Source organism: Vicugna pacos, unplaced genomic scaffold (assembly GCF_048564905.1).
Source record: "Vicugna pacos unplaced genomic scaffold, VicPac4 scaffold_19, whole genome shotgun sequence".
Lineage (NCBI taxonomy): Eukaryota > Metazoa > Chordata > Mammalia > Artiodactyla > Camelidae > Vicugna > Vicugna pacos.
This window is the reverse complement of record NW_027328740.1, coordinates 60,445,506-60,588,894: the sequence shown is the minus strand read 5'-3', so window position 1 is coordinate 60,588,894 and position 143,389 is coordinate 60,445,506.

Below are 143,389 nucleotides of genomic sequence, written 5' to 3'. Positions count from 1 at the left end.
TAGCTTGTAATCCCTGAGTGTTTCCCTAGGACTGACTCTGAGAGAAACCTGGGGGTTGGGCTTTGAGGCCAAATAGTAGCGAGTGTCCCCGATGGACTGAGGAAGTATTTAGATGAATTCTCCATAAAGGGAAACACCTGAGCACCCATTCATCTGCGTGGAGTGGGGCTTCAAATCTCCCCACCACACAAGGTTGGGTTCCAGTATCCTGAGGGTGGGGTAGTTCCTCCAACTGACATCAGCGTCTTGGTTTGAATAGAATCCCTTTGCTTGTCTTCCCTGATGGTTTGCCTAGGCCAGTGTGTGGTTGAAAGTGGGATTTGGGATCTAAAACTAAGTATTAGCGTGTGCCTCTCCATGGGTAGTGGAGATGTTTAAACTACAACCCACAACTTGGGAATTACTGTGACCCCTGAAAAATGCGTGTGCTATGTTTCCCCACGTCCAGCACACACAGGAAGAAGTGTTCTGGGGTTGTGAGTGTGGGGAGGTTCCTCCAACAGACTGCAGCACCTGGGTTGTAATAGAATCCCTTCGCTTGACTTCCCTAAGTGTTTTCCTAGGCCTAGCAGTAAGCGATGGTGGGGGATGGGCTCTAAAGCCAAGTATTAGCGAGTGCATCTCTGTGGGTAGTGGAGGGTTTTAAACTACTTCCCCAACCTTGGAACACCTGTGCCCCATAAAGATGCGTGGAATCTGTTTCCCCACCTCCAGCACACACACGGAGACGTGCTCAGGTATCCTGATTGTGGGGAGGCTCCTCCAAATGACAGCAGCGCCTGGGTTCTAAAAGAATCCCTTAGCTTGTCTTCCCTGATGGCATGCCTAGGCTGGAGAGTGGGGGAAAGTGGGGGTTGGGCTCTAAACCAAGGATAAGCGAGAGCCTATCCATGGGATGTGTGTTTTGAACCTACAACCCACAACCATGGAATAAATGTGCCCCCTGAAAGATGCTTTGACTGTTTCCCTACATCCAGCACACACACGAAGATGTGTTCTGGTATTCTGAGTGTGGGGAAGTTCCTCAAAATGACAGCAGCACCTGGATTCTATTAGTATCCCTTAGCTTCTGTTCCCTGAGTGTTCTCTTAGGCCAGGCCATGAGGGAAAGCTGGGGGTTGGGCTTGGAGGCCACGTAGCAGTGAGTGCCCCCTGATCCATTGAGGAAGTACTTAGAGGACTTCTCCCTAAAGGGAACACCTTTTCCTGCATTCATCTGGGTGCAGTGGGGCTGCACATCTCTCCCACACCTAAGAATGTGTTCTGGAATTCTGAGTGCAGGGAAGTTCCTCCAACTGACAGCAGCGCCTGGGTTCTAATTGAATCCCTTTGCTTGTCTTCCCTGATGGAAAGCCTAGGCGGGAGTGCGGGGGAAAGTGTGGTTTGGGCTCCAAAACCAAGTATTGGCGATGACCTCTCTATGGTTTGTGGAGGTGTTTAAACTACATCCCTAACCTGGGAACACCTGTGCCCCCATAAAGATCCGTGGAGTCTGTTTCCACACCTCCAGCACACACACGAACACTTGCACAGTTATCCTGAGAGTGGGCAGCCTCCTCCAACTGAGAGCAGGGCCTTGGTTCTTATAAAATCGCTTAACTTGTCTACCCTGTTTGGTTGCCTGATACGGAGTGCTGGGGAAAGGGTGGGTTGGGCTCTAAATCCAAGTATTAGCGAGTGCTTCTCCATGGGATTTGGAGGTTATTAACCAAAAGCCCACAACATGGGAATACCTGTGCTCCTTGAAAAAAGCGTGGACTCTGTATCCCCACCACCAGAACACACATGAAGAAGTTTTCTGCTATCCTGAGTGTGGGCTGGCAATTTCAGGTGACAGAAGCGGCTGGGTTCTAATAGAATCCCTTAGCTTGTAATCCCTGAGTGTTTCCCTAGGACTGACTCTGAGAGAAACCTGGGGGTTGGGCTTTGAGGCCAAATAGTAGCGAGTGTCCCCGATGGACTGAGGAAGTATTTAGATGAATTCTCCATAAAGGGAAACACCTGAGCACCCATTCATCTGCGTGGAGTGGGGCTTCAAATCTCCCCACCACACAAGGTTGGGTTCCAGTATCCTGAGGGTGGGGTAGTTCCTCCAACTGACATCAGCGTCTTGGTTTGAATAGAATCCCTTTGCTTGTCTTCCCTGATGGTTTGCCTAGGCCAGTGTGTGGTTGAAAGTGGGATTTGGGATCTAAAACTAAGTATTAGCGTGTGCCTCTCCATGGGTAGTGGAGATGTTTAAACTACAACCCACAACTTGGGAATTACTGTGACCCTTGAAAAATGCGTGTGCTATGTTTCCCCACGTCCAGCACACACAGGAAGAAGTGTTCTGGGGTTGTGAGTGTGGGGAGGTTCCTCCAACAGACTGCAGCACCTGGGTTGTAATAGAATCCCTTCGCTTGACTTCCCTAAGTGTTTTCCTAGGCCTAGCAGTAAGCGATGGTGGGGGATGGGCTCTAAAGCCAAGTATTAGCGAGTGCATCTCTGTGGGTAGTGGAGGGTTTTAAACTACTTCCCCAACCTTGGAACACCTGTGCCCCATAAAGATGCGTGGAATCTGTTTCCCCACCTCCAGCACACACACGGAGACGTGCTCAGGTATCCTGATTGTGGGGAGGCTCCTCCAAATGACAGCAGCGCCTGGGTTCTAAAAGAATCCCTTAGCTTGTCTTCCCTGATGGCATGCCTAGGCTGGAGAGTGGGGGAAAGTGGGGGTTGGGCTCTAAACTAAGGATAAGCGAGAGCCTATCCATGGGATGTGTGTTTTGAACCTACAACCCACAACCATGGAATAAATGTGCCCCCTGAAAGATGCTTTGACTGTTTCCCTACATCCAGCACACACACGAAGATGTGTTCTTGTATTCTGAGTGTGGGGAAGTTCCTCAAACTGACAGCAGCACCTGGATTCTATTAGTATCCCTTAGCTTCTGTTCCCTGAGTGTTCTCTTAGGCCAGGCCATGAGGGAAAGCTGGGGGTTGGGCTTGGAGGCCACGTAGCAGTGAGTGCCCCCTGATCCATTGAGGAAGTACTTAGAGGACTTCTCCCTAAAGGGAACACCTTTTCCTGCATTCATCTGGGTGCAGTGGGGCTGCACATCTCTCCCACACCTAAGAATGTGTTCTGGAATTCTGAGTGCAGGGAAGTTCCTCCAACTGACAGCAGCGCCTGGGTTCTAATTGAATCCCTTTGCTTGTCTTCCCTGATGGAAAGCCTAGGCGGGAGTGCGGGGGAAAGTGTGGTTTGGGCTCCAAAACCAAGTATTGGCGATGACCTCTCTATGGTTTGTGGAGGTGTTTAAACTACATCCCTAACCTGGGAACACCTGTGCCCCCATAAAGATCCGTGGAGTCTGTTTCCACACCTCCAGCACACACACGAACACTTGCACAGTTATCCTGAGAGTGGGCAGCCTCCTCCAACTGAGAGCAGGGCCTTGGTTCTTATAAAATCGCTTAACTTGTCTACCCTGTTTGGTTGCCTGATACGGAGTGCTGGGGAAAGGGTGGGTTGGGCTCTAAATCCAAGTATTAGCGAGTGCTTCTCCATGGGATTTGGAGGTTATTAACCAAAAGCCCACAACATGGGAATACCTGTGCTCCTTGAAAAAAGCGTGGACTCTGTATCCCCACCACCAGAACACACATGAAGAAGTTTTCTGCTATCCTGAGTGTGGGCTGGCAATTTCAGGTGACAGAAGCGGCTGGGTTCTAATAGAATCCCTTAGCTTGTAATCCCTGAGTGTTTCCCTAGGACTGACTCTGAGAGAAACCTGGGGGTTGGGCTTTGAGGCCAAATAGTAGCGAGTGTCCCCGATGGACTGAGGAAGTATTTAGATGAATTCTCCATAAAGGGAAACACCTGAGCACCCATTCATCTGCGTGGAGTGGGGCTTCAAATCTCCCCACCACACAAGGTTGGGTTCCAGTATCCTGAGGGTGGGGTAGTTCCTCCAACTGACATCAGCGTCTTGGTTTGAATAGAATCCCTTTGCTTGTCTTCCCTGATGGTTTGCCTAGGCCAGTGTGTGGTTGAAAGTGGGATTTGGGATCTAAAACTAAGTATTAGCGTGTGCCTCTCCATGGGTAGTGGAGATGTTTAAACTACAACCCACAACTTGGGAATTACTGTGACCCCTGAAAAATGCGTGTGCTATGTTTCCCCACGTCCAGCACACACAGGAAGAAGTGTTCTGGGGTTGTGAGTGTGGGGAGGTTCCTCCAACAGACTGCAGCACCTGGGTTGTAATAGAATCCCTTCGCTTGACTTCCCTAAGTGTTTTCCTAGGCCTAGCAGTAAGCGATGGTGGGGGATGGGCTCTAAAGCCAAGTATTAGCGAGTGCATCTCTGTGGGTAGTGGAGGGTTTTAAACTACTTCCCCAACCTTGGAACACCTGTGCCCCATAAAGATGCGTGGAATCTGTTTCCCCACCTCCAGCACACACACGGAGACGTGCTCAGGTATCCTGATTGTGGGGAGGCTCCTCCAAATGACAGCAGCGCCTGGGTTCTAAAAGAATCCCTTAGCTTGTCTTCCCTGATGGCATGCCTAGGCTGGAGAGTGGGGGAAAGTGGGGGTTGGGCTCTAAACCAAGGATAAGCGAGAGCCTATCCATGGGATGTGTGTTTTGAACCTACAACCCACAACCATGGAATAAATGTGCCCCCTGAAAGATGCTTTGACTGTTTCCCTACATCCAGCACACACACGAAGATGTGTTCTTGTATTCTGAGTGTGGGGAAGTTCCTCAAACTGACAGCAGCACCTGGATTCTATTAGTATCCCTTAGCTTCTGTTCCCTGAGTGTTCTCTTAGGCCAGGCCATGAGGGAAAGCTGGGGGTTGGGCTTGGAGGCCACGTAGCAGTGAGTGCCCCCTGATCCATTGAGGAAGTACTTAGAGGACTTCTCCCTAAAGGGAACACCTTTTCCTGCATTCATCTGGGTGCAGTGGGGCTGCACATCTCTCCCACACCTAAGAATGTGTTCTGGAATTCTGAGTGCAGGGAAGTTCCTCCAACTGACAGCAGCGCCTGGGTTCTAATTGAATCCCTTTGCTTGTCTTCCCTGATGGAAAGCCTAGGCGGGAGTGCGGGGGAAAGTGTGGTTTGGGCTCCAAAACCAAGTATTGGCGATGACCTCTCTATGGTTTGTGGAGGTGTTTAAACTACATCCCTAACCTGGGAACACCTGTGCCCCCATAAAGATCCGTGGAGTCTGTTTCCACACCTCCAGCACACACACGAACACTTGCACAGTTATCCTGAGAGTGGGCAGCCTCCTCCAACTGAGAGCAGGGCCTTGGTTCTTATAAAATCGCTTAACTTGTCTACCCTGTTTGGTTGCCTGATACGGAGTGCTGGGGAAAGGGTGGGTTGGGCTCTAAATCCAAGTATTAGCGAGTGCTTCTCCATGGGATTTGGAGGTTATTAACCAAAAGCCCACAACATGGGAATACCTGTGCTCCTTGAAAAAAGCGTGGACTCTGTATCCCCACCACCAGAACACACATGAAGAAGTTTTCTGCTATCCTGAGTGTGGGCTGGCAATTTCAGGTGACAGAAGCGGCTGGGTTCTAATAGAATCCCTTAGCTTGTAATCCCTGAGTGTTTCCCTAGGACTGACTCTGAGAGAAACCTGGGGGTTGGGCTTTGAGGCCAAATAGTAGCGAGTGTCCCCGATGGACTGAGGAAGTATTTAGATGAATTCTCCATAAAGGGAAACACCTGAGCACCCATTCATCTGCGTGGAGTGGGGCTTCAAATCTCCCCACCACACAAGGTTGGGTTCCAGTATCCTGAGGGTGGGGTAGTTCCTCCAACTGACATCAGCGTCTTGGTTTGAATAGAATCCCTTTGCTTGTCTTCCCTGATGGTTTGCCTAGGCCAGTGTGTGGTTGAAAGTGGGATTTGGGATCTAAAACTAAGTATTAGCGTGTGCCTCTCCATGGGTAGTGGAGATGTTTAAACTACAACCCACAACTTGGGAATTACTGTGACCCCTGAAAAATGCGTGTGCTATGTTTCCCCACGTCCAGCACACACAGGAAGAAGTGTTCTGGGGTTGTGAGTGTGGGGAGGTTCCTCCAACAGACTGCAGCACCTGGGTTGTAATAGAATCCCTTCGCTTGACTTCCCTAAGTGTTTTCCTAGGCCTAGCAGTAAGCGATGGTGGGGGATGGGCTCTAAAGCCAAGTATTAGCGAGTGCATCTCTGTGGGTAGTGGAGGGTTTTAAACTACTTCCCCAACCTTGGAACACCTGTGCCCCATAAAGATGCGTGGAATCTGTTTCCCCACCTCCAGCACACACACGGAGACGTGCTCAGGTATCCTGATTGTGGGGAGGCTCCTCCAAATGACAGCAGCGCCTGGGTTCTAAAAGAATCCCTTAGCTTGTCTTCCCTGATGGCATGCCTAGGCTGGAGAGTGGGGGAAAGTGGGGGTTGGGCTCTAAACCAAGGATAAGCGAGAGCCTATCCATGGGATGTGTGTTTTGAACCTACAACCCACAACCATGGAATAAATGTGCCCCCTGAAAGATGCTTTGACTGTTTCCCTACATCCAGCACACACACGAAGATGTGTTCTGGTATTCTGAGTGTGGGGAAGTTCCTCAAACTGACAGCAGCACCTGGATTCTATTAGTATCCCTTAGCTTCTGTTCCCTGAGTGTTCTCTTAGGCCAGGCCATGAGGGAAAGCTGGGGGTTGGGCTTGGAGGCCACGTAGCAGTGAGTGCCCCCTGATCCATTGAGGAAGTACTTAGAGGACTTCTCCCTAAAGGGAACACCTTTTCCTGCATTCATCTGGGTGCAGTGGGGCTGCACATCTCTCCCACACCTAAGAATGTGTTCTGGAATTCTGAGTGCAGGGAAGTTCCTCCAACTGACAGCAGCGCCTGGGTTCTAATTGAATCCCTTTGCTTGTCTTCCCTGATGGAAAGCCTAGGCGGGAGTGCGGGGGAAAGTGTGGTTTGGGCTCCAAAACCAAGTATTGGCGATGACCTCTCTATGGTTTGTGGAGGTGTTTAAACTACATCCCTAACCTGGGAACACCTGTGCCCCCATAAAGATCCGTGGAGTCTGTTTCCACACCTCCAGCACACACACGAACACTTGCACAGTTATCCTGAGAGTGGGCAGCCTCCTCCAACTGAGAGCAGGGCCTTGGTTCTTATAAAATCGCTTAACTTGTCTACCCTGTTTGGTTGCCTGATACGGAGTGCTGGGGAAAGGGTGGGTTGGGCTCTAAATCCAAGTATTAGCGAGTGCTTCTCCATGGGATTTGGAGGTTATTAACCAAAAGCCCACAACATGGGAATACCTGTGCTCCTTGAAAAAAGCGTGGACTCTGTATCCCCACCACCAGAACACACATGAAGAAGTTTTCTGCTATCCTGAGTGTGGGCTGGCAATTTCAGGTGACAGAAGCGGCTGGGTTCTAATAGAATCCCTTAGCTTGTAATCCCTGAGTGTTTCCCTAGGACTGACTCTGAGAGAAACCTGGGGGTTGGGCTTTGAGGCCAAATAGTAGCGAGTGTCCCCGATGGACTGAGGAAGTATTTAGATGAATTCTCCATAAAGGGAAACACCTGAGCACCCATTCATCTGCGTGGAGTGGGGCTTCAAATCTCCCCACCACACAAGGTTGGGTTCCAGTATCCTGAGGGTGGGGTAGTTCCTCCAACTGACATCAGCGTCTTGGTTTGAATAGAATCCCTTTGCTTGTCTTCCCTGATGGTTTGCCTAGGCCAGTGTGTGGTTGAAAGTGGGATTTGGGATCTAAAACTAAGTATTAGCGTGTGCCTCTCCATGGGTAGTGGAGATGTTTAAACTACAACCCACAACTTGGGAATTACTGTGACCCCTGAAAAATGCGTGTGCTATGTTTCCCCACGTCCAGCACACACAGGAAGAAGTGTTCTGGGGTTGTGAGTGTGGGGAGGTTCCTCCAACAGACTGCAGCACCTGGGTTGTAATAGAATCCCTTCGCTTGACTTCCCTAAGTGTTTTCCTAGGCCTAGCAGTAAGCGATGGTGGGGGATGGGCTCTAAAGCCAAGTATTAGCGAGTGCATCTCTGTGGGTAGTGGAGGGTTTTAAACTACTTCCCCAACCTTGGAACACCTGTGCCCCATAAAGATGCGTGGAATCTGTTTCCCCACCTCCAGCACACACACGGAGACGTGCTCAGGTATCCTGATTGTGGGGAGGCTCCTCCAAATGACAGCAGCGCCTGGGTTCTAAAAGAATCCCTTAGCTTGTCTTCCCTGATGGCATGCCTAGGCTGGAGAGTGGGGGAAAGTGGGGGTTGGGCTCTAAACCAAGGATAAGCGAGAGCCTATCCATGGGATGTGTGTTTTGAACCTACAACCCACAACCATGGAATAAATGTGCCCCCTGAAAGATGCTTTGACTGTTTCCCTACATCCAGCACACACACGAAGATGTGTTCTTGTATTCTGAGTGTGGGGAAGTTCCTCAAACTGACAGCAGCACCTGGATTCTATTAGTATCCCTTAGCTTCTGTTCCCTGAGTGTTCTCTTAGGCCAGGCCATGAGGGAAAGCTGGGGGTTGGGCTTGGAGGCCACGTAGCAGTGAGTGCCCCCTGATCCATTGAGGAAGTACTTAGAGGACTTCTCCCTAAAGGGAACACCTTTTCCTGCATTCATCTGGGTGCAGTGGGGCTGCACATCTCTCCCACACCTAAGAATGTGTTCTGGAATTCTGAGTGCAGGGAAGTTCCTCCAACTGACAGCAGCGCCTGGGTTCTAATTGAATCCCTTTGCTTGTCTTCCCTGATGGAAAGCCTAGGCGGGAGTGCGGGGGAAAGTGTGGTTTGGGCTCCAAAACCAAGTATTGGCGATGACCTCTCTATGGTTTGTGGAGGTGTTTAAACTACATCCCTAACCTGGGAACACCTGTGCCCCCATAAAGATCCGTGGAGTCTGTTTCCACACCTCCAGCACACACACGAACACTTGCACAGTTATCCTGAGAGTGGGCAGCCTCCTCCAACTGAGAGCAGGGCCTTGGTTCTTATAAAATCGCTTAACTTGTCTACCCTGTTTGGTTGCCTGATACGGAGTGCTGGGGAAAGGGTGGGTTGGGCTCTAAATCCAAGTATTAGCGAGTGCTTCTCCATGGGATTTGGAGGTTATTAACCAAAAGCCCACAACATGGGAATACCTGTGCTCCTTGAAAAAAGCGTGGACTCTGTATCCCCACCACCAGAACACACATGAAGAAGTTTTCTGCTATCCTGAGTGTGGGCTGGCAATTTCAGGTGACAGAAGCGGCTGGGTTCTAATAGAATCCCTTAGCTTGTAATCCCTGAGTGTTTCCCTAGGACTGACTCTGAGAGAAACCTGGGGGTTGGGCTTTGAGGCCAAATAGTAGCGAGTGTCCCCGATGGACTGAGGAAGTATTTAGATGAATTCTCCATAAAGGGAAACACCTGAGCACCCATTCATCTGCGTGGAGTGGGGCTTCAAATCTCCCCACCACACAAGGTTGGGTTCCAGTATCCTGAGGGTGGGGTAGTTCCTCCAACTGACATCAGCGTCTTGGTTTGAATAGAATCCCTTTGCTTGTCTTCCCTGATGGTTTGCCTAGGCCAGTGTGTGGTTGAAAGTGGGATTTGGGATCTAAAACTAAGTATTAGCGTGTGCCTCTCCATGGGTAGTGGAGATGTTTAAACTACAACCCACAACTTGGGAATTACTGTGACCCCTGAAAAATGCATGTGCTATGTTTCCCCACGTCCAGCACACACAGGAAGAAGTGTTCTGGGGTTGTGAGTGTGGGGAGGTTCCTCCAACAGACTGCAGCACCTGGGTTGTAATAGAATCCCTTCGCTTGACTTCCCTAAGTGTTTTCCTAGGCCTAGCAGTAAGCGATGGTGGGGGATGGGCTCTAAAGCCAAGTATTAGCGAGTGCATCTCTGTGGGTAGTGGAGGGTTTTAAACTACTTCCCCAACCTTGGAACACCTGTGCCCCATAAAGATGCGTGGAATCTGTTTCCCCACCTCCAGCACACACACGGAGACGTGCTCAGGTATCCTGATTGTGGGGAGGCTCCTCCAAATGACAGCAGCGCCTGGGTTCTAAAAGAATCCCTTAGCTTGTCTTCCCTGATGGCATGCCTAGGCTGGAGAGTGGGGGAAAGTGGGGGTTGGGCTCTAAACCAAGGATAAGCGAGAGCCTATCCATGGGATGTGTGTTTTGAACCTACAACGCACAACCATGGAATAAATGTGCCCCCTGAAAGATGCTTTGACTGTTTCCCTACATCCAGCACACACACGAAGATGTGTTCTTGTATTCTGAGTGTGGGGAAGTTCCTCAAACTGACAGCAGCACCTGGATTCTATTAGTATCCCTTAGCTTCTGTTCCCTGAGTGTTCTCTTAGGCCAGGCCATGAGGGAAAGCTGGGGGTTGGGCTTGGAGGCCACGTAGCAGTGAGTGCCCCCTGATCCATTGAGGAAGTACTTAGAGGAATTCTCCCTAAAGGGAACACCTTTTCCTGCATTCATCTGGGTGCAGTGGGGCTGCACATCTCTCCCACACCTAAGAATGTGTTCTGGAATTCTGAGTGCAGGGAAGTTCCTCCAACTGACAGCAGCGCCTGGGTTCTAATTGAATCCCTTTGCTTGTCTTCCCTGATGGAAAGCCTAGGCGGGAGTGCGGGGGAAAGTGTGGTTTGGGCTCCAAAACCAAGTATTGGCGATGACCTCTCTATGGTTTGTGGAGGTGTTTAAACTACATCCCTAACCTGGGAACACCTGTGCCCCCATAAAGATCCGTGGAGTCTGTTTCCACACCTCCAGCACACACACGAACACTTGCACAGTTATCCTGAGAGTGGGCAGCCTCCTCCAACTGAGAGCAGGGCCTTGGTTCTTATAAAATCGCTTAACTTGTCTACCCTGTTTGGTTGCCTGATACGGAGTGCTGGGGAAAGGGTGGGTTGGGCTCTAAATCCAAGTATTAGCGAGTGCTTCTCCATGGGATTTGGAGGTTATTAACCAAAAGCCCACAACATGGGAATACCTGTGCTCCTTGAAAAAAGCGTGGACTCTGTATCCCCACCACCAGAACACACATGAAGAAGTTTTCTGCTATCCTGAGTGTGGGCTGGCAATTTCAGGTGACAGAAGCGGCTGGGTTCTAATAGAATCCCTTAGCTTGTAATCCCTGAGTGTTTCCCTAGGACTGACTCTGAGAGAAACCTGGGGGTTGGGCTTTGAGGCCAAATAGTAGCGAGTGTCCCCGATGGACTGAGGAAGTATTTAGATGAATTCTCCATAAAGGGAAACACCTGAGCACCCATTCATCTGCGTGGAGTGGGGCTTCAAATCTCCCCACCACACAAGGTTGGGTTCCAGTATCCTGAGGGTGGGGTAGTTCCTCCAACTGACATCAGCGTCTTGGTTTGAATAGAATCCCTTTGCTTGTCTTCCCTGATGGTTTGCCTAGGCCAGTGTGTGGTTGAAAGTGGGATTTGGGATCTAAAACTAAGTATTAGCGTGTGCCTCTCCATGGGTAGTGGAGATGTTTAAACTACAACCCACAACTTGGGAATTACTGTGACCCCTGAAAAATGCGTGTGCTATGTTTCCCCACGTCCAGCACACACAGGAAGAAGTGTTCTGGGGTTGTGAGTGTGGGGAGGTTCCTCCAACAGACTGCAGCACCTGGGTTGTAATAGAATCCCTTCGCTTGACTTCCCTAAGTGTTTTCCTAGGCCTAGCAGTAAGCGATGGTGGGGGATGGGCTCTAAAGCCAAGTATTAGCGAGTGCATCTCTGTGGGTAGTGGAGGGTTTTAAACTACTTCCCCAACCTTGGAACACCTGTGCCCCATAAAGATGCGTGGAATCTGTTTCCCCACCTCCAGCACACACACGGAGACGTGCTCAGGTATCCTGATTGTGGGGAGGATCCTCCAAATGACAGCAGCGCCTGGGTTCTAAAAGAATCCCTTAGCTTGTCTTCCCTGATGGCATGCCTAGGCTGGAGAGTGGGGGAAAGTGGGGGTTGGGCTCTAAACCAAGGATAAGCGAGAGCCTATCCATGGGATGTGTGTTTTGAACCTACAACCCACAACCATGGAATAAATGTGCCCCCTGAAAGATGCTTTGACTGTTTCCCTACATCCAGCACACACACGAAGATGTGTTCTTGCATTCTGAGTGTGGGGAAGTTCCTCAAACTGACAGCAGCACCTGGATTCTATTAGAATCCCTTAGCTTCTGTTCCCTGAGTGTTTTCCTAGACCAGGCCATGAGGGAAAGCTGGGGGTTGGGCTTGGAGGCCACGTAGCAGTGAGTGCCCCCTGATCCATTGAGGAAGTACTTAGAGGACTTCTCCCTAAAGGGAACACCTTTTCCTGCATTCATCTGGGTGCAGTGGGGCTGCACATCTCTCCCACACCTAAGAATGTGTTCTGGAATTCTGAGTGCAGGGAAGTTCCTCCAACTGACAGCAGCGCCTGGGTTCTAATTGAATCCCTTTGCTTGTCTTCCCTGATGGAAAGCCTAGGCGGGAGTGCGGGGGAAAGTGTGGTTTGGGCTCCAAAACCAAGTATTGGCGATGACCTCTCTATGGTTTGTGGAGGTGTTTAAACTACATCCCTAACCTGGGAACACCTGTGCCCCCATAAAGATCCGTGGAGTCTGTTTCCACACCTCCAGCACACACACGAACACTTGCACAGTTATCCTGAGAGTGGGCAGCCTCCTCCAACTGAGAGCAGGGCCTTGGTTCTTATAAAATCGCTTAACTTGTCTACCCTGTTTGGTTGCCTGATACGGAGTGCTGGGGAAAGGGTGGGTTGGGCTCTAAATCCAAGTATTAGCGAGTGCTTCTCCATGGGATTTGGAGGTTATTAACCAAAAGCCCACAACATGGGAATACCTGTGCTCCTTGAAAAAAGCGTGGACTCTGTATCCCCACCACCAGAACACACATGAAGAAGTTTTCTGCTATCCTGAGTGTGGGCTGGCAATTTCAGGTGACAGAAGCGGCTGGGTTCTAATAGAATCCCTTAGCTTGTAATCCCTGAGTGTTTCCCTAGGACTGACTCTGAGAGAAACCTGGGGGTTGGGCTTTGAGGCCAAATAGTAGCGAGTGTCCCCGATGGACTGAGGAAGTATTTAGATGAATTCTCCATAAAGGGAAACACCTGAGCACCCATTCATCTGCGTGGAGTGGGGCTTCAAATCTCCCCACCACACAAGGTTGGGTTCCAGTATCCTGAGGGTGGGGTAGTTCCTCCAACTGACATCAGCGTCTTGGTTTGAATAGAATCCCTTTGCTTGTCTTCCCTGATGGTTTGCCTAGGCCAGTGTGTGGTTGAAAGTGGGATTTGGGATCTAAAACTAAGTATTAGCGTGTGCCTCTCCATGGGTAGTGGAGATGTTTAAACTACAACCCACAACTTGGGAATTACTGTGACCCTTGAAAAATGCGTGTGCTATGTTTCCCCACGTCCAGCACACACAGGGAGAAGTGTTCTGGGGTTGTGAGTGTGGGGAGGTTCCTCCAACAGACTGCAGCACCTGGGTTGTAATAGAATCCCTTCGCTTGACTTCCCTAAGTGTTTTCCTAGGCCTAGCAGTAAGCGATGGTGGGGGATGGGCTCTAAAGCCAAGTATTAGCGAGTGCATCTCTGTGGGTAGTGGAGGGTTTTAAACTACTTCCCCAACCTTGGAACACCTGTGCCCCATAAAGATGCGTGGAATCTGTTTCCCCACCTCCAGCACACACACGGAGACGTGCTCAGGTATCCTGATTGTGGGGAGGCTCCTCCAAATGACAGCAGCGCCTGGGTTCTAAAAGAATCCCTTAGCTTGTCTTCCCTGATGGCATGCCTAGGCTGGAGAGTGGGGGAAAGTGGGGGTTGGGCTCTAAACCAAGGATAAGCGAGAGCCTATCCATGGGATGTGTGTTTTGAACCTACAACCCACAACCATGGAATAAATGTGCCCCCTGAAAGATGCTTTGACTGTTTCCCTACATCCAGCACACACACGAAGATGTGTTCTTGTATTCTGAGTGTGGGGAAGTTCCTCAAACTGACAGCAGCACCTGGATTCTATTAGTATCCCTTAGCTTCTGTTCCCTGAGTGTTCTCTTAGGCCAGGCCATGAGGGAAAGCTGGGGGTTGGGCTTGGAGGCCACGTAGCAGTGAGTGCCCCCTGATCCATTGAGGAAGTACTTAGAGGACTTCTCCCTAAAGGGAACACCTTTTCCTGCATTCATCTGGGTGCAGTGGGGCTGCACATCTCTCCCACACCTAAGAATGTGTTCTGGAATTCTGAGTGCAGGGAAGTTCCTCCAACTGACAGCAGCGCCTGGGTTCTAATTGAATCCCTTTGCTTGTCTTCCCTGATGGAAAGCCTAGGCGGGAGTGCGGGGGAAAGTGTGGTTTGGGCTCCAAAACCAAGTATTGGCGATGACCTCTCTATGGTTTGTGGAGGTGTTTAAACTACATCCCTAACCTGGGAACACCTGTGCCCCCATAAAGATCCGTGGAGTCTGTTTCCACACCTCCAGCACACACACGAACACTTGCACAGTTATCCTGAGAGTGGGCAGCCTCCTCCAACTGAGAGCAGGGCCTTGGTTCTTATAAAATCGCTTAACTTGTCTACCCTGTTTGGTTGCCTGATACGGAGTGCTGGGGAAAGGGTGGGTTGGGCTCTAAATCCAAGTATTAGCGAGTGCTTCTCCATGGGATTTGGAGGTTATTAACCAAAAGCCCACAACATGGGAATACCTGTGCTCCTTGAAAAAAGCGTGGACTCTGTATCCCCACCACCAGAACACACATGAAGAAGTTTTCTGCTATCCTGAGTGTGGGCTGGCAATTTCAGGTGACAGAAGCGGCTGGGTTCTAATAGAATCCCTTAGCTTGTAATCCCTGAGTGTTTCCCTAGGACTGACTCTGAGAGAAACCTGGGGGTTGGGCTTTGAGGCCAAATAGTAGCGAGTGTCCCCGATGGACTGAGGAAGTATTTAGATGAATTCTCCATAAAGGGAAACACCTGAGCACCCATTCATCTGCGTGGAGTGGGGCTTCAAATCTCCCCACCACACAAGGTTGGGTTCCAGTATCCTGAGGGTGGGGTAGTTCCTCCAACTGACATCAGCGTCTTGGTTTGAATAGAATCCCTTTGCTTGTCTTCCCTGATGGTTTGCCTAGGCCAGTGTGTGGTTGAAAGTGGGATTTGGGATCTAAAACTAAGTATTAGCGTGTGCCTCTCCATGGGTAGTGGAGATGTTTAAACTACAACCCACAACTTGGGAATTACTGTGACCCCTGAAAAATGCGTGTGCTATGTTTCCCCACGTCCAGCACACACAGGAAGAAGTGTTCTGGGGTTGTGAGTGTGGGGAGGTTCCTCCAACAGACAGCAGCACCTGGGTTGTAATAGAATCCCTTCGCTTGACTTCCCTAAGTGTTTTCCTAGGCCTAGCAGTAAGCGATGGTGGGGGATGGGCTCTAAAGCCAAGTATTAGCGAGTGCATCTCTGTGGGTAGTGGAGGGTTTTAAACTACTTCCCCAACCTTGGAACACCTGTGCCCCATAAAGATGCGTGGAATCTGTTTCCCCACCTCCAGCACACACACGGAGACGTGCTCAGGTATCCTGATTTTGGGGAGGCTCCTCCAAATGACAGCAGCGCCTGGGTTCTAAAAGAATCCCTTAGCTTGTCTTCCCTGATGGCATGCCTAGGCTGGAGAGTGGGGGAAAGTGGGGGTTGGGCTCTAAACCAAGTATAAGCGAGAGCCTATCCATGGGATGTGTGTTTTGAACCTACAACCCACAACCATGGAATAAATGTGCCCCCTGAAAGATGCTTTGACTGTTTCCCTACATCCAGCACACACACGAAGATGTGTTCTTGTATTCTGAGTGTGGGGAAGTTCCTCAAACTGACAGCAGCACCTGGATTCTATTAGTATCCCTTAGCTTCTGTTCCCTGAGTGTTCTCTTAGGCCAGGCCATGAGGGAAAGCTGGGGGTTGGGTTTGGAGGAAGTACTTACAGGACTTGTCCCTAAAGGGAACACCTTTTCCTGCATTCATCTGGGTGCAGTGGGGCTGCACATCTCTCCCACACCTAAGAATGTGTTCTGGAATTCTGAGTGCAGGGAAGCTCCTCCAACTGACAGCAGCGCCTGGGTTCTAATTGAATCCCTTTGCTTGTCTTCCCTGATGGAAAGCCTAGGCGGGAGTGCGGGGGAAAGTGTGGTTTGGGCTCCAAAACCAAGTATTGGCGATGACCTCTCTATGGTTTGTGGAGGTGTTTAAACTACATCCCTAACCTGGGAACACCTGTGCCCCCATAAAGATCCGTGGAGTCTGTTTCCACACCTCCAGCACACACACGAACACTTGCACAGTTATCCTGAGAGTGGGCAGCCTCCTCCAACTGAGAGCAGGGCCTTGGTTCTTATAAAATCGTTTAACTTGTCTACCCTGTTTGGTTGCCTGATACGGAGTGCTGGGGAAAGGGTGGGTTGGGCTCTAAATCCAACTATTAGCGAGTGCTTCTCCATGGGATTTGGAGGTTATTAACCAAAAGCCCACAACATGGGAATACCTGTGCTCCTTGAAAAAAGCGTGGACTCTGTATCCCCACCACCAGAACACACATGAAGAAGTTTTCTGCTATCCTGAGTGTGGGCTGGCAATTTCAGGTGACAGAAGCGGCTGGGTTCTAATAGAATCCCTTAGCTTGTAATCCCTGAGTGTTTCCCTAGGACTGACTCTGAGAGAAACCTGGGGGTTGGGCTTTGAGGCCAAATAGTAGCGAGTGTCCCCGATGGACTGAGGAAGTATTTAGATGAATTCTCCATAAAGGGAAACACCTGAGCACCCATTCATCTGCGTGGAGTGGGGCTTCAAATCTCCCCACCACACAAGGTTGGGTTCCAGTATCCTGAGGGTGGGGTAGTTCCTCCAACTGAAATCAGCGTCTTGGTTTGAATAGAATCCCTTTGCTTGTCTTCCCTGATGGTTTGCCTAGGCCAGTGTGTGGTTGAAAGTGGGATTTGGGATCTAAAACTAAGTATTAGCGTGTGCCTCTCCATGGGTAGTGGAGATGTTTAAACTACAACCCACAACTTGGGAATTACTGTGACCCCTGAAAAATGCGTGTGCTATGTTTCCCCACGTCCAGCACACACAGGAAGAAGTGTTCTGGGGTTGTGAGTGTGGGGAGGTTCCTCCAACAGACTGCAGCACCTGGGTTGTAATAGAATCCCTTCGCTTGACTTCCCTAAGTGTTTTCCTAGGCCTAGCAGTAAGCGATGGTGGGGGATGGGCTCTAAAGCCAAGTATTAGCGAGTGCATCTCTGTGGGTAGTGGAGGGTTTTAAACTACTTCCCCAACCTTGGAACACCTGTGCCCCATAAAGATGCGTGGAATCTGTTTCCCCACCTCCAGCACACACACGGAGACGTGCTCAGGTATCCTGATTGTGGGGAGGCTCCTCCAAATGACAACAGCACCTGGGTTCTAAAAGAATCCCTTAGCTTGTCTTCCCTGATGGCATGCCTAGGCTGGAGAGTGGGGGAAAGTGGGGGTTGGGCTCTAAACCAAGGATAAGCGAGAGCCTATCCATGGGATGTGTGTTTTGAACCTACAACCCACAACCATGGAATAAATGTGCCCCCTGAAAGATGCTTTGACTGTTTCCCTACATCCAGCACACACACGAAGATGTGTTCTTGTATTCTGAGTGTGGGGAAGTTCCTCAAACTGACAGCAGCACCTGGATTCTATTAGTATCCCTTAGCTTCTGTTCCCTGAGTGTTCTCTTAGGCCAGGCCATGAGGGAAAGCTGGGGGTTGGGCTTGGAGGCCACGTAGCAGTGAGTGCCCCCTGATCCATTGAGGAAGTACTTAGAGGACTTCTCCCTAAAGGGAACACCTTTTCCTGCATTCATCTGGGTGCAGTGGGGCTGCACATCTCTCCCACACCTAAGAATGTGTTCTGGAATTCTGAGTGCAGGGAAGTTCCTCCAACTGACAGCAGCGCCTGGGTTCTAATTGAATCCCTTTGCTTGTCTTCCCTGATGGAAAGCCTAGGCGGGAGTGCGGGGGAAAGTGTGGTTTGGGCTCCAAAACCAAGTATTGGCGATGACCTCTCTATGGTTTGTGGAGGAGTTTAAACTACATCCCTAACCTGGGAACACCTGTGCCCCCATAAAGATCCGTGGAGTCTGTTTCCACACCTCCAGCACACACACGAACACTTGCACAGTTATCCTGAGAGTGGGCAGCCTCCTCCAACTGAGAGCAGGGCCTTGGTTCTTATAAAATCGCTTAACTTGTCTACCCTGTTTGGTTGCCTGATACGGAGTGCTGGGGAAAGGGTGGGTTGGGCTCTAAATCCAAGTATTAGCGAGTGCTTCTCCATGGGATTTGGAGGTTATTAACCAAAAGCCCACAACATGGGAATACCTGTGCTCCTTGAAAAAAGCGTGGACTCTGTATCCCCACCACCAGAACACACATGAAGAAGTTTTCTGCTATCCTGAGTGTGGGCTGGCAATTTCAGGTGACAGAAGCGGCTGGGTTCTAATAGAATCCCTTAGCTTGTAATCCCTGAGTGTTTCCCTAGGACTGACTCTGAGAGAAACCTGGGGGTTGGGCTTTGAGGCCAAATAGTAGCGAGTGTCCCCGATGGACTGAGGAAGTATTTAGATGAATTCTCCATAAAGGGAAACACCTGAGCACCCATTCATCTGCGTGGAGTGGGGCTTCAAATCTCCCCACCACACAAGGTTGGGTTCCAGTATCCTGAGGGTGGGGTAGTTCCTCCAACTGACATCAGCGTCTTGGTTTGAATAGAATCCCTTTGCTTGTCTTCCCTGATGGTTTGCCTAGGCCAGTGTGTGGTTGAAAGTGGGATTTGGGATCTAAAACTAAGTATTAGCGTGTGCCTCTCCATGGGTAGTGGAGATGTTTAAACTACAACCCACAACTTGGGAATTACTGTGACCCCTGAAAAATGCGTGTGCTATGTTTCCCCACGTCCAGCACACACAGGAAGAAGTGTTCTGGGGTTGTGAGTGTGGGGAGGTTCCTCCAACAGACTGCAGCACCTGGGTTGTAATACAATCCCTTCGCTTGACTTCCCTAAGTGTTTTCCTAGGCCTAGCAGTAAGCGATGGTGGGGGATGGGCTCTAAAGCCAAGTATTAGCGAGTGCATCTCTGTGGGTAGTGGAGGGTTTTAAACTACTTCCCCAACCTTGGAACACCTGTGCCCCATAAAGATGCGTGGAATCTGTTTCCCCACCTCCAGCACACACACGGAGACGTGCTCAGGTATCCTGATTGTGGGGAGGCTCCTCCAAATGACAGCAGCGCCTGGGTTCTAAAAGAATCCCTTAGCTTGTCTTCCCTGATGGCATGCCTAGGCTGGAGAGTGGGGGAAAGTGGGGGTTGGGCTCTAAACCAAGGATAAGCGAGAGCCTATCCATGGGATGTGTGTTTTGAACCTACAACCCACAACCATGGAATAAATGTGCCCCCTGAAAGATGCTTTGACTGTTTCCCTACATCCAGCACACACACGAAGATGTGTTCTTGTATTCTGAGTGTGGGGAAGTTCCTCAAACTGACAGCAGCACCTGGATTCTATTAGTATCCCTTAGCTTCTGTTCCCTGAGTGTTCTCTTAGGCCAGGCCATGAGGGAAAGCTGGGGGTTGGGCTTGGAGGCCACGTAGCAGTGAGTGCCCCCTGATCCATTGAGGAAGTACTTAGAGGACTTCTCCCTAAAGGGAACACCTTTTCCTGCATTCATCTGGGTGCAGTGGGGCTGCACATCTCTCCCACACCTAAGAATGTGTTCTGGAATTCTGAGTGCAGGGAAGTTCCTCCAACTGACAGCAGCGCCTGGGTTCTAATTGAATCCCTTTGCTTGTCTTCCCTGATGGAAAGCCTAGGCGGGAGTGCGGGGGAAAGTGTGGTTTGGGCTCCAAAACCAAGTATTGGCGATGACCTCTCTATGGTTTGTGGAGGTGTTTAAACTACATCCCTAACCTGGGAACACCTGTGCCCCCATAAAGATCCGTGGAGTCTGTTTCCACACCTCCAGCACACACACGAACACTTGCACAGTTATCCTGAGAGTGGGCAGCCTCCTCCAACTGAGAGCAGGGCCTTGGTTCTTATAAAATCGCTTAACTTGTCTACCCTGTTTGGTTGCCTGATACGGAGTGCTGGGGAAAGGGTGGGTTGGGCTCTAAATCCAAGTATTAGCGAGTGCTTCTCCATGGGATTTGGAGGTTATTAACCAAAAGCCCACAACATGGGAATACCTGTGCTCCTTGAAAAAAGCGTGGACTCTGTATCCCCACCACCAGAACACACATGAAGAAGTTTTCTGCTATCCTGAGTGTGGGCTGGCAATTTCAGGTGACAGAAGCGGCTGGGTTCTAATAGAATCCCTTAGCTTGTAATCCCTGAGTGTTTCCCTAGGACTGACTCTGAGAGAAACCTGGGGGTTGGGCTTTGAGGCCAAATAGTAGCGAGTGTCCCCGATGGACTGAGGAAGTATTTAGATGAATTCTCCATAAAGGGAAACACCTGAGCACCCATTCATCTGCGTGGAGTGGGGCTTCAAATCTCCCCACCACACAAGGTTGGGTTCCAGTATCCTGAGGGTGGGGTAGTTCCTCCAACTGACATCAGCGTCTTGGTTTGAATAGAATCCCTTTGCTTGTCTTCCCTGATGGTTTGCCTAGGCCAGTGTGTGGTTGAAAGTGGGATTTGGGATCTAAAACTAAGTATTAGCGTGTGCCTCTCCATGGGTAGTGGAGATGTTTAAACTACAACCCACAACTTGGGAATTACTGTGACCCCTGAAAAATGCGTGTGCTATGTTTCCCCACGTCCAGCACACACAGGAAGAAGTGTTCTGGGGTTGTGAGTGTGGGGAGGTTCCTCCAACAGACAGCAGCACCTGGGTTGTAATAGAATCCCTTCGCTTGACTTCCCTAAGTGTTTTCCTAGGCCTAGCAGTAAGCGATGGTGGGGGATGGGCTCTAAAGCCAAGTATTAGCGAGTGCATCTCTGTGGGTAGTGGAGGGTTTTAAACTACTTCCCCAACCTTGGAACACCTGTGCCCCATAAAGATGCGTGGAATCTGTTTCCCCACCTCCAGCACACACACGGAGACGTGCTCAGGTATCCTGATTGTGGGGAGGCTCCTCCAAATGACAGCAGCGCCTGGGTTCTAAAAGAATCCCTTAGCTTGTCTTCCCTGATGGCATGCCTAGGCTGGAGAGTGGGGGAAAGTGGGGGTTGGGCTCTAAACCAAGTATAAGCGAGAGCCTATCCATGGGATGTGTGTTTTGAACCTACAACCCACAACCATGGAATAAATGTGCCCCCTGAAAGATGCTTTGACTGTTTCCCTACATCCAGCACACACACGAAGATGTGTTCTTGTATAATGAGTGTGGGGAAGTTCCTCAAACTGACAGCAGCACCTGGATTCTATTAGTATCCCTTAGCTTCTGTTCCCTGAGTGTTCTCTTAGGCCAGGCCATGAGGGAAAGCTGGGGGTTGGGTTTGGAGGAAGTACTTAGAGGACTTGTCCCTAAAGGGAACACCTTTTCCTGCATTCATCTGGGTGCAGTGGGGCTGCACATCTCTCCCACACCTAAGAATGTGTTCTGGAATTCTGAGTGCAGGGAAGCTCCTCCAACTGACAGCAGCGCCTGGGTTCTAATTGAATCCCTTTGCTTGTCTTCCCTGATGGAAAGCCTAGGCGGGAGTGCGGGGGAAAGTGTGGTTTGGGCTCCAAAACCAAGTATTGGCGATGACCTCTCTATGGTTTGTGGAGGTGTTTAAACTACATCCCTAACCTGGGAACACCTGTGCCCCCATAAAGATCCGTGGAGTCTGTTTCCACACCTCCAGCACACACACGAACACTTGCACAGTTATCCTGAGAGTGGGCAGCCTCCTCCAACTGAGAGCAGGGCCTTGGTTCTTATAAAATCGTTTAACTTGTCTACCCTGTTTTGTTGCCTGATACGGAGTGCTGGGGAAAGGGTGGGTTGGGCTCTAAATCCAACTATTAGCGAGTGCTTCTCCATGGGATTTGGAGGTTATTAACCAAAAGCCCACAACATGGGAATACCTGTGCTCCTTGAAAAAAGCGTGGACTCTGTATCCCCACCACCAGAACACACATGAAGAAGTTTTCTGCTATCCTGAGTGTGGGCTGGCAATTTCAGGTGACAGAAGCGGCTGGGTTCTAATAGAATCCCTTAGCTTGTAATCCCTGAGTGTTTCCCTAGGACTGACTCTGAGAGAAACCTGGGGGTTGGGCTTTGAGGCCAAATAGTAGCGAGTGTCCCCGATGGACTGAGGAAGTATTTAGATGAATTCTCCATAAAGGGAAACACCTGAGCACCCATTCATCTGCGTGGAGTGGGGCTTCAAATCTCCCCACCACACAAGGTTGGGTTCCAGTATCCTGAGGGTGGGGTAGTTCCTCCAACTGAAATCAGCGTCTTGGTTTGAATAGAATCCCTTTGCTTGTCTTCCCTGATGGTTTGCCTAGGCCAGTGTGTGGTTGAAAGTGGGATTTGGGATCTAAAACTAAGTATTAGCGTGTGCCTCTCCATGGGTAGTGGAGATGTTTAAACTACAACCCACAACTTGGGAATTACTGTGACCCCTGAAAAATGCGTGTGCTATGTTTCCCCACGTCCAGCACACACAGGAAGAAGTGTTCTGGGGTTGTGAGTGTGGGGAGGTTCCTCCAACAGACTGCAGCACCTGGGTTGTAATAGAATCCCTTCGCTTGACTTCCCTAAGTGTTTTCCTAGGCCTAGCAGTAAGCGATGGTGGGGGATGGGCTCTAAAGCCAAGTATTAGCGAGTGCATCTCTGTGGGTAGTGGAGGGTTTTAAACTACTTCCCCAACCTTGGAACACCTGTGCCCCATAAAGATGCGTGGAATCTGTTTCCCCACCTCCAGCACACACACGGAGACGTGCTCAGGTATCCTGATTGTGGGGAGGCTCCTCCAAATGACAGCAGCACCTGGGTTCTAAAAGAATCCCTTAGCTTGTCTTCCCTGATGGCATGCCTAGGCTGGAGAGTGGGGGAAAGTGGGGGTTGGGCTCTAAACCAAGGATAAGCGAGAGCCTATCCATGGGATGTGTGTTTTGAACCTACAACCCACAACCATGGAATAAATGTGCCCCCTGAAAGATGCTTTGACTGTTTCCCTACATCCAGCACACACACGAAGATGTGTTCTTGTATTCTGAGTGTGGGGAAGTTCCTCAAACTGACAGCAGCACCTGGATTCTATTAGTATCCCTTAGCTTCTGTTCCCTGAGTGTTCTCTTAGGCCAGGCCATGAGGGAAAGCTGGGGGTTGGGCTTGGAGGCCACGTAGCAGTGAGTGCACCCTGATCCATTGAGGAAGTACTTAGAGGACTTCTCCCTAAAGGGAACACCTTTTCCTGCATTCATCTGGGTGCAGTGGGGCTGCACATCTCTCCCACACCTAAGAATGTGTTCTGGAATTCTGAGTGCAGGGAAGTTCCTCCAACTGACAGCAGCGCCTGGGTTCTAATTGAATCCCTTTGCTTGTCTTCCCTGATGGAAAGCCTAGGCGGGAGTGCGGGGGAAAGTGTGGTTTGGGCTCCAAAACCAAGTATTGGCGATGACCTCTCTATGGTTTGTGGAGGTGTTTAAACTACATCCCTAACCTGGGAACACCTGTGCCCCCATAAAGATCCGTGGAGTCTGTTTCCACACCTCCAGCACACACACGAACACTTGCACAGTTATCCTGAGAGTGGGCAGCCTCCTCCAACTGAGAGCAGGGCCTTGGTTCTTATAAAATCGCTTAACTTGTCTACCCTGTTTGGTTGCCTGATACGGAGTGCTGGGGAAAGGGTGGGTTGGGCTCTAAATCCAAGTATTAGCGAGTGCTTCTCCATGGGATTTGGAGGTTATTAACCAAAAGCCCACAACATTGGAATACCTGTGCTCCTTGAAAAAAGCGTGGACTCTGTATCCCCACCACCAGAACACACATGAAGAAGTTTTCTGCTATCCTGAGTGTGGGCTGGCAATTTCAGGTGACAGAAGCGGCTGGGTTCTAATAGAATCCCTTAGCTTGTAATCCCTGAGTGTTTCCCTAGGACTGACTCTGAGAGAAACCTGGGGGTTGGGCTTTGAGGCCAAATAGTAGCGAGTGTCCCCGATGGACTGAGGAAGTATTTAGATGAATTCTCCATAAAGGGAAACACCTGAGCACCCATTCATCTGCGTGGAGTGGGGCTTCAAATCTCCCCACCACACAAGGTTGGGTTCCAGTATCCTGAGGGTGGGGTAGTTCCTCCAACTGACATCAGCGTCTTGGTTTGAATAGAATCCCTTTGCTTGTCTTCCCTGATGGTTTGCCTAGGCCAGTGTGTGGTTGAAAGTGGGATTTGGGATCTAAAACTAAGTATTAGCGTGTGCCTCTCCATGGGTAGTGGAGATGTTTAAACTACAACCCACAACTTGGGAATTACTGTGACCCCTGAAAAATGCGTGTGCTATGTTTCCCCACGTCCAGCACACACAGGAAGAAGTGTTCTGGGGTTGTGAGTGTGGGGAGGTTCCTCCAACAGACTGCAGCACCTGGGTTGTAATACAATCCCTTCGCTTGACTTCCCTAAGTGTTTTCCTAGGCCTAGCAGTAAGCGATGGTGGGGGATGGGCTCTAAAGCCAAGTATTAGCGAGTGCATCTCTGTGGGTAGTGGAGGGTTTTAAACTACTTCCCCAACCTTGGAACACCTGTGCCCCATAAAGATGCGTGGAATCTGTTTCCCCACCTCCAGCACACACACGGAGACGTGCTCAGGTATCCTGATTGTGGGGAGGCTCCTCCAAATGACAGCAGCGCCTGGGTTCTAAAAGAATCCCTTAGCTTGTCTTCCCTGATGGCATGCCTAGGCTGGAGAGTGGGGGAAAGTGGGGGTTGGGCTCTAAACCAAGGATAAGCGAGAGCCTATCCATGGGATGTGTGTTTTGAACCTACAACCCACAACCATGGAATAAATGTGCCCCCTGAAAGATGCTTTGACTGTTTCCCTACATCCAGCACACACACGAAGATGTGTTCTTGTATTCTGAGTGTGGGGAAGTTCCTCAAACTGACAGCAGCACCTGGATTCTATTAGTATCCCTTAGCTTCTGTTCCCTGAGTGTTCTCTTAGGCCAGGCCATGAGGGAAAGCTGGGGGTTGGGCTTGGAGGCCACGTAGCAGTGAGTGCCCCCTGATCCATTGAGGAAGTACTTAGAGGACTTCTCCCTAAAGGGAACACCTTTTCCTGCATTCATCTGGGTGCAGTGGGGCTGCACATCTCTCCCACACCTAAGAATGTGTTCTGGAATTCTGAGTGCAGGGAAGTTCCTCCAACTGACAGCAGCGCCTGGGTTCTAATTGAATCCCTTTGCTTGTCTTCCCTGATGGAAAGCCTAGGCGGGAGTGCGGGGGAAAGTGTGGTTTGGGCTCCAAAACCAAGTATTGGCGATGACCTCTCTATGGTTTGTGGAGGTGTTTAAACTACATCCCTAACCTGGGAACACCTGTGCCCCCATAAAGATCCGTGGAGTCTGTTTCCACACCTCCAGCACACACACGAACACTTGCACAGTTATCCTGAGAGTGGGCAGCCTCCTCCAACTGAGAGCAGGGCCTTGGTTCTTATAAAATCGCTTAACTTGTCTACCCTGTTTGGTTGCCTGATACGGAGTGCTGGGGAAAGGGTGGGTTGGGCTCTAAATCCAAGTATTAGCGAGTGCTTCTCCATGGGATTTGGAGGTTATTAACCAAAAGCCCACAACATGGGAATACCTGTGCTCCTTGAAAAAAGCGTGGACTCTGTATCCCCACCACCAGAACACACATGAAGAAGTTTTCTGCTATCCTGAGTGTGGGCTGGCAATTTCAGGTGACAGAAGCGGCTGGGTTCTAATAGAATCCCTTAGCTTGTAATCCCTGAGTGTTTCCCTAGGACTGACTCTGAGAGAAACCTGGGGGTTGGGCTTTGAGGCCAAATAGTAGCGAGTGTCCCCGATGGACTGAGGAAGTATTTAGATGAATTCTCCATAAAGGGAAACACCTGAGCACCCATTCATCTGCGTGGAGTGGGGCTTCAAATCTCCCCACCACACAAGGTTGGGTTCCAGTATCCTGAGGGTGGGGTAGTTCCTCCAACTGACATCAGCGTCTTGGTTTGAATAGAATCCCTTTGCTTGTCTTCCCTGATGGTTTGCCTAGGCCAGTGTGTGGTTGAAAGTGGGATTTGGGATCTAAAACTAAGTATTAGCGTGTGCCTCTCCATGGGTAGTGGAGATGTTTAAACTACAACCCACAACTTGGGAATTACTGTGACCCCTGAAAAATGCGTGTGCTATGTTTCCCCACGTCCAGCACACACAGGAAGAAGTGTTCTGGGGTTGTGAGTGTGGGGAGGTTCCTCCAACAGACAGCAGCACCTGGGTTGTAATAGAATCCCTTAGCTTGACTTCCCTAAGTGTTTTCCTAGGCCTAGCAGTAAGCGATGGTGGGGGATGGTCTCTAAAGCCAAGTATTAGCGAGTGCATCTCTGTGGGTAGTGGAGGGTTTTAAACTACTTCCCCAACCTTGGAACACCTGTGCCCCATAAAGATGCGTGGAATCTGTTTCCCCACCTCCAGCACACACACGGAGACGTGCTCAGGTATCCTGATTGTGGGGAGGCTCCTCCAAATGACAGCAGCGCCTGGGTTCTAAAAGAATCCCTTAGCTTGTCTTCCCTGATGACATGCCTAGGCCGGAGAGTGGGGGAAAGTGGGGGTTGGGCTCTAAACCAAGTATAAGCGAGAGCCTATCCATGGGATGTGGGTTTTTAACCTACAACCCACAACCATGGAATAAATGTGCCCCCTGAAAGATGCTTTGACTGTTTCCCTACATCCAGCACACACACGAAGATGTGTTCTTGTATTCTGAGTGTGGGGAAGTTCCTCAAACTGACAGCAGCACCTGGATTCTATTAGTATCCCTTAGCTTCTGTTCCCTGAGTGTTCTCTTAGGCCAGGCCATGAGGGAAAGCTGGGGGTTGGGCTTGGAGGAAGTACTTAGAGGACTTGTCCCTAAAGGGAACACCTTTTCCTGCATTCATCTGGGTGCAGTGGGGCTGCACATCTCTCCCACACCTAAGAATGTGTTCTGGAATTCTGAGTGCAGGGAAGCTCCTCCAACTGACAGCAGCGCCTGGGTTCTAATTGAATCCCTTTGCTTGTCTTCCCTGATGGAAAGCCTAGGCGGGAGTGCGGGGGAAAGTGTGGTTTGGGCTCCAAAACCAAGTATTGGCGATGACCTCTCTATGGTTTGTGGAGGTGTTTAAACTACATCCCTAACCTGGGAACACCTGTGCCCCCATAAAGATCCGTGGAGTCTGTTTCCACACCTCCAGCACACACACGAACACTTGCACAGTTATCCTGAGAGTGGGCAGCCTCCTCCAACTGAGAGCAGGGCCTTGGTTCTTATAAAATCGCTTAACTTGTCTACCCTGTTTGGTTGCCTGATACGGAGTGCTGGGGAAAGGGTGGGTTGGGCTCTAAATCCAAGTATTAGCGAGTGCTTCTCCATGGGATTTGGAGGTTATTAACCAAAAGCCCACAACATGGGAATACCTGTGCTCCTTGAAAAAAGCGTGGACTCTGTATCCCCACCACCAGAACACACATGAAGAAGTTTTCTGCTATCCTGAGTGTGGGCTGGCAATTTCAGGTGACAGAAGCGGCTGGGTTCTAATAGAATCCCTTAGCTTGTAATCCCTGAGTGTTTCCCTAGGACTGACTCTGAGAGAAACCTGGGGGTTGGGCTTTGAGGCCAAATAGTAGCGAGTGTCCCCGATGGACTGAGGAAGTATTTAGATGAATTCTCCATAAAGGGAAACACCTGAGCACCCATTCATCTGCGTGGAGTGGGGCTTCAAATCTCCCCACCACACAAGGTTGGGTTCCAGTATCCTGAGGGTGGGGTAGTTCCTCCAACTGACATCAGCGTCTTGGTTTGAATAGAATCCCTTTGCTTGTCTTCCCTGATGGTTTGCCTAGGCCAGTGTGTGGTTGAAAGTGGGATTTGGGATCTAAAACTAAGTATTAGCGTGTGCCTCTCCATGGGTAGTGGAGATGTTTAAACTACAACCCACAACTTGGGAATTACTGTGACCCCTGAAAAATGCGTGTGCTATGTTTCCCCACGTCCAGCACACACAGGAAGAAGTGTTCTGGGGTTGTGAGTGTGGGGAGGTTCCTCCAACAGACTGCAGCACCTGGGTTGTAATAGAATCCCTTCGCTTGACTTCCCTAAGTGTTTTCCTAGGCCTAGCAGTAAGCGATGGTGGGGGATGGGCTCTAAAGCCAAGTATTAGCGAGTGCATCTCTGTGGGTAGTGGAGGGTTTTAAACTACTTCCCCAACCTTGGAACACCTGTGCCCCATAAAGATGCGTGGAATCTGTTTCCCCACCTCCAGCACACACACGGAGACGTGCTCAGGTATCCTGATTGTGGGGAGGCTCCTCCAAATGACAGCAGCGCCTGGGTTCTAAAAGAATCCCTTAGCTTGTCTTCCCTGATGGCATGCCTAGGCTGGAGAGTGGGGGAAAGTGGGGGTTGGGCTCTAAACCAAGGATAAGCGAGAGCCTATCCATGGGATGTGTGTTTTGAACCTACAACCCACAACCATGGAATAAATGTGCCCCCTGAAAGATGCTTTGACTGTTTCCCTACATCCAGCACACACACGAAGATGTGTTCTTGTATTCTGAGTGTGGGGAAGTTCCTCAAACTGACAGCAGCACCTGGATTCTATTAGTATCCCTTAGCTTCTGTTCCCTGAGTGTTCTCTTAGGCCAGGCCATGAGGGAAAGCTGGGGGTTGGGCTTGGAGGCCACGTAGCAGTGAGTGCCCCCTGATCCATTGAGGAAGTACTTAGAGGACTTCTCCCTAAAGGGAACACCTTTTCCTGCATTCATCTGGGTGCAGTGGGGCTGCACATCTCTCCCACACCTAAGAATGTGTTCTGGAATTCTGAGTGCAGGGAAGTTCCTCCAACTGACAGCAGCGCCTGGGTTCTAATTGAATCCCTTTGCTTGTCTTCCCTGATGGAAAGCCTAGGCGGGAGTGCGGGGGAAAGTGTGGTTTGGGCTCCAAAACCAAGTATTGGCGATGACCTCTCTATGGTTTGTGGAGGTGTTTAAACTACATCCCTAACCTGGGAACACCTGTGCCCCCATAAAGATCCGTGGAGTCTGTTTCCACACCTCCAGCACACACACGAACACTTGCACAGTTATCCTGAGAGTGGGCAGCCTCCTCCAACTGAGAGCAGGGCCTTGGTTCTTATAAAATCGCTTAACTTGTCTACCCTGTTTGGTTGCCTGATACGGAGTGCTGGGGAAAGGGTGGGTTGGGCTCTAAATCCAAGTATTAGCGAGTGCTTCTCCATGGGATTTGGAGGTTATTAACCAAAAGCCCACAACATGGGAATACCTGTGCTCCTTGAAAAAAGCGTGGACTCTGTATCCCCACCACCAGAACACACATGAAGAAGTTTTCTGCTATCCTGAGTGTGGGCTGGCAATTTCAGGTGACAGAAGCGGCTGGGTTCTAATAGAATCCCTTAGCTTGTAATCCCTGAGTGTTTCCCTAGGACTGACTCTGAGAGAAACCTGGGGGTTGGGCTTTGAGGCCAAATAGTAGCGAGTGTCCCCGATGGACTGAGGAAGTATTTAGATGAATTCTCCATAAAGGGAAACACCTGAGCACCCATTCATCTGCGTGGAGTGGGGCTTCAAATCTCCCCACCACACAAGGTTGGGTTCCAGTATCCTGAGGGTGGGGTAGTTCCTCCAACTGACATCAGCGTCTTGGTTTGAATAGAATCCCTTTGCTTGTCTTCCCTGATGGTTTGCCTAGGCCAGTGTGTGGTTGGAAGTGGGATTTGGGATCTAAAACTAAGTATTAGCGTGTGCCTCTCCATGGGTAGTGGAGATGTTTAAACTACAACCCACAACTTGGGAATTACTGTGACCCCTGAAAAATGCGTGTGCTATGTTTCCCCACGTCCAGCACACACAGGAAGAAGTGTTCTGGGGTTGTGAGTGTGGGGAGGTTCCTCCAACAGACAGCAGCACCTGGGTTGTAATAGAATCCCTTAGCTTGACTTCCCTAAGTGTTTTCCTAGGCCTAGCAGTAAGCGATGGTGGGGGATGGGCTCTAAAGCCAAGTATTAGCGAGTGCATCTCTGTGGGTAGTGGAGGGTTTTAAACTACTTCCCCAACCTTGGAACACCTGTGCCCCATAAAGATGCGTGGAATCTGTTTCCCCACCTCCAGCACACACACGGAGACGTGCTCAGGTATCCTGATTGTGGGGAGGCTCCTCCAAATGACAGCAGCGCCTGGGTTCTAAAAGAATCCCTTAGCTTGTCTTCCCTGATGGCATGCCTAGGCTGGAGAGTGGGGGAAAGTGGGGGTTGGGCTCTAAACCAAGTATAAGCGAGAGCCTATCCATGGGATGTGTGTTCTGAACCTACAACCCACAACCATGGAATAAATGTGCCCCCTGAAAGATGCTTTGACTGTTTCCCTACACCCAGCACACACACGAAGATGTGTTCTTGTATTCTGAGTGTGGGGAAGTTCCTCAAACTGACAGCAGCACCTGGATTCTATTAGTATCCCTTAGCTTCTGTTCCCTGAGTGTTCTCTTAGGCCAGGCCATGAGGGAAAGCTGGGGGTTGGGCTTGGAGGAAGTACTTAGAGGACTTGTCCCTAAAGGGAACACCTTTTCCTGCATTCATCTGGGTACAGTGGGGCTGCACATCTCTCCCACACCTAAGAATGTGTTTGGAATTCTGAGTGCAGGGAAGCTCCTCCAACTGACAGCAGCGCCTGGGTTCTAATTGAATCCCTTTGCTTGTCTTCCCTGATGGAAAGCCTAGGCGGGAGTGCGGGGGAATGTGTGGTTTGGGCTCCAAAACCAAGTATTGGCGATGACCTCTCTATGGTTTGTGGAGGTGTTTAAACTACATCCCTAACCTGGGAACACCTGTGCCCCCATAAAGATCCGTGGAGTCTGTTTCCACACCTCCAGCACACACACGAACACTTGCACAGTTATCCTGAGAGTGGGCAGCCTCCTCCAACTGAGAGCAGGGCCTTGGTTCTTATAAAATCGCTTAACTTGTCTACCCTGTTTGGTTGCCTGATACGGAGTGCTGGGGAAAGGGTGGGTTGGGCTCTAAATCCAAGTATTAGCGAGTGCTTCTCCATGGGATTTGGAGGTTATTAACCAAAAGCCCACAACATGGGAATACCTGTGCTCCTTGAAAAAAGCGTGGACTCTGTATCCCCACCACCAGAACACACATGAAGAAGTTTTCTGCTATCCTGAGTGTGGGCTGGCAATTTCAGGTGACAGAAGCGGCTGGGTTCTAATAGAATCCCTTAGCTTGTAATCCCTGAGTGTTTCCCTAGGACTGACTCTGAGAGAAACCTGGGGGTTGGGCTTTGAGGCCAAATAGTAGCGAGTGTCCCCGATGGACTGAGGAAGTATTTAGATGAATTCTCCATAAAGGGAAACACCTGAGCACCCATTCATCTGCGTGGAGTGGGGCTTCAAATCTCCCCACCACACAAGGTTGGGTTCCAGTATCCTGAGGGTGGGGTAGTTCCTCCAACTGACATCAGCGTCTTGGTTTGAATAGAATCCCTTTGCTTGTCTTCCCTGATGGTTTGCCTAGGCCAGTGTGTGGTTGAAAGTGGGATTTGGGATCTAAAACTAAGTATTAGCGTGTGCCTCTCCATGGGTAGTGGAGATGTTTAAACTACAACCCACAACTTGGGAATTACTGTGACCCCTGAAAAATGCGTGTGCTATGTTTCTCCACGTCTAGCACACACAGGAAGAAGTGTTCTGGGGTTCTGAGTGTGGGGAGGTTCCTCCAACAGACAGCAGCACCTGGGTTGTAATAGAATCCCTTCGCTTGACTTCCCTAAGTGTTTTCCTAGGCCTAGCAGTAAGCGATGGTGGGGGATGGGCTCTAAAGCCAAGTATTAGCGAGTGCATCTCTGTGGGTAGTGGAGGGTTTTAAACTACTTCCCCAACCTTGGAACACCTGTGCCCCATAAAGATGCGTGGAATCTGTTTCCCCACCTCCAGCACACACACGGAGACGTGCTCAGGTATCCTGATTGTGGGGAGGCTCCTCCAAATGACAGCAGCGCCTGGGTTCTAAAAGAATCCCTTAGCTTGTCTTCCCTGATGGCATGCCTAGGCTGGAGAGTGGGGGAAAGTGGGGGTTGGGCTCTAAACCAAGTATAAGCGAGAGCCTATCCATGGGATGTGGGTTTTTAACCTACAACCCACAACCATGGAATAAATGTACCCCCTGAAAGATGCTTTGACTGTTACCCTACATCCAGCACACACACGAAGATGTGTTCTTGTATTCTGAGTGTGGGGAAGTTCCTCAAACTGACAGCAGCACCTGGATTCTATTAGTATCCCTTAGCTTCTGTTCCCTGAGTGTTCTCTTAGGCCAGGCCATGAGGGAAAGCTGGGGGTTGGGCTTGGAGGAAGTACTTAGAGGACTTGTCCCTAATGGGAACACCTTTTCCTGCATTCATCTGGGTGCAGTGGGGCTGCACATCTCTCCCACACCTAAGAATGTGTTCTGGAATTCTGAGTGCAGGGAAGCTCCTCCAACTGACAGCAGCGCCTGGGTTCTAATTGAATCCCTTTGCTTGTCTTCCCTGATGGAAAGCCTAGGCGGGAGTGCGGGGGAAAGTGTGGTTTGGGCTCCAAAACCAAGTATTGGCGATGACCTCTCTATGGTTTGTGGAGGTGTTTAAACTACATCCCTAACCTGGGAACACCTGTGCCCCCATAAAGATCCGTGGAGTCTGTTTCCACACCTCCAGCACACACACGAACACTTGCACAGTTATCCTGAGAGTGGGCAGCCTCCTCCAACTGAGAGCAGGGCCTTGGTTCTTATAAAATCGCTTAACTTGTCTACCCTGTTTGGTTGCCTGATACGGAGTGCTGGGGAAAGGGTGGGTTGGGCTCTAAATCCAAGTATTAGCGAGTGCTTCTCCATGGGATTTGGAGGTTATTAACCAAAAGCCCACAACATGGGAATACCTGTGCTCCTTGAAAAAAGCGTGGACTCTGTATCCCCACCACCAGAACACACATGAAGAAGTTTTCTGCTATCCTGAGTGTGGGCTGGCAATTTCAGGTGACAGAAGCGGCTGGGTTCTAATAGAATCCCTTAGCTTGTAATCCCTGACTGTTTCCCTAGGACTGACTCTGAGAGAAACCTGGGGGTTGGGCTTTGAGGCCAAATAGTAGCGAGTGTCCCCGATGGACTGAGGAAGTATTTAGATGAATTCTCCATAAAGGGAAACACCTGAGCACCCATTCATCTGCGTGGAGTGGGGCTTCAAATCTCCCCACCACACAAGGTTGGGTTCCAGTATCCTGAGGGTGGGGTAGTTCCTCCAACTGACATCAGCGTCTTGGTTTGAATAGAATCCCTTTGCTTGTCTTCCCTGATGGTTTGCCTAGGCCAGTGTGTGGTTGAAAGTGGGATTTGGGATCTAAAACTAAGTATTAGCGTGTGCCTCTCCATGGGTAGTGGAGATGTTTAAACTACAACCCACAACTTGGGAATTACTGTGACCCCTGAAAAATGCGTGTGCTATGTTTCCCCACGTCCAGCACACACAGGAAGAAGTGTTCTGGGGTTGTGAGTGTGGGGAGGTTCCTCCAACAGACAGCAGCACCTGGGTTGTAATAGAATCCCTTAGCTTGACTTCCCTAAGTGTTTTCCTAGGCCTAGCAGTAAGCGATGGTGGGGGATGGGCTCTAAAGCCAAGTATTAGCGAGTGCATCTCTGTGGGTAGTGGAGGGTTTTAAACTACTTCCCCAACCTTGGAACACCTGTGCCCCATAAAGATGCGTGGAATCTGTTTCCCCACCTCCAGCACACACACGGAGACGTGCTCAGGTATCCTGATTGTGGGGAGGCTCCTCCAAATGACAGCAGCGCCTGGGTTCTAAAAGAATCCCTTAGCTTGTCTTCCCTGATGGCATGCCTAGGCTGGAGAGTGGGGGAAAGTGGGGGTTGGGCTCTAAACCAAGTATAAGCGAGAGCCTATCCATGGGATGTGTGTTTTGAACCTACAACCCACAACCATGGAATAAATGTGCCCCCTGAAAGATGCTTTGACTGTTTCCCTACACCCAGCACACACACGAAGATGTGTTCTTGTATTCTGAGTGTGGGGAAGTTCCTCAAACTGACAGCAGCACCTGGATTCTATTAGTATCCCTTAGCATCTGTTCCCTGAGTGTTCTCTTAGGCCAGGCCATGAGGGAAAGCTGGGGGTTGGGCTTGGAGGAAGTACTTAGAGGACTTGTCCCTAAAGGGAACACCTTTTCCTGCATTCATCTGGGTACAGTGGGGCTGCACATCTCTCCCACACCTAAGAATGTGTTTGGAATTCTGAGTGCAGGGAAGCTCCTCCAACTGACAGCAGCGCCTGGGTTCTAATTGAATCCCTTTGCTTGTCTTCCCTGATGGAAAGCCTAGGCGGGAGTGCGGGGGAATGTGTGGTTTGGGCTCCAAAACCAAGTATTGGCGATGACCTCTCTATGGTTTGTGGAGGTGTTTAAACTACATCCCTAACCTGGGAACACCTGTGCCCCCATAAAGATCCGTGGAGTCTGTTTCCACACCTCCAGCACACACACGAACACTTGCACAGTTATCCTGAGAGTGGGCAGCCTCCTCCAACTGAGAGCAGGGCCTTGGTTCTTATAAAATCGCTTAACTTGTCTACCCTGTTTGGTTGCCTGATACGGAGTGCTGGGGAAAGGGTGGGTTGGGCTCTAAATCCAAGTATTAGCGAGTGCTTCTCCATGGGATTTGGAGGTTATTAACCAAAAGCCCACAACATGGGAATACCTGTGCTCCTTGAAAAAAGCGTGGACTCTGTATCCCCACCACCAGAACACACATGAAGAAGTTTTCTGCTATCCTGAGTGTGGGCTGGCAATTTCAGGTGACAGAAGCGGCTGGGTTCTAATAGAATCCCTTAGCTTGTAATCCCTGAGTGTTTCCCTAGGACTGACTCTGAGAGAAACCTGGGGGTTGGGCTTTGAGGCCAAATAGTAGCGAGTGTCCCCGATGGACTGAGGAAGTATTTAGATGAATTCTCCATAAAGGGAAACACCTGAGCACCCATTCATCTGCGTGGAGTGGGGCTTCAAATCTCCCCACCACACAAGGTTGGGTTCCAGTATCCTGAGGGTGGGGTAGTTCCTCCAACTGACATCAGCGTCTTGGTTTGAATAGAATCCCTTTGCTTGTCTTCCCTGATGGTTTGCCTAGGCCAGTGTGTGGTTGAAAGTGGGATTTGGGATCTAAAACTAAGTATTAGCGTGTGCCTCTCCATGGGTAGTGGAGATGTTTAAACTACAACCCACAACTTGGGAATTACTGTGACCCCTGAAAAATGCGTGTGCTATGTTTCTCCACGTCCAGCACACACAGGAAGAAGTGTTCTGGGGTTCTGAGTGTGGGGAGGTTCCTCCAACAGACAGCAGCACCTGGGTTGTAATAGAATCCCTTCGCTTGACTTCCCTAAGTGTTTTCCTAGGCCTAGCAGTAAGCGATGGTGGGGGATGGGCTCTAAAGCCAAGTATTAGCGAGTGCATCTCTGTGGGTAGTGGAGGGTTTTAAACTACTTCCCCAACATTGGAACACCTGTGCCCCATAAAGATGCGTGGAATCTGTTTCCCCACCTCCAGCACACACACGGAGACGTGCTCAGGTATCCTGATTGTGGGGAGGCTCCTCCAAATGACAGCAGCGCCTGGGTTCTAAAAGAATCCCTTAGCTTGTCTTCCCTGATGGCATGCCTAGGCTGGAGAGTGGGGGAAAGTGGGGGTTGGGCTCTAAACCAAGTATAAGCGAGAGCCTATCCATGGGATGTGGGTTTTTAACCTACAACCCACAACCATGGAATAAATGTGCCCCCTGAAAGATGCTTTGACTGTTACCCTACATCCAGCACACACACGAAGATGTGTTCTTGTATTCTGAGTGTGGGGAAGTTCCTCAAACTGACAGCAGCACCTGGATTCTATTAGTATCCCTTAGCTTCTGTTCCCTGAGTGTTCTCTTAGGCCAGGCCATGAGGGAAAGCTGGGGGTTGGGCTTGGAGGAAGTACTTAGAGGACTTGTCCCTAATGGGAACACCTTTTCCTGCATTCATCTGGGTGCAGTGGGGCTGCACATCTCTCCCACACCTAAGAATGTGTTCTGGAATTCTGAGTGCAGGGAAGCTCCTCCAACTGACAGCAGCGCCTGGGTTCTAATTGAATCCCTTTGCTTGTCTTCCCTGATGGAAAGCCTAGGCGGGAGTGCGGGGGAAAGTGTGGTTTGGGCTCCAAAACCAAGTATTGGCGATGACCTCTCTATGGTTTGTGGAGGTGTTTAAACTACATCCCTAACCTGGGAACACCTGTGCCCCCATAAAGATCCGTGGAGTCTGTTTCCACACCTCCAGCACACACACGAACACTTGCACAGTTATCCTGAGAGTGGGCAGCCTCCTCCAACTGAGAGCAGGGCCTTGGTTCTTATAAAATCGCTTAACTTGTCTACCCTGTTTGGTTGCCTGATACGGAGTGCTGGGGAAAGGGTGGGTTGGGCTCTAAATCCAAGTATTAGCGAGTGCTTCTCCATGGGATTTGGAGGTTATTAACCAAAAGCCCACAACATGGGAATACCTGTGCTCCTTGAAAAAAGCGTGGACTCTGTATCCCCACCACCAGAACACACATGAAGAAGTTTTCTGCTATCCTGAGTGTGGGCTGGCAATTTCAGGTGACAGAAGCGGCTGGGTTCTAATAGAATCCCTTAGCTTGTAATCCCTGAGTGTTTCCCTAGGACTGACTCTGAGAGAAACCTGGGGGTTGGGCTTTGAGGCCAAATAGTAGCGAGTGTCCCCGATGGACTGAGGAAGTATTTAGATGAATTCTCCATAAAGGGAAACACCTGAGCACCCATTCATCTGCGTGGAGTGGGGCTTCAAATCTCCCCACCACACAAGGTTGGGTTCCAGTATCCTGAGGGTGGGGTAGTTCCTCCAACTGACATCAGCGTCTTGGTTTGAATAGAATCCCTTTGCTTGTCTTCCCTGATGGTTTGCCTAGGCCAGTGTGTGGTTGGAAGTGGGATTTGGGATCTAAAACTAAGTATTAGCGTGTGCCTCTCCATGGGTAGTGGAGATGTTTAAACTACAACCCACAACTTGGGAATTACTGTGACCCCTGAAAAATGCGTGTGCTATGTTTCCCCACGTCCAGCACACACAGGAAGAAGTGTTCTGGGGTTGTGAGTGTGGGGAGGTTCCTCCAACAGACTGCAGCACCTGGGTTGTAATAGAATCCCTTCGCTTGACTTCCCTAAGTGTTTTCCTAGGCCTAGCAGTAAGCGATGGTGGGGGATGGGCTCTAAAGCCAAGTATTAGCGAGTGCATCTCTGTGGGTAGTGGAGGGTTTTAAACTACTTCCCCAACCTTGGAACACCTGTGCCCCATAAAGATGCGTGGAATCTGTTTCCCCACCTCCAGCACACACATGGAGACGTGCTCAGGTATCCTGATTGTGGGGAGGCTCCTCCAAATGACAGCAGCGCCTGGGTTCTAAAAGAATCCCTTAGCTTGTCTTCCCTGATGGCATGCCTAGGCTGGAGAGTGGGGGAAAGTGGGGGTTGGGCTCTAAACCAAGGATAAGCGAGAGCCTATCCATGGGATGTGTGTTTTGAACCTACAACCCACAACCATGGAATAAATGTGCCCCCTGAAAGATGCTTTGACTGTTTCCCTACATCCAGCACACACACGAAGATGTGTTCTTGTATTCTGAGTGTGGGGAAGTTCCTCAAACTGACAGCAGCACCTGGATTCTATTAGTATCCCTTAGCTTCTGTTCCCTGAGTGTTCTCTTAGGCCAGGCCATGAGGGAAAGCTGGGGGTTGGGCTTGGAGGCCACGTAGCAGTGAGTGCCCCCTGATCCATTGAGGAAGTACTTAGAGGACTTCTCCCTAAAGGGAACACCTTTTCCTGCATTCATCTGGGTGCAGTGGGGCTGCACATCTCTCCCACACCTAAGAATGTGTTCTGGAATTCTGAGTGCAGGGAAGTTCCTCCAACTGACAGCAGCGCCTGGGTTCTAATTGAATCCCTTTGCTTGTCTTCCCTGATGGAAAGCCTAGGCGGGAGTGCGGGGGAAAGTGTGGTTTGGGCTCCAAAACCAAGTATTGGCGATGACCTCTCTATGGTTTGTGGAGGTGTTTAAACTACATCCCTAACCTGGGAACACCTGTGCCCCCATAAAGATCCGTGGAGTCTGTTTCCACACCTCCAGCACACACACGAACACTTGCACAGTTATCCTGAGAGTGGGCAGCCTCCTCCAACTGAGAGCAGGGCCTTGGTTCTTATAAAATCGCTTAACTTGTCTACCCTGTTTGGTTGCCTGATACGGAGTGCTGGGGAAAGGGTGGGTTGGGCTCTAAATCCAAGTATTAGCGAGTGCTTCTCCATGGGATTTGGAGGTTATTAACCAAAAGCCCACAACATGGGAATACCTGTGCTCCTTGAAAAAAGCGTGGACTCTGTATCCCCACCACCAGAACACACATGAAGAAGTTTTCTGCTATCCTGAGTGTGGGCTGGCAATTTCAGGTGACAGAAGCGGCTGGGTTCTAATAGAATCCCTTAGCTTGTAATCCCTGACTGTTTCCCTAGGACTGACTCTGAGAGAAACCTGGGGGTTGGGCTTTGAGGCCAAATAGTAGCGAGTGTCCCCGATGGACTGAGGAAGTATTTAGATGAATTCTCCATAAAGGGAAACACCTGAGCACCCATTCATCTGCGTGGAGTGGGGCTTCAAATCTCCCCACCACACAAGGTTGGGTTCCAGTATCCTGAGGGTGGGGTAGTTCCTCCAACTGACATCAGCGTCTTGGTTTGAATAGAATCCCTTTGCTTGTCTTCCCTGATGGTTTGCCTAGGCCAGTGTGTGGTTGGAAGTGGGATTTGGGATCTAAAACTAAGTATTAGCGTGTGCCTCTCCATGGGTAGTGGAGATGTTTAAACTACAACCCACAACTTGGGAATTACTGTGACCCCTGAAAAATGCGTGTGCTATGTTTCCCCACGTCCAGCACACACAGGAAGAAGTGTTCTGGGGTTGTGAGTGTGGGGAGGTTCCTCCAACAGACTGCAGCACCTGGGTTGTAATAGAATCCCTTCGCTTGACTTCCCTAAGTGTTTTCCTAGGCCTAGCAGTAAGCGATGGTGGGGGATGGGCTCTAAAGCCAAGTATTAGCGAGTGCATCTCTGTGGGTAGTGGAGGGTTTTAAACTACTTCCCCAACCTTGGAACACCTGTGCCCCATAAAGATGCGTGGAATCTGTTTCCCCACCTCCAGCACACACATGGAGACGTGCTCAGGTATCCTGATTGTGGGGAGGCTCCTCCAAATGACAGCAGCGCCTGGGTTCTAAAAGAATCCCTTAGCTTGTCTTCCCTGATGGCATGCCTAGGCTGGAGAGTGGGGGAAAGTGGGGGTTGGGCTCTAAACCAAGTATAAGCGAGAGCCTATCCATGGGATGTGGGTTTTTAACCTACAACCCACAACCATGGAATAAATGTGCCCCCTGAAAGATGCTTTGACTGTTACCCTACATCCAGCACACACACGAAGATGTGTTCTTGTATTCTGAGTGTGGGGAAGTTCCTCAAACTGACAGCAGCACCTGGATTCTATTAGTATCCCTTAGCTTCTGTTCCCTGAGTGTTCTCTTAGGCCAGGCCATGAGGGAAAGCTGGGGGTTGGGCTTGGAGGCCACGTAGCAGTGAGTGCCCCCTGATCCATTGAGGAAGTACTTAGAGGACTTCTCCCTAAAGGGAACACCTTTTCCTGCATTCATCTGGGTGCAGTGGGGCTGCACATCTCTCCCACACCTAAGAATGTGTTCTGGAATTCTGAGTGCAGGGAAGTTCCTCCAACTGACAGCAGCGCCTGGGTTCTAATTGAATCCCTTTGCTTGTCTTCCCTGATGGAAAGCCTAGGCGGGAGTGCGGGGGAAAGTGTGGTTTGGGCTCCAAAACCAAGTATTGGCGATGACCTCTCTATGGTTTGTGGAGGTGTTTAAACTACATCCCTAACCTGGGAACACCTGTGCCCCCATAAAGATCCGTGGAGTCTGTTTCCACACCTCCAGCACACACACGAACACTTGCACAGTTATCCTGAGAGTGGGCAGCCTCCTCCAACTGAGAGCAGGGCCTTGGTTCTTATAAAATCGCTTAACTTGTCTACCCTGTTTGGTTGCCTGATACGGAGTGCTGGGGAAAGGGTGGGTTGGGCTCTAAATCCAAGTATTAGCGAGTGCTTCTCCATGGGATTTGGAGGTTATTAACCAAAAGCCCACAACATGGGAATACCTGTGCTCCTTGAAAAAAGCGTGGACTCTGTATCCCCACCACCAGAACACACATGAAGAAGTTTTCTGCTATCCTGAGTGTGGGCTGGCAATTTCAGGTGACAGAAGCGGCTGGGTTCTAATAGAATCCCTTAGCTTGTAATCCCTGAGTGTTTCCCTAGGACTGACTCTGAGAGAAACCTGGGGGTTGGGCTTTGAGGCCAAATAGTAGCGAGTGTCCCCGATGGACTGAGGAAGTATTTAGATGAATTCTCCATAAAGGGAAACACCTGAGCACCCATTCATCTGCGTGGAGTGGGGCTTCAAATCTCCCCACCACACAAGGTTGGGTTCCAGTATCCTGAGGGTGGGGTAGTTCCTCCAACTGACATCAGCGTCTTGGTTTGAATAGAATCCCTTTGCTTGTCTTCCCTGATGGTTTGCCTAGGCCAGTGTGTGGTTGGAAGTGGGATTTGGGATCTAAAACTAAGTATTAGCGTGTGCCTCTCCATGGGTAGTGGAGATGTTTAAACTACAACCCACAACTTGGGAATTACTGTGACCCCTGAAAAATGCGTGTGCTATGTTTCCCCACGTCCAGCACACACAGGAAGAAGTGTTCTGGGGTTGTGAGTGTGGGGAGGTTCCTCCAACAGACAGCAGCACCTGGGTTGTAATAGAATCCCTTCGCTTGACTTCCCTAAGTGTTTTCCTAGGCCTAGCAGTAAGCGATGGTGGGGGATGGGCTCTAAAGCCAAGTATTAGCGAGTGCATCTCTGTGGGTAGTGGAGGGTTTTAAACTACTTCCCCAACCTTGGAACACCTGTGCCCCATAAAGATGCGTGGAATCTGTTTCCCCACCTCCAGCACACACACGGAGACGTGCTCAGGTATCCTGATTGTGGGGAGGCTCCTCCAAATGACAGCAGCGCCTGGGTTCTGAAAGAATCCCTTAGCTTGTCTTCCCTGATGGCATGCCTAGGCCGGAGAGTGGGGGAAAGTGGGGGTTGGGCTCTAAACCAAGTATAAGCGAGAGCCTATCCATGGGATGTGGGTTTTTAACCTACAACCCACAACCATGGAATAAATGTGCCCCCTGAAAGATGCTTTGACTGTTTCCCTACATCCAGCACACACACGAAGATGTGTTCTGGTATTCTGAGTGTGGGGAAGATCCTCAAACTGACAGCAGCACCTGGATTCTATTAGTATCCCTTAGCTTCTGTTCCCTGAGTGTTCTTTTAGGCCAGGCCATGAGGGAAAGCTGGGGGTTGGGCTTGGAGGCCACGTAGCAGTGAGTGCCCCCTGATCCATTGAGGAACTACTTAGAGGACTTCTCCCTAACCGGAACACCTTTTTCTGCATTCATCTGGGTGCAGTGGGGCTGCACATCTCTCCCACACCTAAGAATGTGTTCTGGAATTCTGAGTGCAGGGAAGTTCCTCCAACTGACAGCAGCACCTGGGTTCTAATTGAATTCCTTTGCTTGTCTTCCCTGATGGAAAGCCTAGGCGGGAGTGCGGGGGAAAGTGTGGTTTGGGCTCCAAAACCAAGTATTGGCGATGACCTCTCTATGGTTTGTGGAGGTGTTTAAACTACATCCCTAACCTGGGAACACCTGTGCCCCCATAAAGATCCGTGGAGTCTGTTTCCACACCTCCAGCACACACACGAACACTTGCACAGTTATCCTGAGAGTGGGCAGCCTCCTCCAACTGAGAGCAGGGCCTTGGTTCTTATAAAATCGCTTAACTTGTCTACCCTGTTTGGTTGCCTGATACGGAGTGCTGGGGAAAGGGTGGGTTGGGCTCTAAATCCAAGTATTAGCGAGTGCTTCTCCATGGGATTTGGAGGTTATTAACCAAAAGCCCACAACATGGGAATACCTGTGCTCCTTGAAAAAAGCGTGGACTCTGTATCCCCACCACCAGAACACACATGAAGAAGTTTTCTGCTATCCTGAGTGTGGGCTGGCAATTTCAGGTGACAGAAGCGGCTGGGTTCTAATAGAATCCCTTAGCTTGTAATCCCTGAGTGTTTCCCTAGGACTGACTCTGAGAGAAACCTGGGGGTTGGGCTTTGAGGCCAAATAGTAGCGAGTGTCCCCGATGGACTGAGGAAGTATTTAGATGAATTCTCCATAAAGGGAAACACCTGAGCACCCATTCATCTGCGTGGAGTGGGGCTTCAAATCTCCCCACCACACAAGGTTGGGTTCCAGTATCCTGAGGGTGGGGTAGTTCCTCCAACTGACATCAGCGTCTTGGTTTGAATAGAATCCCTTTGCTTGTCTTCCCTGATGGTTTGCCTAGGCCAGTGTGTGGTTGAAAGTGGGATTTGGGATCTAAAACTAAGTATTAGCGTGTGCCTCTCCATGGGTAGTGGAGATGTTTAAACTACAACCCACAACTTGGGAATTACTGTGACCCCTGAAAAATGCGTGTGCTATGTTTCTCCACGTCTAGCACACACAGGAAGAAGTGTTCTGGGGTTCTGAGTGTGGGGAGGTTCCTCCAACAGACAGCAGCACCTGGGTTGTAATAGAATCCCTTAGCTTGACTTCCCTAAGTGTTTTCCTAGGCCTAGCAGTAAGCGATGGTGGGGGATGGGCTCTAAAGCCAAGTATTAGCGAGTGCATCTCTGTGGGTAGTGGAGGGTTTTAAACTACTTCCCCAACCTTGGAACACCTGTGCCCCATAAAGATGCGTGGAATCTGTTTCCCCAACTCCAGCACACACACGGAGACGTGCTCAGGTATCCTGATTGTGGGGAGGCTCCTCCAAATGACAGCAGCGCCTGGGATCTAAAAGAATCCCTTAGCTTGTCTTCCCTGATGGCATGCCTAGGCTGGAGTGTGGGGGAAAGTGGGGGTTGGGCTCTAAACCAAGTATAAGCGAGAGCCTATCCATGGGATGTGTGTTTTGAACCTACAACCCACAACCATGGAATAAATGTGCCCCCTGAAAGATGCTTTGACTGTTTCCCTACACCCAGCACACACACGAAGATGTGTTCTTGTATTCTGAGTGTGGGGAAGTTCCTCAAACTGACAGCAGCACCTGGATTCTATTAGTATCCCTTAGCTTCTGTTCCCTGAGTGTTCTCTTAGGCCAGGCCATGAGGGAAAGCTGGGGGTTGGGCTTGGAGGAAGTACTTAGAGGACTTGTCCCTAAAGGGAACACCTTTTCCTGCATTCATCTGGGTACAGTGGGGCTGCACATCTCTCCCACACCTAAGAATGTGTTTGGAATTCTGAGTGCAGGGAAGCTCCTCCAACTGACAGCAGCGCCTGGGTTCTAATTGAATCCCTTTGCTTGTCTTCCCTGATGGAAAGCCTAGGCGGGAGTGCGGGGGAATGTGTGGTTTGGGCTCCAAAACCAAGTATTGGCGATGACCTCTCTATGGTTTGTGGAGGTGTTTAAACTACATCCCTAACCTGGGAACACCTGTGCCCCCATAAAGATCCGTGGAGTCTGTTTCCACACCTCCAGCACACACACGAACACTTGCACAGTTATCCTGAGAGTGGGCAGCCTCCTCCAACTGAGAGCAGGGCCTTGGTTCTTATAAAATCGCTTAACTTGTCTACCCTGTTTGGTTGCCTGATACGGAGTGCTGGGGAAAGGGTGGGTTGGGCTCTAAATCCAAGTATTAGCGAGTGCTTCTCCATGGGATTTGGAGGTTATTAACCAAAAGCCCACAACATGGGAATACCTGTGCTCCTTGAAAAAAGCGTGGACTCTGTATCCCCACCACCAGAACACACATGAAGAAGTTTTCTGCTATCCTGAGTGTGGGCTGGCAATTTCAGGTGACAGAAGCGGCTGGGTTCTAATAGAATCCCTTAGCTTGTAATCCCTGAGTGTTTCCCTAGGACTGACTCTGAGAGAAACCTGGGGGTTGGGCTTTGAGGCCAAATAGTAGCGAGTGTCCCCGATGGACTGAGGAAGTATTTAGATGAATTCTCCATAAAGGGAAACACCTGAGCACCCATTCATCTGCGTGGAGTGGGGCTTCAAATCTCCCCACCACACAAGGTTGGGTTCCAGTATCCTGAGGGTGGGGTAGTTCCTCCAACTGACATCAGCGTCTTGGTTTGAATAGAATCCCTTTGCTTGTCTTCCCTGATGGTTTGCCTAGGCCAGTGTGTGGTTGAAAGTGGGATTTGGGATCTAAAACTAAGTATTAGCGTGTGCCTCTCCATGGGTAGTGGAGATGTTTAAACTACAACCCACAACTTGGGAATTACTGTGACCCCTGAAAAATGCGTGTGCTATGTTTCTCCACGTCTAGCACACACAGGAAGAAGTGTTCTGGGGTTCTGAGTGTGGGGAGGTTCCTCCAACAGACAGCAGCACCTGGGTTGTAATAGAATCCCTTAGCTTGACTTCCCTAAGTGTTTTCCTAGGCCTAGCAGTAAGCGATGGTGGGGGATGGGCTCTAAAGCCAAGTATTAGCGAGTGCATCTCTGTGGGTAGTGGAGGGTTTTAAACTACTTCCCCAACCTTGGAACACCTGTGCCCCATAAAGATGCGTGGAATCTGTTTCCCCACCTCCAGCACACACACGGAGACGTGCTCAGGTATCCTGATTGTGGGGAGGCTCCTCCAAATGACAGCAGCGCCTGGGTTCTAAAAGAATCCCTTAGCTTGTCTTCCCTGATGGCATGCCTAGGCTGGAGAGTGGGGGAAAGTGGGGGTTGGGCTCTAAACCAAGTATAAGCGAGAGCCTATCCATGGGATGTGGGTTTTTAACCTACAACCCACAACCATGGAATAAATGTACCCCCTGAAAGATGCTTTGACTGTTACCCTACATCCAGCACACACACGAAGATGTGTTCTTGTATTCTGAGTGTGGGGAAGTTCCTCAAACTGACAGCAGCACCTGGATTCTATTAGTATCCCTTAGCTTCTGTTCCCTGAGTGTTCTCTTAGGCCAGGCCATGAGGGAAAGCTGGGGGTTGGGCTTGGAGGAAGTACTTAGAGGACTTGTCCCTAATGGGAACACCTTTTCCTGCATTCATCTGGGTGCAGTGGGGCTGCACATCTCTCCCACACCTAAGAATGTGTTCTGGAATTCTGAGTGCAGGGAAGCTCCTCCAACTGACAGCAGCGCCTGGGTTCTAATTGAATCCCTTTGCTTGTCTTCCCTGATGGAAAGCCTAGGCGGGAGTGCGGGGGAAAGTGTGGTTTGGGCTCCAAAACCAAGTATTGGCGATGACCTCTCTATGGTTTGTGGAGGTGTTTAAACTACATCCCTAACCTGGGAACACCTGTGCCCCCATAAAGATCCGTGGAGTCTGTTTCCACACCTCCAGCACACACACGAACACTTGCACAGTTATCCTGAGAGTGGGCAGCCTCCTCCAACTGAGAGCAGGGCCTTGGTTCTTATAAAATCGCTTAACTTGTCTACCCTGTTTGGTTGCCTGATACGGAGTGCTGGGGAAAGGGTGGGTTGGGCTCTAAATCCAAGTATTAGCGAGTGCTTCTCCATGGGATTTGGAGGTTATTAACCAAAAGCCCACAACATGGGAATACCTGTGCTCCTTGAAAAAAGCGTGGACTCTGTATCCCCACCACCAGAACACACATGAAGAAGTTTTCTGCTATCCTGAGTGTGGGCTGGCAATTTCAGGTGACAGAAGCGGCTGGGTTCTAATAGAATCCCTTAGCTTGTAATCCCTGACTGTTTCCCTAGGACTGACTCTGAGAGAAACCTGGGGGTTGGGCTTTGAGGCCAAATAGTAGCGAGTGTCCCCGATGGACTGAGGAAGTATTTAGATGAATTCTCCATAAAGGGAAACACCTGAGCACCCATTCATCTGCGTGGAGTGGGGCTTCAAATCTCCCCACCACACAAGGTTGGGTTCCAGTATCCTGAGGGTGGGGTAGTTCCTCCAACTGACATCAGCGTCTTGGTTTGAATAGAATCCCTTTGCTTGTCTTCCCTGATGGTTTGCCTAGGCCAGTGTGTGGTTGAAAGTGGGATTTGGGATCTAAAACTAAGTATTAGCGTGTGCCTCTCCATGGGTAGTGGAGATGTTTAAACTACAACCCACAACTTGGGAATTACTGTGACCCCTGAAAAATGCGTGTGCTATGTTTCTCCACGTCCAGCACACACAGGAAGAAGTGTTCTGGGGTTCTGAGTGTGGGGAGGTTCCTCCAACAGACAGCAGCACCTGGGTTGTAATAGAATCCCTTCGCTTGACTTCCCTAAGTGTTTTCCTAGGCCTAGCAGTAAGCGATGGTGGGGGATGGGCTCTAAAGCCAAGTATTAGCGAGTGCATCTCTGTGGGTAGTGGAGGGTTTTAAACTACTTCCCCAACATTGGAACACCTGTGCCCCATAAAGATGCGTGGAATCTGTTTCCCCACCTCCAGCACACACACGGAGACGTGCTCAGGTATCCTGATTGTGGGGAGGCTCCTCCAAATGACAGCAGCGCCTGGGTTCTAAAAGAATCCCTTAGCTTGTCTTCCCTGATGGCATGCCTAGGCTGGAGAGTGGGGGAAAGTGGGGGTTGGGCTCTAAACCAAGTATAAGCGAGAGCCTATCCATGGGATGTGGGTTTTTAACCTACAACCCACAACCATGGAATAAATGTGCCCCCTGAAAGATGCTTTGACTGTTACCCTACATCCAGCACACACACGAAGATGTGTTCTTGTATTCTGAGTGTGGGGAAGTTCCTCAAACTGACAGCAGCACCTGGATTCTATTAGTATCCCTTAGCTTCTGTTCCCTGAGTGTTCTCTTAGGCCAGGCCATGAGGGAAAGCTGGGGGTTGGGCTTGGAGGAAGTACTTAGAGGACTTGTCCCTAATGGGAACACCTTTTCCTGCATTCATCTGGGTGCAGTGGGGCTGCACATCTCTCCCACACCTAAGAATGTGTTCTGGAATTCTGAGTGCAGGGAAGCTCCTCCAACTGACAGCAGCGCCTGGGTTCTAATTGAATCCCTTTGCTTGTCTTCCCTGATGGAAAGCCTAGGCGGGAGTGCGGGGGAAAGTGTGGTTTGGGCTCCAAAACCAAGTATTGGCGATGACCTCTCTATGGTTTGTGGAGGTGTTTAAACTACATCCCTAACCTGGGAACACCTGTGCCCCCATAAAGATCCGTGGAGTCTGTTTCCACACCTCCAGCACACACACGAACACTTGCACAGTTATCCTGAGAGTGGGCAGCCTCCTCCAACTGAGAGCAGGGCCTTGGTTCTTATAAAATCGCTTAACTTGTCTACCCTGTTTGGTTGCCTGATACGGAGTGCTGGGGAAAGGGTGGGTTGGGCTCTAAATCCAAGTATTAGCGAGTGCTTCTCCATGGGATTTGGAGGTTATTAACCAAAAGCCCACAACATGGGAATACCTGTGCTCCTTGAAAAAAGCGTGGACTCTGTATCCCCACCACCAGAACACACATGAAGAAGTTTTCTGCTATCCTGAGTGTGGGCTGGCAATTTCAGGTGACAGAAGCGGCTGGGTTCTAATAGAATCCCTTAGCTTGTAATCCCTGAGTGTTTCCCTAGGACTGACTCTGAGAGAAACCTGGGGGTTGGGCTTTGAGGCCAAATAGTAGCGAGTGTCCCCGATGGACTGAGGAAGTATTTAGATGAATTCTCCATAAAGGGAAACACCTGAGCACCCATTCATCTGCGTGGAGTGGGGCTTCAAATCTCCCCACCACACAAGGTTGGGTTCCAGTATCCTGAGGGTGGGGTAGTTCCTCCAACTGACATCAGCGTCTTGGTTTGAATAGAATCCCTTTGCTTGTCTTCCCTGATGGTTTGCCTAGGCCAGTGTGTGGTTGGAAGTGGGATTTGGGATCTAAAACTAAGTATTAGCGTGTGCCTCTCCATGGGTAGTGGAGATGTTTAAACTACAACCCACAACTTGGGAATTACTGTGACCCCTGAAAAATGCGTGTGCTATGTTTCCCCACGTCCAGCACACACAGGAAGAAGTGTTCTGGGGTTGTGAGTGTGGGGAGGTTCCTCCAACAGACTGCAGCACCTGGGTTGTAATAGAATCCCTTCGCTTGACTTCCCTAAGTGTTTTCCTAGGCCTAGCAGTAAGCGATGGTGGGGGATGGGCTCTAAAGCCAAGTATTAGCGAGTGCATCTCTGTGGGTAGTGGAGGGTTTTAAACTACTTCCCCAACCTTGGAACACCTGTGCCCCATAAAGATGCGTGGAATCTGTTTCCCCACCTCCAGCACACACATGGAGACGTGCTCAGGTATCCTGATTGTGGGGAGGCTCCTCCAAATGACAGCAGCGCCTGGGTTCTAAAAGAATCCCTTAGCTTGTCTTCCCTGATGGCATGCCTAGGCTGGAGAGTGGGGGAAAGTGGGGGTTGGGCTCTAAACCAAGGATAAGCGAGAGCCTATCCATGGGATGTGTGTTTTGAACCTACAACCCACAACCATGGAATAAATGTGCCCCCTGAAAGATGCTTTGACTGTTTCCCTACATCCAGCACACACACGAAGATGTGTTCTTGTATTCTGAGTGTGGGGAAGTTCCTCAAACTGACAGCAGCACCTGGATTCTATTAGTATCCCTTAGCTTCTTTTCCCTGAGTGTTCTCTTAGGCCAGGCCATGAGGGAAAGCTGGGGGTTGGGCTTGGAGGCCACGTAGCAGTGAGTGCCCCCTGATCCATTGAGGAAGTACTTAGAGGACTTCTCCCTAAAGGGAACACCTTTTCCTGCATTCATCTGGGTGCAGTGGGGCTGCACATCTCTCCCACACCTAAGAATGTGTTCTGGAATTCTGAGTGCAGGGAAGTTCCTCCAACTGACAGCAGCGCCTGGGTTCTAATTGAATCCCTTTGCTTGTCTTCCCTGATGGAAAGCCTAGGCGGGAGTGCGGGGGAAAGTGTGGTTTGGGCTCCAAAACCAAGTATTGGCGATGACCTCTCTATGGTTTGTGGAGGTGTTTAAACTACATCCCTAACCTGGGAACACCTGTGCCCCCATAAAGATCCGTGGAGTCTGTTTCCACACCTCCAGCACACACACGAACACTTGCACAGTTATCCTGAGAGTGGGCAGCCTCCTCCAACTGAGAGCAGGGCCTTGGTTCTTATAAAATCGCTTAACTTGTCTACCCTGTTTGGTTGCCTGATACGGAGTGCTGGGGAAAGGGTGGGTTGGGCTCTAAATCCAAGTATTAGCGAGTGCTTCTCCATGGGATTTGGAGGTTATTAACCAAAAGCCCACAACATGGGAATACCTGTGCTCCTTGAAAAAAGCGTGGACTCTGTATCCCCACCACCAGAACACACATGAAGAAGTTTTCTGCTATCCTGAGTGTGGGCTGGCAATTTCAGGTGACAGAAGCGGCTGGGTTCTAATAGAATCCCTTAGCTTGTAATCCCTGAGTGTTTCCCTAGGACTGACTCTGAGAGAAACCTGGGGGTTGGGCTTTGAGGCCAAATAGTAGCGAGTGTCCCCGATGGACTGAGGAAGTATTTAGATGAATTCTCCATAAAGGGAAACACCTGAGCACCCATTCATCTGCGTGGAGTGGGGCTTCAAATCTCCCCACCACACAAGGTTGGGTTCCAGTATCCTGAGGGTGGGGTAGTTCCTCCAACTGACATCAGCGTCTTGGTTTGAATAGAATCCCTTTGCTTGTCTTCCCTGATGGTTTGCCTAGGCCAGTGTGTGGTTGAAAGTGGGATTTGGGATCTAAAACTAAGTATTAGCGTGTGCCTCTCCATGGGTAGTGGAGATGTTTAAACTACAACCCACAACTTGGGAATTACTGTGACCCCTGAAAAATGCGTGTGCTATGTTTCTCCACGTCCAGCACACACAGGAAGAAGTGTTCTGGGGTTCTGAGTGTGGGGAGGTTCCTCCAACAGACAGCAGCACCTGGGTTGTAATAGAATCCCTTAGCTTGACTTCCCTAAGTGTTTTCCTAGGCCTAGCAGTAAGCGATGGTGGGGGATGGGCTCTAAAGCCAAGTATTAGCGAGTGCATCTCTGTGGGTAGTGGAGGGTTTTAAACTACTTCCCCAACCTTGGAACACCTGTGCCCCATAAAGATGCGTGGAATCTGTTTCCCCACCTCCAGCACACACACGGAGACGTGCTCAGGTATCCTGATTGTGGGGAGGCTCCTCCAAATGACAGCAGCGCCTGGGTTCTAAAAGAATCCCTTAGCTTGTCTTCCCTGATGGCATGCCTAGGCTGGAGAGTGGGGGAAAGTGGGGGTTGGGCTCTAAACCAAGTATAAGCGAGAGCCTATCCATGGGATGTGGGTTTTTAACCTACAACCCACAACCATGGAATAAATGTGCCCCCTGAAAGATGCTTTGACTGTTACCCTACATCCAGCACACACACGAAGATGTGTTCTTGTATTCTGAGTGTGGGGAAGTTCCTCAAACTGACAGCAGCACCTGGATTCTATTAGTATCCCTTAGCTTCTGTTCCCTGAGTGTTCTCTTAGGCCAGGCCATGAGGGAAAGCTGGGGGTTGGGCTTGGAGGCCACGTAGCAGTGAGTGCCCCCTGATCCATTGAGGAAGTACTTAGAGGACTTCTCCCTAAAGGGAACACCTTTTCCTGCATTCATCTGGGTGCAGTGGGGCTGCACATCTCTCCCACACCTAAGAATGTGTTCTGGAATTCTGAGTGCAGGGAAGTTCCTCCAACTGACAGCAGCGCCTGGGTTCTAATTGAATCCCTTTGCTTGTCTTCCCTGATGGAAAGCCTAGGCGGGAGTGCGGGGGAAAGTGTGGTTTGGGCTCCAAAACCAAGTATTGGCGATGACCTCTCTATGGTTTGTGGAGGTGTTTAAACTACATCCCTAACCTGGGAACACCTGTGCCCCCATAAAGATCCGTGGAGTCTGTTTCCACACCTCCAGCACACACACGAACACTTGCACAGTTATCCTGAGAGTGGGCAGCCTCCTCCAACTGAGAGCAGGGCCTTGGTTCTTATAAAATCGCTTAACTTGTCTACCCTGTTTGGTTGCCTGATACGGAGTGCTGGGGAAAGGGTGGGTTGGGCTCTAAATCCAAGTATTAGCGAGTGCTTCTCCATGGGATTTGGAGGTTATTAACCAAAAGCCCACAACATGGGAATACCTGTGCTCCTTGAAAAAAGCGTGGACTCTGTATCCCCACCACCAGAACACACATGAAGAAGTTTTCTGCTATCCTGAGTGTGGGCTGGCAATTTCAGGTGACAGAAGCGGCTGGGTTCTAATAGAATCCCTTAGCTTGTAATCCCTGAGTGTTTCCCTAGGACTGACTCTGAGAGAAACCTGGGGGTTGGGCTTTGAGGCCAAATAGTAGCGAGTGTCCCCGATGGACTGAGGAAGTATTTAGATGAATTCTCCATAAAGGGAAACACCTGAGCACCCATTCATCTGCGTGGAGTGGGGCTTCAAATCTCCCCACCACACAAGGTTGGGTTCCAGTATCCTGAGGGTGGGGTAGTTCCTCCAACTGACATCAGCGTCTTGGTTTGAATAGAATCCCTTTGCTTGTCTTCCCTGATGGTTTGCCTAGGCCAGTGTGTGGTTGGAAGTGGGATTTGGGATCTAAAACTAAGTATTAGCGTGTGCCTCTCCATGGGTAGTGGAGATGTTTAAACTACAACCCACAACTTGGGAATTACTGTGACCCCTGAAAAATGCGTGTGCTATGTTTCCCCACGTCCAGCACACACAGGAAGAAGTGTTCTGGGGTTGTGAGTGTGGGGAGGTTCCTCCAACAGACAGCAGCACCTGGGTTGTAATAGAATCCCTTCGCTTGACTTCCCTAAGTGTTTTCCTAGGCCTAGCAGTAAGCGATGGTGGGGGATGGGCTCTAAAGCCAAGTATTAGCGAGTGCATCTCTGTGGGTAGTGGAGGGTTTTAAACTACTTCCCCAACCTTGGAACACCTGTGCCCCATAAAGATGCGTGGAATCTGTTTCCCCACCTCCAGCACACACACGGAGACGTGCTCAGGTATCCTGATTGTGGGGAGGCTCCTCCAAATGACAGCAGCGCCTGGGTTCTGAAAGAATCCCTTAGCTTGTCTTCCCTGATGGCATGCCTAGGCCGGAGAGTGGGGGAAAGTGGGGGTTGGGCTCTAAACCAAGTATAAGCGAGAGCCTATCCATGGGATGTGGGTTTTTAACCTACAACCCACAACCATGGAATAAATGTGCCCCCTGAAAGATGCTTTGACTGTTACCCTACATCCAGCACACACACGAAGATGTGTTCTTGTATTCTGAGTGTGGGGAAGTTCCTCAAACTGACAGCAGCACCTGGATTCTATTAGTATCCCTTAGCTTCTGTTCCCTGAGTGTTCTCTTAGGCCAGGCCATGAGGGAAAGCTGGGGGTTGGGCTTGGAGGCCACGTAGCAGTGAGTGCCCCCTGATCCATTGAGGAAGTACTTAGAGGACTTGTCCCTAACGGGAACACCTTTTCCTGCATTCATCTGGGTGCAGTGGGGCTGCACATCTCTCCCACACCTAAGAATGTGTTCTGGAATTCTGAGTGCAGGGAAGTTCCTCCAACTGACAGCAGCGCCTGGGTTCTAATTGAATCCCTTTGCTTGTCTTCCCTGATGGAAAGCCTAGGCGGGAGTGCGGGGGAAAGTGTGGTTTGGGCTCCAAAACCAAGTATTGGCGATGACCTCTCTATGGTTTGTGGAGGTGTTTAAACTACATCCCTAACCTGGGAACACCTGTGCCCCCATAAAGATCCGTGGAGTCTGTTTCCACACCTCCAGCACACACACGAACACTTGCACAGTTATCCTGAGAGTGGGCAGCCTCCTCCAACTGAGAGCAGGGCCTTGGTTCTTATAAAATCGCTTAACTTGTCTACCCTGTTTGGTTGCCTGATACGGAGTGCTGGGGAAAGGGTGGGTTGGGCTCTAAATCCAAGTATTAGCGAGTGCTTCTCCATGGGATTTGGAGGTTATTAACCAAAAGCCCACAACATGGGAATACCTGTGCTCCTTGAAAAAAGCGTGGACTCTGTATCCCCACCACCAGAACACACATGAAGAAGTTTTCTGCTATCCTGAGTGTGGGCTGGCAATTTCAGGTGACAGAAGCGGCTGGGTTCTAATAGAATCCCTTAGCTTGTAATCCCTGAGTGTTTCCCTAGGACTGACTCTGAGAGAAACCTGGGGGTTGGGCTTTGAGGCCAAATAGTAGCGAGTGTCCCCGATGGACTGAGGAAGTATTTAGATGAATTCTCCATAAAGGGAAACACCTGAGCACCCATTCATCTGCGTGGAGTGGGGCTTCAAATCTCCCCACCACACAAGGTTGGGTTCCAGTATCCTGAGGGTGGGGTAGTTCCTCCAACTGACATCAGCGTCTTGGTTTGAATAGAATCCCTTTGCTTGTCTTCCCTGATGGTTTGCCTAGGCCAGTGTGTGGTTGAAAGTGGGATTTGGGATCTAAAACTAAGTATTAGCGTGTGCCTCTCCATGGGTAGTGGAGATGTTTAAACTACAACCCACAACTTGGGAATTACTGTGACCCCTGAAAAATGCGTGTGCTATGTTTCCCCACGTCCAGCACACACAGGAAGAAGTGTTCTGGGGTTGTGAGTGTGGGGAGGTTCCTCCAACAGACAGCAGCACCTGGGTTGTAATAGAATCCCTTCGCTTGACTTCCCTAAGTGTTTTCCTAGGCCTAGCAGTAAGCGATGGTGGGGGATGGGCTCTAAAGCCAAGTATTAGCGAGTGCATCTCTGTGGGTAGTGGAGGGTTTTAAACTACTTCCCCAACCTTGGAACACCTGTGCCCCATAAAGATGCGTGGAATTTGTTTCCCCACCTCCAGCACACACACGGAGACGTGCTCAGGTATCCTGATTGTGGGGAGGCTCCTCCAAATGACAGCAGCGCCTGGGTTCTAAAAGAATCCCTTAGCTTGTCTTCCCTGATGGCATGCCTAGGCTGGAGAGTGGGGGAAAGTGGGGGTTGGGCTCTAAATCAAGTATAAGCGAGAGTCTATCCATGGGATGTGGGTTTTTAACCTACAACCCACAACCATGGAATAAATGTGCCCCCTGAAAGATGCTTTGACTGTTTCCCTACATCCAGCACACACACGAAGATGTGTTCTGGTATTCTGAGTGTGGGGAAGATCCTCAAACTGACAGCAGCACCTGGATTCTATTAGTATCCCTTAGCTTCTGTTCCCTGAGTGTTCTTTTAGGCCAGGCCATGAGGGAAAGCTGGGGGTTGGGCTTGGAGGCCACGTAGCAGTGAGTGCCCCCTGATCCATTGAGGAACTACTTAGAGGACTTCTCCCTAACCGGAACACCTTTTTCTGCATTCATCTGGGTGCAGTGGGGCTGCACATCTCTCCCACACCTAAGAATGTGTTCTGGAATTCTGAGTGCAGGGAAGTTCCTCCAACTGACAGCAGCACCTGGGTTCTAATTGAATTCCTTTGCTTGTCTTCCCTGATGGAAAGCCTAGGCGGGAGTGCGGGGGAAAGTGTGGTTTGGGCTCCAAAACCAAGTATTGGCGATGACCTCTCTATGGTTTGTGGAGGTGTTTAAACTACATCCCTAACCTGGGAACACCTGTGCCCCCATAAAGATCCGTGGAGTCTGTTTCCACACCTCCAGCACACACACGAACACTTGCACAGTTATCCTGAGAGTGGGCAGCCTCCTCCAACTGAGAGCAGGGCCTTGGTTCTTATAAAATCGCTTAACTTGTCTACCCTGTTTGGTTGCCTGATACGGAGTGCTGGGGAAAGGGTGGGTTGGGCTCTAAATCCAAGTATTAGCGAGTGCTTCTCCATGGGATTTGGAGGTTATTAACCAAAAGCCCACAACATGGGAATACCTGTGCTCCTTGAAAAAAGCGTGGACTCTGTATCCCCACCACCAGAACACACATGAAGAAGTTTTCTGCTATCCTGAGTGTGGGCTGGCAATTTCAGGTGACAGAAGCGGCTGGGTTCTAATAGAATCCCTTAGCTTGTAATCCCTGACTGTTTCCCTAGGACTGACTCTGAGAGAAACCTGGGGGTTGGGCTTTGAGGCCAAATAGTAGCGAGTGTCCCCGATGGACTGAGGAAGTATTTAGATGAATTCTCCATAAAGGGAAACACCTGAGCACCCATTCATCTGCGTGGAGTGGGGCTTCAAATCTCCCCACCACACAAGGTTGGGTTCCAGTATCCTGAGGGTGGGGTAGTTCCTCCAACTGACATCAGCGTCTTGGTTTGAATAGAATCCCTTTGCTTGTCTTCCCTGATGGTTTGCCTAGGCCAGTGTGTGGTTGAAAGTGGGATTTGGGATCTAAAACTAAGTATTAGCGTGTGCCTCTCCATGGGTAGTGGAGATGTTTAAACTACAACCCACAACTTGGGAATTACTGTGACCCCTGAAAAATGCGTGTGCTATGTTTCCCCACGTCCAGCACACACAGGAAGAAGTGTTCTGGGGTTGTGAGTGTGGGGAGGTTCCTCCAACAGACTGCAGCACCTGGGTTGTAATAGAATCCCTTCGCTTGACTTCCCTAAGTGTTTTCCTAGGCCTAGCAGTAAGCGATGGTGGGGGATGGGCTCTAAAGCCAAGTATTAGCGAGTGCATCTCTGTGGGTAGTGGAGGGTTTTAAACTACTTCCCCAACCTTGGAACACCTGTGCCCCATAAAGATGCGTGGAATCTGTTTCCCCACCTCCAGCACACACACGGAGACGTGCTCAGGTATCCTGATTGTGGGGAGGCTCCTCCAAATGACAGCAGCGCCTGGGTTCTAAAAGAATCCCTTAGCTTGTCTTCCCTGATGGCATGCCTAGGCTGGAGAGTGGGGGAAAGTGGGGGTTGGGCTCTAAACCAAGGATAAGCGAGAGCCTATCCATGGGATGTGTGTTTTGAACCTACAACCCACAACCATGGAATAAATGTGCCCCCTGAAAGATGCTTTGACTGTTTCCCTACATCCAGCACACACACGAAGATGTGTTCTTGTATTCTGAGTGTGGGGAAGTTCCTCAAACTGACAGCAGCACCTGGATTCTATTAGAATCCCTTAGCTTCTGTTCCCTGAGTGTTCTCTTAGGCCAGGCCATGAGGGAAAGCTGGGGGTTGGGCTTGGAGGCCACGTAGCAGTGAGTGCCCCCTGATCCATTGAGGAAGTACTTAGAGGACTTGTCCCTAAAGGGAACAGCTTTTCCTGCATTCATCTGGGTGCAGTGGGGCTGCACATCTCTCCCACACCTAAGAATGTGTTCTGGAATTCTGAGTGCAGGGAAGTTCCTCCAACTGACAGCAGCGCCTGGGTTCTAATTGAATCCCTTTGCTTGTCTTCCCTGATGGAAAGCCTAGGCGGGAGTGCGGGGGAAAGTGTGGTTTGGGCTCCAAAACCAAGTATTGGCGATGACCTCTCTATGGTTTGTGGAGGTGTTTAAACTACATCCCTAACCTGGGAACACCTGTGCCCCCATAAAGATCCGTGGAGTCTGTTTCCACACCTCCAGCACACACACGAACACTTGCACAGTTATCCTGAGAGTGGGCAGCCTCCTCCAACTGAGAGCAGGGCCTTGGTTCTTATAAAATCGCTTAACTTGTCTACCCTGTTTGGTTGCCTGATACGGAGTGCTGGGGAAAGGGTGGGTTGGGCTCTAAATCCAAGTATTAGCGAGTGCTTCTCCATGGGATTTGGAGGTTATTAACCAAAAGCCCACAACATGGGAATACCTGTGCTCCTTGAAAAAAGCGTGGACTCTGTATCCCCACCACCAGAACACACATGAAGAAGTTTTCTGCTATCCTGAGTGTGGGCTGGCAATTTCAGGTGACAGAAGCGGCTGGGTTCTAATAGAATCCCTTAGCTTGTAATCCCTGACTGTTTCCCTAGGACTGACTCTGAGAGAAACCTGGGGGTTGGGCTTTGAGGCCAAATAGTAGCGAGTGTCCCCGATGGACTGAGGAAGTATTTAGATGAATTCTCCATAAAGGGAAACACCTGAGCACCCATTCATCTGCGTGGAGTGGGGCTTCAAATCTCCCCACCACACAAGGTTGGGTTCCAGTATCCTGAGGGTGGGGTAGTTCCTCCAACTGACATCAGCGTCTTGGTTTGAATAGAATCCCTTTGCTTGTCTTCCCTGATGGTTTGCCTAGGCCAGTGTGTGGTTGAAAGTGGGATTTGGGATCTAAAACTAAGTATTAGCGTGTGCCTCTCCATGGGTAGTGGAGATGTTTAAACTACAACCCACAACTTGGGAATTACTGTGACCCCTGAAAAATGCGTGTGCTATGTTTCCCCACGTCCAGCACACACAGGAAGAAGTGTTCTGGGGTTGTGAGTGTGGGGAGGTTCCTCCAACAGACTGCAGCACCTGGGTTGTAATAGAATCCCTTCGCTTGACTTCCCTAAGTGTTTTCCTAGGCCTAGCAGTAAGCGATGGTGGGGGATGGGCTCTAAAGCCAAGTATTAGCGAGTGCATCTCTGTGGGTAGTGGAGGGTTTTAAACTACTTCCCCAACCTTGGAACACCTGTGCCCCATAAAGATGCGTGGAATCTGTTTCCCCACCTCCAGCACACACACGGAGACGTGCTCAGGTATCCTGATTGTGGGGAGGCTCCTCCAAATGACAGCAGCGCCTGGGTTCTAAAAGAATCCCTTAGCTTGTCTTCCCTGATGGCATGCCTAGGCTGGAGAGTGGGGGAAAGTGGGGGTTGGGCTCTAAACCAAGGATAAGCGAGAGCCTATCCATGGGATGTGTGTTTTGAACCTACAACCCACAACCATGGAATAAATGTGCCCCCTGAAAGATGCTTTGACTGTTTCCCTACATCCAGCACACACACGAAGATGTGTTCTTGTATTCTGAGTGTGGGGAAGTTCCTCAAACTGACAGCAGCACCTGGATTCTATTAGAATCCCTTAGCTTCTGTTCCCTGAGTGTTCTCTTAGGCCAGGCCATGAGGGAAAGCTGGGGGTTGGGCTTGGAGGCCACGTAGCAGTGAGTGCCCCCTGATCCATTGAGGAAGTACTTAGAGGACTTGTCCCTAAAGGGAACAGCTTTTCCTGCATTCATCTGGGTGCAGTGGGGCTGCACATCTCTCCCACACCTAAGAATGTGTTCTGGAATTCTGAGTGCAGGGAAGTTCCTCCAACTGACAGCAGCGCCTGGGTTCTAATTGAATCCCTTTGCTTGTCTTCCCTGATGGAAAGCCTAGGCGGGAGTGCGGGGGAAAGTGTGGTTTGGGCTCCAAAACCAAGTATTGGCGATGACCTCTCTATGGTTTGTGGAGGTGTTTAAACTACATCCCTAACCTGGGAACACCTGTGCCCCCATAAAGATCCGTGGAGTCTGTTTCCACACCTCCAGCACACACACGAACACTTGCACAGTTATCCTGAGAGTGGGCAGCCTCCTCCAACTGAGAGCAGGGCCTTGGTTCTTATAAAATCGCTTAACTTGTCTACCCTGTTTGGTTGCCTGATACGGAGTGCTGGGGAAAGGGTGGGTTGGGCTCTAAATCCAAGTATTAGCGAGTGCTTCTCCATGGGATTTGGAGGTTATTAACCAAAAGCCCACAACATGGGAATACCTGTGCTCCTTGAAAAAAGCGTGGACTCTGTATCCCCACCACCAGAACACACATGAAGAAGTTTTCTGCTATCCTGAGTGTGGGCTGGCAATTTCAGGTGACAGAAGCGGCTGGGTTCTAATAGAATCCCTTAGCTTGTAATCCCTGACTGTTTCCCTAGGACTGACTCTGAGAGAAACCTGGGGGTTGGGCTTTGAGGCCAAATAGTAGCGAGTGTCCCCGATGGACTGAGGAAGTATTTAGATGAATTCTCCATAAAGGGAAACACCTGAGCACCCATTCATCTGCGTGGAGTGGGGCTTCAAATCTCCCCACCACACAAGGTTGGGTTCCAGTATCCTGAGGGTGGGGTAGTTCCTCCAACTGACATCAGCGTCTTGGTTTGAATAGAATCCCTTTGCTTGTCTTCCCTGATGGTTTGCCTAGGCCAGTGTGTGGTTGAAAGTGGGATTTGGGATCTAAAACTAAGTATTAGCGTGTGCCTCTCCATGGGTAGTGGAGATGTTTAAACTACAACCCACAACTTGGGAATTACTGTGACCCCTGAAAAATGCGTGTGCTATGTTTCCCCACGTCCAGCACACACAGGAAGAAGTGTTCTGGGGTTGTGAGTGTGGGGAGGTTCCTCCAACAGACTGCAGCACCTGGGTTGTAATAGAATCCCTTCGCTTGACTTCCCTAAGTGTTTTCCTAGGCCTAGCAGTAAGCGATGGTGGGGGATGGGCTCTAAAGCCAAGTATTAGCGAGTGCATCTCTGTGGGTAGTGGAGGGTTTTAAACTACTTCCCCAACCTTGGAACACCTGTGCCCCATAAAGATGCGTGGAATCTGTTTCCCCACCTCCAGCACACACACGGAGACGTGCTCAGGTATCCTGATTGTGGGGAGGCTCCTCCAAATGACAGCAGCGCCTGGGTTCTAAAAGAATCCCTTAGCTTGTCTTCCCTGATGGCATGCCTAGGCTGGAGAGTGGGGGAAAGTGGGGGTTGGGCTCTAAACCAAGGATAAGCGAGAGCCTATCCATGGGATGTGTGTTTTGAACCTACAACCCACAATCATGGAATAAATGTGCCCCCTGAAAGATGCTTTGACTGTTTCCCTACATCCAGCACACACACGAAGATGTGTTCTTGTATTCTGAGTGTGGGGAAGTTCCTCAAACTGACAGCAGCACCTGGATTCTATTAGTATCCCTTAGCTTCTGTTCCCTGAGTGTTCTCTTAGGCCAGGCCATGAGGGAAAGCTGGGGGTTGGGCTTGGAGGCCACGTAGCAGTGAGTGCCCCCTGATCCATTGAGGAAGTACTTAGAGGACTTGTCCCTAAAGGGAACAGCTTTTCCTGCATTCATCTGGGTGCAGTGGGGCTGCACATCTCTCCCACACCTAAGAATGTGTTCTGGAATTCTGAGTGCAGGGAAGTTCCTCCAACTGACAGCAGCGCCTGGGTTCTAATTGAATCCCTTTGCTTGTCTTCCCTGATGGAAAGCCTAGGCGGGAGTGCGGGGGAAAGTGTGGTTTGGGCTCCAAAACCAAGTATTGGCGATGACCTCTCTATGGTTTGTGGAGGTGTTTAAACTACATCCCTAACCTGGGAACACCTGTGCCCCCATAAAGATCCGTGGAGTCTGTTTCCACACCTCCAGCACACACACGAACACTTGCACAGTTATCCTGAGAGTGGGCAGCCTCCTCCAACTGAGAGCAGGGCCTTGGTTCTTATAAAATCGCTTAACTTGTCTACCCTGTTTGGTTGCCTGATACGGAGTGCTGGGGAAAGGGTGGGTTGGGCTCTAAATCCAAGTATTAGCGAGTGCTTCTCCATGGGATTTGGAGGTTATTAACCAAAAGCCCACAACATGGGAATACCTGTGCTCCTTGAAAAAAGCGTGGACTCTGTATCCCCACCACCAGAACACACATGAAGAAATTTTCTGCTATCCTGAGTGTGGGCTGGCAATTTCAGGTGACAGAAGCGGCTGGGTTCTAATAGAATCCCTTAGCTTGTAATCCCTGACTGTTTCCCTAGGACTGACTCTGAGAGAAACCTGGGGGTTGGGCTTTGAGGCCAAATAGTAGCGAGTGTCCCCGATGGACTGAGGAAGTATTTAGATGAATTCTCCATAAAGGGAAACACCTGAGCACCCATTCATCTGCGTGGAGTGGGGCTTCAAATCTCCCCACCACACAAGGTTGGGTTCCAGTATCCTGAGGGTGGGGTAGTTCCTCCAACTGACATCAGCGTCTTGGTTTGAATAGAATCCCTTTGCTTGTCTTCCCTGATGGTTTGCCTAGGCCAGTGTGTGGTTGAAAGTGGGATTTGGGATCTAAAACTAAGTATTAGCGTGTGCCTCTCCATGGGTAGTGGAGATGTTTAAACTACAACCCACAACTTGGGAATTACTGTGACCCCTGAAAAATGCGTGTGCTATGTTTCCCCACGTCCAGCACACACAGGAAGAAGTGTTCTGGGGTTGTGAGTGTGGGGAGGTTCCTCCAACAGACTGCAGCACCTGGGTTGTAATAGAATCCCTTAGCTTGACTTCCCTAAGTGTTTTCCTAGGCCTAGCAGTAAGCGATGGTGGGGGATGGGCTCTAAAGCCAAGTATTAGCGAGTGCATCTCTGTGCGTAGTGGAGGGTTTTAAACTACTTCCCCAACCTTGGAACACCTGTGCCCCATAAAGATGCGTGGAATCTGTTTCCCCACCTCCAGCACACACACGGAGACGTGCTCAGGTATCCTGATTGTGGGGAGGCTCCTCCAAATGACAGCAGCGCCTGGGTTCTAAAAGAATCCCTTAGCTTGTCTTCCCTGATGGCATGCCTAGGCTGGAGAGTGGGGGAAAGTGGGGGTTGGGCTCTAAATCAAGTATAAGCGAGAGCCTATCCATGGGATGTGGGTTTTTAACCTACAACCCACAACCATGGAATAAATGTGCCCCCTGAAAGATGCTTTGACTGTTTCCCTACATCCAGCACACACACGAAGAAGTGTTCTGGTATTCTGAGTTTGGGGAAGTTCCTCAAACTGACAGCAGCACCTGGATTCTATTAGTATCCCTTAGCTTCTGTTCCCTGAGTGTTCTCTTAGGCCAGGCCATGAGGGAAAGCTGGGGGTTGGGCTTGGAGGCCACGTAGCAGTGAGTGCCCCCTGATCCATTGAGGAAGTACTTAGAGGACTTCTCCCTAAAGGGAACACCTTTTCCTGCATTCATCTGGGTGCAGTGGGGCTGCACATCTCTCCCACACCTAAGAATGTGTTCTGGAATTCTGAGTGCAGGGAAGTTCCTCCAACTGACAGCAGCGCCTGGGTTCTAATTGAATCCCTTTGCTTGTCTTCCCTGATGGAAAGCCTAGGCGGGAGTGCGGGGGAAAGTGTGGTTTGGGCTCCAAAACCAAGTATTGGCGATGACCTCTCTATGGTTTGTGGAGGTGTTTAAACTACATCCCTAACCTGGGAACACCTGTGCCCCCATAAAGATCCGTGGCGTCTGTTTCCACACCTCCAGCACACACACGAACACTTGCACAGTTATCCTGAGAGTGGGCAGCCTCCTCCAACTGAGAGCAGGGCCTTGGTTCTTATAAAATCGCTTAACTTGTCTACCCTGTTTGGTTGCCTGATACGGAGTGCTGGGGAAAGGGTGGGTTGGGCTCTAAATCCAAGTATTAGCGAGTGCTTCTCCATGGGATTTGGAGGTTATTAACCAAAAGCCCACAACATGGGAATACCTGTGCTCCTTGAAAAAAGCGTGGATTCTGTATCCCCACCACCAGAACACACATGAAGAAGTTTTCTGCTATCCTGAGTGTGGGCTGGCAATTTCAGGTGACAGAAGCGGCTGGGTTCTAATAGAATCCCTTAGCTTGTAATCCCTGAGTGTTTCCCTAGGACTGACTCTGAGAGAAACCTGGGGGTTGGGCTTTGAGGCCAAATAGTAGCGAGTGTCCCCGATGGACTGAGGAAGTATTTAGATGAATTCTCCATAAAGGGAAACACCTGAGCACCCATTCATCTGCGTGGAGTGGGGCTTCAAATCTCCCCACCACACAAGGTTGGGTTCCAGTATCCTGAGGGTGGGGTAGTTCCTCCAACTGACATCAGCGTCTTGGTTTGAATAGAATCCCTTTGCTTGTCTTCCCTGATGGTTTGCCTAGGCCAGTGTGTGGTTGGAAGTGGGATTTGGGATCTAAAACTAAGTATTAGCGTGTGCCTCTCCATGGGTAGTGGAGATGTTTAAACTACAACCCACAACTTGGGAATTACTGTGACCCCTGAAAAATGCGTGTGCTATGTTTCCCCACGTCCAGCACACACAGGAAGAAGTGTTCTGGGGTTGTGAGTGTGGGGAGGTTCCTCCAACAGACAGCAGCACCTGGGTTGTAATAGAATCCCTTAGCTTGACTTCCCTAAGTGTTTTCCTAGGCCTAGCAGTAAGCGATGGTGGGGGATGGGCTCTAAAGCCAAGTATTAGCGAGTGCATCTCTGTGGGTAGTGGAGGGTTTTAAATTACTTCCCCAACCTTGGAACACCTGTGCCCCATAAAGATGCGTGGAATCTGTTTCCCCACCTCCAGCACACACACGGAGACGTGCTCAGGTATCCTGATTGTGGGGAGGCTCCTCCAAATGACAGCAGCGCCTGGGTTCTAAAAGAATCCCTTAGCTTGTCTTCCCTGATGGCATGCCTAGGCTGGAGAGTGGGGGAAAGTGGGGGTTGGGCTCTAAACCAAGGATAAGCGAGAGCCTATCCATGGGATGTGGGTTTTTAACCTACAACCCACAACCATGGAATAAATGTGCCCCCTGAAAGATGCTTTGACTGTTACCCTACATCCAGCACACACACGAAGATGTGTTCTTGTATTCTGAGTGTGGGGAAGTTCCTCAAACTGACAGCAGCACCTGGATTCTATTAGTATCCCTTAGCTTCTGTTCCCTGAGTGTTCTCTTAGGCCAGGCCATGAGGGAAAGCTGGGGGTTGGGCTTGGAGGCCACGTAGCAGTGAGTGCCCCCTGATCCATTGAGGAAGTACTTAGAGGACTTGTCCCTAAAGGGAACACCTTTTCCTGCATTCATCTGGGTGCAGTGGGGCTGCACATCTCTCCCACACCTAAGAATGTGTTCTGGAATTCTGAGTGCAGGGAAGCTCCTCCAACTGAGAGCAGCGCCTGGGTTCTAATTGAATCCCTTTGCTTGTCTTCCCTGATGGAAAGCCTAGGCGGGAGTGCGGGGGAAAGTGTGGTTTGGGCTCCAAAACCAAGTATTGGCGATGACCTCTCTATGGTTTGTGGAGGTGTTTAAACTACATCCCTAACCTGGGAACACCTGTGCCCCCATAAAGATCCGTGGAGTCTGTTTCCACACCTCCAGCACACACACGAACACTTGCACAGTTATCCTGAGAGTGGGCAGCCTCCTCCAACTGAGAGCAGGGCCTTGGTTCTTATAAAATCGCTTAACTTGTCTACCCTGTTTGGTTGCCTGATACGGAGTGCTGGGGAAAGGGTGGGTTGGGCTCTAAATCCAAGTATTAGCGAGTGCTTCTCCATGGGATTTGGAGGTTATTAACCAAAAGCCCACAACATGGGAATACCTGTGCTCCTTGAAAAAAGCGTGGACTCTGTATCCCCACCACCAGAACACACATGAAGAAGTTTTCTGCTATCCTGAGTGTGGGCTGGCAATTTCAGGTGACAGAAGCGGCTGGGTTCTAATAGAATCCCTTAGCTTGTAATCCCTGAGTGTTTCCCTAGGACTGACTCTGAGAGAAACCTGGGGGTTGGGCTTTGAGGCCAAATAGTAGCGAGTGTCCCCGATGGACTGAGGAAGTATTTAGATGAATTCTCCATAAAGGGAAACACCTGAGCACCCATTCATCTGCGTGGAGTGGGGCTTCAAATCTCCCCACCACACAAGGTTGGGTTCCAGTATCCTGAGGGTGGGGTAGTTCCTCCAACTGACATCAGCGTCTTGGTTTGAATAGAATCCCTTTGCTTGTCTTCCCTGATGGTTTGCCTAGGCCAGTGTGTGGTTGGAAGTGGGATTTGGGATCTAAAACTAAGTATTAGCGTGTGCCTCTCCATGGGTAGTGGAGATGTTTAAACTACAACCCACAACTTGGGAATTACTGTGACCCCTGAAAAATGCGTGTGCTATGTTTCTCCACGTCCAGCACACACAGGAAGAAGTGTTCTGGGGTTCTGAGTGTGGGGAGGTTCCTCCAACAGACAGCAGCACCTGGGTTGTAATAGAATCCCTTCGCTTGACTTCCCTAAGTGTTTTCCTAGGCCTAGCAGTAAGCGATGGTGGGGGATGGGCTCTAAAGCCAAGTATTAGCGAGTGCATCTCTGTGGGTAGTGGAGGGTTTTAAACTACTTCCCCAACCTTGGAACACCTGTGCCCCATAAAGATGCGTGGAATCTGTTTCCCCACCTACAGCACACACACGGAGACGTGCTCAGGTATCCTGATTGTGGGGAGGCTCCTCCAAATGACAGCAGCGCCTGGGTTCTAAAAGAATCCCTTAGCTTGTCTTCCCTGATGGCATGCCTAGGCTGGAGAGTGGGGGAAAGTGGGGGTTGGGCTCTAAACCAAGGATAAGCGAGAGCCTATCCATGGGATGTGGGTTTTTAACCTACAACCCACAACCATGGAATAAATGTGCCCCCTGAAAGATGCTTTGACTGTTACCCTACATCCAGCACACACACGAAGATGTGTTCTTGTATTCTGAGTGTGGGGAAGTTCCTCAAACTGACAGCAGCACCTGGATTCTATTAGTATCCCTTAGCTTCTGTTCCCTGAGTGTTCTCTTAGGCCAGGCCATGAGGGAAAGCTGGGGGTTGGGCTTGGAGGCCACGTAGCAGTGAGTGCCCCCTGATCCATTGAGGAAGTACTTAGAGGACTTGTCCCTAAAGGGAACAGCTTTTCCTGCATTCATCTGGGTGCAGTGGGGCTGCACATCTCTCCCACACCTAAGAATGTGTTCTGGAATTCTGAGTGCAGGGAAGCTCCTCCAACTGACAGCAGCGCCTGGGTTCTAATTGAATCCCTTTGCTTGTCTTCCCTGATGGAAAGCCTAGGCGGGAGTGCGGGGGAAAGTGTGGTTTGGGCTCCAAAACCAAGTATTGGCGATGACCTCTCTATGGTTTGTGGAGGTGTTTAAACTACATCCCTAACCTGGGAACACCTGTGCCCCCATAAAGATCCGTGGAGTCTGTTTCCACACCTCCAGCACACACACGAACACTTGCACAGTTATCCTGAGAGTGGGCAGCCTCCTCCAACTGAGAGCAGGGCCTTGGTTCTTATAAAATCGCTTAACTTGTCTACCCTGTTTGGTTGCCTGATACGGAGTGCTGGGGAAAGGGTGGGTTGGGCTCTAAATCCAAGTATTAGCGAGTGCTTCTCCATGGGATTTGGAGGTTATTAACCAAAAGCCCACAACATGGGAATACCTGTGCTCCTTGAAAAAAGCGTGGACTCTGTATCCCCACCACCAGAACACACATGAAGAAGTTTTCTGCTATCCTGAGTGTGGGCTGGCAATTTCAGGTGACAGAAGCGGCTGGGTTCTAATAGAATCCCTTAGCTTGTAATCCCTGAGTGTTTCCCTAGGACTGACTCTGAGAGAAACCTGGGGGTTGGGCTTTGAGGCCAAATAGTAGCGAGTGTCCCCGATGGACTGAGGAAGTATTTAGATGAATTCTCCATAAAGGGAAACACCTGAGCACCCATTCATCTGCGTGGAGTGGGGCTTCAAATCTCCCCACCACACAAGGTTGGGATCCAGTATCCTGAGGGTGGGGTAGTTCCTCCAACTGACATCAGCGTCTTGGTTTGAATAGAATCCCTTTGCTTGTCTTCCCTGATGGTTTGCCTAGGCCAGTGTGTGGTTGGAAGTGGGATTTGGGATCTAAAACTAAGTATTAGCGTGTGCCTCTCCATGGGTAGTGGAGATGTTTAAACTACAACCCACAACTTGGGAATTACTGTGACCCCTGAAAAATGCGTGTGCTATGTTTCTCCACGTCCAGCACACACAGGAAGAAGTGTTCTGGGGTTCTGAGTGTGGGGAGGTTCCTCCAGCAGACAGCAGCACCTGGGTTGTAATAGAATCCCTTCGCTTGACTTCCCTAAGTGTTTTCCTAGGCCTAGCAGTAAGCGATGGTGGGGGATGGGCTCTAAAGCCAAGTATTAGCGAGTGCATCTCTGTGGGTAGTGGAGGGTTTTAAACTACTTCCCCAACCTTGGAACACCTGTGCCCCATAAAGATGCGTGGAATCTGTTTCCCCACCTCCAGCACACACACGGAGACGTGCTCAGGTATCCTGATTGTGGGGAGGCTCCTCCAAATGACAGCAGCGCCTGGGTTCTAAAAGAATCCCTTAGCTTGTCTTCCCTGATGGCATTCCTAGGCTGGAGAGTGGGGGAAAGTGGGGGTTGGGCTCTAAACCAATTATAAGCGAGAGCCTATCCATGGGATGTGGGTTTTTAACCTACAACCCACAACCATGGAATAAATGTGCCCCCTGAAAGATGCTTTGACTGTTACCCTACATCCAGCACACACACGAAGATGTGTTCTTGTATTCTGAGTGTGGGGAAGTTCCTCAAACTGACAGCAGCACCTGGATTCTATTAGTATCCCTTAGCTTCTGTTCCCTGAGTGTTCTCTTAGGCCAGGCCATGAGGGAAAGCTGGGGGTTGGGCTTGGAGGCCACGTAGCAGTGAGTGCCCCCTGATCCATTGAGGAAGTACTTAGAGGACTTGTCCCTAAAGGGAACACCTTTTCCTGCATTCATCTGGGTGCAGTGGGGCTGCACATCTCTCCCACACCTAAGAATGTGTTCTGGAATTCTGAGTGCAGGGAAGTTCCTCCAACTGACAGCAGCGCCTGGGTTCTAATTGAATCCCTTTGCTTGTCTTCCCTGATGGAAAGCCTAGGCGGGAGTGCGGGGGAAAGTGTGGTTTGGGCTCCAAAACCAAGTATTGGCGATGACCTCTCTATGGTTTGTGGAGGTGTTTAAACTACATCCCTAACCTGGGAACACCTGTGCCCCCATAAAGATCCGTGGAGTCTGTTTCCACACCTCCAGCACACACACGAACACTTGCACAGTTATCCTGAGAGTGGGCAGCCTCCTCCAACTGAGAGCAGGGCCTTGGTTCTTATAAAATCGCTTAACTTGTCTACCCTGTTTGGTTGCCTGATACGGAGTGCTGGGGAAAGGGTGGGTTGGGCTCTAAATCCAAGTATTAGCGAGTGCTTCTCCATGGGATTTGGAGGTTATTAACCAAAAGCCCACAACATGGGAATACCTGTGCTCCTTGAAAAAAGCGTGGACTCTGTATCCCCACCACCAGAACACACATGAAGAAGTTTTCTGCTATCCTGAGTGTGGGCTGGCAATTTCAGGTGACAGAAGCGGCTGGGTTCTAATAGAATCCCTTAGCTTGTAATCCCTGAGTGTTTCCCTAGGACTGACTCTGAGAGAAACCTGGGGGTTGGGCTTTGAGGCCAAATAGTAGCGAGTGTCCCCGATGGACTGAGGAAGTATTTAGATGAATTCTCCATAAAGGGAAACACCTGAGCACCCATTCATCTGCGTGGAGTGGGGCTTCAAATCTCCCCACCACACAAGGTTGGGTTCCAGTATCCTGAGGGTGGGGTAGTTCCTCCAACTGACATCAGCGTCTTGGTTTGAATAGAATCCCTTTGCTTGTCTTCCCTGATGGTTTGCCTAGGCCAGTGTGTGGTTGAAAGTGGGATTTGGGATCTAAAACTAAGTATTAGCGTGTGCCTCTCCATGGGTAGTGGAGATGTTTAAACTACAACCCACAACTTGGGAATTACTGTGACCCCTGAAAAATGCGTGTGCTATGTTTCCCCACGTCCAGCACACACAGGAAGAAGTGTTCTGGGGTTCTGAGTGTGGGGAGGTTCCTCCAACAGACTGCAGCACCTGGGTTGTAATAGAATCCCTTCGCTTGACTTCCCTAAGTGTTTTCCTAGGCCTAGCAGTAAGCGATGGTGGGGGATGGGCTCTAAAGCCAAGTATTAGCGAGTGCATCTCTGTGGGTAGTGGAGGGTTTTATACTACTTCCCCAACCTTGGAACACCTGTGCCCCATAAAGATGCGTGGAATCTGTTTCCCCACCTCCAGCACACACACGGAGACGTGCTCAGGTATCCTGATTGTGGGGAGGCTCCTCCAAATGACAGCAGCGCCTGGGTTCTAAAAGAATCCCTTAGCTTGTCTTCCCTGATGGCATGCCTAGGCTGGAGAGTGGGGGAAAGTGGGGGTTGGGCTCTAAATCAAGTATAAGCGAGAGCCTATCCATGGGATGTGGGTTTTTAACCTACAACCCACAACCATGGAATAAATGTGCCCCCTGAAAGATGCTTTGACTGTTTCCCTACATCCAGCACACACACGAAGAAGTGTTCTGGTATTCTGAGTGTGGGGAAGTTCCTCAAACTGACAGCAGCACCTGGATTCTATTAGTATCCCATAGCTTCTGTTCCCTGAGTGTTCTCTTAGGCCAGGCCATGAGGGAAAGCTGGGGGTTGGGCTTGGAGGCCACGTAGCAGTGAGTGCCCCCTGATCCATTGAGGAAGTACTTAGAGGACTTGTCCCTAAAGGGAACACCTTTTCCTGCATTCATCTGGGTGCAGTGGGGCTGCACATCTCTCCCACACCTAAGAATGTGTTCTGGAATTCTGAGTGCAGGGAAGTTCCTCCAACTGACAGCAGCGCCTGGGTTCTAATTGAATCCCTTTGCTTGTCTTCCCTGATGGAAAGCCTAGGCGGGAGTGCGGGGGAAAGTGTGGTTTGGGCTCCAAAACCAAGTATTGGCGATGACCTCTCTATGGTTTGTGGAGGTGTTTAAACTACATCCCTAACCTGGGAACACCTGTGCCCCCATAAAGATCCGTGGAGTCTGTTTCCACACCTCCAGCACACACACGAACACTTGCACAGTTATCCTGAGAGTGGGCAGCCTCCTCCAACTGAGAGCAGGGCCTTGGTTCTTATAAAATCGCTTAACTTGTCTACCCTGTTTGGTTGCCTGATACGGAGTGCTGGGGAAAGGGTGGGTTGGGCTCTAAATCCAAGTATTAGCGAGTGCTTCTCCATGGGATTTGGAGGTTATTAACCAAAAGCCCACAACATGGGAATACCTGTGCTCCTTGAAAAAAGCGTGGACTCTGTATCCCCACCACCAGAACACACATGAAGAAGTTTTCTGCTATCCTGAGTGTGGGCTGGCAATTTCAGGTGACAGAAGCGGCTGGGTTCTAATAGAATCCCTTAGCTTGTAATCCCTGAGTGTTTCCCTAGGACTGACTCTGAGAGAAACCTGGGGGTTGGGCTTTGAGGCCAAATAGTAGCGAGTGTCCCCGATGGACTGAGGAAGTATTTAGATGAATTCTCCATAAAGGGAAACACCTGAGCACCCATTCATCTGCGTGGAGTGGGGCTTCAAATCTCCCCACCACACAAGGTTGGGTTCCAGTATCCTGAGGGTGGGGTAGTTCCTCCAACTGACATCAGCGTCTTGGTTTGAATAGAATCCCTTTGCTTGTCTTCCCTGATGGTTTGCCTAGGCCAGTGTGTGGTTGGAAGTGGGATTTGGGATCTAAAACTAAGTATTAGCGTGTGCCTCTCCATGGGTAGTGGAGATGTTTAAACTACAACCCACAACTTGGGAATTACTGTGACCCCTGAAAAATGCGTGTGCTATGTTTCCCCACGTCCAGCACACACAGGAAGAAGTGTTCTGGGGTTGTGAGTGTGGGGAGGTTCCTCCAACAGACAGCAGCACCTGGGTTGTAATAGAATCCCTTAGCTTGACTTCCCTAAGTGTTTTCCTAGGCCTAGCAGTAAGCGATGGTGGGGGATGGGCTCTAAAGCCAAGTATTAGCGAGTGCATCTCTGTGGGTAGTGGAGGGTTTTAAACTACTTCCCCAACCTTGGAACACCTGTGCCCCATAAAGATGCGTGGAATCTGTTTCCCCACCTCCAGCACACACACGGAGACGTGCTCAGGTATCCTGATTGTGGGGAGGCTCCTCCAAATGACAGCAGCGCCTGGGTTCTAAAAGAATCCCTTAGCTTGTCTTCCCTGATGGCATGGCTAGGCTGGAGAGTGGGGGAAAGTGGGGGTTGGGCTCTAAACCAAGGATAAGCGAGAGCCTATCCATGGGATGTGGGTTTTTAACCTACAACCCACAACCATGGAATAAATGTGCCCCCTGAAAGATGCTTTGACTGTTACCCTACATCCAGCACACACACGAAGATGTGTTCTTGTATTCTGAGTGTGGGGAAGTTCCTCAAACTGACAGCAGCACCTGGATTCTATTAGTATCCCTTAGCTTCTGTTCCCTGAGTGTTCTCTTAGGCCAGGCCATGAGGGAAAGCTGGGGGTTGGGCTTGGAGGCCACGTAGCAGTGAGTGCCCCCTGATCCATTTAGGAAGTACTTAGAGGACTTGTCCCTAAAGGGAACACCTTTTCCTGCATTCATCTGGGTGCAGTGGGGCTGCACATCTCTCCCACACCTAAGAATGTGTTCTGGAATTCTGAGTGCAGGGAAGCTCCTCCAACTGACAGCAGCGCCTGGGTTCTAATTGAATCCCTTTGCTTGTCTTCCCTGATGGAAAGCCTAGGCGGGAGTGCGGGGGAAAGTGTGGTTTGGGCTCCAAAACCAAGTATTGGCGATGACCTCTCTATGGTTTGTGGAGGTGTTTAAACTACATCCCTAACCTGGGAACACCTGTGCCCCCATAAAGATCCGTGGAGTCTGTTTCCACACCTCCAGCACACACACGAACACTTGCACAGTTATCCTGAGAGTGGGCAGCCTCCTCCAACTGAGAGCAGGGCCTTGGTTCTTATAAAATCGCTTAACTTGTCTACCCTGTTTGGTTGCCTGATACGGAGTGCTGGGGAAAGGGTGGGTTGGGCTCTAAATCCAAGTATTAGCGAGTGCTTCTCCATGGGATTTGGAGGTTATTAACCAAAAGCCCACAACATGGGAATACCTGTGCTCCTTGAAAAAAGCGTGGACTCTGTATCCCCACCACCAGAACACACATGAAGAAGTTTTCTGCTATCCTGAGTGTGGGCTGGCAATTTCAGGTGACAGAAGCGGCTGGGTTCTAATAGAATCCCTTAGCTTGTAATCCCTGACTGTTTCCCTAGGACTGACTCTGAGAGAAACCTGGGGGTTGGGCTTTGAGGCCAAATAGTAGCGAGTGTCCCCGATGGACTGAGGAAGTATTTAGATGAATTCTCCATAAAGGGAAACACCTGAGCACCCATTCATCTGCGTGGAGTGGGGCTTCAAATCTCCCCACCACACAAGGTTGGGTTCCAGTATCCTGAGGGTGGGGTAGTTCCTCCAACTGACATCAGCGTCTTGGTTTGAATAGAATCCCTTTGCTTGTCTTCCCTGATGGTTTGCCTAGGCCAGTGTGTGGTTGGAAGTGGGATTTGGGATCTAAAACTAAGTATTAGCGTGTGCCTCTCCATGGGTAGTGGAGATGTTTAAACTACAACCCACAACTTGGGAATTACTGTGACCCCTGAAAAATGCGTGTGCTATGTTTCCCCACGTCCAGCACACACAGGAAGAAGTGTTCTGGGGTTGTGAGTGTGGGGAGGTTCCTCCAACAGACTGCAGCACCTGGGTTGTAATAGAATCCCTTCGCTTGACTTCCATAAGTGTTTTCCTAGGCCTAGCAGTAAGCGATGGTGGGGGATGGGCTCTAAAGCCAAGTATTAGCGAGTGCATCTCTGTGGGTAGTGGAGGGTTTTAAACTACTTCCCCAACCTTGGAACACCTGTGCCCCATAAAGATGCGTGGAATCTGTTTCCCCACCTCCAGCACACACACGGAGACGTGCTCAGGTATCCTGATTGTGGGGAGGCTCCTCCAAATGACAGCAGCGCCTGGGTTCTAAAAGAATCCCTTAGCTTGTCTTCCCTGATGGCATGCCTAGGCTGGAGAGTGGGGGAAAGTGTGGGTTGGGCTCTAAACCAAGTATAAGCGAGAGCCTATCCATGGGATGTGGGTTTTTAACCTTCAACCCACAACCATGGAATAAATGTGCCCCCTGAAAGATGCTTTGACTGTTACCCTACATCCAGCACACACACGAAGATGTGTTCTTGTATTCTGAGTGTGGGGAAGTTCCTCAAACTGACAGCAGCACCTGGATTCTATTAGTATCCCTTAGCTTCTGTTCCCTGAGTGTTCTCTTAGGCCAGGCCATGAGGGAAAGCTGGGGGTTGGGCTTGGAGGCCACGTAGCAGTGAGTGCCCCCTGATCCATTGAGGAAGTACTTAGAGGACTTCTCCCTAAAGGGAACACCTTTTCCTGCATTCATCTGGGTGCAGTGGGGCTGCACATCTCTCCCACACCTAAGAATGTGTTCTGGAATTCTGAGTGCAGGGAAGCTCCTCCAACTGACAGCAGCGCCTGGGTTCTAATTGAATCCCTTTGCTTGTCTTCCCTGATGGAAAGCCTAGGCGGGAGTGCGGGGGAAAGTGTGGTTTGGGCTCCAAAACCAAGTATTGGCGATGACCTCTCTATGGTTTGTGGAGGTGTTTAAACTACATCCCTAACCTGGGAACACCTGTGCCCCCATAAAGATCCGTGGAGTCTGTTTCCACACCTCCAGCACACACACGAACACTTGCACAGTTATCCTGAGAGTGGGCAGCCTCCTCCAACTGAGAGCAGGGCCTTGGTTCTTATAAAATCGCTTAACTTGTCTACCCTGTTTGGTTGCCTGATACGGAGTGCTGGGGAAAGGGTGGGTTGGGCTCTAAATCCAAGTATTAGCGAGTGCTTCTCCATGGGATTTGGAGGTTATTAACCAAAAGCCCACAACATGGGAATACCTGTGCTCCTTGAAAAAAGCGTGGACTCTGTATCCCCACCACCAGAACACACATGAAGAAGTTTTCTGCTATCCTGAGTGTGGGCTGGCAATTTCAGGTGACAGAAGCGGCTGGGTTCTAATAGAATCCCTTAGCTTGTAATCCCTGAGTGTTTCCCTAGGACTGACTCTGAGAGAAACCTGGGGGTTGGGCTTTGAGGCCAAATAGTAGCGAGTGTCCCCGATGGACTGAGGAAGTATTTAGATGAATTCTCCATAAAGGGAAACACCTGAGCACCCATTCATCTGCGTGGAGTGGGGCTTCAAATCTCCCCACCACACAAGGTTGGGTTCCAGTATCCTGAGGGTGGGGTAGTTCCTCCAACTGACATCAGCGTCTTGGTTTGAATAGAATCCCTTTGCTTGTCTTCCCTGATGGTTTGCCTAGGCCAGTGTGTGGTTGGAAGTGGGATTTGGGATCTAAAACTAAGTATTAGCGTGTGCCTCTCCATGGGTAGTGGAGATGTTTAAACTACAACCCACAACTTGGGAATTACTGTGACCCCTGAAAAATGCGTGTGCTATGTTTCTCCACGTCCAGCACACACAGGAAGAAGTGTTCTGGGGTTGTGAGTGTGGGGAGGTTCCTCCAGCAGACAGCAGCACCTGGGTTGTAATAGAATCCCTTCGCTTGACTTCCCTAAGTGTTTTCCTAGGCCTAGCAGTAAGCGATGGTGGGGGATGGGCTCTAAAGCCAAGTATTAGCGAGTGCATCTCTGTGGGTAGTGGAGGGTTTTAAACTACTTCCCCAACCTTGGAACACCTGTGCCCCATAAAGATGCGTGGAATCTGTTTCCCCACCTCCAGCACACACACGGAGACGTGCTCATGTATCCTGATTGTGGGGAGGCTCCTCCAAATGACAGCAGCGCCTGGGTTCTAAAAGAATCCCTTAGCTTGTCTTCCCTGATGGCATGCCTAGGCTGGAGTGTGGGGGAAAGTGGGGGTTGGGCTCTAAACCAAGGATAAGCGAGAGCCTATCCATGGGATGTGGGTTTTTAACCTACAACCCACAACCATGGAATAAATGTGCCCCCTGAAAGATGCTTTGACTGTTACCCTACATCCAGCACACACACGAAGATGTGTTCTTGTATTCTGAGTGTGGGGAAGTTCCTCAAACTGACAGCAGCACCTGGATTCTATTAGTATCCCTTAGCTTCTGTTCCCTGAGTGTTCTCTTAGGCCAGGCCATGAGGGAAAGCTGGGGGTTGGGCTTGGAGGCCACGTAGCAGTGAGTGCCCCCTGATCCATTGAGGAAGTACTTAGAGGACTTCTCCCTAAAGGGAACACCTTTTCCTGCATTCATCTGGGTGCAGTGGGGCTGCACATCTCTCCCACACCTAAGAATGTGTTCTGGAATTCTGAGTGCAGGGAAGTTCCTCCAACTGACAGCAGCGCCTGGGTTCTAATTGAATCCCTTTGCTTGTCTTCCCTGATGGAAAGCCTAGGCGGGAGTGCGGGGGAAAGTGTGGTTTGGGCTCCAAAACCAAGTATTGGCGATGACCTCTCTATGGTTTGTGGAGGTGTTTAAACTACATCCCTAACCTGGGAACACCTGTGCCCCCATAAAGATCCGTGGAGTCTGTTTCCACACCTCCAGCACACACACGAACACTTGCACAGTTATCCTGAGAGTGGGCAGCCTCCTCCAACTGAGAGCAGGGCCTTGGTTCTTATAAAATCGCTTAACTTGTCTACCCTGTTTGGTTGCCTGATACGGAGTGCTGGGGAAAGGGTGGGTTGGGCTCTAAATCCAAGTATTAGCGAGTGCTTCTCCATGGGATTTGGAGGTTATTAACCAAAAGCCCACAACATGGGAATACCTGTGCTCCTTGAAAAAAGCGTGGACTCTGTATCCCCACCACCAGAACACACATGAAGAAGTTTTCTGCTATCCTGAGTGTGGGCTGGCAATTTCAGGTGACAGAAGCGGCTGGGTTCTAATAGAATCCCTTAGCTTGTAATCCCTGAGTGTTTCCCTAGGACTGACTCAGAGAAACCTGGGGGTTGGGCTTTGAGGCCAAATAGTAGCGAGTGTCCCCGATGGACTGAGGAAGTATTTAGATGAATTCTCCATAAAGGGAAACACCTGAGCACCCATTCATCTGCGTGGAGTGGGGCTTCAAATCTCCCCACCACACAAGGTTGGGTTCCAGTATCCTGAGGGTGGGGTAGTTCCTCCAACTGACATCAGCGTCTTGGTTTGAATAGAATCCCTTTGCTTGTCTTCCCTGATGGTTTGCCTAGGCCAGTGTGTGGTTGAAAGTGGGATTTGGGATCTAAAACTAAGTATTAGCGTGTGCCTCTCCATGGGTAGTGGAGATGTTTAAACTACAACCCACAACTTGGGAATTACTGTGACCCCTGAAAAATGCATGTGCTATGTTTCTCCACGTCCAGCACACACAGGAAGAAGTGGTCTGGGGTTCTGAGTGTGGGGAGGTTCCTCCAACAGACAGCAGCACCTGGGTTGTAATAGAATCCCTTCGCTTGACTTCCCTAAGTGTTTTCCTAGGCCTAGCAGTAAGCGATGGTGGGGGATGGGCTCTAAAGCCAAGTATTAGCGAGTGCATCTCTGTGGGTAGTGGAGGGTTTTAAACTACTTCCCCAAACTTGGAACACCTGTGCCCCATAAAGATGCGTGGAATCTGTTTCCCCACCTCCAGCACACACACGGAGACGTGCTCAGGTATCCTGATTGTGGGGAGGCTCCTCCAAATGACAGCAGCGCCTGGGTTCTAAAAGAATCCCTTAGCTTGTCTTCCCTGATGGCATGCCTAGGCTGGAGAGTGGGGGAAAGTGGGGGTTGGGCTCTAAACCAAGGATAAGCGAGAGCCTATCCATGGCATGTGGGTTTTTAACCTACAACCCACAACCATGGAATAAATGTGCCCCCTGAAAGATGCTTTGACTGTTACCCTACATCCAGCACACACACGAAGATGTGTTCTTGTATTCTGAGTGTGGGGAAGTTCCTCAAACTGACAGCAGCACCTGGATTCTATTAGTATCCCTTAGCTTCTGTTCCCTGAGTGTTCTCTTAGGCCAGGCCATGAGGGAAAGCTGGGGGTTGGGCTTGGAGGCCACGTAGCAGTGAGTGCCCCCTGATCCATTGAGGAAGTACTTAGAGGACTTGTCCCTAAAGGGAACACCTTTTCCTGCATTCATCTGGGTGCAGTGGGGCTGCACATCTCTCCCACACCTAAGAATGTGTTCTGGAATTCTGAGTGCAGGGAAGTTCCTCCAACTGACAGCAGCGCCTGGGTTCTAATTGAATCCCTTTGCTTGTCTTCCCTGATGGAAAGCCTAGGCGGGAGTGCGGGGGAAAGTGTGGTTTGGGCTCCAAAACCAAGTATTGGCGATGACCTCTCTATGGTTTGTGGAGGTGTTTAAACTACATCCCTAACCTGGGAACACCTGTGCCCCCATAAAGATCCGTGGAGTCTGTTTCCACACCTCCAGCACACACACGAACACTTGCACAGTTATCCTGAGAGTGGGCAGCCTCCTCCAACTGAGAGCAGGGCCTTGGTTCTTATAAAATCGCTTAACTTGTCTACCCTGTTTGGTTGCCTGATACGGAGTGCTGGGGAAAGGGTGGGTTGGGCTCTAAATCCAAGTATTAGCGAGTGCTTCTCCATGGGATTTGGAGGTTATTAACCAAAAGCCCACAACATGGGAATACCTGTGCTCCTTGAAAAAAGCGTGGACTCTGTATCCCCACCACCAGAACACACATGAAGAAGTTTTCTGCTATCCTGAGTGTGGGCTGGCAATTTCAGGTGACAGAAGCGGCTGGGTTCTAATAGAATCCCTTAGCTTGTAATCCCTGAGTGTTTCCCTAGGACTGACTCTGAGAGAAACCTGGGGGTTGGGCTTTGAGGCCAAATAGTAGCGAGTGTCCCCGATGGACTGAGGAAGTATTTAGATGAATTCTCCATAAAGGGAAACACCTGAGCACCCATTCATCTGCGTGGAGTGGGGCTTCAAATCTCCCCACCACACAAGGTTGGGTTCCAGTATCCTGAGGGTGGGGTAGTTCCTCCAACTGACATCAGCGTCTTGGTTTGAATAGAATCCCTTTGCTTGTCTTCCCTGATGGTTTGCCTAGGCCAGTGTGTGGTTGAAAGTGGGATTTGGGATCTAAAACTAAGTATTAGCGTGTGCCTCTCCATGGGTAGTGGAGATGTTTAAACTACAACCCACAACTTGGGAATTACTGTGACCCCTGAAAAATGCGTGTGCTATGTTTCCCCACGTCCAGCACACACAGGAAGAAGTGTTCTGGGGTTCTGAGTGTGGGGAGGTTCCTCCAACAGACAGCAGCACCTGCGTTGTAATAGAATCCCTTAGCTTGACTTCCCTAAGTGTTTTCCTAGGCCTAGCAGTAAGCGATGGTGGGGGATGGGCTCTAAAGCCAAGTATTAGCGAGTGCATCTCTGTGGGTAGTGGAGGGTTTTAAACTACTTCCCCAACCTTGGAACACCTGTGCCCCATAAAGATGCGTGGAATCTGTTTCCCCACCTCCAGCACACACACGGAGACGTGCTCAGGTATCCTGATTGTGGGGAGGCTCCTCCAAATGACAGCAGCGCCTGGGTTCTAAAAGAATCCCTTAGCTTGTCTTCCCTGATGGCATGCCTAGGCTGGAGAGTGGGGGAAAGTGGGGTTTGGGCTCTAAACCAAGGATAAGCGAGAGCCTATCCATGGCATGTGGGTTTTTAACCTACAACCCACAACCATGGAATAAATGTGCCCCCTGAAAGATGCTTTGACTGTTACCCTACATCCAGCACACACACGAAGATGTGTTCTTGTATTCTGAGTGTGGGGAAGTTCCTCAAACTGACAGCAGCACCTGGATTCTATTAGTATCCCTTAGCTTCTGTTCCCTGAGTGTTCTCTTAGGCCAGGCCATGAGGGAAAGCTGGGGGTTGGGCTTGGAGGCCACGTAGCAGTGAGTGCCCCCTGATCCATTGAGGAAGTACTTAGAGGACTTGTCCCTAAAGGGAACACCTTTTCCTGCATTCATCTGGGTGCAGTGGGGCTGCACATCTCTCCCACACCTAAGAATGTGTTCTGGAATTCTGAGTGCAGGGAAGTTCCTCCAACTGACAGCAGCGCCTGGGTTCTAATTGAATCCCTTTGCTTGTCTTCCCTGATGGAAAGCCTAGGCGGGAGTGCGGGGGAAAGTGTGGTTTGGGCTCCAAAACCAAGTATTGGCGATGACCTCTCTATGGTTTGTGGAGGTGTTTAAACTACATCCCTAACCTGGGAACACCTGTGCCCCCATAAAGATCCGTGGAGTCTGTTTCCACACCTCCAGCACACACACGAACACTTGCACAGTTATCCTGAGAGTGGGCAGCCTCCTCCAACTGAGAGCAGGGCCTTGGTTCTTATAAAATCGCTTAACTTGTCTACCCTGTTTGGTTGCCTGATACGGAGTGCTGGGGAAAGGGTGGGTTGGGCTCTAAATCCAAGTATTAGCGAGTGCTTCTCCATGGGATTTGGAGGTTATTAACCAAAAGCCCACAACATGGGAATACCTGTGCTCCTTGAAAAAAGCGTGGACTCTGTATCCCCACCACCAGAACACACATGAAGAAGTTTTCTGCTATCCTGAGTGTGGGCTGGCAATTTCAGGTGACAGAAGCGGCTGGGTTCTAATAGAATCCCTTAGCTTGTAATCCCTGAGTGTTTCCCTAGGACTGACTCTGAGAGAAACCTGGGGGTTGGGCTTTGAGGCCAAATAGTACCGAGTGTCCCCGATGGACTGAGGAAGTATTTAGATGAATTCTCCATAAAGGGAAACACCTGAGCACCCATTCATCTGCGTGGAGTGGGGCTTCAAATCTCCCCACCACACAAGGTTGGGTTCCAGTATCCTGAGGGTGGGGTAGTTCCTCCAACTGACATCAGCGTCTTGGTTTGAATAGAATCCCTTTGCTTGTCTTCCCTGATGGTTTGCCTAGGCCAGTGTGTGGTTGAAAGTGGGATTTGGGATCTAAAACTAAGTATTAGCGTGTGCCTCTCCATGGGTAGTGGAGATGTTTAAACTACAACCCACAACTTGGGAATTACTGTGACCCCTGAAAAATGCGTGTGCTATGTTTCCCCACGTCCAGCACACACAGGAAGAAGTGTTCTGGGGTTGTGAGTGTGGGGAGGTTCCTCCAACAGACAGCAGCACCTGGGTTGTAATAGAATCCCTTCGCTTGACTTCCCTAAGTGTTTTCCTAGGCCTAGCAGTAAGCGATGGTGGGGGATGGGCTCTAAAGCCAAGTATTAGCGAGTGCATCTCTGTGGGTAGTGGAGGGTTTTAAACTACTTCCCCAACCTTGGAACACCTGTGCCCCATAAAGATGCGTGGAATCTGTTTCCCCACCTCCAGCACACACACGGAGACGTGCTCAGGTATCCTGATTGTGGGGAGGCTCCTCCAAATGACAGCAGCGCCTGGGTTCTAAAAGAATCCCTTAGCTTGTCTTCCCTGATGGCATGCCTAGGCTGGAGAGTGGGGGAAAGTGGGGGTTGGGCTCTAAATCAAGTATAAGCGAGAGCCTATCCATGGGATGTGGGTTTTTAACCTACAACCCACAACCATGGAATAAATGTGCCCCCTGAAAGATGCTTTGACTGTTTCCCTACATCCAGCACACACACGAAGATGTGTTCTGGTATTCTGAGTGTGGGGAAGATCCTCAAACTGACAGCAGCACCTGGATTCTATTAGTATCCCTTAGCTTCTGTTCCCTGAGTGTTCTTTTAGGCCAGGCCATGAGGGAAAGCTGGGGGTTGGGCTTGGAGGCCACGTAGCAGTGAGTGCCCCCTGATCCATTGAGGAAGTACTTAGAGGACTTCTCCCTAAACGGAACACATTTTTCTGCATTCATCTGGGTGCAGTGGGGCTGCACATCTCTCCCACACCTAAGAATGTGTTCTGGAATTCTGAGTGCAGGGAAGTTCCTCCAACTGCCAGCAGCACCTGGGTTCTAATTGAATTCCTTTGCTTGTCTTCCCTGATGGAAAGCCTAGGCGGGAGTGCGGGGGAAAGTGTGGTTTGGGCTCCAAAACCAAGTATTGGCGATGACCTCTCTATGGTTTGTGGAGGTGTTTAAACTACATCCCTAACCTGGGAACACCTGTGCCCCCATAAAGATCCGTGGAGTCTGTTTCCACACCTCCAGCACACACACGAACACTTGCACAGTTATCCTGAGAGTGGGCAGCCTCCTCCAACTGAGAGCAGGGCCTTGGTTCTTATAAAATCGCTTAACTTGTCTACCCTGTTTGGTTGCCTGATACGGAGTGCTGGGGAAAGGGTGGGTTGGGCTCTAAATCCAAGTATTAGCGAGTGCTTCTCCATGGGATTTGGAGGTTATTAACCAAAAGCCCACAACATGGGAATACCTGTGCTCCTTGAAAAAAGCGTGGACTCTGTATCCCCACCACCAGAACACACATGAAGAAGTTTTCTGCTATCCTGAGTGTGGGCTGGCAATTTCAGGTGACAGAAGCGGCTGGGTTCTAATAGAATCCCTTAGCTTGTAATCCCTGAGTGTTTCCCTAGGACTGACTCTGAGAGAAACCTGGGGGTTGGGCTTTGAGGCCAAATAGTAGCGAGTGTCCCCGATGGACTGAGGAAGTATTTAGATGAATTCTCCATAAAGGGAAACACCTGAGCACCCATTCATCTGCGTGGAGTGGGGCTTCAAATCTCCCCACCACACAAGGTTGGGTTCCAGTATCCTGAGGGTGGGGTAGTTCCTCCAACTGACATCAGCGTCTTGGTTTGAATAGAATCCCTTTGCTTGTCTTCCCTGATGGTTTGCCTAGGCCAGTGTGTGGTTGGAAGTGGGATTTGGGATCTAAAACTAAGTATTAGCGTGTGCCTCTCCATGGGTAGTGGAGATGTTTAAACTACAACCCACAACTTGGGAATTACTGTGACCCCTGAAAAATGCGTGTGCTATGTTTCCCCACGTCCAGCACACACAGGAAGAAGTGTTCTGGGGTTGTGAGTGTGGGGAGGTTCCTCCAACAGACTGCAGCACCTGGGTTGTAATAGAATCCCTTCGCTTGACTTCCCTAAGTGTTTTCCTAGGCCTAGCAGTAAGCGATGGTGGGGGATGGGCTCTAAAGCCAAGTATTAGCGAGTGCATCTCTGTGGGTAGTGGAGGGTTTTAAACTACTTCCCCAACCTTGGAACACCTGTGCCCCATAAAGATGCGTGGAATCTGTTTCCCCACCTCCAGCACACACACGGAGACGTGCTCAGGTATCCTGATTGTGGGGAGGCTCCTCCAAATGACAGCAGCGCCTGGGTTCTAAAAGAATCCCTTAGCTTGTCTTCCCTGATGGCATGCCTAGGCTGGAGAGTGGGGGAAAGTGGGGGTTGGGCTCTAAACCAAGGATAAGCGAGAGCCTATCCATGGCATGTGGGTTTTTAACCTACAACCCACAACCATGGAATAAATGTGCCCCCTGAAAGATGCTTTGACTGTTACCCTACATCCAGCACACACACGAAGATGTGTTCTTGTATTCTGAGTGTGGGGAAGTTCCTCAAACTGACAGCAGCACCTGGATTCTATTAGTATCCCTTAGCTTCTGTTCCCTGAGTGTTCTCTTAGGCCAGGCCATGAGGGAAAGCTGGGGGTTGGGCTTGGAGGCCACGTAGCAGTGAGTGCCCCCTGATCCATTGAGGAAGTACTTAGAGGACTTGTCCCTAAAGGGAACACCTTTTTCTGCATTCATCTGGGTGCAGTGGGGCTGCACATCTCTCCCACACCTAAGAATGTGTTCTGGAATTCTGAGTGCAGGGAAGTTCCTCCAACTGACAGCAGCACCTGGGTTCTAATTGAATTCCTTTGCTTGTCTTCCCTGATGGAAAGCCTAGGCGGGAGTGCGGGGGAAAGTGTGGTTTGGGCTCCAAAACCAAGTATTGGCGATGAACTCTCTATGGTTTGTGGAGGTGTTTAAACTACATCCCTAACCTGGGAACACCTGTGCCCCCATAAAGATCCGTGGAGTCTGTTTCCACACCTCCAGCACACACACGAACACTTGCACAGTTATCCTGAGAGTGGGCAGCCTCCTCCAACTGAGAGCAGGGTCTTGGTTCTTATAAAATCGCTTAACTTGTCTACCCTGTTTGGTTGCCTGATACGGAGTGCTGGGGAAAGGGTGGGTTGGTCTCTAAATCCAAGTATTAGCGAGTGCTTCTCCATGGGATTTGGAGGTTATTAACCAAAAGCCCACAACATGGGAATACCTGTGCTCCTTGAAAAAAGCGTGGACTCTGTATCCCCACCACCAGAACACACATGAAGAAGTTTTCTGCTATCCTGAGTGTGGGCTGGCAATTTCAGGTGACAGAAGCGGCTGGGTTCTAATAGAATCCCTTAGCTTGTAATCCCTGAGTGTTTCCCTAGGACTGACTCTGAGAGAAACCTGGGGGTTGGGCTTTGAGGCCAAATAGTAGCGAGTGTCCCCGATGGACTGAGGAAGTATTTAGATGAATTCTCCATAAAGGGAAACACCTGAGCACCCATTCATCTGCGTGGAGTGGGGCTTCAAATCTCCCCACCACACAAGGTTGGGTTCCAGTATCCTGAGGGTGGGGTAGTTCCTCCAACTGACATCAGCGTCTTGGTTTGAATAGAATCCCTTTGCTTGTCTTCCCTGATGGTTTGCCTAGGCCAGTGTGTGGTTGAAAGTGGGATTTGGGATCTAAAACTAAGTATTAGCGTGTGCCTCTCCATGGGTAGTGGAGATGTTTAAACTACAACCCACAACTTGGGAATTACTGTGACCCCTGAAAAATGCGTGTGCTATGTTTCCCCACGTCCAGCACACACAGGAAGAAGTGTTCTGGGGTTGTGAGTGTGGGGAGGTTCCTCCAACAGACTGCAGCACCTGGGTTGTAATAGAATCCCTTCGCTTGACTTCCCTAAGTGTTTTCCTAGGCCTAGCAGTAAGCGATGGTGGGGGATGGGCTCTAAAGCCAAGTATTAGCGAGTGCATCTCTGTGGGTAGTGGAGGGTTTTAAACTACTTCCCCAACCTTGGAACACCTGTGCCCCATAAAGATGCGTGGAATCTGTTTCCCCACCTCCAGCACACACACGGAGACGTGCTCAGGTATCCTGATTGTGGGGAGGCTCCTCCAAATGACAGCAGCGCCTGGGTTCTAAAAGAATCCCTTAGCTTGTCTTCCCTGATGGCATGCCTAGGCTGGAGAGTGGGGGAAAGTGGGGGTTGGGCTCTAAACCAAGGATAAGCGAGAGCCTATCCATGGGATGTGTGTTTTGAACCTACAACCCACAACCATGGAATAAATGTGCCCCCTGAAAGATGCTTTGACTGTTTCCCTACATCCAGCACACACACGAAGATGTGTTCTTGTATTCTGAGTGTGGGGAAGTTCCTCAAACTGACAGCAGCACCTGGATTCTATTAGTATCCCTTAGCTTCTGTTCCCTGAGTGTTCTCTTAGGCCAGGCCATGAGGGAAAGCTGGGGGTTGGGCTTGGAGGCCACGTAGCAGTGAGTGCCCCCTGATCCATTGAGGAAGTACTTAGAGGACTTGTCCCTAAAGGGAACACCTTTTCCTGCATTCATCTGGGTGCAGTGGGGCTGCACATCTCTCCCACACCTAAGAATGTGTTCTGGAATTCTGAGTGCAGGGAAGTTCCTCCAACTGACAGCAGCGCCTGGGTTCTAATTGAATCCCTTTGCTTGTCTTCCCTGATGGAAAGCCTAGGCGGGAGTGCGGGGGAAAGTGTGGTTTGGGCTCCAAAACCAAGTATTGGCGATGACCTCTCTATGGTTTGTGGAGGTGTTTAAACTACATCCCTAACCTGGGAACACCTGTGCCCCCATAAAGATCCGTGGAGTCTGTTTCCACACCTCCAGCACACACACGAACACTTGCACAGTTATCCTGAGAGTGGGCAGCCTCCTCCAACTGAGAGCAGGGCCTTGGTTCTTATAAAATCGCTTAACTTGTCTACCCTGTTTGGTTGCCTGATACGGAGTGCTGGGGAAAGGGTGGGTTGGGCTCTAAATCCAAGTATTAGCGAGTGCTTCTCCATGGGATTTGGAGGTTATTAACCAAAAGCCCACAACATGGGAATACCTGTGCTCCTTGAAAAAAGCGTGGACTCTGTATCCCCACCACCAGAACACACATGAAGAAGTTTTCTGCTATCCTGAGTGTGGGCTGGCAATTTCAGGTGACAGAAGCGGCTGGGTTCTAATAGAATCCCTTAGCTTGTAATCCCTGAGTGTTTCCCTAGGACTGACTCTGAGAGAAACCTGGGGGTTGGGCTTTGAGGCCAAATAGTAGCGAGTGTCCCCGATGGACTGAGGAAGTATTTAGATGAATTCTCCATAAAGGGAAACACCTGAGCACCCATTCATCTGCGTGGAGTGGGGCTTCAAATCTCCCCACCACACAAGGTTGGGTTCCAGTATCCTGAGGGTGGGGTAGTTCCTCCAACTGACATCAGCGTCTTGGTTTGAATAGAATCCCTTTGCTTGTCTTCCCTGATGGTTTGCCTAGGCCAGTGTGTGGTTGAAAGTGGGATTTGGGATCTAAAACTAAGTATTAGCGTGTGCCTCTCCATGGGTAGTGGAGATGTTTAAACTACAACCCACAACTTGGGAATTACTGTGACCCCTGAAAAATGCGTGTGCTTTGTTTCCCTACGTCCAGCACACACAGGAAGAAGTGTTCTGGGGTTGTGAGTGTGGGGAGGTTCCTCCAACAGACAGCAGCACCTGGGTTGTAATAGAATCCCTTCGCTTGACTTCCCTAAGTGTTTTCCTAGGCCTAGCAGTAAGCGATGGTGGGGGATGGGCTCTAAAGCCAAGTATTAGCGAGTGCATCTCTGTGGGTAGTGGAGGGTTTTAAACTACTTCCCCAACCTTGGAACACCTGTGCCCCATAAAGATGCGTGGAATCTGTTTCCCCACCTCCAGCACACACACGGAGTCTTGCTCAGGTATCCTGATTGTGGGGAGGCTCCTCCAAATGACAGCAGCGCCTGGGTTCTAAAAGAATCCCTTAGCTTGTCTTCCCTGATGGCATGCCTAGGCTGGAGTGTGGGGGAAAGTGGGGGTTGGGCTCTAAACCAAGGATAAGCGAGAGCCTATCCATGGGATGTGGGTTTTTAGCCTACAACCCACAACCATGGAATAAATGTGCCCCCTGAAAGATGCTTTGACTGTTTCCCTACATCTAGCACACACACGAAGTAGTGTTCTTGTATTCTGAGTGTGGGGAAGTTCCTCAAACTGACAGCAGCACCTGGATTCTATTAGTATCCCTTAGCTTCTGTTCCCTGAGTGTTCTTTTAGGCCAGGCCATGAGGGAAAGCTGGGGGTTGGGCTTGGAGGCCACGTAGCATTGAGTGCCCCCTGATCCATTGAGGAAGTACTTAGAGGACTTCTCCCTAAAGGGAACAACTTTTTCTGCATTCATCTGGGTGCAGTGGGGCTGCACATCTCTCCCACACCTAAGAATGTGTTCTGGAATTCTGAGTGCAGGGAAGTTCCTCCAACTGACAGCAGCACCTGGGTTCTAATTGAATTCCTTTGCTTGTCTTCCCTGATGGAAAGCCTAGGCGGGAGTGCGGGGGAAAGTGTGGTTTGTGCTCCAAAACCAAGTATTGGCGATGACCTCTCTATGGTTTGTGGAGGTGTTTAAACTACATCCCTAACCTGGGAACACCTGTGCCCCCATAAAGATCCGTGGAGTCTGTTTCCACACCTCCAGCACACACACGAACACTTGCACAGTTATCCTGAGAGTGGGCAGCCTCCTCCAACTGAGAGCAGGGCCTTGGTTCTTATAAAATCGCTTAACTTGTCTACCCTGTTTGGTTGCCTGATACGGAGTGCTGGAGAAAGGGTGGGTTGGGCTCTAAATCCAAGTATTAGCGAGTACTTCTCCATGGGATTTGGAGGTTATTAACCAAAAGCCCACAACATGGGAATAACTGTGCTCCTTGAAAAAGCGTGGACTCTGTATCCCCACCACCAGAACACACATGAAGAAGTTTTCTGCTATCCTGAGTGTGGGCTGGCAATTTCAGGTGACAGAAGCGGCTGGGTTCTAATAGAATCCCTTAGCTTGTAATCCCTGAGTGTTTCCCTAGGACTGACTCTGAGAGAAACCTGGGGGTTGGGCTTTGAGGCCAAATAGTAGCGAGTGTCCCCGATGGACTGAGGAAGTATTTAGATGAATTCTCCATAAAGGGAAACACCTGAGCACCCATTCATCTGCGTGGAGTGGGGCTTCAAATCTCCCCACCACACAAGGTTGGGTTCCAGTATCCTGAGGGTGGGGTAGTTCCTCCAACTGACATCAGCGTCTTGGTTTGAATAGAATCCCTTTGCTTGTCTTCCCTGATGGTTTGCCTAGGCCAGTGTGTGGTTGAAAGTGGGATTTGGGATCTAAAACTAAGTATTAGCGTGTGCCTCTCCATGGGTAGTGGAGATGTTTAAACTACAACCCACAACTTGGGAATTACTGTGACCCCTGAAAAATGCGTGTGCTATGTTTCCCCACGTCCAGCACACACAGGAAGAAGTGTTCTGGGGTTGTGAGTGTGGGGAGGTTCCTCCAACAGACAGCAGCACCTGGGTTGTAATAGAATCCCTTAGCTTGACTTCCCTAAGTGTTTTCCTAGGCCTAGCAGTAAGCGATGGTGGGGGATGGGCTCTAAAGCCAAGTATTAGCGAGTGCATCTCTGTGGGTAGTGGAGGGTTTTAAACTACTTCCCCAACCTTGGAACACCTGTGCCCCATAAAGATGCGTGGAATCTGTTTCCCCACCTCCAGCACACACACGGAGACGTGCTCAGGTATCCTGATTGTGGGGAGGCTCCTCCAAATGACAGCAGCGCCTGGGTTCTAAAAGAATCCCTTAGCTTGTCTTCCCTGATGGCATGCCTAGGCTGGAGAGTGGGGGAAAGTGGGGGTTGGGCTCTAAATCAAGTATAAGCGAGAGCCTATCCATGGGATGTGGGTTTTTAACCTACAACCCACAACCATGGAATAAATGTGCCCCCTGAAAGATGCTTTGACTGTTTCCCTACATCCAGCACACACACGAAGATGTGTTCTTGTATTCTGAGTGTGGGGAAGTTCCTCAAACTGACAGCAGCACCTGGATTCTATTAGAATCCCTTAGCTTCTGTTCCCTGAGTGTTCTTTTAGGCCAGGCCATGAGGGAAAGCTGGGGGTTGGGCTTGGAGGCCACGTAGCAGTGAGTGCCCCCTGATCCATTGAGGAAGTACTTAGAGGACTTCTCCCTAAACGGAACACATTTTTCTGCATTCATCTGGGTGCAGTGGGGCTGCACATCTCTCCCACACCTAAGAATGTGTTCTGGAATTCTGAGTGCAGGGAAGTTCCTCCAACTGACAGCAGCACCTGGGTTCTAATTGAATTCCTTTGCTTGTCTTCCCTGATGGAAAGCCTAGGCGGGAGTGCGGGGGAAAGTGTGGTTTGGGCTCCAAAACCAAGTATTGGCGATGACCTCTCTATGGTTTGTGGAGGTGTTTAAACTACATCCCTAACCTGGGAACACCTGTGCCCCCATAAAGATCCGTGGAGTCTGTTTCCACACCTCCAGCACACACACGAACACTTGCACAGTTATCCTGAGAGTGGGCAGCCTCCTCCAACTGAGAGCAGGGTCTTGGTTCTTATAAAATCGCTTAACTTGTCTACCCTGTTTGGTTGCCTGATACGGAGTGCTGGGGAAAGGGTGGGTTGGTCTCTAAATCCAAGTATTAGCGAGTGCTTCTCCATGGGATTTGGAGGTTATTAACCAAAAGCCCACAACATGGGAATACCTGTGCTCCTTGAAAAAAGCTTGGACTCTGTATCCCCACCACCAGAACACACATGAAGAAGTTTTCTGCTATCCTGAGTGTGGGCTGGCAATTTCAGGTGACAGAAGCGGCTGGGTTCTAATAGAATCCCTTAGCTTGTAATCCCTGAGTGTTTCCCTAGGACTGACTCTGAGAGAAACCTGGGGGTTGGGCTTTGAGGCCAAATAGTACCGAGTGTCCCCGATGGACTGAGGAAGTATTTAGATGAATTCTCCATAAAGGGAAACACCTGAGCACCCATTCATCTGCGTGGAGTGGGGCTTCAAATCTCCCCACCACACAAGGTTGGGTTCCAGTATCCTGAGGGTGGGGTAGTTCCTCCAACTGACATCAGCGTCTTGGTTTGAATAGAATCCCTTTGCTTGTCTTCCCTGATGGTTTGCCTAGGCCAGTGTGTGGTTGAAAGTGGGATTTGGGATCTAAAACTAAGTATTAGCGTGTGCCTCTCCATGGGTAGTGGAGATGTTTAAACTACAACCCACAACTTGGGAATTACTGTGACCCCTGAAAAATGCGTGTGCTATGTTTCCCCACGTCCAGCACACACAGGAAGAAATGTTCTGGGGTTGTGAGTGTGGGGAGGTTCCTCCAACAGACTGCAGCACCTGGGTTGTAATAGAATCCCTTCGCTTGACTTCCCTAAGTGTTTTCCTAGGCCTAGCAGTAAGCGATGGTGGGGGATGGGCTCTAAAGCCAAGTATTAGCGAGTGCATCTCTGTGGGTAGTGGAGGGTTTTAAACTACTTCCCCAACCTTGGAACACCTGTGCCCCATAAAGATGCGTGGAATCTGTTTCCCCACCTCCAGCACACACACGGAGACGTGCTCAGGTATCCTGATTGTGGGGAGGCTCCTCCAAATGACAGCAGCGCCTGGGTTCTAAAAGAATCCCTTAGCTTGTCTTCCCTGATGGCATGCCTAGGCTGGAGAGTGGGGGAAAGTGGGGGTTGGGCTCTAAACCAAGGATAAGCGAGAGCCTATCCATGGGATGTGTGTTTTGAACCTACAACCCACAACCATGGAATAAATGTGCCCCCTGAAAGATGCTTTGACTGTTTCCCTACATCCAGCACACACACGAAGAAGTGTTCTTGTATTCTGAGTGTGGGGAAGTTCCTCAAACTGACAGCAGCACCTGGATTCTATTAGTATCCCTTAGCTTCTGTTCCCTGAGTGTTCTTTTAGGCCAGGCCATGAGGGAAAGCTGGGGGTTGGGCTTGGAGGCCACGTAGCATTGAGTGCCCCCTGATCCATTGAGGAAGTACTTAGAGGACTTCTCCCTAAAGGGAACACCTTTTTCTGCATTCATCTGGGTGCAGTGGGGCTGCACATCTCTCCCACACCTAAGAATGTGTTCTGGAATTCTGAGTGCAGGGAAGTTCCTCCAACTGACAGCAGCACCTGGGTTCTAATTGAATTCCTTTGCTTGTCTTCCCTGATGGAAAGCCTAGGCGGGAGTGCGGGGGAAAGTGTGGTTTGTGCTCCAAAACCAAGTATTGGCGATGACCTCTCTATGGTTTGTGGAGGTGTTTAAACTACATCCCTAACCTGGGAACACCTGTGCCCCCATAAAGATCCGTGGAGTCTGTTTCCACACCTCCAGCACACACACGAACACTTGCACAGTTATCCTGAGAGTGGGCAGCCTCCTCCAACTGAGAGCAGGGCCTTGGTTCTTATAAAATCGCTTAACTTGTCTACCCTGTTTGGTTGCCTGATACGGAGTGCTGGAGAAAGGGTGGGTTGGGCTCTAAATCCAAGTATTAGCGAGTACTTCTCCATGGGATTTGGAGGTTATTAACCAAAAGCCCACAACATGGGAATACCTGTGCTCCTTGAAAAAGCGTGGACTCTGTATCCCCACAACCAGAACACACATGAAGAAGTTTTCTGCTATCCTGAGTGTGGGCTGGCAATTTCAGGTGACAGAAGCGGCTGGGTTCTAATAGAATCCCTTAGCTTGTAATCCCTGAGTGTTTCCCTAGGACTGACTCTGAGAGAAACCTGGGGGTTGGGCTTTGAGGCCAAATAGTAGCGAGTGTCCCCGATGGACTGAGGAAGTATTTAGATGAATTCTCCATAAAGGGAAACACCTGAGCACCCATTCATCTGCGTGGAGTGGGGCTTCAAATCTCCCCACCACACAAGGTTGGGTTCCAGTATCCTGAGGGTGGGGTAGTTCCTCCAACTGACATCAGCGTCTTGGTTTGAATAGAATCCCTTTGCTTGTCTTCCCTGATGGTTTGCCTAGGCCAGTGTGTGGTTGAAAGTGGGATTTGGGATCTAAAACTAAGTATTAGCGTGTGCCTCTCCATGGGTAGTGGAGATGTTTAAACTACAACCCACAACTTGGGAATTACTGTGACCCCTGAAAAATGCGTGTGCTATGTTTCCCCACGTCCAGCACACACAGGAAGAAGTGTTCTGGGGTTGTGAGTGTGGGGAGGTTCCTCCAACAGACAGCAGCACCTGGGTTGTAATAGAATCCCTTAGCTTGACTTCCCTAAGTGATTTCCTAGGCCTAGCAGTAAGCGATGGTGGGGGATGGGCTCTAAAGCCAAGTATTAGCGAGTGCATCTCTGTGGGTAGTGGAGGGTTTTAAACTACTTCCCCAACCTTGGAACACCTGTGCCCCATAAAGATGCGTGGAATCTGTTTCCCCACCTCCAGCACACACACGGAGACGTGCTCAGGTATCCTGATTGTGGGGAGGCTCCTCCAAATGACAGCAGCGCCTGGGTTCTAAAAGAATCCCTTAGCTTGTCTTCCCTGATGGCATGCCTAGGCTGGAGAGTGGGGGAAAGTGGGGGTTGGGCTCTAAATCAAGTATAAGCGAGAGCCTATCCATGGGATGTGGGTTTTTAACCTACAACCCACAACCATGGAATAAATGTGCCCCCTGAAAGATGCTTTGACTGTTTCCCTACATCCAGCACACACACGAAGATGTGTTCTTGTATTCTGAGTGTGGGGAAGTTCCTCAAACTGACAGCAGCACCTGGATTCTATTAGTATCCCTAGCTTCTGTTCCCTGAGTGTTCTCTTAGGCCAGGCCATGAGGGAAAGCTGGGGGTTGGGCTTGGAGGCCACGTAGCAGTGAGTGCCCCCTGATCCATTGAGGAAGTACTTAGAGGACTTGTCCCTAAAGGGAACACCTTTTCCTGCATTCATCTGGGTGCAGTGGGGCTGCACATCTCTCCCACACCTAAGAATGTGTTCTGGAATTCTGAGTGCAGGGAAGTTCCTCCAACTGACAGCAGCGCCTGGGTTCTAATTGAATCCCTTTGCTTGTCTTCCCTGATGGAAAGCCTAGGCGGGAGTGCGGGGGAAAGTGTGGTTTGGGCTCCAAAACCAAGTATTGGCGATGACCTCTCTATGGTTTGTGGAGGTGTTTAAACTACATCCCTAACCTGGGAACACCTGTGCCCCCTAAAGATCCGTGGAGTCTGTTTCCACACCTCCAGCACACACACGAACACTTGCACAGTTATCCTGAGAGTGGGCAGCCTCCTCCAACTGAGAGCAGGGCCTTGGTTCTTATAAAATCGCTTAACTTGTCTACCCTGTTTGGTTGCCTGATACGGAGTTCTGGGGAAAGGGTGGGTTGGGCTCTAAATCCAAGTATTAGCGAGTGCTTCTCCATGGGATTTGGAGGTTATTAACCAAAAGCCCACAACATGGGAATACCTGTGCTCCTTGAAAAAAGCGTGGACTCTGTATCCCCACCACCAGAACACACATGAAGAAGTTTTCTGCTATCCTGAGTGTGGGCTGGCAATTTCAGGTGACAGAAGCGGCTGGGTTCTAATAGAATCCCTTAGCTTGTAATCCCTGACTGTTTCCCTAGGACTGACTCTGAGAGAAACCTGGGGGTTGGGCTTTGAGGCCAAATAGTAGCGAGTGTCCCCGATGGACTGAGGAAGTATTTAGATGAATTCTCCATAAAGGGAAACACCTGAGCACCCATTCATCTGCGTGGAGTGGGGCTTCAAATCTCCCCACCACACAAGGTTGGGTTCCAGTATCCTGAGGGTGGGGTAGTTCCTCCAACTGACATCAGCGTCTTGGTTTGAATAGAATCCCTTTGCTTGTCTTCCCTGATGGTTTGCCTAGGCCAGTGTGTGGTTGAAAGTGGGATTTGGGATCTAAAACTAAGTATTAGCGTGTGCCTCTCCATGGGTAGTGGAGATGTTTAAACTACAACCCACAACTTGGGAATTACTGTGACCCCTGAAAAATGCGTGTGCTATGTTTCCCCACGTCCAGCACACACAGGAAGAAGTGTTCTGGGGTTGTGAGTGTGGGGAGGTTCCTCCAACAGACAGCAGCACCTGGGTTGTAATAGAATCCCTTCGCTTGACTTCCCTAAGTGTTTTCCTAGGCCTAGCATAAGCGATGGTGGGGGATGGGCTCTAAAGCCAAGTATTAGCGAGTGCATCTCTGTGGGTAGTGGAGGGTTTTAAACTACTTCCCCAACCTTGGAACACCTGTGCCCCATAAAGATGCGTGGAATCTGTTTCCCCACCTCCAGCACACACACGGAGACGTGCTCAGGTATCCTGATTGTGGGGAGGCTCCTCCAAATGACAGCAGCGCCTGGGTTCTAAAAGAATCCCTTAGCTTGTCTTCCCTGATGGCATGCCTAGGCTGGAGAGTGGGGGAAAGTGGGGGTTGGGCTCTAAACCAAGGATAAGCGAGAGCCTATCCATGGGATGTGTGTTTTGAACCTACAACCCACAACCATGGAATAAATGTGCCCCCTGAAAGATGCTTTGACTGTTTCCCTACATCCAGCACACACACGAAGATGTGTTCTTGTATTCTGAGTGTGGGGAAGTTCCTCAAACTGACAGCAGCACCTGGATTCTATTAGTATCCCTTAGCTTCTGTTCCCTGAGTGTTCTCTTAGGCCAGGCCATGAGGGAAAGCTGGGGGTTGGGCTTGGAGGCCACGTAGCAGTGAGTGCCCCCTGATCCATTGAGGAAGTACTTAGAGGACTTCTCCCTAAAGGGAACACCTTTTCCTGCATTCATCTGGGTGCAGTGGGGCTGCACATCTCTCCCACACCTAAGAATGTGTTCTGGAATTCTGAGTGCAGGGAAGTTCCTCCAACTGACAGCAGCGCCTGGGTTCTAATTGAATCCCTTTGCTTGTCTTCCCTGATGGAAAGCCTAGGCGGGAGTGCGGGGGAAAGTGTGGTTTGGGCTCCAAAACCAAGTATTGGCGATGACCTCTCTATGGTTTGTGGAGGTGTTTAAACTACATCCCTAACCTGGGAACACCTGTGCCCCCATAAAGATCCGTGGAGTCTGTTTCCACACCTCCAGCACACACACGAACACTTGCACAGTTATCCTGAGAGTGGGCAGCCTCCTCCAACTGAGAGCAGGGCCTTGGTTCTTATAAAATCGCTTAACTTGTCTACCCTGTTTGGTTGCCTGATACGGAGTGCTGGGGAAAGGGTGGGTTGGGCTCTAAATCCAAGTATTAGCGAGTGCTTCTCCATGGGATTTGGAGGTTATTAACCAAAAGCCCACAACATGGGAATACCTGTGCTCCTTGAAAAAAGCGTGGACTCTGTATCCCCACCACCAGAACACACATGAAGAAGTTTTCTGCTATCCTGAGTGTGGGCTGGCAATTTCAGGTGACAGAAGCGGCTGGGTTCTAATAGAATCCCTTAGCTTGTAATCCCTGAGTGTTTCCCTAGGACTGACTCTGAGAGAAACCTGGGGGTTGGGCTTTGAGGCCAAATAGTAGCGAGTGTCCCCGATGGACTGAGGAAGTATTTAGATGAATTCTCCATAAAGGGAAACACCTGAGCACCCATTCATCTGCGTGGAGTGGGGCTTCAAATCTCCCCACCACACAAGGTTGGGTTCCAGTATCCTGAGGGTGGGGTAGTTCCTCCAACTGACATCAGCGTCTTGGTTTGAATAGAATCCCTTTGCTTGTCTTCCCTGATGGTTTGCCTAGGCCAGTGTGTGGTTGAAAGTGGGATTTGGGATCTAAAACTAAGTATTAGCGTGTGCCTCTCCATGGGTAGTGGAGATGTTTAAACTACAACCCACAACTTGGGAATTACTGTGACCCCTGAAAAATGCGTGTGCTATGTTTCCCCACGTCCAGCACACACAGGAAGAAGTGTTCTGGGGTTGTGAGTGTGGGGAGGTTCCTCCAACAGACAGCAGCACCTGGGTTGTAATAGAATCCCTTAGCTTGACTTCCCTAAGTGTTTTCCTAGGCCTAGCAGTAAGCGATGGTGGGGGATGGGCTCTAAAGCCAAGTATTAGCGAGTGCATCTCTGTGGGTAGTGGAGGGTTTTAAACTACTTCCCCAACCTTGGAACACCTGTGCCCCATAAAGATGCGTGGAATCTGTTTCCCCACCTCCAGCACACACACGGAGACGTGCTCATGTATCCTGATTGTGGGGAGGCTCCTCCAAATGACAGCAGCGCCTGGGTTCTAAAAGAATCCCTTAGCTTGTCTTCCCTGATGGCATGCCTAGGCTGGAGAGTGGGGGAAAGTGGGGGTTGGGCTCTAAATCAAGTATAAGCGAGAGCCTATCCATGGGATGTGGGTTTTTAACCTACAACCCACAACCATGGAATAAATGTGCCCCCTGAAAGATGCTTTGACTCTTTCCCTACATCCAGCACACACACGAAGATGTGTTCTTGTATTCTGAGTGTGGGGAAGTTCCTCAAACTGACAGCAGCACCTGGATTCTATTAGTATCCCTTAGCTTCTGTTCCCTGAGTGTTCTCTTAGGCCAGGCCATGAGGGAAAGCTGGGGGTTGGGCTTGGAGGCCACGTAGCAGTGAGTGCCCCCTGATCCATTGAGGAAGTACTTAGAGGACTTGTCCCTAAAGGGAACACCTTTTCCTGCATTCATCTGGGTGCAGTGGGGCTGCACATCTCTCCCACACCTAAGAATGTGTTCTGGAATTCTGAGTGCAGGGAAGTTCCTCCAACTGACAGCAGCGCCTGGGTTCTAATTGAATCCCTTTGCTTGTCTTCCCTGATGGAAAGCCTAGGCGGGAGTGCGGGGGAAAGTGTGGTTTGGGCTCCAAAACCAAGTATTGGCGATGACCTCTCTATGGTTTGTGGAGGTGTTTAAACTACATCCCTAACCTGGGAACACCTGTGCCCCCTAAAGATCCGTGGAGTCTGTTTCCACACCTCCAGCACACACACGAACACTTGCACAGTTATCCTGAGAGTGGGCAGCCTCCTCCAACTGAGAGCAGGGCCTTGGTTCTTATAAAATCGCTTAACTTGTCTACCCTGTTTGGTTGCCTGATACGGAGTGCTGGGGAAAGGGTGGGTTGGGCTCTAAATCCAAGTATTAGCGAGTGCTTCTCCATGGGATTTGGAGGTTATTAACCAAAAGCCCACAACATGGGAATACCTGTGCTCCTTGAAAAAAGCGTGGACTCTGTATCCCCACCACCAGAACACACATGAAGAAGTTTTCTGCTATCCTGAGTGTGGGCTGGCAATTTCAGGTGACAGAAGCGGCTGGGTTCTAATAGAATCCCTTAGCTTGTAATCCCTGACTGTTTCCCTAGGACTGACTCTGAGAGAAACCTGGGGGTTGGGCTTTGAGGCCAAATAGTAGCGAGTGTCCCCGATGGACTGAGGAAGTATTTAGATGAATTCTCCATAAAGGGAAACACCTGAGCACCCATTCATCTGCGTGGAGTGGGGCTTCAAATCTCCCCACCACACAAGGTTGGGTTCCAGTATCCTGAGGGTGGGGTAGTTCCTCCAACTGACATCAGCGTCTTGGTTTGAATAGAATCCCTTTGCTTGTCTTCCCTGATGGTTTGCCTAGGCCAGTGTGTGGTTGAAAGTGGGATTTGGGATCTAAAACTAAGTATTAGCGTGTGCCTCTCCATGGGTAGTGGAGATGTTTAAACTACAACCCACAACTTGGGAATTACTGTGACCCCTGAAAAATGCGTGTGCTATGTTTCCCCACGTCCAGCACACACAGGAAGAAGTGTTCTGGGGTTCTGAGTGTGGGGAGGTTCCTCCAACTGACAGCAGCACCTGCGTTGTAATAGAATCCCTTAGCTTGACTTCCCTAAGTGTTTTCCTAGGCCTAGCAGTAAGCGATGGTGGGGGATGGGCTCTAAAGCCAAGTATTAGCGAGTGCATCTCTGTGGGTAGTGGAGGGTTTTAAACTACTTCCCCAACCTTGGAACACCTGTGCCCCATAAAGATGCGTGGAATCTGTTTCCCCAACTCCAGCACACACACGGAGACGTGCTCAGGTATCCTGATTGTGGGGAGGCTCCTCCAAATGACAGCAGCGCCTGGGTTCTAAAAGAATCCCTTAGCTTGTCTTCCCTGATGGCATGGCTAGGCTGGAGAGTGGGGGAAAGTGGGGGTTGGGCTCTAAACCAAGTATAAGCGAGAGCCTATCCATGGGATGTGGGTTTTTAACCTACAACCCACAACCATGGAATAAATGGCCCCCTGAAAGATGCTTTGACTGTTTCCCTACATCCAGCACACACACGAAGATGTGTTCTTGTATTCTAAGTGTGGGGAAGATCCTCAAACTGACAGCAGCACCTGGATTCTATTAGTATCCCTTAGCTTCTGTTCCCTGAGTGTTCTTTTAGGCCAGGCCATGAGGGAAAGCTGGGGGTTGGGCTTGGAGGCCACGTAGCAGTGAGTGCCCCCTGATCCATTGAGGAAGTACTTAGAGGACTTCTCCCTAAACGGAACACATTTTTCTGCATTCATCTGGGTGCAGTGGGGCTGCACATCTCTCCCACACCTAAGAATGTGTTCTGGAATTCTGAGTGCAGGGAAGTTCCTCCAACTGACAGCAGCACCTGGGTTCTAATTGAATTCCTTTGCTTGTCTTCCCTGATGGAAAGCCTAGGCGGGAGTGCGGGGGAAAGTGTGGTTTGGGCTCCAAAACCAAGTATTGGCGATGACCTCTCTATGGTTTGTGGAGGTGTTTAAACTACATCCCTAACCTGGGAACACCTGTGCCCCCATAAAGATCCGTGGAGTCTGTTTCCACACCTCCAGCACACACACGAACACTTGCACAGTTATCCTGAGAGTGGGCAGCCTCCTCCAACTGAGAGCAGGGCCTTGGTTCTTATAAAATCGCTTAACTTGTCTACCCTGTTTGGTTGCCTGATACGGAGTGCTGGGGAAAGGGTGGGTTGGGCTCTAAATCCAAGTATTAGCGAGTGCTTCTCCATGGGATTTGGAGGTTATTAACCAAAAGCCCACAACATGGGAATACCTGTGCTCCTTGAAAAAAGCGTGGACTCTGTATCCCCACCACCAGAACACACATGAAGAAGTTTTCTGCTATCCTGAGTGTGGGCTGGCAATTTCAGGTGACAGAAGCGGCTGGGTTCTAATAGAATCCCTTAGCTTGTAATCCCTGAGTGTTTCCCTAGGACTGACTCTGAGAGAAACCTGGGGGTTGGGCTTTGAGGCCAAATAGTAGCGAGTGTCCCCGATGGACTGAGGAAGTATTTAGATGAATTCTCCATAAAGGGAAACACCTGAGCACCCATTCATCTGCGTGGAGTGGGGCTTCAAATCTCCCCACCACACAAGGTTGGGTTCCAGTATCCTGAGGGTGGGGTAGTTCCTCCAACTGACATCAGCGTCTTGGTTTGAATAGAATCCCTTTGCTTGTCTTCCCTGATGGTTTGCCTAGGCCAGTGTGTGGTTGAAAGTGGGATTTGGGATCTAAAACTAAGTATTAGCGTGTGCCTCTCCATGGGTAGTGGAGATGTTTAAACTACAACCCACAACTTGGGAATTACTGTGACCCCTGATAAATGCGTGTGCTATGTTTCCCCAAGTCCAGCACACACAGGAAGAAGTGTTCTGGGGTTGTGAGTGTGGGGAGGTTCCTCCAACAGACTGCAGCACCTGGGTTGTAATAGAATCCCTTCGCTTGACTTCCCTAAGTGTTTTCCTAGGCCTAGCATAAGCGATGGTGGGGGATGGGCTCTAAAGCCAAGTATTAGCGAGTGCATCTCTGTGGGTAGTGGAGGGTTTTAAACTACTTCCCCAACCTTGGAACACCTGTGCCCCATAAAGATGCGTGGAATCTGTTTCCCCACCTCCAGCACACACACGGAGACGTGCTCAGGTATCCTGATTGTGGGGAGGCTCCTCCAAATGACAGCAGCGCCTGGGTTCTAAAAGAATCCCTTAGCTTGTCTTCCCTGATGGCATGCCTAGGCTGGAGAGTGGGGGAAAGTGGGGGTTGGGCTCTAAACCAAGGATAAGCGAGAGCCTATCCATGGGATGTGTGTTTTGAACCTACAACCCACAACCATGGAATAAATGTGCCCCCTGAAAGATGCTTTGACTGTTTCCCTACATCCAGCACACACACGAAGATGTGTTCTTGTATTCTGAGTGTGGGGAAGTTCCTCAAACTGACAGCAGCACCTGGATTCTATTAGTATCCTTTAGCTTCTGTTCCCTGAGTGTTCTCTTAGGCCAGGCCATGAGGGAAAGCTGGGGGTTGGGCTTGGAGGCCACGTAGCAGTGAGTGCCCCCTGATCCATTGAGGAAGTACTTAGAGGACTTCTCCCTAAAGGGAACACCTTTTCCTGCATTCATCTGGGTGCAGTGGGGCTGCACATCTCTCCCACACCTAAGAATGTGTTCTGGAATTCTGAGTGCAGGGAAGTTCCTCCAACTGACAGCAGCGCCTGGGTTCTAATTGAATCCCTTTGCTTGTCTTCCCTGATGGAAAGCCTAGGCGGGAGTGCGGGGGAAAGTGTGGTTTGGGCTCCAAAACCAAGTATTGGCGATGACCTCTCTATGGTTTGTGGAGGTGTTTAAACTACATCCCTAACCTGGGAACACCTGTGCCCCCATAAAGATCCGTGGAGTCTGTTTCCACACCTCCAGCACACACACGAACACTTGCACAGTTATCCTGAGAGTGGGCAGCCTCCTCCAACTGAGAGCAGGGCCTTGGTTCTTATAAAATCGCTTAACTTGTCTACCCTGTTTGGTTGCCTGATACGGAGTGCTGGGGAAAGGGTGGGTTGGGCTCTAAATCCAAGTATTAGCGAGTGCTTCTCCATGGGATTTGGAGGTTATTAACCAAAAGCCCACAACATGGGAATACCTGTGCTCCTTGAAAAAAGCGTGGACTCTGTATCCCCACCACCAGAACACACATGAAGAAGTTTCCTGCTATCCTGAGTGTGGGCTGGCAATTTCAGGTGACAGAAGCGGCTGGGTTCTAATAGAATCCCTTAGCTTGTAATCCCTGAGTGTTTCCCTAGGACTGACTCTGAGAGAAACCTGGGGGTTGGGCTTTGAGGCCAAATAGTAGCGAGTGTCCCCGATGGACTGAGGAAGTATTTAGATGAATTCTCCATAAAGGGAAACACCTGAGCACCCATTCATCTGCGTGGAGTGGGGCTTCAAATCTCCCCACCACACAAGGTTGGGTTCCAGTATCCTGAGGGTGGGGTAGTTCCTCCAACTGACATCAGCGTCTTGGTTTGAATAGAATCCCTTTGCTTGTCTTCCCTGATGGTTTGCCTAGGCCAGTGTGTGGTTGAAAGTGGGATTTGGGATCTAAAACTAAGTATTAGCGTGTGCCTCTCCATGGGTAGTGGAGATGTTTAAACTACAACCCACAACTTGGGAATTACTGTGACCCCTGAAAAATGCGTGTGCTATGTTTCCCCAAGTCCAGCACACACAGGAAGAAGTGTTCTGGGGTTGTGAGTGTGGGGAGGTTCCTCCAACAGACTGCAGCACCTGGGTTGTAATAGAATCCCTTCGCTTGACTTCCCTAAGTGTTTTCCTAGGCCTAGCATAAGCGATGGTGGGGGATGGGCTCTAAAGCCAAGTATTAGCGAGTGCATCTCTGTGGGTAGTGGAGGGTTTTAAACTACTTCCCCAACCTTGGAACACCTGTGCCCCATAAAGATGCGTGGAATCTGTTTCCCCACCTCCAGCACACACACGGAGACGTGCTCAGGTATCCTGATTGTGGGGAGGCTCCTCCAAATGACAGCAGCGCCTGGGTTCTAAAAGAATCCCTTAGCTTGTCTTCCCTGATGGCATGCCTAGGCTGGAGAGTGGGGGAAAGTGGGGGTTGGGCTCTAAACCAAGGATAAGCGAGAGCCTATCCATGGGATGTGTGTTTTGAACCTACAACCCACAACCATGGAATAAATGTGCCCCCTGAAAGATGCTTTGACTGTTTCCCTACATCCAGCACACACACGAAGATGTGTTCTTGTATTCTGAGTGTGGGGAAGTTCCTCAAACTGACAGCAGCACCTGGATTCTATTAGTATCCTTTAGCTTCTGTTCCCTGAGTGTTCTCTTAGGCCAGGCCATGAGGGAAAGCTGGGGGTTGGGCTTGGAGGCCACGTAGCAGTGAGTGCCCCCTGATCCATTGAGGAAGTACTTAGAGGACTTCTCCCTAAAGGGAACACCTTTTCCTGCATTCATCTGGGTGCAGTGGGGCTGCACATCTCTCCCACACCTAAGAATGTGTTCTGGAATTCTGAGTGCAGGGAAGTTCCTCCAACTGACAGCAGCGCCTGGGTTCTAATTGAATCCCTTTGCTTGTCTTCCCTGATGGAAAGCCTAGGCGGGAGTGCGGGGGAAAGTGTGGTTTGGGCTCCAAAACCAAGTATTGGCGATGACCTCTCTATGGTTTGTGGAGGTGTTTAAACTACATCCCTAACCTGGGAACACCTGTGCCCCCATAAAGATCCGTGGAGTCTGTTTCCACACCTCCAGCACACACACGAACACTTGCACAGTTATCCTGAGAGTGGGCAGCCTCCTCCAACTGAGAGCAGGGCCTTGGTTCTTATAAAATCGCTTAACTTGTCTACCCTGTTTGGTTGCCTGATACGGAGTGCTGGGGAAAGGGTGGGTTGGGCTCTAAATCCAAGTATTAGCGAGTGCTTCTCCATGGGATTTGGAGGTTATTAACCAAAAGCCCACAACATGGGAATACCTGTGCTCCTTGAAAAAAGCGTGGACTCTGTATCCCCACCACCAGAACACACATGAAGAAGTTTTCTGCTATCCTGAGTGTGGGCTGGCAATTTCAGGTGACAGAAGCGGCTGGGTTCTAATAGAATCCCTTAGCTTGTAATCCCTGAGTGTTTCCCTAGGACTGACTCTGAGAGAAACCTGGGGGTTGGGCTTTGAGGCCAAATAGTAGCGAGTGTCCCCGATGGACTGAGGAAGTATTTAGATGAATTCTCCATAAGGGAAACACCTGAGCACCCATTCATCTGCGTGGAGTGGGGCTTCAAATCTCCCCACCACACAAGGTTGGGTTCCAGTATCCTGAGGGTGGGGTAGTTCCTCCAACTGACATCAGCGTCTTGGTTTGAATAGAATCCCTTTGCTTGTCTTCCCTGATGGTTTGCCTAGGCCAGTGTGTGGTTGAAAGTGGGATTTGGGATCTAAAACTAAGTATTAGCGTGTGCCTCTCCATGGGTAGTGGAGATGTTTAAACTACAACCCACAACTTGGGAATTACTGTGACCCCTGAAAAATGCGTGTGCTATGTTTCCCCAAGTCCAGCACACACAGGAAGAAGTGTTCTGGGGTTGTGAGTGTGGGGAGGTTCCTCCAACAGACTGCAGCACCTGGGTTGTAATAGAATCCCTTCGCTTGACTTCCCTAAGTGTTTTCCTAGGCCTAGCATAAGCGATGGTGGGGGATGGGCTCTAAAGCCAAGTATTAGCGAGTGCATCTCTGTGGGTAGTGGAGGGTTTTAAACTACTTCCCCAACCTTGGAACACCTGTGCCCCATAAAGATGCGTGGAATCTGTTTCCCCACCTCCAGCACACACACGGAGACGTGCTCAGGTATCCTGATTGTGGGGAGGCTCCTCCAAATGACAGCAGCGCCTGGGTTCTAAAAGAATCCCTTAGCTTGTCTTCCCTGATGGCATGCCTAGGCTGGAGAGTGGGGGAAAGTGGGGGTTGGGCTCTAAACCAAGGATAAGCGAGAGCCTATCCATGGGATGTGTGTTTTGAACCTACAACCCACAACCATGGAATAAATGTGCCCCCTGAAAGATGCTTTGACTGTTTCCCTACATCCAGCACACACACGAAGATGTGTTCTTGTATTCTGAGTGTGGGGAAGTTCCTCAAACTGACAGCAGCACCTGGATTCTATTAGTATCCTTTAGCTTCTGTTCCCTGAGTGTTCTCTTAGGCCAGGCCATGAGGGAAAGCTGGGGGTTGGGCTTGGAGGCCACGTAGCAGTGAGTGCCCCCTGATCCATTGAGGAAGTACTTAGAGGACTTCTCCCTAAAGGGAACACCTTTTCCTGCATTCATCTGGGTGCAGTGGGGCTGCACATCTCTCCCACACCTAAGAATGTGTTCTGGAATTCTGAGTGCAGGGAAGTTCCTCCAACTGACAGCAGCGCCTGGGTTCTAATTGAATCCCTTTGCTTGTCTTCCCTGATGGAAAGCCTAGGCGGGAGTGCGGGGGAAAGTGTGGTTTGGGCTCCAAAACCAAGTATTGGCGATGACCTCTCTATGGTTTGTGGAGGTGTTTAAACTACATCCCTAACCTGGGAACACCTGTGCCCCCATAAAGATCCGTGGAGTCTGTTTCCACACCTCCAGCACACACACGAACACTTGCACAGTTATCCTGAGAGTGGGCAGCCTCCTCCAACTGAGAGCAGGGCCTTGGTTCTTATAAAATCGCTTAACTTGTCTACCCTGTTTGGTTGCCTGATACGGAGTGCTGGGGAAAGGGTGGGTTGGGCTCTAAATCCAAGTATTAGCGAGTGCTTCTCCATGGGATTTGGAGGTTATTAACCAAAAGCCCACAACATGGGAATACCTGTGCTCCTTGAAAAAAGCGTGGACTCTGTATCCCCACCACCAGAACACACATGAAGAAGTTTTCTGCTATCCTGAGTGTGGGCTGGCAATTTCAGGTGACAGAAGCGGCTGGGTTCTAATAGAATCCCTTAGCTTGTAATCCCTGAGTGTTTCCCTAGGACTGACTCTGAGAGAAACCTGGGGGTTGGGCTTTGAGGCCAAATAGTAGCGAGTGTCCCCGATGGACTGAGGAAGTATTTAGATGAATTCTCCATAAAGGGAAACACCTGAGCACCCATTCATCTGCGTGGAGTGGGGCTTCAAATCTCCCCACCACACAAGGTTGGGTTCCAGTATCCTGAGGGTGGGGTAGTTCCTCCAACTGACATCAGCGTCTTGGTTTGAATAGAATCCCTTTGCTTGTCTTCCCTGATGGTTTGCCTAGGCCAGTGTGTGGTTGAAAGTGGGATTTGGGATCTAAAACTAAGTATTAGCGTGTGCCTCTCCATGGGTAGTGGAGATGTTTAAACTACAACCCACAACTTGGGAATTACTGTGACCCCTGAAAAATGCGTGTGCTATGTTTCCCCAAGTCCAGCACACACAGGAAGAAGTGTTCTGGGGTTGTGAGTGTGGGGAGGTTCCTCCAACAGACTGCAGCACCTGGGTTGTAATAGAATCCCTTCGCTTGACTTCCCTAAGTGTTTTCCTAGGCCTAGCATAAGCGATGGTGGGGGATGGGCTCTAAAGCCAAGTATTAGCGAGTGCATCTCTGTGGGTAGTGGAGGGTTTTAAACTACTTCCCCAACCTTGGAACACCTGTGCCCCATAAAGATGCGTGGAATCTGTTTCCCCACCTCCAGCACACACACGGAGACGTGCTCAGGTATCCTGATTGTGGGGAGGCTCCTCCAAATGACAGCAGCGCCTGGGTTCTAAAAGAATCCCTTAGCTTGTCTTCCCTGATGGCATGCCTAGGCTGGAGAGTGGGGGAAAGTGGGGGTTGGGCTCTAAACCAAGGATAAGCGAGAGCCTATCCATGGGATGTGTGTTTTGAACCTACAACCCACAACCATGGAATAAATGTGCCCCCTGAAAGATGCTTTGACTGTTTCCCTACATCCAGCACACACACGAAGATGTGTTCTTGTATTCTGAGTGTGGGGAAGTTCCTCAAACTGACAGCAGCACCTGGATTCTATTAGTATCCCTTAGCTTCTGTTCCCTGAGTGTTCTCTTAGGCCAGGCCATGAGGGAAAGCTGGGGGTTGGGCTTGGAGGCCACGTAGCAGTGAGTGCCCCCTGATCCATTGAGGAAGTACTTAGAGGACTTGTCCCTAAAGGGAACACCTTTTTCTGCATTCATCTGGGTGCAGTGGGGCTGCACATCTCTCCCACACCTAAGAATGTGTTCTGGAATTCTGAGTGCAGGGAAGTTCCTCCAACTGACAGCAGCGCCTGGGTTCTAATTGAATCCCTTTGCTTGTCTTCCCTGATGGAAAGCCTAGGCGGGAGTGCGGGGGAAAGTGTGGTTTGGGCTCCAAAACCAAGTATTGGCGATGACCTCTCTATGGTTTGTGGAGGTGTTTAAACTACATCCCTAACCTGGGAACACCTGTGCCCCCATAAAGATCCGTGGAGTCTGTTTCCACACCTCCAGCACACACACGAACACTTGCACAGTTATCCTGAGAGTGGGCAGCCTCCTCCAACTGAGAGCAGGGCCTTGGTTCTTATAAAATCGCTTAACTTGTCTACCCTGTTTGGTTGCCTGATACGGAGTGCTGGGGAAAGGGTGGGTTGGGCTCTAAATCCAAGTATTAGCGAGTGCTTCTCCATGGGATTTGGAGGTTATTAACCAAAAGCCCACAACATGGGAATACCTGTGCTCCTTGAAAAAAGCGTGGACTCTGTATCCCCACCACCAGAACACACATGAAGAAGTTTTCTGCTATCCTGAGTGTGGGCTGGCAATTTCAGGTGACAGAAGCGGCTGGGTTCTAATAGAATCCCTTAGCTTGTAATCCCTGAGTGTTTCCCTAGGACTGACTCTGAGAGAAACCTGGGGGTTGGGCTTTGAGGCCAAATAGTAGCGAGTGTCCCCGATGGACTGAGGAAGTATTTAGATGAATTCTCCATAAAGGGAAACACCTGAGCACCCATTCATCTGCGTGGAGTGGGGCTTCAAATCTCCCCACCACACAAGGTTGGGTTCCAGTATCCTGAGGGTGGGGTAGTTCCTCCAACTGACATCAGCGTCTTGGTTTGAATAGAATCCCTTTGCTTGTCTTCCCTGATGGTTTGCCTAGGCCAGTGTGTGGTTGAAAGTGGGATTTGGGATCTAAAACTAAGTATTAGCGTGTGCCTCTCCATGGGTAGTGGAGATGTTTAAACTACAACCCACAACTTGGGAATTACTGTGACCCCTGAAAAATGCGTGTGCTATGTTTCCCCACGTCCAGCACACACAGGAAGAAGTGTTCTGGGGTTGTGAGTGTGGGGAGGTTCCTCCAACAGACAGCAGCACCTGGGTTGTAATAGAATCCCTTAGCTTGACTTCCCTAAGTGTTTTCCTAGGCCTAGCAGTAAGCGATGGTGGGGGATGGGCTCTAAAGCCAAGTATTAGCGAGTGCATCTCTGTGGGTAGTGGAGGGTTTTAAACTACTTCCCCAACCTTGGAACACCTGTGCCCCATAAAGATGCGTGGAATCTGTTTCCCCACCTCCAGCACACACACGGAGACGTGCTCAGGTATCCTGATTATGGGGAGGCTCCTCCAAATGACAGCAGCGCCTGGGTTCTAAAAGAATCCCTTAGCTTGTCTTCCCTGATGGCATGCCTAGGCTGGAGTGTGGGGGAAAGTGGGGGTTGGGCTCTAAACCAAGTATAAGCGAGAGCCTATCCATGGGATGTGGGTTTTTAACCTACAACCCACAACCATGGAATAAATGTGCCCCCTGAAAGATGCTTTGACTGTTACCCTACATCCAGCACACACACGAAGATGTGTTCTTGTATTCTGAGTGTGGGGAAGTTCCTCAAACTGACAGCAGCACCTGGATTCTATTAGTATCCCTTAGCTTCTGTTCCCTGAGTGTTCTTTTAGGCCAGGCCATGAGGGAAAGCTGGGGGTTGGGCTTGGAGGCCACGTAGCAGTGAGTGCCCCCTGATCCATTGAGGAAGTACTTAGAGTACTTGTCCCTAAAGGGAACACCTTTTCCTGCATTCATCTGGGTGCAGTGGGGCTGCACATCTCTCCCACACCTAAGAATGTGTTCTGGAATTCTGAGTGCAGGGAAGCTCCTCCAACTGACAGCAGCGCCTGGGTTCTAATTGAATCCCTTTGCTTGTCTTCCCTGATGGAAAGCCTAGGCGGGAGTGCGGGGGAAAGTGTGGTTTGGGCTCCAAAACCAAGTATTGGCGATGACCTCTCTATGGTTTGTGGAGGTGTTTAAACTACATCCCTAACCTGGGAACACCTGTGCCCCCATAAAGATCCGTGGAGTCTGTTTCCACACCTCCAGCACACACACGAACACTTGCACAGTTATCCTGAGAGTGGGCAGCCTCCTCCAACTGAGAGCAGGGCCTTGGTTCTTATAAAATCGCTTAACTTGTCTACCCTGTTTGGTTGCCTGATACGGAGTGCTGGGGAAAGGGTGGGTTGGGCTCTAAATCCAAGTATTAGCGAGTGCTTCTCCATGGGATTTGGAGGTTATTAACCAAAAGCCCACAACATGGGAATACCTGTGCTCCTTGAAAAAAGCGTGGACTCTGTATCCCCACCACCAGAACACACATGAAGAAGTTTTCTGCTATCCTGAGTGTGGGCTGGCAATTTCAGGTGACAGAAGCGGCTGGGTTCTAATAGAATCCCTTAGCTTGTAATCCCTGACTGTTTCCCTAGGACTGACTCTGAGAGAAACCTGGGGGTTGGGCTTTGAGGCCAAATAGAAGCGAGTGTCCCCGATGGACTGAGGAAGTATTTAGATGAATTCTCCATAAAGGGAAACACCTGAGCACCCATTCATCTGCGTGGAGTGGGGCTTCAAATCTCCCCACCACACAAGGTTGGGTTCCAGTATCCTGAGGGTGGGGTAGTTCCTCCAACTGACATCAGCGTCTTGGTTTGAATAGAATCCCTTTGCTTGTCTTCACTGATGGTTTGCCTAGGCCAGTGTGTGGTTGAAAGTGGGATTTGGGATCTAAAACTAAGTATTAGCGTGTGCCTCTCCATGGGTAGTGGAGATGTTTAAACTACAACCCACAACTTGGGAATTACTGTGACCCCTGAAAAATGCGTGTGCTATGTTTCTCCACGTCCAGCACACACAGGAAGAAGTGTTCTGGGGTTCTGAGTGTGGGGAGGTTCCTCCAACAGACAGCAGCACCTGGGTTGTAATAGAATACCTTAGCTTGACTTCCCTAAGTGTTTTCCTAGGCCTAGCAGTAAGCGATGGTGGGGGATGGGCTCTAAAGCCAAGTATTAGCGAGTGCATCTCTGTGGGTAGTGGAGGGTTTTAAACTACTTCCCCAACCTTGGAACACCTGTGCCCCATAAAGATGCGTGGAATCTGTTTCCCCACCTCCAGCACACACACGGAGACGTGCTCAGGTATCCTGATTGTGGGGAGGCTCCTCCAAATGACAGCAGCGCCTGGGTTCTAAAAGAATCCCTTAGCTTGTCTTCCCTGATGGCATGCCTAGGCTGGAGAGTGGGGGAAAGTGGGGGTTGAGCTCTAAACCAAGGATAAGCGAGAGCCTATCCATGGGATGTGTGTTTTGAACCTACAACCCACAACCATGGAATAAATGTGCCCCCTGAAAGATGCTTTGACTGTTTCCCTACATCCAGCACACACACGAAGAAGTGTTCTTGTATTCTGAGTGTGGGGAAGTTCCTCAAACTGACAGCAGCACCTGGATTCTATTAGTATCCCTTAGCTTCTGTTCCCTGAGTGTTCTTTTAGGCCAGGCCATGAGGGAAAGCTGGGGGTTGGGCTTGGAGGCCACGTAGCATTGAGTGCCCCCTGATCCATTGAGGAAGTACTTAGAGGACTTCTCCCTAAAGGGAACACCTTTTTCTGCATTCATCTGGGTGCAGTGGGGCTGCACATCTCTCCCACACCTAAGAATGTGTTCTGGAATTCTGAGTGCAGGGAAGTTCCTCCAACTGACAGCAGCACCTGGGTTCTAATTGAATTCCTTTGCTTGTCTTCCCTGATGGAAAGCCTAGGCGGGAGTGCGGGGGAAAGTGTTGTTTGGGCTCCAAAACCAAGTATTGGCGATGACCTCTCTATGGTTTGTGGAGGTGTTTAAACTACATCCCTAACCTGGGAACACCTGTGCCCCCATAAAGATCCGTGGAGTCTGTTTCCACACCTCCAGCACACACACGAACACTTGCACAGTTATCCTGAGAGTGGGCAGCCTCCTCCAACTGAGAGCAGGGCCTTGGTTCTTATAAAATCGCTTAACTTGTCTACCCTGTTTGGTTGCCTGATACGGAGTGCTGGGGAAAGGGTGGGTTGGGCTCTAAATCCAAGTATTAGCGAGTGCTTCTCCATGGGATTTGGAGGTTATTAACCAAAAGCCCACAACATGGGAATACCTGTGCTCCTTGAAAAAAGCGTGGACTCTGTATCCCCACCACCAGAACACACATGAAGAAGTTTTCTGCTATCCTGAGTGTGGGCTGGCAATTTCAGGTGACAGAAGCGGCTGGGTTCTAATAGAATCCCTTAGCTTGTAATCCCTGAGTGTTTCCCTAGGACTGACTCTGAGAGAAACCTGGGGGTTGGGCTTTGAGGCCAAATAGTAGCGAGTGTCCCCGATGGACTGAGGAAGTATTTAGATGAATTCTCCATAAAGGGAAACACCTGAGCACCCATTCATCTGCGTGGAGTGGGGCTTCAAATCTCCCCACCACACAAGGTTGGGTTCCAGTATCCTGAGGGTGGGGTAGTTCCTCCAACTGACATCAGCGTCTTGGTTTGAATAGAATCCCTTTGCTTGTCTTCCCTGATGGTTTGCCTAGGCCAGTGTGTGGTTGAAAGTGGGATTTGGGATCTAAAACTAAGTATTAGCGTGTGCCTCTCCATGGGTAGTGGAGATGTTTAAACTACAACCCACAACTTGGGAATTACTGTGACCCCTGAAAAATGCGTGTGCTATGTTTCTCCACGTCCAGCACACACAGGAAGAAGTGTTCTGGGGTTCTGAGTGTGGGGAGGTTCCTCCAACAGACAGCAGCACCTGGGTTGTAATAGAATCCCTTCGCTTGACTTCCCTAAGTGTTTTCCTAGGCCTAGCAGTAAGCGATGGTGGGGGATGGGCTCTAAAGCCAAGTATTAGCGAGTGCATCTCTGTGGGTAGTGGAGGGTTTTAAACTACTTCCCCAACCTTGGAACACCTGTGCCCCATAAAGATGCGTGGAATCTGTTTCCCCACCTCCAGCACACACACGGAGACGTGCTCAGGTATCCTGATTGTGGGGAGGCTCCTCCAAATGACAGCAGCGCCTGGGTTCTAAAAGAATCCCTTAGCTTGTCTTCCCTGATGGCATGCCTAGGCTGGAGTGTGGGGGAAAGTGGGGGTTGGGCTCTAAACCAAGGATAAGCGAGAGCCTATCCATGGGATGTGGGTTTTTAGCCTACAACCCACAACCATGGAATAAATGTGCCCCCTGAAAGATGCTTTGACTGTTTCCCTACATCCAGCCCACACACGAAGAAGTGTTCTTGTATTCTGAGTGTGGGGAAGTTCCTCAAACTGACAGCAGCACCTGGATTCTATTAGTATCCCTTAGCTTCTGTTCCCTGAGTGTTCTTTTAGGCCAGGCCATGAGGGAAAGCTGGGGGTTGGGCTTGGAGGCCACGTAGCAGTGAGTGCCCCCTGATCCATTGAGGAAGTACTTAGAGTACTTGTCCCTAAAGGGAACACCTTTTCCTGCATTCATCTGGGTGCAGTGGGGCTGCACATCTCTCCCACACCTAAGAATGTGTTCTGGAATTCTGAGTGCAGGGAAGCTCCTCCAACTGACAGCAGCGCCTGGGTTCTAATTGAATCCCTTTGCTTGTCTTCCCTGATGGAAAGCCTAGGCGGGAGTGCGGGGGAAAGTGTGGTTTGGGCTCCAAAACCAAGTATTGGCGATGACCTCTCTATGGTTTGTGGAGGTGTTTAAACTACATCCCTAACCTGGGAACACCTGTGCCCCCATAAAGATCCGTGGAGTCTGTTTCCACACCTCCAGCACACACACGAACACTTGCACAGTTATCCTGAGAGTGGGCAGCCTCCTCCAACTGAGAGCAGGGCCTTGGTTCTTATAAAATCGCTTAACTTGTCTACCCTGTTTGGTTGCCTGATACGGAGTGCTGGGGAAAGGGTGGGTTGGGCTCTAAATCCAAGTATTAGCGAGTGCTTCTCCATGGGATTTGGAGGTTATTAACCAAAAGCCCACAACATGGGAATACCTGTGCTCCTTGAAAAAAGCGTGGACTCTGTATCCCCACCACCAGAACACACATGAAGAAGTTTTCTGCTATCCTGAGTGTGGGCTGGCAATTTCAGGTGACAGAAGCGGCTGGGTTCTAATAGAATCCCTTAGCTTGTAATCCCTGAGTGTTTCCCTAGGACTGACTCTGAGAGAAACCTGGGGGTTGGGCTTTGAGGCCAAATAGTAGCGAGTGTCCCCGATGGACTGAGGAAGTATTAGGATGAATTCTCCATAAAGGGAAACACCTGAGCACCCATTCATCTGCGTGGAGTGGGGCTTCAAATCTCCCCACCACACAAGGTTGGGTTCCAGTATCCTGAGGGTGGGGTAGTTCCTCCAACTGACATCAGCGTCTTGGTTTGAATAGAATCCCTTTGCTTGTCTTCCCTGATGGTTTGCCTAGGCCAGTGTGTGGTTGGAAGTGGGATTTGGGATCTAAAACTAAGTATTAGCGTGTGCCTCTCCATGGGTAGTGGAGATGTTTAAACTACAACCCACAACTTGGGAATTACTGTGACCCCTGAAAATTGCGTGTGCTATGTTTCTCCACGTCCAGCACACACAGGAAGAAGTGTTCTGGGGTTCTGAGTGTGGGGAGGTTCCTCCAGCAGACAGCAGCACCTGGGTTGTAATAGAATCCCTTCGCTTGACTTCCCTAAGTGTTTTCCTAGGCCTAGCAGTAAGCGATGGTGGGGGATGGGCTCTAAAGCCAAGTATTAGCGAGTGCATCTCTGTGGGTAGTGGAGGGTTTTAAACTACTTCCCCAACCTTGGAACACCTGTGCCCCATAAAGATGCGTGGAATCTGTTTCCCCACCTCCAGCACACACACGGAGTCTTGCTCAGGTATCCTGATTGTGGGGAGGCTCCTCCAAATGACAGCAGCGCCTGGGTTCTAAAAGAATCCCTTAGCTTGTCTTCCCTGATGGCATGCCTAGGCTGGAGTGTGGGGGAAAGTGGGGGTTGGGCTCTAAACCAAGGATAAGCGAGAGCCTGTCCATGGGATGTGGGTTTTTAGCCTACAACCCACAACCATGGAATAAATGTGCCCCCTGAAAGATGCTTTGACTGTTTCCCTACATCCAGCACACACACGAAGAAGTGTTCTTGTATTCTGAGTGTGGGGAAGTTCCTCAAACTGACAGCAGCACCTGGATTCTATTAGTATCCCTTAGCTTCTGTTCCCTGAGTGTTCTTTTAGGCCAGGCCATGAGGGAAAGCTGGGGGTTGGGCTTGGAGGCCACGTAGCAGTGAGTGCCCCCTGATCCATTGAGGAAGTACTTAGAGGACTTCTCCCTAAACGGAACACCTTTTTCTGCATTCATCTGGGTGCAGTGGGGCTGCACATCTCTCCCACACCTAAGAATGTGTTCTGGAATTCTGAGTGCAGGGAAGTTCCTCCAACTGACAGCAGCACCTGGGTTCTAATTGAATTCCTTTGCTTGTCTTCCCTGATGGAAAGCCTAGGCGGGAGTGCGGGGGAAAGTGTTGTTTGGGCTCCAAAACCAAGTATTGGCGATGACCTCTCTATGGTTTGTGGAGGTGTTTAAACTACATCCCTAACCTGGGAACACCTGTGCCCCCATAAAGATCCGTGGAGTCTGTTTCCACACCTCCAGCACACACACGAACACTTGCACAGTTATCCTGAGAGTGGGCAGCCTCCTCCAACTGAGAGCAGGGCCTTGGTTCTTATAAAATCGCTTAACTTGTCTACCCTGTTTGGTTGCCTGATACGGAGTGCTGGGGAAAGGGTGGGTTGGGCTCTAAATCCAAGTATTAGCGAGTGCTTCTCCATGGGATTTGGAGGTTATTAACCAAAAGCCCACAACATGGGAATACCTGTGCTCCTTGAAAAAAGTGTGGACTCTGTATCCCCACCACCAGAACACACATGAAGAAGTTTTCTGCTATCCTGAGTGTGGGCTGGCAATTTCAGGTGACAGAAGCGGCTGGGTTCTAATAGAATCCCTTAGCTTGTAATCCCTGAGTGTTTCCCTAGGACTGACTCTGAGAGAAACCTGGGGGTTGGGCTTTGAGGCCAAATAGTAGCGAGTGTCCCCGATGGACTGAGGAAGTATTTAGATGAATTCTCCATAAAGGGAAACACCTGAGCACCCATTCATCTGCGTGGAGTGGGGCTTCAAATCTCCCCACCACACAAGGTTGGGTTCCAGTATCCTGAGGGTGGGGTAGTTCCTCCAACTGACATCAGCGTCTTGGTTTGAATAGAATCCCTTTGCTTGTCTTCCCTGATGGTTTGCCTAGGCCAGTGTGTGGTTGGAAGTGGGATTTGGGATCTAAAACTAAGTATTAGCGTGTGCCTCTCCATGGGTAGTGGAGATGTTTAAACTACAACCCACAACTTGGGAATTACTGTGACCCCTGAAAAATGCGTGTGCTATGTTTCTCCACGTCCAGCACACACAGGAAGAAGTGTTCTGGGGTTCTGAGTGTGGGGAGGTTCCTCCAGCAGACAGCAGCACCTGGGTTGTAATAGAATCCCTTCGCTTGACTTCCCTAAGTGTTTTCCTAGGCCTAGCAGTAAGCGATGGTGGGGGATGGGCTCTAAAGCCAAGTATTAGCGAGTGCATCTCTGTGGGTAGTGGAGGGTTTTAAACTACTTCCCCAACCTTGGAACACCTGTGCCCCGTAAAGATGCGTGGAATCTGTTTCCCCAACTCCAGCACACACACGGAGTCTTGCTCAGGTATCCTGATTGTGGGGAGGCTCCTCCAAATGACAGCAGCGCCTGGGTTCTAAAAGAATCCCTTAGCTTGTCTTCCCTGATGGCATGCCTAGGCTGGAGTGTGGGGGAAAGTGGGGGTTGGGCTCTAAACCAAGGATAAGCGAGAGCCTTTTCCTGGGATGTGGGTTTTTAGCCTACAACCCACAACCATGGAATAAATGTGCCCCCTGAAAGATGCTTTGACTGTTTCCCTACATCCAGCACACACACGAAGAAGTGTTCTTGTATTCTGAGTGTGGGGAAGTTCCTCAAACTGACAGCAGCACCTGGATTCTATTAGTATCCCTTAGCTTCTGTTCCCTGAGTGTTCTTTTAGGCCAGGCCATGAGGGAAAGCTGGGGGTTGGGCTTGGAGGCCACGTAGCATTGAGTGCCCCCTGATCCATTGAGGAAGTACTTAGAGGACTTGTCCCTAAAGGGAACACCTTTTTCTGCATTCATCTGGGTGCAGTGGGGCTGCACATCTCTCCCACACCTAAGAATGTGTTCTGGAATTCTGAGTGCAGGGAAGTTCCTCCAACTGACAGCAGCGCCTGGGTTCTAATTGAATCCCTTTGCTTGTCTTCCCTGATGGAAAGCCTAGGCGGGAGTGCGGGGGAAAGTGTGGTTTGGGCTCCAAAACCAAGTATTGGCGATGACCTCTCTATGGTTTGTGGAGGTGTTTAAACTACATCCCTAACCTGGGAACACCTGTGCCCCCATAAAGATCCGTGGAGTCTGTTTCCACACCTCCAGCACACACACGAACACTTGCACAGTTATCCTGAGAGTGGGCAGCCTCCTCCAACTGAGAGCAGGGCCTTGGTTCTTATAAAATCGCTTAACTTGTCTACCCTGTTTGGTTGCCTGATACGGAGTGCTGGGGAAAGGGTGGGTTGGGCTCTAAATCCAAGTATTAGCGAGTGCTTCTCCATGGGATTTGGAGGTTATTAACCAAAAGCCCACAACATGGGAATACCTGTGCTCCTTGAAAAAAGCGTGGACTCTGTATCCCCACCACCAGAACACACATGAAGAAGTTTTCTGCTATCCTGAGTGTGGGCTGGCAATTTCAGGTGACAGAAGCGGCTGGGTTCTAATAGAATCCCTTAGCTTGTAATCCCTGAGTGTTTCCCTAGGACTGACTCTGAGAGAAACCTGGGGGTTGGGCTTTGAGGCCAAATAGTAGCGAGTGTCCCCGATGGACTGAGGAAGTATTTAGATGAATTCTCCATAAAGGGAAACACCTGAGCACCCATTCATCTGCGTGGAGTGGGGCTTCAAATCTCCCCACCACACAAGGTTGGGTTCCAGTATCCTGAGGGTGGGGTAGTTCCTCCAACTGACATCAGCGTCTAGGTTTGAATAGAATCCCTTTGCTTGTCTTCCCTGATGGTTTGCCTAGGCCAGTGTGTGGTTGAAAGTGGGATTTGGGATCTAAAACTAAGTATTAGCGTGTGCCTCTCCATGGGTAGTGGAGATGTTTAAACTACAACCCACAACTTGGGAATTACTGTGACCCCTGAAAAATGCGTGTGCTATGTTTCCCCACGTCCAGCACACACAGGAAGAAGTGTTCTGGGGTTCTGAGTGTGGGGAGGTTCCTCCAACAGACAGCAGCACCTGGGTTGTAATAGAATCCCTTCGCTTGACTTCCCTATGTGTTTTCCTAGGCCTAGCAGTAAGTGATGGTGGGGGATGGGCTCTAAAGCCAAGTATTAGCGAGTGCATCTCTGTGGGTAATGGAGGGTTTTAAACTACTTCCCCAACCTTGGAACACCTGTGCCCCATAAAGATGCGTGGAATCTGTTTCCCCACCTCCAGCACACACACGGAGACGTGCTCAGGTATCCTGATTGTGGGGAGGCTCCTCCAAATGACAGCAGCGCCTGGGTTCTAAAAGAATCCCTTAGCTTGTCTTCCCTGATGGCATGCCTAGGCTGGAGTGTGGGGGAAAGTGGGGGTTGGGCTCTAAACCAAGGATAAGCGAGAGCCTATCAATGGGATGTGGGTTTTTAGCCTACAACCCACAACCATGGAATAAATGTGCCCCCTGAAAGATGCTTTGACTGTTTCCCTACATCCAGCACACACACGAAGAAGTGTTCTTGTATTCTGAGTGTGGGGAAGTTCCTCAAACTGACAGCAGCACCTGGATTCTATTAGTATCCCTTAGCTTCTGTTCCCTGAGTGTTCTTTTAGGCCAGGCCATGAGGGAAAGCTGGGGGTTGGGCTTGGAGGCCACGTAGCATTGAGTGCCCCCTGATCCATTGAGGAAGTACTTAGAGGACTTCTCCCTAAACGGAACACCTTTTTCTGCATTCATCTGGGTGCAGTGGGGCTGCACATCTCTCCCACACCTAAGAATGTGTTCTGGAATTCTGAGTGCAGGGAAGTTCCTCCAACTGACAGCAGCACCTGGGTTCTAATTGAATTCCTTTGCTTGTCTTCCCTGATGGAAAGCCTAGGCGGGAGTGCGGGGGAAAGTGTGGTTTGGGCTCCAAAACCAAGTATTGGCGATGACCTCTCTATGGTTTGTGGAGGTGTTTAAACTACATCCCTAACCTGGGAACACCTGTGCCCCCATAAAGATCCGTGGAGTCTGTTTCCACACCTCCAGCACACACACGAACACTTGCACAGTTATCCTGAGAGTGGGCAGCCTCCTCCAACTGAGAGCAGGGCCTTGGTTCTTATAAAATCGCTTAACTTGTCTACCCTGTTTGGTTGCCTGATACGGAGTGCTGGGGAAAGGGTGGGTTGGGCTCTAAATCCAAGTATTAGCGAGTGCTTCTCCATGGGATTTGGAGGTTATTAACCAAAAGCCCACAACATGGGAATACCTGTGCTCCTTGAAAAAAGCGTGGACTCTGTATCCCCACCACCAGAACACACATGAAGAAGTTTTCTGCTATCCTGAGTGTGGGCTGGCAATTTCAGGTGACAGAAGCGGCTGGGTTCTAATAGAATCCCTTAGCTTGTAATCCCTGAGTGTTTCCCTAGGACTGACTCTGAGAGAAACCTGGGGGTTGGGCTTTGAGGCCAAATAGTAGCGAGTGTCCCCGATGGACTGAGGAAGTATTTAGATGAATTCTCCATAAAGGGAAACACCTGAGCACCCATTCATCTGCGTGGAGTGGGGCTTCAAATCTCCCCACCACACAAGGTTGGGTTCCAGTATCCTGAGGGTGGGGTAGTTCCTCCAACTGACATCAGCGTCTTGGTTTGAATAGAATCCCTTTGCTTGTCTTCCCTGATGGTTTGCCTAGGCCAGTGTGTGGTTGAAAGTGGGATTTGGGATCTAAAACTAAGTATTAGCGTGTGCCTCTCCATGGGTAGTGGAGATGTTTAAACTACAACCCACAACTTGGGAATTACTGTGACCCCTGAAAAATGCGTGTGCTATGTTTCCCCACGTCCAGCACACACAGGAAGAAGTGTTCTGGGGTTGTGAGTGTGGGGAGGTTCCTCCAACAGACAGCAGCACCTGGGTTGTAATAGAATCCCTTAGCTTGACTTCCCTAAGTGTTTTCCTAGGCCTAGCAGTAAGCGATGGTGGGGGATGGGCTCTAAAGCCAAGTATTAGCGAGGGCATCTCTGTGGGTAGTGGAGGGTTTTAAACTACTTCCCCAACCTTGGAACACCTGTGCCCCATAAAGATGCGTGGAATCTGTTTCCCCACCTCCAGCACACACACGGAGACGTGCTCAGGTATCCTGATTGTGGGGAGGCTCCTCCAAATGACAGCAGCGCCTGGGTTCTAAAAGAATCCCTTAGCTTGTCTTCCCTGATGGCATGCCTAGGCTGGAGAGTGGGGGAAAGTGGGGGTTGGGCTCTAAATCAAGTATAAGCGAGAGCCTATCCATGGGATGTGGGTTTTTAACCTACAACCCACAACCATGGAATAAATGTGCCCCCTGTAAGATGCTTTGACTGTTTCCCTACATCCAGCACACACACGAAGATGTGTTCTGGTATTCTGAGTGTGGGGAAGATCCTCAAACTGACAGCAGCACCTGGATTCTATTAGTATCCCTTAGCTTCTGTTCCCTGAGTGTTCTTTTAGGCCAGGCCATGAGGGAAAGCTGGGGGTTGGGCTTGGAGGCCACGTAGCAGTGAGTGCCCCCTGATCCATTGAGGAAGTACTTAGAGGACTTCTCCCTAAACGGAACACCTTTTTCTGCATTCATCTGGGTGCAGTGGGGCTGCACATCTCTCCCACACCTAAGAATGTGTTCTGGAATTCTGAGTGCAGGGAAGTTCCTCCAACTGACAGCAGCACCTGGGTTCTAATTGAATCCCTTTGCTTGTCTTCCCTGATGGAAAGCCTAGGCGGGAGTGCGGGGGAAAGTGTGGTTTGGGCTCCAAAACCAAGTATTGGCGATGACCTCTCTATGGTTTGTGGAGGTGTTTAAACTACATCCCTAACCTGGGAACACCTGTGCCCCCATAAAGATCCGTGGAGTCTGTTTCCACACCTCCAGCACACACACGAACACTTGCACAGTTATCCTGAGAGTGGGCAGCCTCCTCCAACTGAGAGCAGGGCCTTGGTTCTTATAAAATCGCTTAACTTGTCTACCCTGTTTGGTTGCCTGATACGGAGTGCTGGGGAAAGGGTGGGTTGGGCTCTAAATCCAAGTATTAGCGAGTGCTTCTCCATGGGATTTGGAGGTTATTAACCAAAAGCCCACAACATGGGAATACCTGTGCTCCTTGAAAAAAGCGTGGACTCTGTATCCCCACCACCAGAACACACATGAAGAAGTTTTCTGCTATCCTGAGTGTGGGCTGGCAATTTCAGGTGACAGAAGCGGCTGGGTTCTAATAGAATCCCTTAGCTTGTAATCCCTGACTGTATCCCTAGGACTGACTCTGAGAGAAACCTGGGGGTTGGGCTTTGAGGCCAAATAGTAGCGAGTGTCCCCGATGGACTGAGGAAGTATTTAGATGAATTCTCCATAAGGGAAACACCTGAGCACCCATTCATCTGCGTGGAGTGGGGCTTCAAATCTCCCCACCACACAAGGTTGGGTTCCAGTATCCTGAGGGTGGGGTAGTTCCTCCAACTGACATCAGCGTCTTGGTTTGAATAGAATCCCTTTGCTTGTCTTCCCTGATGGTTTGCCTAGGCCAGTGTGTGGTTGAAAGTGGGATTTGGGATCTAAAACTAAGTATTAGCGTGTGCCTCTCCATGGGTAGTGGAGATGTTTAAACTACAACCCACAACTTGGGAATTACTGTGACCCCTGAAAAATGCGTGTGCTATGTTTCCCCACGTCCAGCACACACAGGAAGAAGTGTTCTGGGGTTGTGAGTGTGGGGAGGTTCCTCCAACAGACAGCAGCACCTGGGTTGTAATAGAATCCCTTAGCTTGACTTCCCTAAGTGTTTTCCTAGGCCTAGCAGTAAGCGATGGTGGGGGATGGGCTCTAAAGCCAAGTATTAGCGAGTGCATCTCTGTGGGTAGTGGAGGGTTTTAAACTACTTCCCCAACCTTGGAACACCTGTGCCCCATAAAGATGCGTGGAATCTGTTTCCCCACCTCCAGCACACACACGGAGACGTGCTCAGGTATCCTGATTGTGGGGAGGCTCCTCCAAATGACAGCAGCGCCTGGGTTCTAAAAGAATCCCTTAGCTTGTCTTCCCTGATGGCATGCCTAGGCTGGAGAGTGGGGGAAAGTGGGGGTTGGGCTCTAAATCAAGTATAAGCGAGAGCCTATCCATGGGATGTGGGTTTTTAACCTACAACCCACAACCATGGAATAAATGTGCCCCCTGAAAGATGCTTTGACTGTTTCCCTACATCCAGCACACACACGAAGATGTGTTCTGGTATTCTGAGTGTGGGGAAGATCCTCAAACTGACAGCAGCACCTGGATTCTATTAGTATCCCTTAGCTTCTGTTCCCTGAGTGTTATTTTAGGCCAGGCCATGAGGGAAAGCTGGGGGTTGGGCTTGGAGGCCACGTAGCAGTGAGTGCCCCCTGATCCATTGAGGAAGTACTTAGAGGACTTCTCCCTAAACGGAACACCTTTTTCTGCATTCATCTGGGTGCAGTGGGGCTGCACATCTCTCCCACACCTAAGAATGTGTTCTGGAATTCTGAGTGCAGGGAAGTTCCTCCAACTGACAGCAGCACCTGGGTTCTAATTGAATCCCTTTGCTTGTCTTCCCTGATGGAAAGCCTAGGCGGGAGTGCGGGGGAAAGTGTGGTTTGGGCTCCAAAACCAAGTATTGGCGATGACCTCTCTATGGTTTGTGGAGGTGTTTAAACTACATCCCTAACCTGGGAACACCTGTGCCCCCATAAAGATCCGTGGAGTCTGTTTCCACACCTCCAGCACACACACGAACACTTGCACAGTTATCCTGAGAGTGGGCAGCCTCCTCCAACTGAGAGCAGGGCCTTGGTTCTTATAAAATCGCTTAACTTGTCTACACTGTTTGGTTGCCTGATACGGAGTGCTGGGGAAAGGGTGGGTTGGGCTCTAAATCCAAGTATTAGCGAGTGCTTCTCCATGGGATTTGGAGGTTATTAACCAAAAGCCCACAACATGGGAATACCTGTGCTCCTTGAAAAAAGCGTGGACTCTGTATCCCCACCACCAGAACACACATGAAGAAGTTTTCTGCTATCCTGAGTGTGGGCTGGCAATTTCAGGTGACAGAAGCGGCTGGGTTCTAATAGAATCCCTTAGCTTGTAATCCCTGACTGTATCCCTAGGACTGACTCTGAGAGAAACCTGGGGGTTGGGCTTTGAGGCCAAATAGTAGCGAGTGTCCCCGATGGACTGAGGAAGTATTTAGATGAATTCTCCATAAGGGAAACACCTGAGCACCCATTCATCTGCGTGGAGTGGGGCTTCAAATCTCCCCACCACACAAGGTTGGGTTCCAGTATCCTGAGGGTGGGGTAGTTCCTCCAACTGACATCAGCGTCTTGGTTTGAATAGAATCCCTTTGCTTGTCTTCCCTGATGGTTTGCCTAGGCCAGTGTGTGGTTGAAAGTGGGATTTGGGATCTAAAACTAAGTATTAGCGTGTGCCTCTCCATGGGTAGTGGAGATGTTTAAACTACAACCCACAACTTGGGAATTACTGTGACCCCTACAAAATGCGTGTGCTATGTTTCCCCACGTCCAGCACACACAGGAAGAAGTTTTCTGGGGTTGTGAGTGTGGGGAGGTTCCTCCAACAGACTGCAGCACCTGGGTTGTAATAGAATCCCTTCGCTTGACTTCCCTAAGTGTTTTCCTAGGCTTGGCAGTAAGCGATGGTGGGGGATGGGCTCTAAAGCCAAGTATTAGCGAGTGCATCTCTGTGGGTAGTGGAGGGTTTTAAACTACTTCCCCAACCTTGGAACACCTGTGCCCCATAAAGATGCGTGGAATCTGTTTCCCCACCTCCAGCACACACACGGAGACGTGCTCAGGTATCCTGATTGTGGGGAGGCTCCTCCAAATGACAGCAGCGCCTGGGTTCTAAAAGAATCCCTTAGCTTGTCTTCCCTGACGGCATGCCTAGGCTGGAGAGTGGGGGAAAGTGGGGGTTGGGCTCTAAATCAAGTATAAGCGAGAGCCTATCCATGGGATGTGGGTTTTTAACCTACAACCCACAACCATGGAATAAATGTGCCCCCTGAAAGATGCTTTGACTGTTTCCCTACATCCAGCACACACACGAAGATGTGTTCTGGTATTCTGAGTGTGGGGAAGATCCTCAAACTGACAGCAGCACCTGGATTCTATTAGTATCCCTTAGCTTCTGTTCCCTGAGTGTTCTTTTAGGCCAGGCCATGAGGGAAAGCTGGGGGTTGGGCTTGGAGGCCACGTAGCAGTGAGTGCCCCCTGATCCATTGAGGAAGTACTTAGAGGACTTGTCCCTAAAGGGAACACCTTTTTCTGCATTCATCTGGGTGCAGTGGGGCTGCACATCTCTCCCACACCTAAGAATGTGTTCTGGAATTCTGAGTGCAGGGAAGTTCCTCCAACTGACAGCAGCGCCTGGGTTCTAATTGAATCCCTTTGCTTGTCTTCCCTGATGGAAAGCCTAGGCGGGAGTGCGGGGGAAAGTGTGGTTTGGGCTCCAAAACCAAGTATTGGCGATGACCTCTCTATGGTTTGTGGAGGTGTTTAAACTACATCCCTAACCTGGGAACACCTGTGCCCCCATAAAGATCCGTGGAGTCTGTTTCCACACCTCCAGCACACACACGAACACTTGCACAGTTATCCTGAGAGTGGGCAGCCTCCTCCAACTGAGAGCAGGGCCTTGGTTCTTATAAAATCGCTTAACTTGTCTACCCTGTTTGGTTGCCTGATACGGAGTGCTGGGGAAAGGGTGGGTTGGGCTCTAAATCCAAGTATTAGCGAGTGCTTCTCCATGGGATTTGGAGGTTATTAACCAAAAGCCCACAACATGGGAATACCTGTGCTCCTTGAAAAAAGCGTGGACTCTGTATCCCCACCACCAGAACACACATGAAGAAGTTTTCTGCTATCCTGAGTGTGGGCTGGCAATTTCAGGTGACAGAAGCGGCTGGGTTCTAATAGAATCCCTTAGCTTGTAATCCCTGAGTGTTTCCCTAGGACTGACTCTGAGAGAAACCTGGGGGTTGGGCTTTGAGGCCAAATAGTAGCGAGTGTCCCCGATGGACTGAGGAAGTATTTAGATGAATTCTCCATAAAGGGAAACACCTGAGCACCCATTCATCTGCGTGGAGTGGGGCTTCAAATCTCCCCACCACACAAGGTTGGGTTCCAGTATCCTGAGGGTGGGGTAGTTCCTCCAACTGACATCAGCGTCTTGGTTTGAATAGAATCCCTTTGCTTGTCTTCCCTGATGGTTTGCCTAGGCCAGTGTGTGGTTGAAAGTGGGATTTGGGATCTAAAACTAAGTATTAGCGTGTGCCTCTCCATGGGTAGTGGAGATGTTTAAACTACAACCCACAACTTGGGAATTACTGTGACCCCTGAAAAATGCGTGTGCTATGTTTCCCCACGTCCAGCACACACAGGAAGAAGTGTTCTGGGGTTGTGAGTGTGGGGAGGTTCCTCCAACAGACTGCAGCACCTGGGTTGTAATAGAATCCCTTCGCTTGACTTCCCTAAGTGTTTTCCTAGGCCTAGCAGTAAGCGATGGTGGGGGATGGGCTCTAAAGCCAAGTATTAGCGAGTGCATCTCTGTGGGTAGTGGAGGGTTTTAAACTACTTCCCCAACCTTGGAACACCTGTGCCCCATAAAGATGCGTGGAATCTGTTTCCCCACCTCCAGCACACACACGGAGACGTGCTCAGGTATCCTGATTGTGGGGAGGCTCCTCCAAATGACAGCAGCGCCTGGGTTCTAAAAGAATCCCTTAGCTTGTCTTCCCTGATGGCATGCCTAGGCTGGAGAGTGGGGGAAAGTGGGGGTTGGGCTCTAAACCAAGTATAAGCGAGAGCCTATCCATGGGATGTGGGTTTTTAACCTACAACCCACAACCATGGAATAAATGTGCCCCCTGAAAGATGCTTTGACTGTTTCCCTACATCCAGCACACACACGAAGAAGTGTTCTGGTATTCTGAGTGTGGGGAAGTTCCTCAAACTGACAGCAGCACCTGGATTCTATTAGTATCCCTTAGCTTCTGTTCCCTGAGTGTTCTTTTAGGCCAGGCCATGAGGGAAAGCTGGGGGTTGGGCTTGGAGGCCACGTAGCAGTGAGTGCCCCCTGATCCATTGAGGAAGTACTTAGAGGACTTCTCCCTAAACGGAACACCTTTTCCTGCATTCATCTGGGTGCAGTGGGGCTGCACATCTCTCCCACACCTAAGAATGTGTTCTGGAATTCTGAGTGCAGGGAAGTTCCTCCAACTGACAGCAGCGCCTGGGTTCTAATTGAATCCCTTTGCTTGTCTTCCCTGATGGAAAGCCTAGGCGGGAGTGCGGGGGAAAGTGTGGTTTGGGCTCCAAAACCCAGTATTTGCGATGACCTCTCTATGGTTTGTGGAGGTTTTTAAACTACATCCCTAACCTGGGAACACCTGTGCCCCCATAAAGATCCGTGGAGTCTGTTTCCACACCTCCAGCACACACACGAACACTTGCACAGTTATCCTGAGAGTGGGCAGCCTCCTCCAACTGAGAGCAGGGCCTTGGTTCTTATAAAATCGCTTAACTTGTCTACCCTGTTTGGTTGCCTGATACGGAGTGCTGGGGAAAGGGTGGGTTGGGCTCTAAATCCAAGTATTAGCGAGTGCTTCTCCATGGGATTTGGAGGTTATTAACCAAAAGCCCACAACATGGGAATACCTGTGCTCCTTGGAAAAAGCGTGGACTCTGTATCCCCACCACCAGAACACACATGAAGAAGTTTTCTGCTATCCTGAGTGTGGGCTGGCAATTTCAGGTGACAGAAGCGGCTGGGTTCTAATAGAATCCCTTAGCTTGTAATCCCTGAGTGTTTCCCTAGGACTGACTCTGAGAGAAACCTGGGGGTTGGGCTTTGAGGCCAAATAGTAGCGAGTGTCCCCGATGGACTGAGGAAGTATTTAGATGAATTCTCCATAAAGGGAAACACCTGAGCACCCATTCATCTGCGTGGAGTGGGGCTTCAAATCTCCCCACCACACAAGGTTGGGTTCCAGTATCCTGAGGGTGGGGTAGTTCCTCCAACTGACATCAGCGTCTTGGTTTGAATAGAATCCCTTTGCTTGTCTTCCCTGATGGTTTGCCTAGGCCAGTGTGTGGTTGAAAGTGGGATTTGGGATCTAAAACTAAGTATTAGCGTGTGCCTCTCCATGGGTAGTGGAGATGTTTAAACTACAACCCACAACTTGGGAATTACTGTGACCCCTGAAAAATGCGTGTGCTATGTTTCTCCACGTCCAGCACACACAGGAAGAAGTGTTCTGGGGTTCTGAGTGTGGGGAGGTTCCTCCAACAGACAGCAGCACCTGGGTTGTAATAGAATCCCTTCGCTTGACTTCCCTAAGTGTTTTCCTAGGCCTAGCAGTAAGCGATGGTGGGGGATGGGCTCTAAAGCCAAGTATTAGCGAGTGCATCTCTGTGGGTAGTGGAGGGTTTTAAACTACTTCCCCAACCTTGGAACACCTGTGCCCCATAAAGATGCGTGGAATCTGTTTCCCCACCTCCAGCACACACACGGAGACGTGCTCAGGTATCCTGATTGTGGGGAGGCTCCTCCAAATGACAGCAGCGCCTGGGTTCTAAAAGAATCCCTTAGCTTGTCTTCCCTGATGGCATGCCTAGGCTGGAGAGTGGGGGAAAGTGGGGGTTGGGCTCTAAACCAAGTATAAGCGAGAGCCTATCCATGGGATGTGGGTTTTTAACCTACAACACACAACCATGGAATAAATGTGCCCCCTGAAAGATGCTTTGACTGTTTCCCTACATCCAGCACACACACGAAGAAGTGTTCTGGTATTCTGAGTGTGGGGAAGTTCCTCAAACTGACAGCAGCACCTGGATTCTATTAGTATCCCTTAGCTTCTGTTTCCTGAGTGTTCTTTTAGGCCAGGCCATGAGGGAAAGCTGGGGGTTGGGCTTGGAGGCCACGTAGCAGTGAGTGCCCCCTGATCCATTGAGGAAGTACTTAGAGGACTTCTCCCTAAAGGGAACACCTTTTCCTGCATTCATCTGGGTGCAGTGGGGCTGCACATCTCTCCCACACCTAAGAATGTGTTCTGGAATTCTGAGTGCAGGGAAGTTCCTCCAACTGACAGCAGCGCCTGGGTTCTAATTGAATCCCTTTGCTTGTCTTCCCTGATGGAAAGCCTAGGCGGGAGTGCGGGGGAAAGTGTGGTTTGGGCTCCAAAACCCAGTATCTTCGATGACCTCTCTATGGTTTGTGGAGGTTTTTAAACTACATCCCTAACCTGGGAACACCTGTGCCCCCATAAAAATCCGTGGAGTCTGTTTCCACACCTCCAGCACACACACGAACACTTGCACAGTTATCCTGAGAGTGGGCAGCCTCCTCCAACTGAGAGCAGGGCCTTGGTTCTTATAAAATCGCTTAACTTGTCTACCCTGTTTGGTTGCCTGATACGGAGTGCTGGGGAAAGGTTGGGTTGGGCTCTAAATCCAAGTATTAGCGAGTGCTTCTCCATGGGATTTGGAGGTTATTAACCAAAAGCCCACAACATGGGAATACCTGTGCTCCTTGAAAAAAGCGTGGACTCTGTATCCCCACCACCAGAACACACATGAAGAAGTTTTCTGCTATCCTGAGTGTGGGCTGGCAATTTCAGGTGACAGAAGCGGCTGGGTTCTAATAGAATCCCTTAGCTTGTAATCCCTGAGTGTTTCCCTAGGACTGACTCTGAGAGAAACCTGGGGGTTGGGCTTTGAGGCCAAATAGTAGCGAGTGTCCCCGATGGACTGAGGAAGTATTTAGATGAATTCTCCATAAAGGGAAACACCTGAGCACCCATTCATCTGCGTGGAGTGGGGCTTCAAATCTCCCCACCACACAAGGTTGGGTTCCAGTATCCTGAGGGTGGGGTAGTTCCTCCAACTGACATCAGCGTCTTGGTTTGAATAGAATCCCTTTGCTTGTCTTCCCTGATGGTTTGCCTAGGCCAGTGTGTGGTTGAAAGTGGGATTTGGGATCTAAAACTAAGTATTAGCGTGTGCCTCTCCATGGGTAGTGGAGATGTTTAAACTACAACCCACAACTTGGGAATTACTGTGACCCCTGAAAAATGCGTGTGCTATGTTTCTCCACGTCCAGCACACACAGGAAGAAGTGTTCTGGGGTTCTGAGTGTGGGGAGGTTCCTCCAACAGACAGCAGCACCTGGGTTGTAATAGAATCCCTTCGCTTGACTTCCCTAAGTGTTTTCCTAGGCCTAGCAGTAAGCGATGGTGGGGGATGGGCTCTAAAGCCAAGTATTAGCGAGTGCATCTCTGTGGGTAGTGGAGGGTTTTAAACTACTTCCCCAACCTTGGAACACCTGTGCCCCATAAAGATGCGTGGAATCTGTTTCCCCACCTCCAGCACACACACGGAGACGTGCTCAGGTATCCTGATTGTGGGGAGGCTCCTCCAAATGACAGCAGCGCCTGGGTTCTAAAAGAATCCCTTAGCTTGTCTTCCCTGATGGCATGCCTAGGCTGGAGAGTGGGGGAAAGTGGGGGTTGGGCTCTAAACCAAGTATAAGCGAGAGCCTATCCATGGGATGTGGGTTTTTAACCTACAACACACAACCATGGAATAAATGTGCCCCCTGAAAGATGCTTTGACTGTTTCCCTACATCCAGCACACACACGAAGAAGTGTTCTGGTATTCTGAGTGTGGGGAAGTTCCTCAAACTGACAGCAGCACCTGGATTCTATTAGTATCCCTTAGCTTCTGTTTCCTGAGTGTTCTTTTAGGCCAGGCCATGAGGGAAAGCTGGGGGTTGGGCTTGGAGGCCACGTAGCAGTGAGTGCCCCCTGATCCATTGAGGAAGTACTTAGAGGACTTCTCCCTAAAGGGAACACCTTTTCCTGCATTCATCTGGGTGCAGTGGGGCTGCACATCTCTCCCACACCTAAGAATGTGTTCTGGAATTCTGAGTGCAGGGAAGTTCCTCCAACTGACAGCAGCGCCTGGGTTCTAATTGAATCCCTTTGCTTGTCTTCCCTGATGGAAAGCCTAGGCGGGAGTGCGGGGGAAAGTGTGGTTTGGGCTCCAAAACCCAGTATCTTCGATGACCTCTCTATGGTTTGTGGAGGTTTTTAAACTACATCCCTAACCTGGGAACACCTGTGCCCCCATAAAGATCCGTGGAGTCTGTTTCCACACCTCCAGCACACACACGAACACTTGCACAGTTATCCTGAGAGTGGGCAGCCTCCTCCAACTGAGAGCAGGGCCTTGGTTCTTATAAAATCGCTTAACTTGTCTACCCTGTTTGGTTGCCTGATACGGAGTGCTGGGGAAAGGTTGGGTTGGGCTCTAAATCCAAGTATTAGCGAGTGCTTCTCCATGGGATTTGGAGGTTATTAACCAAAAGCCCACAACATGGGAATACCTGTGCTCCTTGAAAAAAGCGTGGACTCTGTATCCCCACCACCAGAACACACATGAAGAAGTTTTCTGCTATCCTGAGTGTGGGCTGGCAATTTCAGGTGACAGAAGCGGCTGGGTTCTAATAGAATCCCTTAGCTTGTAATCCCTGAGTGTTTCCCTAGGACTGACTCTGAGAGAAACCTGGGGGTTGGGCTTTGAGGCCAAATAGTAGCGAGTGTCCCCGATGGACTGAGGAAGTATTTAGATGAATTCTCCATAAAGGGAAACACCTGAGCACCCATTCATCTGCGTGGAGTGGGGCTTCAAATCTCCCCACCACACAAGGTTGGGTTCCAGTATCCTGAGGGTGGGGTAGTTCCTCCAACTGACATCAGCGTCTTGGTTTGAATAGAATCCCTTTGCTTGTCTTCCCTGATGGTTTGCCTAGGCCAGTGTGTGGTTGAAAGTGGGATTTGGGATCTAAAACTAAGTATTAGCGTGTGCCTCTCCATGGGTAGTGGAGATGTTTAAACTACAACCCACAACTTGGGAATTACTGTGACCCCTGAAAAATGCGTGTGCTATGTTTCCCCACGTCCAGCACACACAGGAAGAAGTGTTCTGGGGTTGTGAGTGTGGGGAGGTTCCTCCAACAGACAGCAGCACCTGGGTTGTAATAGAATCCCTTAGCTTGACTTCCCTAAGTGTTTTCCTAGGCCTAGAAGTAAGCGATGGTGGGGGATGGGCTCTAAAGCCAAGTATTAGCGAGGGCATCTCTGTGGGTAGTGGAGGGTTTTAAACTACTTCCCCAACCTTGGAACACCTGTGCCCCATAAAGATGCGTGGAATCTGTTTCCCCACTTCCAGCACACACACGGAGACGTGCTCAGGTATCCTGATTGTGGGGAGGCTTCTCCAAATGACAGCAGCGCCTGGGTTCTAAAAGAATCCCTTAGCTTGTCTTCCCTGATGGCATGCCTAGGCTGGAGAGTGGGGGAAAGTGGGGGTTGGGCTCTTAACCAAGTATTAGCGAGAGCCTATCCATGGGATGTGGGTTTTTAACCTACAACCCACAACCATGGAATAAATGTGCCCCCTGAAAGATGCTTTGACTGTTTCCCTACATCCAGCACACACACGAAGATGTGTTCTTGTATTCTGACAGTGGGGATGTTCCTCAAACTGACAGCAGCACCTGGATTCTATTAGTATCCCTTAGCTTCTGTTCCCTGAGTGTTCTTTTAGGCCAGGCCATGAGGGAAAGCTGGGGGTTGGGCTTGGAGGCCACGTAGCAGTGAGTGCCCCCTGATCCATTGAGGAAGTACTTAGAGGACTTCTCCCTAAACGGAACACCTTTTCCTGCATTCATCTGGGTGCAGTGGGGCTGCACATCTCTCCCACACCTAAGAATGTGTTCTGGAATTCTGAGTGCAGGGAAGTTCCTCCAACTGACAGCAGCGCCTGGGTTCTAATTGAATCCCTTTGCTTGTCTTCCCTGATGGAAAGCCTAGGCGGGAGTGCGGGGGAAAGTGTGGTTTGGGCTCCAAAACCAAGTATTTGCGATGACCTCTCTATGGTTTGTGGAGGTGTTTAAACTACATCCCTAACCTGGGAACACCTGTGCCCCCATAAAGATCCGTGGAGTCTGTTTCCACACCTCCAGCACACACACGAACACTTGCACAGTTATCCTGAGAGTGGGCAGCCTCCTCCAACTGAGAGCAGGGCCTTGGTTCTTATAAAATCGCTTAACTTGTCTACCCTGTTTGGTTGCCTGATACGGAGTGCTGGGGAAAGGGTGGGTTGGGCTCTAAATCCAAGTATTAGCGAGTGCTTCTCCATGGGATTTGGAGGTTATTAACCAAAAGCCCACAACATGGGAATACCTGTGCTCCTTGAAAAAAGCGTGGACTCTGTATCCCCACCACCAGAACACACATGAAGAAGTTTTCTGCTATCCTGAGTGTGGGCTGGCAATTTCAGGTGACAGAAGCGGCTGGGTTCTAATAGAATCCCTTAGCTTGTAATCCCTGAGTGTTTCCCTAGGACTGACTCTGAGAGAAACCTGGGGGTTGGGCTTTGAGGCCAAATAGTAGCGAGTGTCCCCGATGGACTGAGGAAGTATTTAGATGAATTCTCCATAAAGGGAAACACCTGAGCACCCATTCATCTGCGTGGAGTGGGGCTTCAAATCTCCCCACCACACAAGGTTGGGTTCCAGTATCCTGAGGGTGGGGTAGTTCCTCCAACTGACATCAGCGTCTTGGTTTGAATAGAATCCCTTTGCTTGTCTTCCCTGATGGTTTGCCTAGGCCAGTGTGTGGTTGAAAGTGGGATTTGGGATCTAAAACTAAGTATTAGCGTGTGCCTCTCCATGGGTAGTGGAGATGTTTAAACTACAACCCACAACTTGGGAATTACTGTGACCCCTGAAAAATGCGTGTGCTATGTTTCTCCACGTCCAGCACACACAGGAAGAAGTGTTCTGGGGTTGTGAGTGTGGGGAGGTTCCTCCAACAGACAGCAGCACCTGGGTTGTAATAGAATCCCTTCGCTTGACTTCCCTAAGTGTTTTCCTAGGCCTAGCAGTAAGCGATGGTGGGGGATGGGCTCTAAAGCCAAGTATTAGCGAGTGCATCTCTGTGGGTAGTGGAGGGTTTTAAACTACTTCCCCAACCTTGGAACACCTGTGCCCCATAAAGATGCGTGGAATCTGTTTCCCCACCTCCAGCACACACACGGAGACGTGCTCAGGTATCCTGATTGTGGGGAGGCTCCTCCAAATGACAGCAGCGCCTGGGTTCTAAAAGAATCCCTTAGCTTGTCTTCCCTGATGGCATGCCTAGGCTGGAGAGTGGGGGAAAGTGGGGGTTGGGCTCTAAACCAAGTATAAGCGAGAGCCTATCCATGGGATGTGGGTTTTTAACCTACAACACACAACCATGGAATAAATGTGCCCCCTGAAAGATGCTTTGACTGTTTCCCTACATCCAGCACACACACGAAGAAGTGTTCTGGTATTCTGAGTGTGGGGAAGTTCCTCAAACTGACAGCAGCACCTGGATTCTATTAGTATCCCTTAGCTTCTGTTTCCTGAGTGTTCTTTTAGGCCAGGCCATGAGGGAAAGCTGGGGGTTGGGCTTGGAGGCCACGTAGCAGTGAGTGCCCCCTGATCCATTGAGGAAGTACTTAGAGGACTTCTCCCTAAAGGGAACACCTTTTCCTGCATTCATCTGGGTGCAGTGGGGCTGCACATCTCTCCCACACCTAAGAATGTGTTCTGGAATTCTGAGTGCAGGGAAGTTCCTCCAACTGACAGCAGCGCCTGGGTTCTAATTGAATCCCTTTGCTTGTCTTCCCTGATGGAAAGCCTAGGCGGGAGTGCGGGGGAAAGTGTGGTTTGGGCTCCAAAACCCAGTATCTTCGATGACCTCTCTATGGTTTGTGGAGGTTTTTAAACTACATCCCTAACCTGGGAACACCTGTGCCCCCATAAAGATCCGTGGAGTCTGTTTCCACACCTCCAGCACACACACGAACACTTGCACAGTTATCCTGAGAGTGGGCAGCCTCCTCCAACTGAGAGCAGGGCCTTGGTTCTTATAAAATCGCTTAACTTGTCTACCCTGTTTGGTTGCCTGATACGGAGTGCTGGGGAAAGGTTGGGTTGGGCTCTAAATCCAAGTATTAGCGAGTGCTTCTCCATGGGATTTGGAGGTTATTAACCAAAAGCCCACAACATGGGAATACCTGTGCTCCTTGAAAAAAGCGTGGACTCTGTATCCCCACCACCAGAACACACATGAAGAAGTTTTCTGCTATCCTGAGTGTGGGCTGGCAATTTCAGGTGACAGAAGCGGCTGGGTTCTAATAGAATCCCTTAGCTTGTAATCCCTGAGTGTTTCCCTAGGACTGACTCTGAGAGAAACCTGGGGGTTGGGCTTTGAGGCCAAATAGTAGCGAGTGTCCCCGATGGACTGAGGAAGTATTTAGATGAATTCTCCATAAAGGGAAACACCTGAGCACCCATTCATCTGCGTGGAGTGGGGCTTCAAATCTCCCCACCACACAAGGTTGGGTTCCAGTATCCTGAGGGTGGGGTAGTTCCTCCAACTGACATCAGCGTCTTGGTTTGAATAGAATCCCTTTGCTTGTCTTCCCTGATGGTTTGCCTAGGCCAGTGTGTGGTTGAAAGTGGGATTTGGGATCTAAAACTAAGTATTAGCGTGTGCCTCTCCATGGGTAGTGGAGATGTTTAAACTACAACCCACAACTTGGGAATTACTGTGACCCCTGAAAAATGCGTGTGCTATGTTTCCCCACGTCCAGCACACACAGGAAGAAGTGTTCTGGGGTTGTGAGTGTGGGGAGGTTCCTCCAACAGACAGCAGCACCTGCGTTGTAATAGAATCCCTTAGCTTGACTTCCCTAAGTGTTTTCCTAGGCCTAGAAGTAAGCGATGGTGGGGGATGGGCTCTAAAGCCAAGTATTAGCGAGTGCATCTCTGTGGGTAGTGGAGGGTTTTAAACTACTTCCCCAACCTTGGAACACCTGTGCCCCATAAAGATGCGTGGAATCTGTTTCCCCACTTCCAGCACACACACGGAGACGTGCTCAGGTATCCTGATTGTGGGGAGGCTTCTCCAAATGACAGCAGCGCCTGGGTTCTAAAAGAATCCCTTAGCTTGTCTTCCCTGATGGCATGCCTAGGCTGGAGAGTGGGGGAAAGTGGGGGTTGGGCTCTTAACCAAGTATTAGCGAGAGCCTATCCATGGGATGTGGGTTTTTAACCTACAACCCACAACCATGGAATAAATGTGCCCCCTGAAAGATGCTTTGACTGTTTCCCTACATCCAGCACACACACGAAGATGTGTTCTTGTATTCTGACAGTGGGGATGTTCCTCAAACTGACAGCAGCACCTGGATTCTATTAGTATCCCTTAGCTTCTGTTCCCTGAGTGTTCTTTTAGGCCAGGCCATGAGGGAAAGCTGGGGGTTGGGCTTGGAGGCCACGTAGCAGTGAGTGCCCCCTGATCCATTGAGGAAGTACTTAGAGGACTTCTCCCTAAACGGAACACCTTTTCCTGCATTCATCTGGGTGCAGTGGGGCTGCACATCTCTCCCACACCTAAGAATGTGTTCTGGAATTCTGAGTGCAGGGAAGTTCCTCCAACTGACAGCAGCGCCTGGGTTCTAATTGAATCCCTTTGCTTGTCTTCCCTGATGGAAAGCCTAGGCGGGAGTGCGGGGGAAAGTGTGGTTTGGGCTCCAAAACCAAGTATTTGCGATGACCTCTCTATGGTTTGTGGAGGTGTTTAAACTACATCCCTAACCTGGGAACACCTGTGCCCCCATAAAGATCCGTGGAGTCTGTTTCCACACCTCCAGCACACACACGAACACTTGCACAGTTATCCTGAGAGTGGGCAGCCTCCTCCAACTGAGAGCAGGGCCTTGGTTCTTATAAAATCGCTTAACTTGTCTACCCTGTTTGGTTGCCTGATACGGAGTGCTGGGGAAAGGGTGGGTTGGGCTCTAAATCCAAGTATTAGCGAGTGCTTCTCCATGGGATTTGGAGGTTATTAACCAAAAGCCCACAACATGGGAATACCTGTGCTCCTTGAAAAAAGCGTGGACTCTGTATCCCCACCACCAGAACACACATGAAGAAGTTTTCTGCTATCCTGAGTGTGGGCTGGCAATTTCAGGTGACAGAAGCGGCTGGGTTCTAATAGAATCCCTTAGCTTGTAATCCCTGAGTGTTTCCCTAGGACTGACTCTGAGAGAAACCTGGGGGTTGGGCTTTGAGGCCAAATAGTAGCGAGTGTCCCCGATGGACTGAGGAAGTATTTAGATGAATTCTCCATAAAGGGAAACACCTGAGCACCCATTCATCTGCGTGGAGTGGGGCTTCAAATCTCCCCACCACACAAGGTTGGGTTCCAGTATCCTGAGGGTGGGGTAGTTCCTCCAACTGACATCAGCGTCTTGGTTTGAATAGAATCCCTTTGCTTGTCTTCCCTGATGGTTTGCCTAGGCCAGTGTGTGGTTGAAAGTGGGATTTGGGATCTAAAACTAAGTATTAGCGTGTGCCTCTCCATGGGTAGTGGAGATGTTTAAACTACAACCCACAACTTGGGAATTACTGTGACCCCTGAAAAATGCGTGTGCTATGTTTCCCCACGTCCAGCACACACAGGAAGAAGTGTTCTGGGGTTCTGAGAGTGGGGAGGTTCCTCCAACAGACAGCAGCACCTGGGTTGTAATAGAATCCCTTATCTTGACTTCCCTAAGTGTTTTCCTAGGCCTAGCAGTAAGCGATGGTGGGGGATGGGCTCAAAAGCCAAGTATTACCGTGTGCATCTCTGTGGGTAGTGGAGGGTTTTAAACTGCTTCCCCAACCTTGGAACACCTGTGCCCCATAAAGATGCGTGGAATCTGTTTCCCCACCTCCAGCACACACACGGAGACGTGCTCAGGTATCCTGATTGTGGGGAGGCTCCTCCAAATGACAGCAGCGCCTGGGTTCTAAAAGAATCCCTTTGCTTTTCTTCCCTGATGGCATGGCTAGGCTGGAGAGTGGGGGAAAGTGGGGGTTGGGCTCTAAACCAAGTATAAGCGAGAGCCTATTAATGGGATGTGGGTTTTTAACCTACAACACACAACCATGGAATAAATGTGCCCCCTGAAAGATGCTTTGACTGTTTCCCTACATCCAGCACACACACGAAGATGTGTTCTTGTATTCTGAGTGTGGGGATGTTCCTCAAACTGACAGCAGCACCTGGATTCTATTAGTATCCCTTAGCTTCTGTTCCCTGAGTGTTCTTTTAGGCCAGGCCATGAGGGAAAGCTGGGGGTTGGGCTTGGAGGCCACGTAGCAGTGAGTGCCCCCTGATCCATTTAGGAAGTACTTAGAGGACTTCTCCCTAAAGGGAACACCTTTTCCTGCATTCATCTGGGTGCAGTGGGGCTGCACATCTCTCCCACACCTAAGAATGTGTTCTGGAATTCTGAGTGCAGGGAAGTTCCTCCAACTGACAGCAGCACCTGGGTTCTAATTGAATCCCTTTGCTTGTCTTCCCTGATGGAAAGCCTAGGCGGGAGTGCGGGGGAAAGTGTGGTTTGGGCTCCAAAACCAAGTATTTGCGATGACCTCTCTATGGTTTGTGGAGGTGTTTAAACTACATCCCTAACCTGGGAACACCTGTGCCCCCATAAAGATCCGTGGAGTCTGTTTCCACACCTCCAGCACACACACGAACACTTGCACAGTTATCCTGAGAGTGGGCAGCCTCCTCCAACTGAGAGCAGGGCCTTGGTTCTTATAAAATCGCTTAACTTGTCTACCCTGTTTGGTTGCCTGATACGGAGTGCTGGGGAAAGGGTGGGTTGGGCTCTAAATCCAAGTATTAGCGAGTGCTTCTCCATGGGATTTGGAGGTTATTAACCAAAAGCCCACAACATGGGAATACCTGTGCTCCTTGAAAAAAGCGTGGACTCTGTATCCCCACCACCAGAACACACATGAAGAAGTTTTCTGCTATCCTGAGTGTGGGCTGGCAATTTCAGGTGACAGAAGCGGCTGGGTTCTAATAGAATCCCTTAGCTTGTAATCCCTGAGTGTTTCCCTAGGACTGACTCTGAGAGAAACATGGGGGTTGGGCTTTGAGGCCAAATAGTAGCGAGTGTCCCCGATGGACTGAGGAAGTATTTAGATGAATTCTCCATAAAGGGAAACACCTGAGCACCCATTCATCTGCGTGGAGTGGGGCTTCAAATCTCCCCACCACACAAGGTTGGGTTCCAGTATCCTGAGGGTGGGGTAGTTCCTCCAACTGACATCAGCGTCTTGGTTTGAATAGAATCCCTTTGCTTGTCTTCCCTGATGGTTTGCCTAGGCCAGTGTGTGGTTGAAAGTGGGATTTGGGATCTAAAACTAAGTATTAGCGTGTGCCTCTCCATGGGTAGTGGAGATGTTTAAACTACAACCCACAACTTGGGAATTACTGTGACCCCTGAAAAATGCGTGTGCTATGTTTCCCCACGTCCAGCACACACAGGAAGAAGTGTTCTGGGGTTCTGAGAGTGGGGAGGTTCCTCCAACAGACAGCAGCACCTGGGTTGTAATAGAATCCCTTAGCTTGACTTCCCTAAGTGTTTTCCTAGGCCTAGCAGTAAGCGATGGTGGGGGATGGGCTCTAAAGCCAAGTATTAGCGAGTGCATCTCTGTGGGTAGTGGAGGGTTTTAAACTACTTCGCCAACCTTGGAACACCTGTGCCCCATAAAGATGCGTGGAATCTGTTTCCCCACCTCCAGCACACACACGGAGACGTGCTCAGGTATCCTGATTGTGGGGAGGCTCCTCCAAATGACAGCAGCGCCTGGGTTCTAAAAGTATCCCTTAGCTTGTCTTCCCTGATGGCATGCCTAGGCTGGAGAGTGGGGGAAAGTGGGGGATGGGCTCTAAACCAAGTATAAGCGAGAGCCTATCCATGGGATGTCGGTTTTTAATCTACAACCCACAACCATGGAATAAATGTGCCCCCTGAAAGATGCTTTGACTGTTTCCCTACATCCAGCACACACACGAAGATGTGTTCTTGTATTCTGAGTGTGGGGAAGTTCCTCAAACTGACAGCAGCACCTGGAATCTATTAGTATCCCTTAGCTTCTGTTCCCTGAGTGTTCTTTTAGGCCAGGCCATGAGGGAAAGCTGGGGGTTGGGCTTGGAGGCCACGTAGCAGTGAGTGCCCCCTGATTCATTGAGGAAGTACATAGAGGACTTCTCCCTAAAGGGAACAACTTTTCCTGCATTCATCTGGGTGCAGTGGGGCTGCACAACTCTCCCACACCTAAGAATGTGTTCTGGAATTCTGAGTGCAGGGAAGTTCCTCCAACTGACAGCAGCGCCTGGGTTCTAATTGAATCCCTTTGCTTGTCTTCCCTGATGGAAAGCCTAGGCGGGAGTGCGGGGGAAAGTGTGGTTTGGGCTCCAAAACCAAGTATTTGCGATGACCTCTCTATGGTTTGTGGAGGTGTTTAAACTACATCCCTAACCTGGGAACACCTGTGCCCCCATAAAGATCCGTGGAGTCTGTTTCCACACCTCCAGCACACACACGAACACTTGCACAGTTATCCTGAGAGTGGGCAGCCTCCTCCAACTGAGAGCAGGGCCTTGGTTCTTATAAAATCGCTTAACTTGTCTACCCTGTTTGGTTGCCTGATACGGAGTGCTGGGGAAAGGGTGGGTTGGGCTCTAAATCCAAGTATTAGCGAGTGCTTCTCCATGGGATTTGGAGGTTATTAACCAAAAGCCCACAACATGGGAATACCTGTGCTCCTTGAAAAAAGCGTGGACTCTGTATCCCCACCACCAGAACACACATGAAGAAGTTTTCTGCTATCCTGAGTGTGGGCTGGCAATTTCAGGTGACAGAAGCGGCTGGGTTCTAATAGAATCCCTTAGCTTGTAATCCCTGAGTGTTTCCCTAGGACTGACTCTGAGAGAAACCTGGGGGTTGGGCTTTGAGGCCAAATAGTAGCGAGTGTCCCCGATGGACTGAGGAAGTATTTAGATGAATTCTCCATAAAGGGAAACACCTGAGCACCCATTCATCTGCGTGGAGTGGGGCTTCAAATCTCCCCACCACACAAGGTTGTGTTCCAGTATCCTCAGGGTGGGGTAGTTCCTCCAACTGACATCAGCATCTTGGTTTTAATAGAATCCCTTTGCTTGTCTTCCCTGATGGTTTGCCTAGGCCAGTGTGTGGTTGAAAGTGGGATTTGGGATCTAAAACTAAGTATTAGCGTGTGCCTCTCCATGGGTAGTGGAGATGTTTAAACTACAACCCACAACTTGGGAATTACTGTGACCCCTGAAAAATGCGTGTGCTATGTTTCCCCACGTCCAGCACACACAGGAAGAAGTGTTCTGGGTTTCTGAGTGTGGGGAGGTTCCTCCAACAGACAGCAGCACCTGGGTTGTAATAGAATCCCTTAGCTTGACTTCCCTAAGTGTTTTCCTAGGCCTAGCAGTAAGCGATGGTGGGGGATGGGCTCTAAAGCCAAGTATTAGCGAGTGCATCTCTGTGGGTAGTGGAGGGTTTTAAACTACTTCCCCAACCTTGGAACACCTGTGCCCCATAAAGATGCGTGGAATCTGTTTCTCCATCTCCAGCACACACACGGAGACGTGCTCAGGTATCCTGATTGTGGGGAGGCTCCTCCAAATGACAGCAGCGCCTGGGTTCTAAAGAATCCCTTAGCTTGTCTTCCCTGATGGCATGCCTAGTTTGGAGAGTGGGGGAATGTGGGTGTTGGGCTCTAAACCAAGTATAAGCGAGAGCCTATCCATGGGATGTGGGTTTTTAACCTACAACCCACAACCATGGAAAAAATGTGCCCCCTGAAAGATGCTTTGACTGTTTCCCTACATCCAGCACACACAAGATAGTTTGTTCTGGTATTCTGAGTGTGGGGAAGTTACTCAAACTGACAGCAGCACCTGGATTCTATTAGTATCCCTTAGCTTCTGTTCCCTGTGAGTTCTCTTAGACCAGGACATGAGGGAAAGCTGGGGGTTGGGCTTGGAGGCCACGTAGCATTGAGTGCCCCCTGATCCATTGAGGAAGTACTTAGAGGACTTCTCCCTAAAGGGAACACCTTTTCCTGCATTCATCTGGGTGCAGTGGGGCTGCACATCTCTCCCACACCTAAGAATGTGTTCTGGAATTCTGAGTGCAGGGAAGTTCCTCCAACTGACAGCAGCGCCTGGGTTCTAATTGAATTCCTTTGCTTGTCTTCCCTGATGGAAAGCCTAGGCGGGAGTGCGGGGGAAAGTGTGGTTTGGGCCCCAAACCAAGTATTGGCGATGACCTCTCTATGGTTTGTGGAGGTGTTTAAACTACATCCCTAACCTGGGAACACCTGTGCCCCCATAAAGATCCGTGGAGTCTGTTTCCACACCTCCAGCACACACACGAACACTTGCACAGTTATCCTGAGAGTGGGCAGCCTCCTCCAACTGAGAGCAGTGCCTTGGTTCTTATAAAATCGCTTAACTTGTCTACCCTGTTTGGTTGCCTGATACGGAGTGCTGGGGAAAGGGTGGGTTGGGCTCTAAATCCAAGTATTAGCGAGTGCTTCTCCATGGGATTTGGAGGTTATTAACCAAAAGCCCACAACATGGGAATACCTGTGCTCCTTGAAAAAAGCGTGGACTCTGTATCCCCACCACCAGAACACACATGAAGAAGTTTTCTGCTATCCTGAGTGTGGGCTGGCAATTTCAGGTGACAGAAGCGGCTGGGTTCTAATAGAATCCCTTAGCTTGTAATCCCTGAGTGTTTCCCTAGGACTGACTCTGAGAGAAACCTGGGGGTTGGGCTTTGAGGCCAAATAGTAGCGAGTGTCCCCGATGGACTGAGGAAGTATTTAGATGAATTCTCCATAAAGGGAAACACCTGAGCACCCATTCATCTGCGTGGAGTGGGGCTTCAAATCTCCCCACCACACAAGGTTGGGTTCCAGTATCCTGAGGGTGGGGTAGTTCCTCCAACTGACATCAGCGTCTTGGTTTGAATAGAATCCCTTTGCTTGTCTTCCCTGATGGTTTGCCTAGGCCAGTGTGTGGTTGAAAGTGGGATTTGGGATCTAAAACTAAGTATTAGCGTGTGCCTCTCCATGGGTAGTGGAGATGTTTAAACTACAACCCACAACTTGGGAATTACTGTGACCCCTGAAAAATGCGTGTGCTATGTTTCCCCACGTCCAGCACACACAGGAAGAAGTGTTCTGGGGTTCTGAGAGTGGGGAGGTTCCTCCAACAGACAGCAGCACCTGGGTTGTAATAGAATCCCTTAGCTTGACTTCCCTAAGTGTTTTCCTAGGCCTAGCAGTAAGCGATGGTGGGGGATGGGCTCTAAAGCCAAGTATTAGCGAGTGCATCTCTGTGGGTAGTGGAGGGTTTTAAACTACTTCCCCAACCTTGGAACACCTGTGCCCCATAAAGATGCGTGGAATCTGTTTCCCCACCTCCAGCACACACACGGAGACGTGCTCAGGTATCCTGATTGTGGGGAGGCTCCTCCAAATGACAGCAGCGCCTGGGTTCTAAAAGTATCCCTTAGCTTGTCTTCCCTGATGGCATGCCTAGGCTGGAGAGTGGGGGAAAGTGGGGGATGGGCTCTAAACCAAGTATAAGCGAGAGCCTATCCATGGGATGTGGGTTTTTAACCTACAACCCACAACCATGGAATAAATGTGCCCCCTGAAAGATGCTTTGACTGTTTCCCTACATCCAGCACACACACGAAGATGTGTTCTTGTATTCTGAGTGTGGGGAAGTTCCTCAAACTGACAGCAGCACCTGGATTCTATTAGTATCCCTTAGCTTCTGTTCCCTGAGTGTTCTTTTAGGCCAGGCCATGAGGGAAAGCTGGGGGTTGGGCTTGGAGGCCACGTAGCAGTGAGTGCCCCCTGATCCATTGAGGAAGTACATAGAGGACTTCTCCCTAAAGGGAACACCTTTTCCTGCATTCATCTGGGTGCAGTGGGGCTGCACATCTCTCCCACACCTAAGAATGTGTTCTGGAATTCTGAGTGCAGGGAAGTTCCTCCAACTGACAGCAGCGCCTGGGTTCTAATTGAATCCCTTTGCTTGTCTTCCCTGATGGAAAGCCTAGGCGGGAGTGCGGGGGAAAGTGTGGTTTGGGCTCCAAAACCAAGTATTTGCGATGACCTCTCTATGGTTTGTGGAGGTGTTTAAACTACATCCCTAACCTGGGAACACCTGTGCCCCCATAAAGATCCGTGGAGTCTGTTTCCACACCTCCAGCACACACACGAACACTTGCACAGTTATCCTGAGAGTGGGCAGCCTCCTCCAACTGAGAGCAGGGCCTTGGTTCTTATAAAATCGCTTAACTTGTCTACCCTGTTTGGTTGCCTGATACGGAGTGCTGGGGAAAGGGTGGGTTGGGCTCTAAATCCAAGTATTAGCGAGTGCTTCTCCATGGGATTTGGAGGTTATTAACCAAAAGCCCACAACATGGGAATACCTGTGCTCCTTGAAAAAAGCGTGGACTCTGTATCCCCACCACCAGAACACACATGAAGAAGTTTTCTGCTATCCTGAGTGTGGGCTGGCAATTTCAGGTGACAGAAGCGGCTGGGTTCTAATAGAATCCCTTAGCTTGTAATCCCTGAGTGTTTCCCTAGGACTGACTCTGAGAGAAACCTGGGGGTTGGGCTTTGAGGCCAAATAGTAGCGAGTGTCCCCGATGGACTGAGGAAGTATTTAGATGAATTCTCCATAAAGGGAAACACCTGAGCACCCATTCATCTGCGTGGAGTGGGGCTTCAAATCTCCCCACCACACAAGGTTGGGTTCCAGTATCCTGAGGGTGGGGTAGTTCCTCCAACTGACATCAGCGTCTTGGTTTGAATAGAATCCCTTTGCTTGTCTTCCCTGATGGTTTGCCTAGGCCAGTGTGTGGTTGAAAGTGGGATTTGGGATCTAAAACTAAGTATTAGCGTGTGCCTCTCCATGGGTAGTGGAGATGTTTAAACTACAACCCACAACTTGGGAATTACTGTGACCCCTGAAAAATGCATGTGCTATGTTTCCCCACGTCCAGCACACACAGGAAGAAGTGTTCTGGGGTTCTGAGTGTGGGGAGGTTCCTCCAACAGACAGCAGCACCTGGGTTGTAATAGAATCCCTTAGCTTGACTTCCCTAAGTGTTTTCCTAGGCCTAGCAGTAAGCGATGGTGGGGGATGGGCTCTAAAGCCAAGTATTAGCGAGTGCATCTCTGTGGGTAGTGGAGGGTTTTAAACTACTTCCCCAACCTTGGAACACCTGTGCCCCATAAAGATGCGTGGAATCTGTTTCCCCACCTCCAGCACACACACGGAGACGTGCTCAGGTATCCTGATTGTGGGGAGGCTCCTCCAAATGACAGCAGCGCCTGGGTTCTAAAAGAATCCCTTAGCTTGTCTTCCCTGATGGCATGCCTAGGCTGGAGAGTGGGGGAAAGTGGGGGTTGGGCTCTAAACCAAGTATAAGCGAGAGCCTATCCATGGGATGTGGGTTTTAAACCTACAACCCACAACCATGGAATAAATGTGCCCCCTGAAAGATGCTTTGACTGTTTCCCTACATCCAGCACACACACGAAGATGTGTTCTTGTATTCTGAGTGTGGGGATGTTCCTCAAACTGACAGCAGCACCTGGATTCTATTAGTATCCCTTAGCTTCTGTTCCCTGAGTGTTCTTTAAGGCCAGGCCATGAGGGAAAGCTGGGGGTTGGGCTTGGAGGCTACGTAGCAGTGAGTGCCCCCTGATTCATTGAGGAAGTACTTAGAGGACTTCTCCCTAAAGGGAACACCTTTTCCTGCATTCATCTGGGTGCAGTGGGGCTGCACATCTCTCCCACACCTAAGAATGTGTTCTGGAATTCTGAGTGCAGGGAAGTTCCTCCAACTGACAGCAGCGCCTGGGTTCTAATTGAATCCCTTTGCTTGTCTTCCCTGATGGAAAGCCTAGGCGGGAGTGCGGGGGAAAGTGTGGTTTGGGCTCCAAAACCAAGTATTGGCGATGACCTCTCTATGGTTTGTGGAGGTGTTTAAACTACATCCCTAACCTGGGAACACCTGTGCCCCCATAAAGATCCGTGGAGTCTGTTTCCACACCTCCAGCACACACACGAACACTTGCACAGTTATCCTGAGAGTGGGCAGCCTCCTCCAACTGAGAGCAGGGCCTTGGTTCTTATAAAATCGCTTAACTTGTCTACCCTGTTTGGTTGCCTGATACGGAGTGCTGGGGAAAGGGTGGGTTGGGCTCTAAATCCAAGTATTAGCGAGTGCTTCTCCATGGGATTTGGAGGTTATTAACCAAAAGCCCACAACATGGGAATACCTGTGCTCCTTGAAAAAAGCGTGGACTCTGTATCCCCACCACCAGAACACACATGAAGAAGTTTTCTGCTATCCTGAGCGTGGGCTGGCAATTTCAGGTGACAGAAGCGGCTGGGTTCTAATAGAATCCCTTAGCTTGTAATCCCTGACTGTTTCCCTAGGACTGACTCTGAGAGAAACCTGGGGGTTGGGCTTTGAGGCCAAATAGTAGCGAGTGTCCCCGGTGGACTGAGGAAGTATTTAGATGAATTCTCCATAAAGGGAAACACCTGAGCACCCATTCATCTGCGTGGAGTGGGGCTTCAAATCTCCCCACCACACAAGGTTGGGTTCCAGTATCCTGAGGGTGGGGTAGTTCCTCCAA